The following is a 144179-nucleotide window of genomic DNA, read 5'->3' as shown; positions in this document are numbered from 1 at the left end:
GGTGTTTTGTTAGTGAGAATACAGTGGGGCAAAAAAGTATTTAGTCAGCCACCAATTGTGCAAGTTCTCCCACTTAAAAAGATTAGAGAGGCCTGTAAATTTTCATCATAGGTACACTTCAACTATGACAGACAAAATGAGACAAAAACATCCAGAAAATCACATTGTAGGATTTTTAATGAATTTATTAGCAAATTATCATACCCTGACTCCAACATAACCCAGACTCAGCCAGCTGTCAATCACTCTGCTGCCTTCCTCTTTCTCACTGCAGATGACTCCCACCAAGGGAACTACAGCTGTGTTTATGAGATTTATGTTTTTTCTCATAACTTCTCCTCCGAGAGTGATCTCCTCTCCCTCACTGTCACAGGTAACTGAACATGAACCATACTTGGAACTTTGACATTAACAGATTTTCCATGAATGAATCTGATGCTTGGCAATCCACTAATTAAATGTGTTTCTGCAGCCTAGGTGCCTAGCAGCCTAGGTGACAGACTAGGGTGAAGTTGACTGAAAAGTCTAAGTGTAGTCCATGGGTCATCCAACTCTGACCTCACCCCATTGAAGTTGAAATGTAAAATGTTTGAAATGCAGTTGAAGTCATTTCAAATGTATAAAGGTTAGGGTTAAGGTTAGGATAATGGTTAGGGTAGGGTTTAGGGTAGGGTAAGCGTCCCAAGATTCCCCGATAGCACGAACTAAAGTTGACCGTAGAGACGCTGAACTTAGGTCCGTTTTTTGTTTTCCAGATACCATGGGACTGGTGTAGACCTGATGGGATTTGAATCCAAACCCAATTAAATGAAATGAGTGTTAAGTTTCTATTGGTTGTGCTATGGCTGCACTTCATTGCTCTTTATTTTATTATTATCATCATGTTTTAACGGCATTATGTGATTCTTCTCATGTTATTTCATAAACAAATGCTCACTACAGTACTATTATTGTTTGCCTAGAGAGTGCTATTGGTGCAATGTAGAATAACACATTTCATAAATAAAGGTTTTGTGTCACTCCAACTGCATCGTTCTCATAATTGCTGCCAGAAGTACGAGTTGGCAAGAGCACAGTTAGCATTAGCCTAGCTTAGCTGAGCCATGTGATCATTATGTCAGTGTCGGGCTAGGTTGCCCCGAGGTGCTGCTCTTATATCGGCCACCAGCTGTCTCCACTGCTCCCCTCTAAGCCCCACTCGACTTGAGTGGTCGCTTGTGCTTAACCCTGGGTAGCCAACTGACCCGCTCAAGATACAATACCTAAATCCAAATCTTAGTCAGGTTACATCTGTGTTACTGTAGATATCCGTCTTAGTGTGCCTGTTTTGAATTCAACTCTTCAGATGAATAACAAACACACTTAATTGTATTCGTGTAAAGCATTTTGATTCCATTCATATATAGCCACTAATCAAAAAAACAGAAAAAGTCACCAACTAATTTGATAAGTGTTTATTTAAGTGTAAGACTTGATAATACATGTAACATGGAAGCTCATAGTTACGAACACAGCATTTATTACAGGACTTGTTTTGAATAACGGGCATTACTTTCCTGTGCTCACTCAAAACTTCCACTCCTTCAGCCTGGGTTAAACCTACATATCGCAGCTAATCTCTCTTCAGGAAATATTAGTGGCTTCATTGACACCAGCTCAGAGCAGTGAAGAGTGAAGAGAAAACCCTCACAAAACGAGTGGTAGAAACCCCATCAGAGGACACATTCTGTCCACAGAATCCAATCATGGCTTCAGAGAGCTCAATAACCATGGTGATAGTGACTTAACAACTGTGTGTGTGAGTGAGCGAGTAAGTGAGAGAGAGAGAGAGAGCATTGTGCCCCCGTGTTCCTGTGATTTTTTGCTATTACAAGCAAAATGTGGTCAATAAGCATCTGCATTCAGAAATTGTGTTATTTGTGTGGGTCAGTGCAAATAGTAAATGTGTGGGTGGGTTTGAATTTGTGTGTGTGTGTGTGTGTGTGTGTGTGTGTGTGTGTGTGTGTGTGTGTGTGTGTGTGTGTGTGTGTGTGTGTGTGTGTGTGTGTGTGTGTGTGTGTGTGTGTGTGTGTGTGTGTGTGTGTGTGTGTGTGTGTGTGTGTGTGTGTGTGTGTTTTGTAGTGTTTGCGCGTACATCTCTGTGTGTGTGCGCGGGGGGGTGTGTGAAAGCTCTGTGTTAAGGATTAGCCCCAGTGTGTGTCCACCCGTGATTAGCCTGGTCAGTGGGCCTGTTGTGCATTCACTCAGGCCATTAGCATATTAATGCTGCCTCCCTCTTGATCTCTCTCGTTCTCTGCCTCTCTCTTTCCCCCTCACTCTTTCTCTTTTCTTTCTATACATATTGCCCCGAGTCTCACTCGAACTTCCTCCCTGACCATTTTTCTCTCAACTTCATTATTTTGCACTCTCCCTCTCTCTATGCACTCTTAGAAAAAAAGGTGCTATCTAGAACCAAAAAGGATTCCTCGGTTGTCCCCATAGGAGAATCCTTTGAAGATCCCCTGTTGGTTTCAGGTAGAACCCTTTTTGGTTCCATGTACAACCCTTTCCACAGAGGGTTCAACATGGAACCCAAAAGAGTTCTACCTGGAACCAAAAATAGTTATTGTTTGGGGACAGCTGTAGACCCGTTTTGAACCCTATTTTCTAAGAGTGTGCACTGGGTTTGGGCCTGTCGCGACTTTATCATTTTTTTTCTCTTTCTCTAGTCTTTCCCTCCAAAAATGTAATCTTGCCCTCTATTCCTCCTTCTTCTTTCTCTTCCGAAATCTCTCCCTCCCTGATAATCCCCCTCTCTCGCCCCAAGCCCCCTCTCTCCCCACCTTCTCCAAATCCTTTACTTTCGCTCTCGTTTTCCCTATTCTTCCGTAGCCTGACCCCTGAACTTTGTCAAACACAGGCAAATGCAAACACACACACACACACACACACACACACACACACACACACACACACACACACACACACACACACACACACACACACACACACACACACACACACACACACACACACACACACACACACACACACACACACACAATTCATTCAATCAAATTTCCTCTCACTCTCTCCCCGTTCCTGCTAGAAGTGCGTATCTTTTTAGGACCTTGTCTAAATAGCTGTGAAAGAAAAAGCAACCTAGAAAACAAGGACCGAAGTGCAAACCGGACACATTCAACTGTACTTAACATGATAAGTTCTATTCATCTCTCCATCTCATGATTTCAGCCTCCAAGTAGACTCAACCTCTTGTTCTGGCTCTTAGCCGCCACCGTGAGCCACATTTAGAAGCTGGAGGATGGTAGAGGTGAAAATAAGTATGCAGAAAAAGCCCAGTGTGGTAATAAAATATATAAACACATTGGCCATTTACACCAAAATGTTTCCTTCTGTCCCTTCCATGTCTGCATTACCGGAGATTTCCGGAGGTCAGGGGCGTGATGTCCATCCACAACTCCTGGTTTCATGGAGGCAGACACAAGAATTGCGTTTGGACAATCAGCTCCGGACCCCCTGGGTCAGCACATAGCAGGGATGGATGGGCGGACGTTTAGATAGACAGAGGACACAGAGAAATGTGTAGGGAAATGAAGGCCTCTGAAACCCTAACTCATCCACCCTTTCCGTGTGTACGTGACATAATGATGAACGCAGGGCGGCATCCCAAGGCAGCAGTAACGTGACCAATACAAAAGCAGTCCCCATTGTCACACGGATCAAAGAGACAAAAGCTCCCTATGATAACTTAGTGCAGCCGAGTGTTAACACATGAGCAGCCAAGGTAAGAGCCGGAAACAAAAGTGAGAATTTGAAACAAAAGTAGCCCCCCAAACTGAATTACTCAATGCAACATTTGTCTCTCTATGTGAGCCGTCTCAAAACGAATAATATGGGAGGCTTTTGAAAGACCTCAGCCATTCATTGATGCTCCATGTGCTGCTCACAACTGAAGAGCAGCGCAGCATGCCCCACAAAGAGAATTAAAGTATTTAATATACTTAAACTTTACATTTATTTGTTTGACTAGATACTATTGAACTAAAAAGTAATCTTTAAAAGTCTTATAAAGACTTGTTTTTCTTTTGAATTGAGAAAAAGCCCTTTCATTTTGACATTTGATTCCGGAAAACGGTGGTTAGCCTCTTATCTTTAGACATATCAAAAAGGAAATCAGTACTTTTACAGTTACTTCGTCAACTTTTTTCCCCACAGAGGATGTTTAGAAGGTTCAATAAAGTTTGTTTCCTTTCCTGAACATCAGCCACTATTGGAAAATATAAGCTAGTCACCCATTTTCACCCATTCATCTTGAGAGGTCTCTTCAAAGTGGTAGTTAGCTGTTGAGTAGCAGGTAGGTTGTTCCACTGTCCCGGCAAGGAATCCAACGAGTCCAACTGCTGCATCTGGTCTATGAAGTGGCTCCATGCCACAGATACGACCTCTAGCCCTGAATTCAGCCTTAACTACTGCTCTTGTATCACAACAGGTCATAACAGGTCACTGTAGACCACCTCAAGCATGGTTGCGTTCACATTGGTACAACAATGAAAGTGTACCGATGTGTCCAAGCTATGTTGAGATACATGAATGTACCTTAAAGACAAAAAAAAGCAACAAGACCTAGTTGAGGCCTAAAAACCTTAAAGTTTTTTTTTAAACTAAAAAAACATTGAAATAAAACCCTGTTGCTCAAAGGCGTAGAAATTCGTCCTGAAATATTTTTTTCTCTTGTCTCCCTCAGATGTGTTCTTGCTTTAGCTGTGTTGCCTTTGACGTCTGGCACACTTGTCCTACTTTAGCATCTTAACTCTTGCCTTCTCTGCTCTTGCATCCTTCTCCCTCGCGTTCTCCAACCCTTTCTGCCGTTCCTCCTTCTGTCTGTCGATTTCCTTCACTCTCCCCCTCCTCCCTCTCTCTCTCCCTCCCCCCTCTCTTTCTCTCTGTTGCTCTCTCTCTCTCTGTCGCTCTCTCTCTCTCTCTCTCTCTCTCTCTCTCTCTCTCTCTCCTCATTTCATGCAGCACTGGGGTTACCTAAGAGACTGGGCCTCAATGAAGAAAATCTCTTTTGGTACAATGAACTGGGCGAGAGGCAGGGGGGGAGAAGGGGGCAGGGTGGAGGGAGGGGTGGAATGAGAGGGGAAGATAGTGATGCAGATGCGGGACAGAGGAATACAAAATCCAAAATGGAATAAGTGGCTGCGCTTGTGTGATTTCACCTCAATGGTCCATTTTTCGAGGGTCACCATTGGCGCCCCTTGGTCAGCCTGTTGGGCTGAGCTGTGCTGGAAACATCTCCCACTTTTGAATGTTTTGCTGTATATTTAACTAACCTCTTCCTATATCAAAGTGTTTGAAAAATAGATCTATATATAAAACGTATATAAATAATATAATAATATAAAACTGAGAGATAATTTTGTTTTTCATAGTGTTGTTTTCGTCTAGGTCTATATGGCGGCATTTATACAGGTGTCCCAATTCTGATCTTTTTTCATTAATTGGTCTTTTGACCAATCAGGTCAGCTCTGAAAAATATCTGACACACAAAGATCTGAGGTGATTGGTCAAAAGACCAATTAGTGGAAAGAATATCAGAATTGGGCTGCCTGTGTAGATGCAGCCTATGAGATTTACTTTCACAAACCTAATTGTACAGATTTGTGAAATATGATGGTTTTGGAGGGATTCGACAGTTTCAATAGGAGTCATTTTGTTTGTTTGTTTGTTTACTCTTGAGTGTGAGGTAAAACTGCACTGACGATCAGACAGCTTTATTCGTCAACATCAACATTGTCACAGGCCCATTCAACACAACTTAACACATTTGCCCTAGAATTAAGTGAATTTGTCCAGTACATTTAAAAAAAGAATTTGTGATGCTTAATTTTCTGCAAGCAACTTATTGGTGATGTTAATGATACTATTGTTCTTTCCATTTGTTTTGGACGAGCATACAAATCCCTATTGCTCCAGTCTGTCTATTTACAACTCTCCTTAAAGCCACCCTTTGCAGAATGCGAGAAAACAATATGGCTAATCAAAGTTGTTTAGCTAATAATTACAACGAACTGTTGAAGTTAGTTACCACTCCCACTCCCGACCATAAACAGCAGCACTGTGAAATAGGATGTTTGCGTATGTAGTTAGTCCCTATTGCGGCTTACTGCATTGACAACATGCTCTTCTTATTCCTATGTGTATTTTCTGTGCACATGCCAGGATAAATCGGAGATTGCCGCGGTAATGAATTTATCTGATCGCATGACCAGAAGCCCTGCATTGAAATAAATCGAAGGAGTTGCGGGGCGAGGAGTGCAGGGGTGGAGGGAGTGTGTGTGTGTGTGGATTTGGGGTGTGTGTGGGGGGGTACACAAGTCCGATTTTCAGCGGCTCAAATGAAGTTATTTCCAGAAGCCTGTCCATCTGTTACCGTAGCAGCAGTGACCACGGCGTTGCCATGGCGAGGTCCACACAAAAGGGTGTGGCGTGGGAACGGGTCCAAGGGTCAGGAGTGAGGGTCTCCGGGTCAGAGGTCACAGCCAGCTGGACAGCACACAAGAGGAGGCGAGGGTGAGAAAAGAGGGAAGGAACGGTTTTGCGCAGGAGCTGGCTGACTGGACACTGCTGGACATTAACATTGAACTGAGTGGTGAGACAAAAGGGGAGGGGACAAGGGAGGGGGCGAGGAGGGTGAGGGGTTCAGTGAGGGGGCCCACTGTCCAGGCTCTATAGGAGGCTCGGCGCATTAGGCCCAATATCCACTGATGCCTAATCGTGCATATCATTTGACAGGCAATTGACTCTGGCCAATGTCCACGCAAATGTGGCTATTGAGAGCCACAGAGGGCTGTGTGTGCCAGATCTGTGCCTAGATAAGTGATGCTCAGGGAAAACAATTGGGTATTTGCGACATTTCATTCAGGTCGCGTTTGAATCAAAAATCCTCACAGACAATAGAAAAGAATGAGAGGGCCAATTTATCACCATTTGCTTAACGTAGCAAAGAGTTCCAGGTGTTTCCAACCTGGAACACATGGACTGCATGGAACTGGTTTGAACACCAGACCACCACAGCAAAGCCCAAATCTCCATTCCCCCACAGGCCTTAAGATTCATTCATTTCGTATCAACTGCTTCTAAATCTGCAGTTACGTTATCAGGCCAAGCTAAACGTTCAAGTGTTCAAAATGGTACAGATCTCAAGTGCCAAATTTGAAATGTTAATTCAGTCTAAACTAACGTGGTGAGAAAAAGATAGAAAATGACCCACTGGCCCAAATAGCGAACCCATTCAGCACTATGATCCAAACGGTGGGTTATAACTGAATCAGAGGACAACACGTTATGACACAGGGATGGGGTGACTAGCTTACAATGCAGTTAAAGCTACACCAACACCCCAATAGTAAACAGCACAGCCCAAAGACCCTAATGAGGAGGGGATGAAAGGCCATGATCCATGCGTCATGGCCGACAGTAATTGGATTAAAGGCAGCCATGGGAGAACATGGCAGACCAAGTCCAATGCCCCCGTTTGACACCTTTTGTGAATCGCCAGAAACACTGTTCAGAGCAAGAAGATGAGGGACCAAAGTGTTTAACGTTGCGTTGTAGCTACAGATATGCCCAAAGAGAGAGCGGTGGCTAAGATACGCAACGGACACATTTTTATCAAGAGATTTGACAACTCAATCTTAGATTTCTGTTAGTGTTCGGCTATATCCCATCATTTACAGAATAAACAAGGAAATATGGGAAAGTGTGGATGCATCTTTAACGAAATGTCTTAGTGTAGTTTGATCATTCAATGAACTTGATTTGTTAGAGATAGATTGTGCCACAGATTTTTGTTTCATTACACCAGAATGTGCATCTCCATTCCAATGATTACCATTTGAACGAGTAAAATGTTCAAGTATACCTTTTCAAAATGCTAAAAAAGGTAGGTAATAAAACACACAGTACAACATTTTCGGTGTGAATAACATTAATAATAATAGGAGATCAAGTGAACATTTGACAAGAGTGGAAGTTGGGATTGCCCCTTTACTGACCGTTGTTCATGCTAGATGCAGCAATGCCATGACCACATAAATTGTGCCACTTCCACTTGCTCTTTTGAGTTTCCAGACGTAAAGAGAAGAGGGCTATGTCTCTAGGAAATGGTAAGTTCCCTGGGTTCAATCTCTTTAAATCTCTACCCATGTTGATGTGACCCGGAGAGCCATTCTGCCCCTCCGTCCTCTCCCCCAGTGCAGGCTGGGAGAAGGACCAAAAATGGTAATTTTACACCAATGTGATAGTCACTTCCTGACAAGATACATAGGGGCAGAGTTCAAAGTATTTGGTACACAAATATATTTTAGGCCTCCATTTTCAGAGCCCATTTAATGTCTCTGTAACCAGGAGGATCACTGAGCTGGAGTTGAGTCTCACCTATAGCTTCTAAACATGCTGGACTGATATGACACAGCATTCTAAGAAACTTGCTAGCTGGATGTAAATCGAAAAATTGTTTCCAAGGAGTTATAAAAATGTAACTCAAGTTCTGTCCTCCCTTTTGGTCTCATGGAATTCAAATTGAATCAAGCCAATTGTATTCCTCATTGTACAGTCGTGGCCAAAGGTTTTGAGAATTACACAAATATCAATTTTCACATAGTCTGCTGCCTCAGTTTGTGTGATGGCAATTTGCATATATTCCAGAATGTTATGAAGAGTGATCAGATGAATTTCAATTAATTGCAAAGTCCCCCTTTGCCATGCAAATAAACAGAATCCCCCCAAAAACATTTCCACTGCATTTCAGCCCTGCCATAAAAGGACCAGCTGACATCATGTCAGTGATTCTCTCGTTGTGAGTGTTGTGAGTGTTGACAAGGACAAGGCTGGAGATCACTCTGTCATGCTGATTGAGATTGAATAACAGACTGGAAGCTTCAAAAGGAGGGTGGTGCTTGGAATCATTGTTCTTCCTCTGTCAACCATGGTTACCTGCCTAGAAGGCCAGCATCCCAGAGTTGCCTCTTCACTGTTGACGTTGAGACTGTTGTTTTGCTTGTACTTTTAATGAAGCTGCCAGTTGTCCTCTTGCTCAGTTGTGCATCGGGGCCTCCCTCCTCTTTCTATTCTGGTTAGAGCCCGTTTGCACTGTTCTGTGAAGGAAGTAGTACACAGCATCGCTCCAGATACGCAACTAGTCTGTACGAGATCTTCAGTTTCTTGGCAATTTATCGCATGGAATAGCCTTCATTTCTCAGAACAAGAATAGACTGATGAGTTTCAGAACAAAATTATTTGTTTCTGGCCATTTCGAGCCTGTAATGGAACCCACAAATGCTGATGCTCCAGATACTCAACTAGTCTAAAGAAGGTAAGTTTTATTTCTTCTTTAATCAGGACAACAGTTTTCAGCTGTGCTAACATAATTGCAAAAGGGTTTTCTAGTGATTAATTAGCCTTTTAAAATGATAAACTTGGGTTAGCCAACACAACGTGCCATTGGAACACAGGAGTGATGGTTGCTGATAATGGGCCTCTGTACGCCTGTACTGTAGATATTACATAAAAATCTGCCATTTCCAGCTACAATAGTCATTTACAACAACATAAACAATGTCTACACTGTATTTCTGATCAATCTGATGTTATTTTAATGGACAGAAAATTTGTTTTTCTTTAAAAAACAAGGATACTTTTAAGTGACCCCAAACTTTTGAACGGTAGTGTACATACAAACTTTGGAACGGTAGTGTATGTGAAAACGGCGTTTCTATTATCTGTGATTGAAAAGACAAGGTCCTAAAAAATCATAGGGCAGGTTTCAATGTAAAAGAACATTTCAAAACGAGCTTCTAGCCAGAGGGCAGAGGTGGATGAGCTTGGATGAACTAGTACTACTCTCTGTAGTTACTCTCTGGGAGCTGTACTTGTACTCTAAAGCAAGTCATTTCTGAAAGAAGTCACTTACTTTTTACTCAGTTACATTTGACCAAATCACTTCAGTTACATAGATTTATATTGTTCAATTGTTGCTCTCAGAGGAAAACATTGTAACTCCAAATGTGGTGATTATATATATATTTTTACATGAATTGACACTATTGGTTCCACGACCCCTTGGCACCGAACGTTTCACGACCCCTTGGCTGATGAAGTGGATTCAAAATACACTATATATACAAAAGTATGAGGACATCCCATCATATTAGTGTCTGACAGGTGTATAACATCGAGCACACAGCCACACAATCACCATAAACAAACATTGGCAGTAGAATGGCCTTACTGAAGAGCTCCCTGACTTTCAACGTGGCACCGTCGGAGGATGCCACCTTTCCAACAAGTCAGTTTGTCAAATTTATGTCCTGCTAGAGCTGCCCGGTCAACTGTTAAGTGCTGTTATTGTGAAGTGGAAACATCTAGAAGCAACAACGGCTCAGCCACGAAGTGTTAGGCCACACAAGTTCATAGAACAGGACCAGTGAAAGCTGAAGCGCATAGTGCGTGAAAATTGTCTGTCCTTGGTTGCAACACTCACTACCAAGTCCAAACTGCCTCTGAAAGCAACATCAGCCGAATAACTTTTCTTTGGGAGCTTCATGAAATGGGGTTCCATTGTCTAGCAGCCACACACAAGCCGAAGTTCATCATATGCAATGCGTCGACTGGAGTAGTGGAAATGGGTTCTCTCTGGAGTGATGAATAACGCTTCACCATCTGGCAGTCCGATGAACAAATCTGTGTTTGGCAGATGCCAGGATAACGCTAACTGCCGCAATGCATAGTGCCAACTGTAAAGTTTGGTGGAGGAGGAATAATGGTCTTGGGCTGTTTTTCATGGTTCGGGCTTGGCCCCTTAGTTCCAGTGAAGGGAAATCTTAACGCTACAGCATATAATGACATTCTAGATGATTTTGTGCTTCCAATTTTGTGGCAACAGTTTGGAGAAGGCCATTTCCTGTTTAAGCATGACAATGCCCCCGTGCATAAAGAAATGTTTTGTTGAGATCAGTGTGGAAGAACTTGACTGGCCTGCACAGAGCCCTGACCTCAGCCCCATCGAACACCTTTGGGATGAATTGGAACGCCGACTGCGAGCCAGGCCTTTGCCCAATATCAATGCCCGGCCTCACTAATGCTCTTGTGGCTGAATGGAAGCAAGTCCCCGCGGCAATGTTCCAACATCTAGTGAAAAGCCTTCCCAGAAGAGTGGAGGCTGTTATAGCAGCAAATGTGGGACGAACTCCATATTAATGCCCATGATTTTGGAATGAGATGTTCAACAAGCAGGTTTCCACATACTTTTTGTCATATAGTGTATCTGCATTCCCAGTCATGTGAAATCCATAGATTAGGGCCTAATGAATTTATTTCAGTTGACTGATTTCCTTATATGAATTGTAACTAAGTAAAATCTTTGAAATTGTTGCATTTTGCGTTTATATTTTAGTTAAGTCTATGTTCAATGTTGTTGATCCATCCTCAGTTTACTTCTATCATAGCCATTAAACTCTGTAACTGGCTTCCTGGTGAAATCGCTGAGTAGTTTCCTTTCCTCTCCAGCAACTGAGTTCGGAAGGACGCCTGTATCTTTGTAGTGACTGGGTGTATTAATACACCATCCAAAGCGTAATTAATAACTTCAACATGCTCAAAGGGACATTCAATGTCTGATTTTTTTTTACCCATCTGACAACAGAAGCACTTCTTTGCGAGGCATTGGAAAATCTCCAAGGTCTTTGAGGCTGAATTTGTGTTTGAAATTCACTTCTCGACTGAGGAACCTTACTGATCATTTTATGTGTGGGGTACAGAGATCAGGTAGTCATTCAAAAATCATGTTAAACACTATTATTGCACACAGAGTGAGTCTATGCAACTTATTATGTGACTTGTTAAGCACATTTCTACTCCTGAACTTATGTAGGCTTTCCGTAACAAAGGGGTTGAACACTTATTGACTCAAGACATTTTCATTCAATTAATTATTTTTTTAAAATCTAAAAACATAATTCCACTTTGACATTATGGGGTGTTGTGTGTAGGCCAGTGTAGGCCAATGACAAAACATATCAATTTAATAAGGGGTGTGAATAGTTTCTAAAGGCATTGCATTTGAGTAAAAAGTATCTTTGGGAATGTAGTAAAAGTAAAAGTAGTCAAAAATGTGTAATAGTAAAGTCAAGTACAGATACCCTCAAAAATACTTAAGTAGTACTTCAAAGTATTTTACTTTGTTACATTACACCCCTGCATCCATGAAGTTATACAAAATATTTATTCAAGAGGGAGACTCTCACAGAGACTCTCCTAAACTTGCTTGGAACGCACACTATTATTTTAAGATTTCTTCTTCATCCCAGCCTACTAATACAAAAACGAGGTACTTACATAAGCTGGATAACTCTTCTGGAGAAAAAATAAAATAATTTGTGGATTTTTAATGCGTTTGAGCCAATCATTTGTGTTGTGGCAAGGTAGGGGTGGTATACAGAAGATATCCCTATTTGGTAAAAGACAAAGTCCATATTATGGCAACAACATCTCAAATAAGCAAAGACAAACGACAGACCATCATTACTTTAAGACATGAAGGTCAGTCAATCCGGAAAATGTCAAGAACTTTTCAAGTTTCTTCAAATGCAGTCGCAAGAACCATCAAGTGCTATGATGAAACTGGCTCTCGTGAGGATCGCCACAGGAAAGGAAGACCCAGAGTTACCTCTGCTGCAGAGGATAAATTCATTAGAGTTAACAGCCCAAATAAATGCTTCACAGAGTTCAAATAACAGACACATCTCAACATCAACTGTTCAGAGGAGACTGTGTGAATCAAGCCTTCATGTTTGAATCTCTGCAAAGAAACCACTACTAAAGGACACCAATAAGAAGAAGAAACACAGGCAATGGAGATTAGACCGGTGGAAATCTGTCCAAATTTGCGATTTTTGTTTCCAACCGCCGTGTCTTTGTGAGATGCCTAGTAGGTGAATGGAAGATCTCCGCATGTGTGGTGCTCACTGTGAAGCATGGAGGAGGAGGTGTGGGGGTGTGGGGGTGCTTTGCTGGTGACAGTGTCAGTGATTTATTTAGAATTCAAGGCACACTTAAAACCAGCATGGCTACCACAGCATTATGCAGCAAATGAGCCATCACATATGGTTTGCACTTAGTGGGACTGTCATTTGTTTTTCAACAGGACAATGACCCAAAACGCACCTCCAGGCTGTGTAAGGGCTATTTGACAAAGGAGAGTGATGGAGTGCTGCATCAGATGACCTGGCCTCCACAATCTCCTGATCTCAACCCAATTGACATGGTTTGGGATGAGTTGGACTGCAGAGTGAAGGAAAAGCAGCCAACAAGTGCTCAGCATATGTGGGAACTCCTTCAAGAGTGTTGGAAAATGCATTCCTCATGAAGCTGGTTGAGAGAACTCCAAGAGTGTGCAAAGCTGTCATCAAGGCAAAGGCTGGCGTTTTTGAAGAATCTAAAATCTACAATATATTTAGATTTGTTTAACACTTGTTTGGTTACTGCAGGATTCCATATCTATTATTTCATCGTTTTGATGTCGTCACTATTATTCTACAATGTAGAAAATAGTAAAAATAAAGAAAAAACCTTGAATGACTAGGTGTGTCCAAACTTTTGACTTGTACTGTATATATATATATATTAAAAATCCCACCACTTGAATATTGATTCCCCTATTAACAGCTATTAAAACTGAAGAGATTACCATACAAATCATAGTATATTAGACTAGTGTTTGTGAGTAATTGCGTTGACCTTTAAGATGTGAAGGTAGAATTTTAGGTGCATGATGCTGTCAAGTTTTGAAAACGAGTTACAAAAAAAAGAACTAACGCCAGCTAGTTTTTCCTGCTTTGTTAAAATAAATTACCATTGCTACCTACAGGTTATTCATAAGAAATAGAAAAGCTATGTGATCTGCTGTCACTAGCACAAACCATGTATCATTTGTGTAATGTCTTAAAATGTATAAAGGTTTTACATACTGCATGAATATGTTTTTAGGGTTGTTTTTACCACTTATGCTGTGTGTTGCATGTTGCTTTAAACGTTTGACACACTTTTGTATCATTCCCACCATTGAAAAGCAATCTGTGGGGTCCAAATTAGAAAAGGAAAACGTTTCAGTGAAATGACTGAAAAGCTTCATTTTCAAGACAGTCAAATCTAGTCCAATGGGTGACAACTGTGAGAAAGTGAAAAGAGCGGTGCATATGATTATGGGCAAGGGCAGGACTGGGCAGGCTGCAGACGGACAGAGAAAATAACATTTACCTTGAACTCCGGCTGCTCTGTCTCTAGGGCGGGGTCAACAATTGTGCAAGGGTCTGACAGGGTCAGGGGGAGGGAGGAACCAGGGACCGAGGCTGCCCTGGGGTCGTGGGGGCTACCCGGGGGGTGTGGGTGGAGGGAGGGGGGGATATTGGCAGATTTAGGAGGCAGATGCTCAATATGCAGATGTCTAATCGAATTGTGGGATGTTAAATTGGTACCACTGATTTGCATCAATACAATAGGCCTCCCATCCCGCCTTGGGTTTAGGGGTCAACCGAGTTCCCTTGCATGGAATAAGCAGCATCTGAAAAGGTGTGAACTTCATAAAGCAAGCAGACTGCTGCTTGGTGGGAAGACACAGAATTAAATATATATGGGATATACTTCCTATAAATGCAATATCTGTCGCTCTTATTTTAAATGTATCTCTATTCCTATAAACTTGTATTATATCAGATTAAGGGATATTGTATTCAGTGGTTAAAGGCCCAGAGCAGTCAAAAACTAGATTTGTCCATGTTTTATATATATATTTCCACACTATGAGGTTGGAATAATACTGTGTAATTGTGAAAATTATGATAATGGCCTTTTAGTGTCAGTGCTGTTTGAAAAGACCACCTGAAATGTCAACCTGCTTTGGCGAGATAGAGTTTTGGCCTGTCTCGTGACATCACCAGGCAGTAAATTAGTAAATTAGACCAATAAGAAAAAGAGTTCCAAACCTCTCTGTCAATAATTGTACGTTTTCTCCACCCCACTCAGACCACTCCCAGACAGTCCTATCTAAATTCTTTCTTGAGAAATTGCTCTTTTGCTAAGAAGCTATTTTTGTTTCTTTTTGGCCATTTTAATTGAAAACAATCACAGTAAGGTACTCAGAAATAATTTGATATTGAGATTTTTTCAAATCTGTCTGCAATTTGACTTTTAAATTGAACTGTGGCTGGGCCATTCCACCAATTCGATGCCTTTTGAGAAGTGTAACTTCATGAAAAAAACACTGGATTTCACACATTTTTGTAATTCTGTCATAAAGAGCACGTGTTCAACTGATAAAAAAAGATGTTTTCCCATTTAAAAAAAAATGCTATAGTAAGTGCCTATTAAGTGCCAAATATAGTAACAGGTTGACTGTAACATGGTTGACGATTTCATCTTAAATCAGCTACAAATCCCCCTTTGATTGGGGGAATGGAAGCTTGTTGTGTGCAACAGGAAGTAGCAATTGAACGCAAGCTTCACATTTTATTTTATTTTTTATTGTTAGAATATTTCTCGTCTGTCTATCTATGGGTAACAGGGTTGACATGTCATGCTCAGCCAGCTCAGTTTTCCACCACAAAACAGCAAACACAGTAGAACCAGCTCACCTGCTTATACACTATGATTTGACTATTAGATGTTCAATGTTTCTTTTGAAAAATATTTTAAAAGGAACAGTTTCACCTAAAAAGAGAGTTCAGTTCACTTAATAACAGGATTGACCTTAAAATGAGGGACAGATGTAAATGAATCACTAATTACACTAAATGACTTTGTCAAAGCAACAAAATAACTAGAGCTTTTCAATTAGGGTGAAAACTTGGACAACTGTGTGGTTTAAGTGACAGAGGGTGCACGGAGGGACGTATCAAAATGCTGGATTTTGGCACTTTAGTGTGTCTTTATTCATATAGAAAATAAATGTGATTTATTTAATTCCCCATGTGGTCTATATTAAACGGCACTTAATTTAACATAACAGGCTTTTAAAATGCAATATTGGGGCACAATTTCTACTTGAAATATCAAAGGGATGCAAAAGGCACTATTGTCAATGGGAGAGCCAGGCAGAGCTGAGCTCTCGAAACTTGGAAAAGTAGGATAAAAGTATGACAAACTTAGATTAGGGTTAGGGTTGAACATAAGGCTGGGCTAAGGTTATGGTTATTGCTAGGGTTCGGGTTGAGCCAGGGTGTGGACCACAGGAGGTTGGTGGCAGCTTAATTGGAGAGAACGGGCTCGTGGTAATGGCTGGAGTGGCATTAGGGGAATGGTATCAAATACATCCAACACATGGTTTCCATCCCATATGCGCCGTTCTGTTATTATGAGCTGTTCTCCCCTCATCAGCCACCTGTGGTGTGAACATGAAGCCATGGTTAGGGTTATGGCTGGGGTCAGGGTTGAGCCAAGGTATGGACATGGGACAAGAGGAAAGTATGCAGAGACATGGCAGATGAATATGTAAACATGGCTCAACTGTAATCCTAATCCTTTTTTTCTCAGTCCCTGAATAGAATGATACAGTATTTCCATTCCATCTCAATACAAGTTTTGTTAATTGGAATTCCATTGCTTTTCATAGGGAAACTTCAACATCAAATGCGGTATTCCTGTCCTGATATTGTGAAATATTCCCATTTCTAATAGTACAAGTGTAGAAGGGTAGCCTAGGATGCTTCATTTAATTAGGCCTACATTTTTTCCAGTCTTCATGTGGAATCTCAGAGAGCAATACATGTAAACTGTAATACAACACACTCTCAGTTGAAAGTAAACCTCCCCTAAATAAGATCATTCCATTATTGGTCGTTGTCTTTTCCAAAGTTAACTTTGCAATAATTTCCCTGAAAATAGTAGTCAGAGAGATACAGAAGAGGTTCATACACAGTCAATCAACTAAGCAAAACAGAACCGACTGCTTAATGCACCGGTGCCTATGGGAGAGCAACTCCCTTAAGCAGACCAGTACTGTGACAAAAAAAATCACTGGTAAACGGTTTGAGTGGGACGCCTTCATTCATCCACCATATTTGAGTCCGCATCCTGCTTCTATGCAGGATGAGATTACAAAAATATAAGTCTCGCGATATTATGACACGTACTCTTTAGTTACACCAGCGAATGAAATCACGCGAGGTTTCTAATCATTTGACTAAATGCCACGTCTGAGAACGAATAGACACTTTTGAGATCTTCTGTTGGGAATAATTTATCTGATAAACCGTTATCACTGACCCGCAACATTGCAGACTGCCTATCCGTGCATAATTACAGTAGACAGGTGAGTTTAGGGCAATTCATTTATACTGCAACATTGTCATTACCGCTAACAACTCCAATTACATAAGTTATGTAGGTAACGTTTACCCATTGTTTGCTATTGTACAATGCTAGTTAAGTATCCCGCCAACTGATTTTGCATGCAAATCTGAACTGCGACATCTGCATTCGGTTAATCGCATTCATAGGCAGCTATTGTTGATGTGGCTAACTTAGCTGTTAGCCAAACAGTTAGTGGCTAACTTGCTAGGCGTTAGGTACAACAGCAATTAACATACAGTATGTTTCAAGCCATCACTTTAATAACACGGCCTAGCTAAGTTAGTTACTCAGCTAGGCTACTAACCCCATTTGGGACCCTGGCCCTCTTCCTTAGTGTTTGACTCCTCATACGCCCCTTGTACGCCTATTGCCTTAGCAGAGGGCCATTATGCTGTTAGGTATAGCAGATGGGATGTTGATAATGTTAATTGTTGTCTAACTAGCTAGTTAGCCTAATATTTGTTCCATAACTAGCTAGCTAAAGCCATCCACAATCTAAAAACAATAAGATGTTGCTGTATGAAGCTAGTATTGCTGTACTATAGCAGCCTGTTGTAACCATAGATCTTCCCTTTGGGTGTCTGTCCCAGGTGAGATGATGGCCCATGGACGTCTGCTAGCACTGTTCACAGGAGCGGTGCTGTTGCTAGCTGCCCAGCTAACTGTTGCTCACAGTCACTCTCATGACCATGGGCATGCACATTCGCATGGGGGTGGCGGTTGCCATGGTCATTCCCATGGTGGTCAGAAGCTGCACCAGGGGGCGAGCAAGTGGAGTGCTGAGGCCAACCTGCCCCCAGCAGAGGAGTCGCACCACGGTCACGCACATGACCACGGACATGGTCACGCACATGACCACGCCCATGACCATGGTCATGCTCACGGACATGACCACGCCCATGACCATGGTCATGCTCATGAGCACAAGGAGGAGAGTGGACACGGGCACACCCAAGGAGGGGAGAGGGTGAAGAGGCAGGTGGAGGGAGAGAAGAGGGACATAGTGGAGCTCTGGATGCAGGTATTGTCAGTGGAGACCTTGGAGCCATACATGAATGGACATGGAATGTGTTGTTCTGGATATTTGATACATTATTATTGTCCAGAACCTGTGCTACATTTAGATGTCTGTTAGTGGTCATAGCCTACCTACCTTCAATCAAGTCATATGCAAAATGTCATATCTTTGTCTGTCGGTATCCCTCCTGACTTTCCCTGTGCAAACATAGGCTACCTATCTCTCCAGATTCAACGGATCACTGCTGTAGGTACAAAAGCAAACAAAGTTACTGCTTTCACTTTTCAACAGACATTTCCCTTTTGCCAGTGAGTCTGTTGCTAAGTTTGATGTCGAGTTCTATTGATTAGTTTGGCTTTGACAACTGGACTAGACAACCTCAGCAGTGTACTGCCATTAACTTTCTGTTGGTTTTGACTGCAGAGCGAGATGTCTCTGTTATGAAGTTTACATTTTTATTTGCAACAGGATTAGGTTTCTTAGACACCGTTTTACCATTATTTAAATGTGCTGGTCAGCACAACTCAGGTGGTCAACTATTTAGGTACTGTCAATTGAATTGGACTGAAACTGGAATGTATATATTCGGCATTCAATTATTGAAAGGCTTGGAATACAAGCACTTTTGTAGACAGGAAATAGCTTTTCCTTATTTGATGAAGTTCATTAGATTGGTTTGAGACCCTTGGAAGCTCAGCACAGCCATCCTTATCAAGTGTGAGATTATTTCACCACACACAAGCACCCTGTTAAAGTGGTCCCTTATGACCTGCTGTCTATGTTTCTCTCTTATTGTTAGGCCATCGGTGCCACTCTGCTGATCAGTGCTGCTCCCTTCCTCATCCTTTTCCTGATCCCGGTCCAGTCCAATACAGACCAGCACCAGAACCTCTTGAAGGTGCTGCTGAGCTTCGCCTCTGGTGGCCTGCTGGGAGACGCCTTTCTGCACCTCATCCCTCACGCCCTGGGTTAGTGAACCTATCGCAAGTATCGCCACGGTACATTTCTTAAGTGAAAATAATTGATTGCTTATCTATTCTATTGAATATGTTTAAGTATGATTCTGGGATTTCATCTTTATGTAATAATCAGTGAAGCAAATTTAAGCTCTAAGATGAGCAACATTTTTTTGATTTATTGGTTTGTAGTTAAAAGGAAGTAGTCATGCCAGTCTGTTTCTTTGTCTGTTTTTTTCTTTCTCTCATTTTCATTCTCTCTCTTGCTTGTTTTCACAGAGCCTCACTCTAACCATGGAGACGAGGGACAAGGCCACTCTGACAGTGAAGAATCACAGTATCATGGCCACTCACATGGTATAGCTCCTATATATAGTGTTCTATATAGTGTTCTCTACATTTACCATCACCATACTATCCAGCATATCCATTACATACCAGTATTTAGCATGCTTCAGAATGACACTGACTCACTCACTTCTACTCTTTATTATTTATTTATTTTATTGAGTCTGGACCCATTTTGGCAAACAGCATGTCCCTGACGGTGTTCCTTATCACACCTGTAGGTGCTGCCCATGGTCACATGATGTCAGTAGGGCTGTGGGTTCTCGGTGGAATCGTGGCCTTCCTGGTGGTGGAGAAATTTGTTCGCCTCCTGAAGGGTGGACACGGACACTCCCACTCTCAGGGTAGGTAATACATTTTGATTTGAGTTTGTAGCACGGGCAAAAACAGAACAACAGTTTGAAATGATGCATGTGCCCCTGCTATTTCAAGGCTACATCCATTCAATAAGAGCTTTCTTTACCATAACTCACATGCCTTGAAATGATCCCTCTGTTATGCAATGCATTTTTTTGCCTATTGCCCACTTCTGCCCTTGTCTATATATATCTATGTAATGCATGCCAATTGTTATGGAATATTTACATTTGCGTCATTTAGCAGATGCTCTTATCCAGAGTGACTTACAGGAGCAATAATGGTTAAGTGCCTCAAGGGCACATTTACAGATTTTTCACCTCGTCGGCTCGGGGATTTGAACCAGCGATCTTTTTACTGGATACTGGTCCAACGCTCTTAACCAATGCTCCTAGATTAGGTTTTAGGAGCATAATTACACTACACTACCACACTCCACCCCCGGGGGGCAGCAGCTGGTTGGTTAACCTCTCTAGGGTATGTGGGATGCTAGCGTCCCACCTGGCCAACATTCAGTGAGATTGCAGAGTGCCAAATACAGAAATACTCGATTATAAAAAATTCTGAAAAGATACAACTGTTTTACATTGGTTTAAAGATTAACTTCTTGTGAATCCAACCACTGTATTAGATTTCAAAAATGCTTTACGGCGAAAGCATACCTTACGATTATTTGAGAACATAGCCCAGCAGACAAATCATCACAAACAGTAACCAGCCAAGTAGAAGAGTAACACAAGTCAGAAATAGAGATAAAATTAATCCCTTACCTTCGATGACCTTCATATGGTGGCACTCAGAAGACATTTATTTAATAAATTAATGTTCCTTTTCGATAAAGTCTCTCTCTATCTGAAAACCTCAGTTTTCTTCGCATTTTCTTCAGTAATCCATAGACTCAAACGCAGTCACAACAGGCAGACAAAAAAATCAAAATTGTATCCGTAAAGTTCATAGAAACATGTCAAACGATGTTTATATTCAATCCTCAGGTTGTTTTTAGCCTAAATAATCTATAATATTTCAACCGGACAATAACGTTGTCAATATAAAAGGTAAGCAAGAAAGGCACTCTCTGGTCGCGAATGAAACACAGCAGGGTCCACTCATTCCGACTGCTCTTACTCCCTCGTTTTTCAGAATACAAGCCTGAAACCATTTCTAAAGACTGTTGACATCTAGTGGAAGGCATAGGAACTGCAATTTGAGTCCTAAATCAATGGATACTGTCATGGCATTGAATAGAAAACTACAACAAACTAAAAAAACCTACTTCCTGAATGGATTTTTCTCAGGTTTTCATCTGCCAAATCAGTTCTGTTATTCTCAGACATTATTTTAACAGTTTTGGAAACTTTTGTGTTTTCTATCCAAATCTACTAATCATGCATATCCTATCTTCTGGGCCTGAGTAGAAAGCTGTTTAATTTGGGCATGCTTGTCATCCAAAATTCCAAATGCTGCCCCCTACCATAGAGGTTAACTGCCAAGAAAATAAGTCTTGTGAAGCCTTGATAAGAAGGATCTGCAATCAGTGATTTTTTTTGTTGTTGTTGTTATCCTTAGTTTTGGTTCAGGTTTTTTTATATATTTATTTTATCACCATGAACAAATGATAATCCACTTAGGCTGACCGACTCAGGTGTCAGGTCGGAGCTGGCCCTGAAAACAGGTAAAGTGTCTGTCTCCTGGGCACATGCATATAACATGGTCCTCTCACATAAATGTGCACATTAAATCAGGTTGCAGACCATTTAGCTAGGCCTAGGACCCCTAGACCTAGTGAATGCAGCCAAATAATTAGGCTAGCGAGTTGGTTTCGTAACTCGACCTCTGGGTCCATTTTGAAATCTGCCCATTGATGAGATTTTCCTCTAGCTGAGAGCTGCTGTATGGTTGGGTGATTTGATGCTACTCTTCTACTTTTGGAATAAGGCAGGGTCAGTAAATCAAAGAGTTATGCGCAACATTTTTTATTTTCTTTCCTATTTTCTCGTCTCCTATTTTCAGCTGCTCCTAAGGCAAAGGAGAGTGACGGGGAGAAAAAGAAGAAGAATGAGGGTGAGAAAGATTTAAAAGAAAACAAAGATGAGAAGACTCAAAAAGAAGTGGAGGAGAGAACTACAGGTAAGATAGTTGAATAATTGTCACTTAAGTTGTTAGTGGGCAGTTTGCCTTCACTGAAATGGTTCTTTTAAAATCTCAAAACCACTTTTGCTCCATGAGAATATTTACTTTATGACAACAGTTCAGTTACCAGTTCAGTCCCATCAAGCCAGTTTCTCTGTTGTATGTAACTATTGCAATGTTGTGATCATTGTCCACTCTCCCTTCTCAATATTAAGCAGGGCAAACTCTTTTTGGTGATTTCTGGTACATCAAATTAAATCGATCACAGCATGTTTTTGGACTCATTCAGAAGTTTTTAACCTCATTTAAGTGCAATACCTTTGCAAATGTATGTAGAAAGGTCCATTTATATTCCCAAAACTTCAATTTAAAATGATGCTGTCGTGGCTTCCTGTTGACAAGACATTTTGATAAATATCCCAATGTCAAAACGGTTCATGTGTCCAAATCAATAAGTAATGATTCAACAGTTCCTGATATATTGAAAACATAAACAGTTTAAATAAAACATACTAAAAAAGAACATGTGCAAGAATGGTAATCAGATTACTTGTATTTTTTTTAAACGAGCACCTTATAAACTGCACACATCTGAGAATTTTTACATCACTGGTTAGAAGAGAATTTGTTGCGTCATCTAAATTCTAGAATGCCGGCTCGAAATTCTGGGAGTCTGCTGGAACGGGGCAGAAACAAATAATTTGCTTTAACTTCAACGAATCACGACCTTGCATAGGATATCAATAGTGCTGAGCAATTAACCGAAATGGCAATTATTTTGTTTCATTTTATTTTTTACTCCCTTTTTCTCCACAATTTTCAATCTTGTCTCATTGCTGCAACTCCCCAACGGCCCGCCAAACCGAGCTTCTTAACACCTGCCGGCTTAACCCAGAAGCCAGCCACACCAATGAGTCGGAGGAAACACTGGCGACCAGGTTCAGCCTTGCAGGCACCCGGCCCATCAAAAGGAGACGCTAGAGCGCGATGACCCTCATTCTTCTTTCTTTTTTTTTTTGGCCCCACTGGCCAAACTCTCCTCTAACCCGGACGACGCTGGGCCAATTGTGCGCTGGCTAAGGGACTCCCGGCCACGGCTGGTTGTGGCACAGCCCGGGAATTAACCCGGATCTGTAGTGTTCTTTATAATTATCATGTTTTCCGAGCTAAACTAACTACAATGACCACAATCCACTGCACGGCTAAATTAGTCTGGTCTGTGTCTCTTTTACATAGAGAGCAGTTTCTTTGCGAGGTATCTCTACCTGAAAATACATAATCTAAGTGATTGATAGTTGTCATTCAGCAGTCAAAAGTATGCCTTATTTACTTTGAAAAACTACAAAATAGTGTTTTGTCAGACAGCACAGGCGGCAGCAGCTCTATAGAGGTGAGATGATGACTTGGAATAAAATAGTGATCAAATAAAACAAGTAATATAAGTAACTGAAATATTTGATTTGAAGTAATGTGAATAAATGCGGGTTAATAAGTGATAAGCAGTCATGGGCAGTCACTACCATCATGGGACTTGTATTGTTTTCTGTGTTACAGCATGCAATGCATAGTGCATTTCATGTTTTGTTTTTTAAATAATCGAAACCGTAAATCGTGATATTTATTTTTTAATCGAACAGACCTCCTAAAAGCAGTAATAGCTCTAGATATCAACACGGACAATTGGGTTAAGGCCATCAACTTTTTATTTTTTCCCCCCACTCCCTTTTCCCCCACCCAATTTCGTGGTATCCAATTGGTAGTAGTTAGTCTTGTCTCATTGCTGCAACCCCCGTACGGACTCAGGAGAGGCGAAGGTCGAGAGCCATGCGTCCTCCGAAACACAACCCAACCAAGCCGCATTTGCTCCTTGACACAATGCCCATCCAACCCGGAAGCCAGCCGCACCAATGTGTCAGAGGAAACGCTGTACACCTGACGACCGTGTCAGTGTGCACTGCGCCTGGCCCGCCACAGGAGTCGCTAGTGCGCAATGAGACAAGGATAACCCGGACGACGCTGGGCCAATTATGCGCCACCCCATGGGCCCTCCTGGTCGCGGCCGGCTGCGACAGAGCCTGGACTCAACTCAGAATCTCTAGTGGCACAGCTAGCACTGCGATGCAGTGCCTTAGAACACTGCGCCACTCGGGAGGCCCTGCCATCAACTTTTATACAGAGAGCGCCCCAAATTGTCTGCCATTTGAGCTTAAAAATCCTGCGATGGACAGGCACGTGTAACAAAATCAACGGTACCAAACTAAATATATGAAACTTTTTTTAAAGCAATCGATTTAATGCATTTGTGATGACTAAACTTTTATACAATAGTAAATGTAGCACACTCAGACATTTTTACAAAAATTACATGTATTTATTTGTACTTCAACCATGGAGAGAGTTAACAAATGCTCCTTAGCACAATTTAACCAGGTGCTCTAGACTAGAGTCCATAGGGTCTGTGCAGCAGGATGAGTGTTTGACGTCCCTATCAATATAGACATCAAGGTGTCGGGCTACCTGAACCTGGCTGCTGACTTCACACACAATTTCACTGACGGGCTGGCCATCGGGGCATCGTTCCTGGTGGGCCCAGCAGTAGGCACAGTCACCACTCTCACCATCCTGCTGCACGAGGTGCCCCACGAGATTGGCGACTTTGCCATCCTGGTCCAGTCTGGCTGCACCAAGAAGAAGGTAATGCACAAGCTTCAGCTTTTCACAATGATTGATGTTACACATACTGATGTCGGACAGGAAACGGAAATGTTCTTGACTATGTACTGAAACATGCTCGGTACAACATCTGTCATGACGACGACACAAAGCCTATTGACACATGGTGGCAGCAGTAGGATTCGTGTCTTTTCTGTTCCAACAGCCTGTATGAGAAAGTCTCTGTAGGTAGAAATGTCCATTGACAACTTCCTCTTTCCCATCAGGCTATGTGTCTACAGCTGCTGACAGCCTTGGGGGCTCTTGCCGGCACAGCCTGCTCCCTATTGGCTGAGGGGGTGGGTGCGGCTGCCACAGCCTGGATCCTACCATTCACTGCGGGTGGCTTTGTGTACATTGCCACGGTGACGGTTCTGCCTGAGCTGCTGGTTGGCCGCTCCAGTCTGGGCCAATCGGTGATGGAGATCCTAGCGATGCTGGTTGGAATTTACATGATGGTGCTCATCGCAGAGTATGAGTGAGACAGCGAGTCATCAAAAAGTAAGGGCGGTAGAGGGAGGGAGGGATTTAGAGGAGGAGCAGAAACCGAATGTGAGAGATGGATTTATACGATTGGAGGGAAAGATCCTGATGGGGTTTAAAGGAGAGGGTGAGAAGATAAGTGACAGACATGGCATTCACAGGACTGGACTAGGTTCCAAAGGGGACTTGAATGGGGAGTAGCATTTCAACACAAACCATCTGCAGGATGATGAGCAATAAGATATGTACTGTACAAAGTTCTCATCAGCATGTCTAAGTCAGATAGGTCATCAAACCGAGACTTAGGCAAGCTACGCAGATGACTTGGGAGTTGTAGTTCATCGTCCATTTATAATTGCAGAGTTTATTCCCTTTTGATCATAAAAAGGCTAACCAAAAAAGTGTCCGTTTAAGTTGCCGTGAACTATAGTTAAAATTAAAATCAAGAATTGCAATCATACCAATATGTTTAATGCTTACTTTTGCCTTTAATTGTACTTGCAGAGATCACAGATTGAACACAATAGAACTAGACAGAAAAGTGGTTAGGGCATTTTCCTGGGTTTAAATTCAGGGTTTATTTGGATCAGAGTATGTTAGTCTACAACTGGAACATTCCAATGAAATGAAAAGGGCATAATATTATAACGTATAGTCCATAAACTAGGTCCTCAAACAGCAGCCATCTTAGATACTTGACATATATGAGGCCAAGAGGCTCCTGAAATGTCATCAGCGTCCGGAATGTGACTTATTGGGAAACATGAATAAGCTGCTTTAGATATCTACAGCACACGGCAGTTACTGACCAAGCCACTTGTTTGTAACTGTTTTCATAACTGTTGGATGCTTTCGAGTTGCATGAAAATCATGAGTTGTACCAGTATGTGACAATATCTATTAATTTAATTATTACTCAACGGGTAAGTGATGTAAGCTGTGCTTAGAGGACCATTGGAGTATGATTAGCTTTATAGTGAATAAATTGCTTTAAATGTGCCGTCACATGAATTACCTTCATAATGTGGAAATACAGTAAATTTGTGTATTTAGGGTGGACGAGCCATTTGGAAACTGAACTGATTATCCAGTGACAGGAATTGGGGAAATAGATACAGTCCATCAAAACAAAATTTCTTCCACCCCAATTCATCTTAATGTGTCTGGAAGGAATGTTTGACCTACCTTTGAACAACTGAATGATGAATCCTATTCTACTTTTGTTTAGTGTTAATAAGCCGCGGTAGCAGGTTTTGTTGAATTGTAACATTTATTCATTTTTATTCACGTGTACTATTCTTTTTTTTTTCTTTAATGGGTGTCTGCTTTCCCTCCACTCTTGAATAATACAGTAGGCCTTATGTGTCATAAAGACAATCAATGCTGTAGCTGTAATGTGGTTAGAAAGAGCTCCTTCACCCTAAACCATTCTGTATGTACACGACTGCATCTCTGGGCTGATTCCAAACCAACCCCACGCTGCTATCCCCATTTACCTTGTTGACTTTTTTGTTATGCATCTGAGATGGTTTGTATTGTCAATATTGTATAGTAAGCTGCTTTACCTAGGCATTTGTAATAAGTAGGTTGTTTCCATCCACAATGTATTCCTTTACATTGCCAGTCTTATCAGATGCCTTAAATTGTCAACATTGGCTTAGTTGGGTGCAATGGCTTGATTTGGAATCAGAGCTTTTAATCAGAGGGACCAAGTAAAAAGGATTAATGTTAGTGATGGGTGGGAGATTTAGTAAGAGAGTATGGTGGAATTTGTGTTACTTTGTTTTCTTGACTTTTCATTAAACAATTAAGATTCCCTTAGTGTAAACATTGTATTTTACTGGGTCTGTGTTTCTCATTAGATAATGCAAGAGAACATGAAAAATACAAGCAATTCAATACTTGATTAGTTTATAATCCAACCTAGGCTAGATATGGGGGGGATTAACAACCGATCACAAACACAAGATGCAGGCTAAGTGTGACCGTATTCTTATATATATATATATATAATATACATACGCTAAGTGTACGAAACAGTAGGACCACATTCCTAATATTGAGTTGCACACCCGTTTGCACTCAAACCACCTCAATTCTACAAGGTGTCGGAAGCAGGGATCTACAGGGATCCTGGCCCATGTTGACTCCAATGATTCCCACATTCGTGTCAAGTTGGCTGGATGTCCTTTGGGTGGTGGAAAATTCTTGATACACATGTGAAAATCTCATCAGCGGTGCAGTTCTTGACAGACTTAAACCGGTGCACATGGCATCTAATACTATATATACCCCATTCAAAGGCACTTGACTTTTGTCTTGCCAATTCACCCTCTGAATGGCACACATACACAATCCATGTTTCATGGCTTAAAAAGCCTTCTTTAACCTGTTTTCTCCCCTTCATCTACACCGATTGAAGTGGATTTAGCAAATTACATCAATAAGGGAGCACCGCTTTCACCTGGATTCACCTGTCAGTCTATGTCATGGAAAGAGCAGGTGTTCCTAATGTTTTGTGCACTGTGTATGTAACTGCTCTGCTTGAAATATCATAGTTAAACTTTAACGTTTACCATAAAAATAATGTTAAAGAATTAAAGCAAGCCCGCGTCTTTACTTGTAAAGTCATCGTCGAGCCTGATCTTGTTCTTGATACCATGTATTATTTTGAGGTGCTTTCACTGTCACGCCTATGCTAATATTGTTCAAATTCGCTAGCTCGCTATCCAACAACTGTAACGATGTGTTTGAGACAAGTGCTCATTGTGCAAATGTATGTTTTCAATAAACATTGTAGACGAAATATAGTTACATGTCAACAATCTAAACCAACCCCGTCTGTTTTGTTGCTAAACAGCCAACCTGTCTATTGGAGAAGCAGTTTGTGCCCAGAGCCATATACACTGAACAGAAATATAAACGCAAAATGTAAAGTGTTGGTCCCATATTTCACGAGCTGAAATAAAAGATCCCAGAAATGTTACAAACTCACAAAAATATTATTTCTCTAAAATGTTGTGCATAAAAGTGTTTACATCCCTGTTAGTGACCATTTCCCTTTTGCCAAGATAATCCATCCACATGACAGGTGTAGCATATCAAGACGCTGTTTAAACAGCATGATCATTACACAGGTGCACATTGTGCCACTCTAAAATGTGCAGTTTTGTCACACAACACAATGTCTCAAGTTTTGAGGGAGTGTGCAATTTGCATACCGACTGCAGGAATGTCTACCAGAGCTGTTGCCAGAGAATTTAATGTTAATTTCTCTGCCATAAGCCGTTCCAACGTCTTTTTAGAGAATTTGGCAGTAAGTCCAACCGCAGACCACGTGTAACCACACCAGCCCAGGACCTCCAGATCCGCCGTCTTCACCTGTGGGATCGTCTGAGACTAGCCACCCGGACAGCTGATGAGACTGTGGGTTTGCACAACCAAAGAATTTCTGTACAAACTCAGAAACCGTCTCGGGAAAGTTCATCTGCATGCTCATCTTCCTCACAAGAGTCTTGACCTGACTTCAGATCGACGACGTAACTGACTTCAGTGGGCAAATGCTCACCTTCAATTGCCATTGGCACGCTTGAGAAGTGCTCTTCACAGATGAATCCCGGTTTCAAAGGTGTATGTTGTCTTGTGGGCGAGCGGTTTGCTGAACATGGTGGCGGTGGGGTGAGCACACGGTGGGGTTATGGTATAGCCAGGCATAAGCTACGGACAATGAACACAATTGCATTTTATCAATGGCAATTTGAACGCACAGAGATATCATGACGAGACCCTGAGGCCCATTGTCATGCCATTCATCTGCCGCCATCACCTCATGTTTCAGCATTATAATGCACGGCCCTATTTTTGTTGCAAGGATCTGTACACAATTCCTGGAAGCTGAAAATGTCCCAGTTCTTCCATGGCCTGCATACTCACCAGTCATGTCACCCATTGAGCATGTTTGGGATGCTCTGGATCAACGTTTATGACAGCATGATCCAGTTCCTGCAACTTCGCACAGCCATTGAAGAGGAGTGGGACAACATTCCACAGGCCACAATCAAAAGCATGATCAACTCTATGGGAAGTAGATGTGTTACACTGCATGAGGCAAATGGTGGTCACACCAGATACTGACTGGTATACTGATCCACGCCCCTCCTTTTTAAGGCATTTTGTGACTAACAGATGCATATCTGTATTCCCAGTCGTGAAATCCATAGATTAGGGACTAATTAATTTATTTCAAATGACTGCTTTCCTTATATGAACTTTAACATCTTGAAAATTGTTGCATGTTGTGTTTATATTTGGGTTCTGTGTATTTAAAGTTGGGCCAACTTTTAGAATTTGGGATATTGTTCTAATTCAAGACAATCAGTGACACAACATTGTTTAAATATTCCCCATGTAATGTTAATGGGGAACATGGCTGCATGTGGTAGTGTCATGTAAATGCATCATACTGCTCATTACAGACATTCAGTTTTATAGTATTTATTTTATTTTATATTCCCCATGTAATGTTAATCAGGAGCTAACATGGCTGCCATAGAATGTTGAAGTGGCATGTAAATGCATCGTAATGCAGAAACCTCTTCAAACGGTACTGTTTTTGGTACGGTAGCTACTCCGTCAGCCACAGGCAGAAGGGCTGTACAGGGAAAGGGAGGGCTGACGGCGAGGCAAAGTGGGGCGAGAGGAGAGGAAGAACTTGGGGCCTGACCACCACATCTTTTCATGCGAACTCGGGGCCTGACCACCACATCTTTTCATGCGAAGAAACTGCACTGTCAAAAACGTTAGTAATTAGGTTTCATTATTGTTGATGCATAGTTTGTTTTAGCGTTAACGTTATATCTTACTGTTAGGGTAATGTATAGCTAGAATGTTGAATTGTTTACAAACCAACTAACTTATCACTTGCGAGTTTTCTCTGGTCGGTTGTTGCACTACGATAGATAGCTAGGTTGCTAACTGCACAACTGATACAAATCGTCCTTCTACTTCCTGTGGCTGCACTGTCTATAGGCCACAATTTGGTTGACTCCGCGTTTGTCACGATCTAGGTAGCTAGTCATTTTAGATATATAACGTCAGCTAGCTAGGTAGTTTACGACATGCTTCTTCTTGGCCAAAATGCACACACATAAAAAAAACATGAGAATGGATGCTTATGCCTCTATGAAAACCGTGCCTGATGCCAAATGTTGACGTTTGCGTCTGTTATTTAAGGAATTTCTCCCCCCATTTTTTTCAGTCCTGTTTTTGGTCATCCGAAAACGACTCTGGCCCGGGCCCCAGTCCGCGGTCTTGAGTTGGATAGCGGAGTGTTATTGAAGCACGTCTATCGGTGTCCCAGCACGTCTTTTCCACCAAGGAGGTAATAATGGGTGACAGCAGAGGTAAGAGAATGCCACTGGTGTTTTCGAATGAATTTAGCTAGCTATCAAGCCACTTCAGCATTTTGTTTTTTATGTTCCAGCTACAGTGGTCAACTATAGTTGGTGCATTAGAGATGCTTGTTGACAATATTTGCAATGCCTGAAGGCATAACACGTTACTAAGCTACCAAACTGAATAGCCTAGTTGGCTATAGCTACAAGGATCCACTCACAAATTACACCAAAAAACCATATCACCCCAGTTTTTAGTCTGATTACTACACACTTATTAGTATATACAGCTTGAAATGAATTGTGTAAATGTTCTTTACAAGCCAGAATGTTTAATACAATTATTTGAAGTTACTCTACCAGTTAGTTTTCTGTGGTGTTGGACTTTCAGGTTGAAATTTGACACAAAATATCCACAGAAAGTATTGTTTACTCAACTGTTTAGAGCGGCAGTACTGAAGTTGACATTTCTATCACCTGGCACATGCTCAAAACCTTGTCAACACCTGCTGACACCAGTACATCACTGGGACCTATCCAGGACATCTACTCAAAATGGTGCCTGAGGAAGGCCTGCAGCGGTCATCACACCCCAAACACGGCCTGTTCCCTCCCCTACCGCCGGGCAGATGGTATCGGAGCATGAGGTCTGATATCAAAAGGCTCAGACAGTTTCTATCCACATCCATCATCAGACTACTGAACACTTGAACTGGACTGACCACATGCACTGACTCTGCACCGTGGCACACATACATACACACACATCCACACACATCCCAACTGCTGCTACCCAACTCTTATTATGATTGCTAAATACTGTATTATAATTATGCTAAAATGTTTATTCTACTCTACTGAGCCATTTACTTTTTTCATATTGTTATATTTTATTATTTCTTATTGTTATATTGTTAAGAAGTAAGCATTTAGTTGGACGTGTATACCATGTGTATCCCATACATACGACTAATAAAACTTGACTTCAGTTAGTTTGCCTGCGTTGCGTGCATGTACTTCCGTCTTGTGCACGTGCCTTTCGGTCATGAGCAAACACGCGATGCATGCATACTGAAGTCAGCAGGTATTTACATGGTTCTGTGCATGTGCGATGATAGAAACTTCAGTACAGGCGCTCTAAAAAGTCAGCTAAACAATACTTTGCTGTGGATAATTTGTATCAAATTTTGACCAACATGGTGTTGGGCAACCGGTAAGTAAGTAGCCTTGGCTTGTGTGATCCAGAATAGCTCATTAGGGTAGGAACCTATCTCTTGTTTCTGTAGCGCAAGGCAGCTTGATGTACAAGTACACGCCCTGGACAAGACGTTAGTCTATCGCAGGGCCTTACACGGAACCCAAACCGGCGGCGCCATTGTGCATCAATTTATTTTGTCCCTCCACACCAAACACGATCACGACACTCAGGTTAAAATATCAAAACAAACTCTGAACCAATTACATTAATTTGGAGACAGGTCGAAAAGCATTAAACATGTATGGCAATTTAGCTAGCTAGCTTGCACATGCTAGCTAATTTGGCCTATTTAGCTAGCTTGCTGTTGCTAGCTAATTTGTCCTGGGATATAAACATTGAGTTGTTATTTTACCTGAAATGCACAAGGTCCTCTACTCCAACAATTAATCCACACTTAAAACGGTCAACCGAATCGTTTCTAGTCATCTCTCCTCCTTCCAGGCCTTTTCATCTTTGAACTTTTATGGTGATTGGCATCTAAACTTTCATAGTATTACCACGACGACCAATGAGGAGATGGGAGAGGCAGGACTTGCAGCGCGATCTGCGTCAGAAATAGGAATGACTTCTATTTTAGCACTTAGCAATGCAGATGCGAGCGGTGTGGTCAGCCTGTTACTCCAAATCTGTCCCCTTAATGCTGAGTGCCAAGTGGAGACGCATCAGATCCCATTTTTACAGTCTTTGGTATTACTTGGCCAGAGATTGAACTCACAACCTTCCAATCTCAGTGCGGACACTTTAACCACAAGGCCAATGAGTTGGTTATGGACAACGGGTAGAGTAAAATCAAATGTAATTTTATTAAACTTTCTGGCTTGTAAGGAACATTTAAATTATTTTGCAGTCATTAGTTTCAGGCTGTATATCCTAAAGGTCGACCGATTAATCAGATTGGCCGATTAATTAGGGCAGAGTTCAAGTTTTTATAACAATCGGTAATCTGTATTTTTGGACACCGATCATGGCCGATTGCACTCCACGAGGAGACTGCGTGGCAGGCTGACAACCTGTTATGCGAGTGCAGCAAGGAGCCAAGGTAAGGTGCTAGCTAGCATTAAACGTATCTTATAAAAAACAATCAATCTTAACATAATCACTAGTTAACTTCACATGGTTGCTGATATTACTAGTTTATCTAGCTTGTCCTGCGTTGCATGTAATCGATGCGGTGCCTGTTAATTTATCATTGAATCATAGCCTACTTTGCCAAACGGGTGATTTAACAAGCGCATTCGCGAAAAAAGCACTGTCGTTGCCCCAATGTGTACCTAACCATAAACATCAATGCCTTTCTTAAAATCAATACACAAGTATATATTTTTAAACCTGCATATTTAGTTAACATTGCCTGCTAACATTAATTTCTTTTAACTAGGAAAATTGTGTCACTTCTCTTGCATTCTGTGCAACAGAGTCAGGGTATATGCAGCAGTTTGGGCCGCCTGGCTCTTTGCGAATTGTGTGAAGACCATTTCTTACTGACAAAGACTGCCAACTTCTCCAAACGGGATGATTTAACAAAAGCGCATTTGCAACAAAAAAAACACGTTCATTGCACGCAGAGTCGGGGTATATGCAACAGTTTAGGCCCCCTGGCTCGTTGCGAACTAATTTGCCAGAATTTTACGTAATTATGACGAATCAAATTTTATTTGTCACATACACATGGTTAGCAGATGCGAGTGTAGCGAAATGCTTGTGCTTCTAATTCCGACAATGCAGTAATATCCAACAAGTAATCTAACCTAACAATTTCACAACTACCTTATACACACAAGTGTAAAGGAATGAATATGTACATATATATGAATGAGTGATGGTATAGAACAGCATAGGCAAGATGCAGTGGATGGTATAGAGTTAGTACAGTATATACATATGAGATGAGTAATGTAGGGTATGTAAACATTATATGAAGTGGCATTGTTTAAAGTGGCTAGTGATACATTTATTACATCAATATTTCCATTATTAAAGTGGCTGGAGTTGAGTCAGTATGTTGGCAGCAGCCACTCAATGTTAGTGATGGCTGTTTAACAGTCTGATGGCCTTGAGATAGAAGCTGTTTTTCAGTCTCTCTGTCCCTGCTTTGATGCAGCACCTGTACTGACCTCGCCTTCTGGATGATAGCGGGGTGAACAGGCAGTGGCTCGGGTGGTTGTTGTCCTTTGATCTTTATGGCCTTCCTGTGGCATCGGGTGGTGTAGGTGTCCTGGAGGGCAGGTAGTTTGCCCCCGGTGATGCGTAGCATTGAAGGTTGTGCAATGTAACAGGAATATTTAGACTTCTGGATGCCACCCGTTAGATAAAATACAGAACGGTTCCGTATTTCACTGAAAGAATAAACGTTTTGTTTTCGAAATGATAGTTTCCAGATTTGACCATATTAATGACTTACGGCTCGTATTTCTGTGTGTTATTGTTATTTGAGGCTAAATTGATTTTATTGATGTATTATAGTAACTTAAAATAAGTGTTCATTCAGTATTGTTGTAATTGTCATTATTTCAAATAAATAAATAGATAAAATAGCAGATTTGAATCTGTATCATCTTTTTTTGGTTCTCCAATAATCGATATCGCCGTTGAAAAATCATAATCGGTCGACCTCTAGTATATTCCAATTAATTGCTTATTACAGCCTGATTAATCAGACTACCCTACTTCATTCAACCCCCATCAAATGTAAAATTCTTGCTGCTCACCTTTAAGGCCCTTAAGGATGATTCACCTAAGTTACAAACCTGGGCAGCATGGGTGACCTACACATGTCAAGGAGACAGCTTGAATTTCCTTGTTTAAAACATAACTAAAGACCTACCCTTTCAAGCTAGCTTTTAATGTTTGATCGCCTAGTCTGCTTAACGTCTATGTTTTGTATTAGTATGTAATGGTTTGATGTATGGTGATTTGATTTGACGTTTTCTTTCCTCTACTTTTTGATGTATTGTGACTGTTTTCTCTTCTGCCTGGCATTGCCTTCAGAAAGTGTCCCCCCTTGACTTTTTCCACATTTTGCGTTACAGCCTGAATTTTAAAAATGGATTTAAATTTTGATTTTGTGTCACTGATCTACACACAATAACCAATAATGTCAGTGGAATTTTGTATTTAGAAATGTTTACAAGTTAATACAAAATGAAAATCTGAAATGTCTTTGAGTCAAGTATTCAACCCTTTTGTTATGGCAAGCCTAAATAAGAGCAAAAATGTGCTTAACAAGTCAAATAAGTTGCATGGACTCACTCTGTGTGAAATAATAGTGTTTAAGATGATTTTTAAATGACTACCCCATTTCTGTACCCCACAAATACAATTATCTGTTAGGTCCCTCAGTCGAGTAGTGAATTTCAAGCACAGATTCAACCACAAAGACCAGGGAGGTTTTTCAATGCCTCACAAAGAAGGGCTCCTATTGGTAGATGGGGTATATAAAAATAAAAAAACAGACATTGAAGGGCTCTTTTGATCCTGGTGCTGTTATTAATTTCACTTTGGATGGTGTATCATTACACCCAGCCACTAGGTCTATACAGGCTCCCTTCCTAACTCAGTTGCCAGAGAGGATTTACAACCGCTCAGGGATTTCACCATGAGGCCAACAATGATTTTTAAATCCGTTACAAAGTTGAATGGCTATGATAGGAGAAAGGAGGTTTGATCAACAACATTGTAGTTACGCCACAATACTAACAAATGACAGTGAAAAAAGGGTAGGCTTTACAGAATAAAAATGGTCCAAAACATGCATCCTGTTTGCAACAAGGAACTAAAGTAATACTGAAAAAAAACAAAAAAAACATTGTGTACAACTCTACATATTTTCAAGCGTGGTGGTGGCTGCAGCATGGGGCGGCAGGTGGCCTAGTGGTTAGAGCGTTGGATACTTATCTAATCAAGATGTAATGTTTTATTTATTTATATTAATACATTTTTCTAAATGTTTCTTATACTTTGACATTAGAGTATTTTGTGTAGATCGTTTACAAAAAATGACAATTATAGATTTCAATCCCACTTTGTAACAACAAAATGTGGAAAAAGTCAACGAATGTGAATGCTTTCTGAAGGTGTGCATTGAACTTTTGGAAATATACTTTACAAATGAATTATTATTGCTTATACATAATTATTCCAAGTGCTATATAAGGGGTCATTTACTGCATTTCTACATAGTTTAAAAACTCTAAATGCAATTTTAAACAACAAAAACAACCAAAATTGTCTCCAGCCATTATCACCTTGGCTGCTGTAACTTCATTCACCTTAGTAGATAGGGGACATTCTACAAACACTTGTCTTACAACAATTAGCAGCTACACACTAGCTCACACTAGCTCAACCAGGTTAAAAAAAACTCCAGTTTCATCTTATGTCAAACAGCTGTTTTGAGAAAAAACTTGCTCTGTTCACTGCGGAGCTGCATTGATGCGCTGTCCCAAAGCCAGCCAGCCAGCCGCGAAAAGCATCCTTAGGGGCAACCCCCGGTTCTGAGCCGTCTGCATGATCCTAAAGCCAGCTCTCTGATACCGCTACACTGTATTTGCCTTTTAATCGGGATTAGAATGATTTTAGTGGCCTATTTTTAAATTGGTGTTGATCTAGGGTTGCAACTGCCATACCCAATTGACACCCCTGGGCATGACCCTTGTAATAGGTAAGCACACACAAAACTAACTTCATTGTAGCTAGGGGAAATATCACTCATTTTTTTCTTAAACTTGAGTTGTTTGTACGGTGTCATCACTTTCTGGTATATAATCCCTGTTGTTTCTCACCAGATTCCCGCAGCCCAGACAGCTCCTCTGTGTCCTCCCCTCCCTCGGGCCAGCGCTCGCCACCCCTGACCCCCACAGCTGCTGCCATGACTTCTCTGCCGCCCGTCACTTCGGCCGTCAACAGCCCCATCAGCAGCATGGGCTCGCCCTTCTCTGTCATCAGCTCCTCCCTGGGGTCACCCTGCCTGCCCGGGACACCCTCGGTGGGCTACGGCCCCATCAGCAGCCCCCAGGTGAGACCCGAGTTCCAGACAGGTAGCTAACACTGTTCTGTTCTACCACTCTTCTCCTGCCTCATCTTTCACCTTTCAGGGCCATTCAGAGATGAGAAGTTGGCGCCATGGTCAATAAATTCTGCTTTACAGTAGTGGCCAGTGTGAACCAAGAGTGACTTCATAGGCTGCAGTCAACATGCGTGTATCTGCCAGTATCATCAGACTCTGGTGATTGGTTGAGAAGAGTATCACTTGTTGAGCTCACTTTTATTGTAAATAAACAATTGGCTGCTATTTTACGACCCCTAAAATGTGCAATATACTGTGATGTAGGTTATTGTTAAATAGTGATAGGTGAAAAATGAATAGTTAAATATAGGGATATAATTGTTGACGGTTAACATCGTTTGGGCAAATAGCGCAATATTATTTTTGAGCTAGCCGTACCTGCATCAAAACTCTAGTATTTTTCCTTCAAAGCTTGTTTTCCATATACTTTTTTAAATAGGGAGCCATGGTGAGCAATATGTTTGGAACATCAAATTGCAATAAAATCGTAGTATCGAATCACAATACATATAGAATCGCAATACGTATCGTATTAGCACCTAAGCCTCGTGATAATATCGTATTGTGAGGTCTGGCAATTCCCAGCCTTATAGGTCAAGTGAAGTTGTGGATAACTAACAAAGGCAAACGTGATACCATACATATCTAAATATTGTAAATCATTGTCATAAAAGTAGCACATTTTTTATCTGTGAAATCAACCACGAAACAGCATTATTTGGGTACTTTTTTAAACATGTTGCCCTTTTTCTTTGAATGCGTTCTGACTTTAAAAACCTCACAAAATATTAAATTAATTGAGTAATGATTAAATTATGACATTTTAGATCAAGGATGCCAGTGGATGAATCATTGGTTACCCTCAAAACGACACATCAAAAGATCCAACTCCCCCTGTCCCATTCCTGCGTATGACTAGAAAATAGGGAACACATTCTGCAATATTTCCATGAAAGATATACAGTACCAGTCAAGGTTGGACACAACTACTCATTCAAAGGTTTTTCTTTACTGTAGATTGTAGAATAATAGTGAAAATATCAAAACTACGAAATAACACCTCATGTGGTATCTGAAAATCATGTAGTAACCAAAAAAGTGTTAAACAAATCAACATGTGTTTTATATTCTTCAAATAGCCACACTTTGCCTTGATGACAGCTTTGCACACTCTTGGCATTCTCTCAACCAGCTTCATGAGGTAGTCACCTGGAATGCATTTCAATTAACAGGTGTGTCTTGTTAATTTGTGAAATGTATTTCCTTCTTAATGTGTTTGAGCCAATCAGTTATGTTGTGACAAACTAGGGTTGGTATACAGAAGACAGCCTTAGTTTTGATGTCTTCGCTATTATTTTAAAATAGTAAAACAAAAGAAAAACCCTGGAATGAGTAGGTGTGTCCAAACTTTTGACTAGTACTAGTACTGTACATAAAATCCATAAATTCACATGCACAAAGTACAGTTTTTAAATCTCCATTTAATTGATCTGCTTTTGCGAACATTTTATGGAGATTTTTCTTCTTCATCCAGGCATAAAATGATTGGTCCAAGGGGCTCGTAGTAGCAGCATAGTAGTGAATATCCAAACAAATACCCGTACTGTCCGTCCCTGAGTGTGCCCACCCATCCCTCTTTCTTTCCTCCCCTGCCCTCTACTTCAGCCCTTTTTACTTCACAGATCAATATGTATACCAGGAGTGCAGAGGTAAGAACCCCCCCTATTACCACCTCTACCTTTCTCCATATTGGTTGTTTCATTTCCTCTATCTCCTCTCACACCAGATGGTCCTTTTCAGTGTTATTTCTCCTCCCCCCCTTGCTTTTTCTCTTTCTCCTCCCTCCATTTCACTTTTTGCATCTGATTCCCCTCAAACGTCCCCACGAATTAATCCGGCTATGAGGATGCCTTGAGACTTAACCTGCTTGAACTGGTGAGGGCGAGAAGTGCTCTGTAACCTCTATTGCTTTGAGGGCGAGGGAGGCTCTTTTCTCCGACCAAGGATGCCTGGGCGTGCGAACGGGTAACTGAATGTGACTTTAATACTGATCAACCAGCCCACTCAAAAAGATAGCTGGCTATATGTATGTGATTGTTGGATGCATGAAAGTACTGATGTTTTTTTTGTAATGTTTCTTGAAATATGACAGCTCTGCAACTATGACTCTAAATAATCAAACTAAGGAGTGATGCGCTGTCAGTTCATGACACATCCTCCCCTCTCACTCCTGCCCATATCCCCTTCCCGCCTTTCTCTCTGCCTCCAGATCAACTCCACAGTGTCCATGTCGGGGCTGCACGCGGTCAGCAGCTCGGATGACGTGAAGCCTCCGTTCGGACTGGGAGGCCACAGCCCAGGGGGCCCCATGCTCTCCCAAAAGCGCCTGTGTGCCATCTGTGGTGACCGCTCCTCCGGTAAGTCTAGGCCCAATCCCAAACTGGCCCCTAGACCCTATGCTCTTGTGAAGATCAGAGATTCATTGAATTGCGTATGCAATATGGCCAAAACCCCACCCCGTCTGTAAGAAGGCAAGTTTAACTATATACTCTTCCATCTATAGGACAGACTGGGGGTTGATTTAGGGTCTGTGTCGGGGGGCTGAGAGGGAAGCAGTAGTGCAATATGCTTTGTTTATTAAAGAATAGTTCTGTCCAAAATTCTACAGGCGTTGAATGAAATTTAGTTAGGTGGTGTGGATGTTTCTCATGGATTTGGGATTGACACCCATAGATTTCCGCTGTGCATAGTGGGATCTACACAACATGGCATTGGCTACACGAACCTATAGCCTTTATGGTATGGAAACGTCATATAACCCTAGATTTGGGGATACCTTTCCGTAGTGTAGAAAATTGTTTTAAAGAAAGCTGCATAAAATGTTTAAAACACAGTAAGGAATTGTTTTTCATCTCTCCCTTGTCTGTACCAGTTCAGTTTCTCCTAAAAGGGCCCGAAACACTTCCATGTATTTTCATTACCATCGCACCAGAAGAACTATGCGCTCTAGGCTTAGTGCCTGAAGGATTGAAAGGGGTTCGTTACTGATGTAACCTTCCCTCCTTTTCCTATCCCCCTATTCCCTCTCTATTGTTGTCAATTTGCATTCCTCTTTCTTGTCATTCTCTCTCTCTGTAGGTAAGCACTACGGAGTGCACAGCTGCGAGGGCTGCAAGGGTTTCTTCAAGCGCACGGTGCGCAAGGACCTGAGCTACACCTGCCGGGACAACAAGGACTGCCTGGTGGACAAGCGCCAGCGCAACCGCTGCCAGTACTGCCGCTACCAGAAGTGCCTGGCCTGTGGCATGAAGAGGGAAGGTAAGGGGGAGCCTAGAAGTCTGCTGTCCTCAACTAGCATTCAATATGGCTCTTTAAAAGGGCAATGCTATCACCAGGTAAGGCTTGAAATGGAGGGAGAGGCCGAGAGGGATGCAATTGGAGATATGAGGAGCGAGACCGCGACAAGACAGAAAGAGTGAGGGAGAGCTAGGATCCTTATTGAAATGTGGTCTGACTTTTGCTACAGTAAGAATGTAGAAGTAAGAGGGATGGGGCCCCTTGTGTCCCCTAACCCAAAGACCCCCACTCACCAACCGTCCTGTTGCCCTGCTGAAATAACACTGTTTGACATGGTTGCCGAAAAGATTGTATAGCCTACTTGCTATAAAACTATTTCCAATTGCTGTTTTTAAATCCACTGAAATAATCTATGTATAATAAAGATGTCTAAGAGCATTTAAGATTTTTTTGAATATTGTAATATGAATTTCTAAGGGGAGAGTATTGATTGTACTCAAAGGGGATGGAAAGAACGAGAAAGAGGTAGAGAGAGGGGGATGGAGAGCCTTGTAAACACTAACCCCTGCCCCCCTCTCTCTCCCCTCTTGTTTCCTCTCGTTTTCTCTCTCCCATCTTCTGTAGTGGTCCAAGATGAACGACAGAGATGTAAGGAGAATGGCATTTAATTAGTTGGTGGGGAATAGTGCAGAGTACTTGTTATCTGGTTTTATGTAAATGCTCAGAAATGGACCATCATACCACACGGAAGACAGCCTCTCTTGCCTACAACACTTTGAAACAATCATCCTTTTTCTAATGTTTGTGCATTTTTTAAATGTTTTATTTGGTCAAGAGGTAAAACAACAATATTTTGTTGTTTTGTTGTGATGGTCCATTTTGGGCTGAGGTATGTTGCAGAATATATTGGTATGAAACTCTAATTACCAGGCGCAATGTAAGTCTTAAGGCCCTGATATACAATAGCCATCGGGCGTACGGCATTGCCATCAGCCGTTGAGGAAATGCTTCCTTTGAAATCAATGAAAGCTGCTCGCGACCCTTGTTGCGCTCGCGTTGCGTCAAGTCCAATAGCAGCACCCAAGCTCAAGAATCGCAGAGGTTCAATTCTTGACGCCGCGTTCATTCCGTCTTGTACATTGGAATAATGAGAACAAAAGTTGATTTTGGTTGCATATAGCCTCCGCTATACACCACTGGTTATTTTACTTAGATTTCTGAAGTCAAGAAGCTACTACTTCTAGCTAGCTAGCTACGTTGACTAGCTAGGTTCACAATGTAAACAAAAACAACTTGTGTAATTAGAGGATCATTTAGTACAACCACTACCAACAATTTAATGAGTACTTTAATGAAAACTGGACCAAAGCTATTGTACTTACGCATAATTGATGAATATGGTAAGGTACAGTAGGAGAAACTCGAGGAAAGATGTTCTTCCCCTCTGTTCCTCTCCGCTCTCAAAACAACATGCTCTGTGTAGCAGGTAGAACATCACATTGACACAACGCGAATAGCAATGTAACGCTTATCGTGGAGTTAGTGTTGCTGTTCTCAGTATCGCTGACATTGTGTAAACTCGTATTACTGTGGTGTCAGGGGCTGATTCCAGATATTTCCCTGAATTTGCTGATTGTAGTGCACAGATGATTGGTATTGTGCCCTTTTATGTGGTTTGGAGTGAACCTTATTGCCATAGGAATAAACCTTATTGTGGGGTGATTCTAATAGGACAATTCTCTTGATGGCTGATGGGAATCAGATATCAGCCCCTAGGCCTTGAGTTTGAGACCCCTGGTGTGAAAGGTAAAAACATCTTTGTTGTTTGAACTAACCGGGAAATGTACATATCTGTGTATCTCCTTTTCCTCTACCTGTGTCATTCTTTACTTTCCTCATTTCACACTCCTCTTTTTCTCAACTTTCTTTTTTCTCTTTTCTTTTTTTATTTCCTCTCCTTTCTCTCTCACCTTTCTCTTTTTTTCTTCACTTTTGCTTCCCATTTGCTCTCTCTCCATCTCACTTCCCTGTCCTGCTCTTTCTTTATCTTTTCCCCCCTCCATCCTTCTCCCTCTGCTGCTCCCTACTTTCCCCTCTCCTCCTCCCCTCCTGTGCCTCTTTCCTTCTCGCTCCCCGACTCTCTCGTCCCCTCCTTCCCTCTCTCCTTCCCTCTGCCCTTCCTGTGCCCCTGCAGCCGTGCAGGAAGAGCGCCAGAGGAACAAGGAGCGGGAGAGCGAGGTGGAGTCGACCAGTGCCATCAACGAGGAGATGCCTGTGGAAAAGATCCTAGAGGCCGAGATGGCCGTGGAACAGAAGACCGAGCTGCATGCCGATGGGAGCTCCGGGGACAGCTCGGTAAATGTGTGTGTGTGTGACCCACCGTCTGTCCCCTCGACGCACACATACCAACTTCTCTTACTCCACTGTCTGTTATTATTTCTAGAGATTTGATTGTGCGACTGAGCCAACAATTTATTGTGATACAATATATTCTGAGATAACAGACCCGCTTAGTTTAAATGTGATCCTAAGATCTCCAGTCTCTATTTTGTGCCCTATGTTGAAGCGGGTCTCTCTCCCTCTGTTTCTCTCTCCAGCCCAACGACCCGGTCACCAACATCTGCCAGGCTGCAGACAAGCAGCTGTTTACCCTGGTGGAGTGGGCCAAGAGGGTCCCCCACTTCTCTGAGCTGGCCCTGGACGACCAGGTCATCCTGCTACGTGCCGGTACGCTCAAAAAGCCTTCGACTTTTTATGTTCATCGGCACCAAATGGAAGAAAGCTAACTGAAATAGGGAGGGACTACCTGGACATGTCCAATAAAACATTTTTTTTTTTTAGTTGGAAAAAGTTTTTTTGTCTTACACCCTAATGAACACAACCCTGCTCAGCTTTGACCTCATTAAATCCAAGCCTTTCACAGCCCAAATGGATAGGCTGATGACCCTGTCTCTCTCCAGGTTGGAACGAGCTGCTGATCGCTTCCTTCTCTCACCGCTCCATCAGTGTGAAGGACGGCATCCTATTGGCCACCGGCCTACACGTGCACAGGAACAGTGCCCACAGTGCCGGCGTGGGAGCCATCTTCGACAGGTAACACCCGCATGTGCGATGGACCTCGGTGAAGCACATAGAAGCAACTTTTTACATGTTAATTTTCATCGAAAAGCTTATAAACTGCAGGGAGAAAGATTGAAAAAAAGGTGCCCCTGAATGATTTAAGCATTCTGCATTGTTTTTTCCATAAACAGTCAACACTTAATGTCTAGTGTTTTTGTAATGGCAGTTTATTTAATTTAACCATACACGCCGTCATATAAACACTTTACCATACATGTGTTTGTAGAACATAATTTTCAGTCATGGTCATGCCTGTTACAGTTATTATTCATTAAATGGCCATTTCTCTTTGGAGTCCAGATGAGTTTTTTGAAATGAGCTGAATAATTTTCCCGACTAAAGGGAGAATGGAGCATATATTATGATTACATTTTGTGACGTTTTTGTTCATTTTGGACGACGGTGAGGATTTTTGTTTTGGGCTGTTCGAGCACCCAGCATTTTTTCTGGAGGCAAGCTGAAGTTCGGAGACAAAGTCTACGCCCTTTCATTGGTAATTGGTCAACAGTAGGGATTCTTCAGTAAAGTCTTTGTTGTCATTCAACAAGAGACGACTTGTTTTCATGTAAATTTTTCCATTGAAAATGCACCAAACATCTTAGTTAGATGTAAAATTGCGCAACTAACATCTATTCGGGCAAAAACGTCTAAATTAATGACAGATTTCTTGAGTTATCTTAGATTAATTTGGACTATTTTGAGGAAGTATACTGGCTACAGCGTCTCAAAATGGACAAACAGTACTATTGCACGCTTTTTCCTCGTTTTTCAAGCAAATGTATGCGAGCACACTCGTTCGGTTCGGCTAGCTGAGTATAATGCAGCATGCCAGAACGCTGGGGGCTAATGCTTAATGTACTGTAGACGTCACTGTTGACTTCACTAGGACTACCCCCCCAACACAGCCACACACACACGGGGCACATTCATCTATTACATTTTACATTGGCAGATGTCAGTATTTTATTCAGTAGTGTAAAATAGCCTTTAATCAAGCGGCATGGCACCTGTCTCAAGTAAAATCCTGCGCTCATCGCAGCTCTCAAGGAACAAGCGTGCCCACCCCAACTCAATAGGGTCGCCACATCACATGGTGTGAATTCATTGTTTATTACACAGTAATTACATTGTTATTAATAGTTTATAAACTGCAAGACTCCCAATTCCCACAGGAACTGAAGCATCTCTTGGATTAACTGGTTGCAGGCTTTTGTTTCAGATGCATCATAATCTAGACATCCTTGCATAAATGTGGTCCGCTGAATGTTTTTTTTTGTGTGTGTGAAATCTCTCAATTCTCATTTTGTATCCTCACGTTTTTTTTTTTTTCCTTAATTTTTTTTTTTTTCTTTCATTCATTTATGATTTATGCCAAATCGATTTGATTAAGATGATTAAATCATATTACTGCATTGTTCCTTTGACTATTTATTACGCTCCTCTATTGGCTTATGCTTATCTGCTCTACTGTCATTGGCCCGTGCCAATACCCATAACCCTTTTGTGCTGATTTGGTTAAACCATTTACATGAAGGATTTTTAAAAAATGATCCGTGCTTACCCAGGAAGTTTTATATGCTAATTATCGAGAGTACGATGAAGTATGCCTAAAACGCTACGGTAGTGAAGATAAGCAGAGGTCTTGTGTAATACTGTATAGAACTAGTTAAATAAAGGTTCATAATTTTAAAAAACAACATTAAATTAAATAAAAAAAGAACTATTTGCCCTATTTTAATCAGACCCAATATGAACGTTTTCTCCTCTAAATCTTGTCTGTGCTCAAACGTCTCGGATATATTTATTGCTGTGTTACATTGGCATATTTTTGTCATTCCTCAAGCTTTATTTCCCGTAGTTTTAATGCTATCTAAAACATTTTCATCAGGCCAAGTCTCCATCAACAAGAGCCTGTAGCTTGTTACTCCCAGAAGTGGGCACCAAAATGCAATGTAGAGTCTAACCTACCTGTTCCTCTGGGCCCAAACCAACGCAGGGGGGGACAATGTAATAACAATGTAACTGTGTAATAACATTGTAATAACACATTGTAATTGAATACACAGGGAGAGTGCGCACAATGCAGAGGTTGGAGCCATATTTGACAGGTAATGACATCACTACACGCCTACCTTCCCCTATCAACAACGAACACAAAACAAAACAAACAACGCCACAAAATAAACGCTTTTCTTGGCCCAGTTGTTGAGTGAGAGAATCTGGCAAAGAAAGTGCTGTAATTAGACCAGGTAAAAGAGCGGGTCGTGTGTATCTCGTCCGCTCGTGTTTCAGTGAGTGTTGTGTTCTGTTTCTCCTCTTTTCTGTCGTAGCGCAGGCTCAACTGGTCGCTGGCGCAGCGTCGACAAAACACCAGCTGCTAATTTCCTTCCCTTCATCTTCTTTCTGTCCTTATTGAATTATTGCATAACCCAACATTTTGTGCGATGTGCAGTAGTTTGTAAATAAGAAAAGTGTGGTTTGGGCTTGGATGGAATTTATCAATTGTGTGGTTGTAGTGTAACGTTTAAATGCATAGTGTAAAGAGGATGTAGAACTTGTATCCCAGCCCCCCCTGCCCTTCTGTTAATTTCTTTATTTAACTGCTGCATCGTTGAGTGGAACTGTGGTGAACCCTAAAGAAGATGATAACTCCTCTCCTCCCGCTCTCTCGTCCCTCTGTCACACCTCCCCTTCCTCGACCCTGGTTGTAGAGTTCTCACGGAGCTGGTCAGTAAGATGAGAGACATGCAGATGGACAAGACGGAGCTCGGCTGCCTTCGAGCCATCATCCTCTTCAACCCAGGTAAATGATTTCCGCTCAAATAACGAAATGAGACAAGATAACGATTTTAAGCCGTTTCAGACCAGATATAGCATGATGTCAGGAAGAATCACATGTTAATTATTGTCATGTGCTATAGTGCCTGTGTTTGTTCCTGCATTCAGATGCCAAGGGCCTATCCAGCCCCAGTGAAGTGGAATTGCTGAGGGAGAAGGTGTACGCATCGCTAGAGTCCTATTGTAAACAGAGATACCCCGACCAGCAGGGCAGGTACAAGAGAAACACAGACATACAATAGCACCTATCCGCACAATACTCCCACGTCACCACCATGATTGACCTCACTCGTTCTCCCCATCGCCCCAGGTTCGCTAAGCTCCTCCTCCGGCTGCCAGCGCTGCGCTCCATCGGCCTGAAGTGCCTAGAGCACCTGTTTTTCTTCAAGCTGATTGGCGACACCCCTATCGACACGTTCCTCATGGAGATGCTAGAGGCGCCCCACCAGCTGACCTAAGAACCAGGTTCTGCCCTGGTCCATTTTGCACCAGGGGTTCTAGTTCTGGCACCCTGGTTCTAGGGCTTCACCATGTCTGCTGGCTTTTATGTCCCGCTCACACCAACCCCGCCCCACCAGCTGACCGAAGACCCAGGTTCTGCCCTGGTCCATTTTGCACCAGGGGTTCTAGTTCTGGCACCCTGGTTCTAGGGCTTCACCATGTCTGCTGGCTTTTATGTCCCGCTCACACCAACCCCACCCATAACCCCCCGTATGCTGTCACACACACACATAATCAAATACTTTTTCACAGTAGGGGTTAAGACGCATTGAAATATATCCTTTTTAACTGCATATACAAGTTTTATCATGAGTTAGCCTTCAGCTTTGAGTGTCAACGCTTCTGCGAATCAAGGTAGACCTCTCAGCTTCTTGTGGGGTTCGTAGGTTATTCAGATACATTGCTGCGCGCATAGATATGACGAGTGGCTTACTCTGTCTTAGGCTTTACTCTTGGGTTTAACCCAAACACGTCATGATCAGGTGCGTAATATTTCAATCAACTGTCACCCAACTTCTATTGATCGGGACACAGCCAATAGAGGCAGACACGCCCCTCTGTGTTCACCAATCCGAATGGGATTTGAATACTATGCTTTATTCATGCTTAAATGCTCTGAATTCATTCTGAAGTACTGTACTCTTAAAATGAGACCTTTTTAAGGCATTGAAATCCAAGGAGGGGGCACTTTGTTTGGCCCTTAAAGTTCACACCAGGCTTTCAAAGAGAGAAACTGACTTGTAAGATGTGTTCTTTATTGCATTTTGCTGTTTGTTCTCTTTAAGTCCAAACAAGGGCCATTGGGCACAGGAAGTGCAACCTTGTTCAAGAGCACTGCGTTCATTGGTGCTGTTGTAGATGTTTCTTTTGTTTGACACCCTCTACTTTGCTAATGGTCATTTTTGCACTCTGTGAAACATTACTGTGTAAGTAAACATTTGCTGCAGAAACCTATCTTGCCCGTCTTTAAGAAACTGGGGCAACCACAAAGAATGTCTCCAGCTCTCATCATGTCTTCTGAAGAGCCACGGTGTTAATGGCCGTGCTTCGTTCTGTGAAATGGCCATCCGGTCTAAGAAAGCCTTGATATTATTCGATATCTTGTTCCAGTGGTCTACTGTACCCCTACAATTCCCCTTCTGAATCCTCCGTTTGTGTCATTCAAGTGCTTGCAGCCTCTTTCCGTTAACTTTTTAACAATATGTAAATACGATGACACATCTACTCCTTCACTAGAGCACGACTGGGCAATCCCAACATGTGCATACAGTAGGGAAAACACAGGGGTTAGCAAGCATGTTAGCACACAACAAAAAGTATTCCCCGATAGCAATATGAACAGATATTGTACACTTCCAATATGTACTGTAAAAAAAAAATTATATATATATATATAATCGTAAAGGGTTTTAACCATAGACTGGATCTTAAGCTTGAAAAACCCACCTCGTTGTGACTGACTATTAAGTCTAGTTGTTGTGCTAGTAGTTTCGTCACTCTTGACACAAATTGTATTCTAAAGGGCTGCTGTGTCACGGGCAGGGTGATAGAACCCACGCCCTTAGCCTGCCCAGCCTGTGACAATACTTTGTGTTTTATTGTGGAGCTGATTGGTTGGCTTCAGCCGATGACCCTGACCCATCTACCGCGATTCTATTGTGTGGTCTGCTTACACAAACCTACACAATAGGGGCCGATTCAGCTCCCTCATAACAGAACTAGCTGTCAACACATTACAAACTTTGAACTGAAATATTAAAAGAGCATCATTACACACAATGTGAGCAATATTGGCAGATGCATAACGATTGAGACCATATTGTGTGCATAGAAGGATTTAGATGTGTGGGTCGTTTTATGAAGTATTTGGAGATTAGTATTATTTACCATTCAGAACAGAAATTAGGATGTAGAATAGAGAATGCTGTATCGCTTACTGGACAGAAGTTCAACTGTCCTAAAGTTGGGTGCTACACGACTCATGTGGTCTTACAATTATAGATGTGCTTGTTTACACCAGTGGAGGCTGGTGGTAGGTGCTATAGGAGGATAGGCTCATTGTAATGGCTGGAATATAATTTATATTTGAGTCATTTTAGAAGATGCACTTAAACAGGTCGACTTAGAGGAGCAATTAGGGTTAAGTGCCTTGCTCAAGGGCACATCGATAGATTATTTTCACCTAGTCGGCTCAGGGATTAGAACCAGCGACCTTTCGGTTACTGTCTTAACCGCTAAGCTACCTGCCGCCCGTTCAATAGAATGCTGTCAAACGCGTTGTTTCCATGTGTTTGGTACCATTCCATTCCCTCCATTACAATGAGCCCGTCCTCCTATAGCTCCTCCCACCAATGCAAACACAGTACACAAACAAAACGCCAAGAGTGTGCAAGTACACACCCTCCACCTTTTTCCCCCTCTTGAAACCGAGGTCTACTTTACTTGTGTAACTCTGTGTTGTCTGTTCACACTGCTATGCTTTATCTTGGCCAGGTCGCAGTTGCAAATGAGAACTTGTTCTCAACTAGCCTACCTGGTTAAATAAAGGTGAAATAAAAAATAAAAAAATAAAAATACTTATAATAGGATTCCCACTCGGCCGTACTCTTTTCAGCCGATCTCCTACATTGACTTGCAGTCAGGCCTTTTTGGCGGGAGAGGAACACCTCCCCCATGTAATGTGGATATGGAGGATGATACCTGTCTAACAGGGTGTCCTACTCCAAGCCTGCGAACAGGCCGTGGGGGCACTGTAGACCATTTACATGCCCGTCGGGTTTATGTACGTCTATACATGTGAACATGAATCAGTCGTTGCAGAATAAAAATGAACGAGTAGAACTCGAGATCAGTCTTAAGGGATTTAGTCCCACAGGGTAGAGTATCTTATCTGTGTATCCCCAGTGTGAACCACAATCTTGTCACGATGTTGGCAACAACCCCTTGTGTAATTCGCTCGTTTTCTTTTGTTGGAGCATTTCAATCTCCCATTTCTTAACAGTAGAAAAGCCTGACCTTGAGGGACCCCACTTCAAGCCAAAATGAGTTTTTGACTCCAACATTCTAACAGTCTAATAAATTAATTTCATATATGATATTGGAAAAATAATATTTTGCTTGTGTTTTTGAAGGTCTTAGATAACAGAATGCCAAAAAAAGTATTGTTTCAAAGAACAAAATAGCATTTTCATTAGTTTGTTACTGTAGGCTATTTTGTTTTCTCATGCTCAAGTGTAGAGCTTGTGGAACAAAGGTAATTATTGGAAAAGTGATATTTAGAAATCAGTCTTACCTGCATGTGACTCTGTAGGAGGATTTGAAAAAGTCACTTGTTCGCTCTGCAAAAAAATATATCCTCTTTTAAAACTGCTTATAACACAAAATGCTAACATGCGTGTGTTAAATAGACGTATTTAGGAAAAGTCAGACTGAGGGAGGCATGACTTTAAAAATGGCAGAGATATTTCAATTTCATATTTAGTCAAAATGACTCACTTGCCTCTTCTAGTGCTGTAACAGTGCATTTTAAAGCGAATCCCTTGTTATATTGTGTCTTGTCCTATAAATTCAGTTTAGCTGTGAGCAGAGATACTGTATAGTATAAAAGCCCTATAAGAATTCTACAGGTTCTATAAGCTAAGCATTTTCAGGTTGTTCAGGCAGACAGTTTATCAGATTTTTTTTTTTTTTTTAACTGCCTGTACACTATGTTTATGTGCCTGTGTTGATTATGTCACTATGTCCACTGTGTACAATGAGGTCTTGGTCTGGTTATACCAGCAAGCTCGGGTGTGCTGCAGCATGGAGAGAGGTTTACAACAACACAGAAAGATGCACAGAAGAGCAGGGCGCACATTTGCATACACGTTGCCCGGGCCCTTCTCTTCCCTTGCCAATCGAGTGCAGTGTCCCTTTGGTATTACTTGATGGCAGTGCTGCGGCGGTCTTCGCCCTTGGAGACAGACCGCCGGCGTGCAGCCCAAAGATGCGTGTCCCTCGTGACCGCGTGCACTCAAGGCAGACGCCTGGACCTTTTGATTACGTTCATTTATATTCAACTTACTTTTGAAAACAGTCACTTAAAAAAAAACCACAAACGCTTAAATGTTTGCATCCTGTGAAGCTGTCATGTGTTTGTATCTAGCGGGATGCAATACTTATTTAATAGACACCCTGGTGCAAAGGTCAACTCTATGATGATCAAAACACCCCATGCGGTTGGTTGGCGCCACCCCTGTGATGTTGTAACACTGCCGAACAGGTGTGAAGGCCAGCGTTGATGCTGTGCCACGCTGAGGTCCCGTGGATGACTGTTGAGTGGTCAGAGTGTTGTCCTTTGTCACTAAAGAACTCCCCTTTATAAGAAAGGTGCCACAGCAAGGGGAGGGCACTAGTCGGGGTGGTCCCTATGGTGATTTATACTGTGCATTGGTGCTTTTTTTTGTGGCCAAGAGGGCAGAGTTACAAGCTAGGAACGTGCACTGATAATTTGACTATTTGGATCACGGTTTTGTCTTCCGTGTCCAGCGCAAACAGGAGTGTGTTTACGTAGAAAAATATGCATTGGACACTGTCAGCAAAACTTGGCTTAAGCTGAGAAAAGAATTGGAGCCAATGCATAGATCCCAAAGGTGCGCGCTGAAGTCACGCCTCTGGATAGTGTCCCATTACGCGGATGAACTTGAGGGGAGGGCCAGCTCAACATGCTCAGAGGAGGAGAATGCGTTCACAGTGGGATAAGTGCTTAGGGTGATAGACTCACTTGATCAGATGATGTTTTGTTGATCAAGAAAAGCTGTTTTCGTTAGATCTGGAGATTTCCTGTCGTTGATTCCCGCCCAAATACACTGCTTCCCTGTTGTGCTTGACTCTTTCCTTTGACCGCGCGATTCATCTGTATTCAGGACTATTAAACACACGCAGGAACTGTTATATCACATGGGATTTTCAATTTCCTTTTTCTCATGTCTAGTTTTTTTGTCATTATTTTATCTCTGACTCCAACATACATGTGGAAATGATTGACTGTTTTGGGGAAGGAAATGCTTTTTTTTTTTTTTTAATTTGGAATCTGTTTCTGTTGTATCATGTCTGAGTAAAGGTTTTAATACTGTACCATTTTTGTCTTTGGTGGATTTTGTCTGTCCATGCTTCTCAGTGTGCGTTTCAAAATAAGCATTCAAAGAACAATGTGGAACATTTGACTTGTTGGAAGCTTGACAACCATGGGCTATTGGATTCAACATTTTGATTTACAGTTGAAGTCGGAAGTTTACATACACTTAGGTTGGAGTCATTAAAACTTGTTTTTCAACCACTCCACACATTTCTTGTTAACAAACTATAGCTTTGGCAAGTCGGTAAGGACATCTACTTTGTGCATGACACAAGTAATTTTTCCAACAATTGTTTACAGACATAGTGAATTCTAAGTGAAATAATCTATCACAATTCCAGTGGGTCAGAAGTTTACATACCTAAGTTGACTGTGCCTTTAAACAGCTTGGAAAATTATGTAATGGCTTTAGAAGCTTCTGATAGGCTAATTGACATCATTTGAGTCAATTGGAGGTGTACCTATGGATGTACAGTGGGGCAAAAAAATATTGAGTCAGCCACCAATTGTGCAAGTTCTCCCACTTAAAAAGATGAGAGAGGCCTGTCATTTTCATCATAGGTACACTTCAACTATGACAGACAAAATGAGAAAAGAAAATCACATTGTAGGATTTTTTATGAATTTATTTGCAAATTATATAATTATATTATATCACCCAACCGTGAAGCACGGGGGTTGGCAGCATCATGTTGTGGAGGTGATTTGCTGCAGGAGGGACTGGTGCACTTCACAAAATCGATGGCATCATGAGGTAGGAAAATGATGTGGATATATTGAAGCAACAAATGAAGACATCAGTCAGGAAGTTAAAGCTTGGTCACAAATGGGTCTTCCAAATGGACAATCACCCCAAACATACTTCCAAAGTTGTGGCAAAATGGCTTAAGGACAACAAAGTCAAGGTGTTGGATTGGCCATCACAAAGCCCTGACCTCAATCCTATTGAAATTTTGTGGCCGGAACAAGCGTGTGTGAGAAAGGAGGCCGTACAAACCTGACTCAGTTACACCAGCTCTGTCAGGAGGAATGGGCCAAAATTCAACCAACTTATTGTGGGAAGCTTGTGGAAGGCTACCTGAAACGTTTGACACAAGTTAAACAATTTAAAGGCAATGCTACCAAATACTAATTGAGTGTATGTAAACTTCTGACCCACTGGGAATGTGATGAAAGAATTAAAAACTGAAAGAAATAATTCTCTACAATTATTCTGTTTCACATTCTTTAAAAAAAAAGTGGTGATCCTAACTGACCTGAAACAGGGACTTTTTACTCCGATTAAATGTCAGGAATTGTGAAAAAATAAGTTTAAATGTATTTGGCTAAGGTGTATGTAAACTTTTGACTTCAACTGTAGATCAATTATACATTCTGATGTTCTGATTTGATATGAATCAGTTTAAGCCTTTTCAACAGGCTTCTTAGAGAAAGTAACTGGTTGTCTAATAAATGGAAATCTCTTGATTGGCCTCCCCCGTGTCAAGAAATGGGATGGTATGGTCCTCAGTCCAGCAGGACCCCCGGGCCTCGAGTGCCCAGTGGCGCTGTAGTTTAGCGATGAATCCACCAGAGGGAGCGCCGACCTGTGTCCTTTCTACCCCGGCCTGCTGTAACAAACTGCCCAGCCGCGGAAAGTGTGTCCGTCCTTCTCTCATCGCTGTTTGGTAATGACCGTTTCTCTGTACAAGTTTTATTGTCTGTTCTCTCCCCACGCCCCTGGCTCCTCCCTCAATTTGAACTCATTGGTTTGATTTTCTTCTCGGTCAACATTGTGTCTTTCCCTCAATTACAAAAGCCTTCTAGAGGATTTGCACAATAACCCGGGGATTTGGGCCCACAGACATAACTTTTTAGAATCGGTAAAATGCCGAACTTAAATCACAGACCACGTCAATAGCCTAAATAGCAGACTTAAACTAGTCCTCGGCCTATACAGCCTGCCAACTTTCTACAACTCATATTCAGTAATCGTCCCCAGTTATTGAGGCTCCAGCCTCTCTTCAGATGTATCTACCGTATTATAATTGAATTCCCCATTTAAAAAAATCAATTATAGTTTCAAACATGTCTTGTTCAAAGTCATGTTTTGCAGGCTTGGTCAGTGTAACAACCAGTAGCCCGATGAAAAATTGCGGTAGGTTAGTTTTAACGTCTTAGGCAATGGAGTCAAGTCTAGTGTGGACACCAGGAATAGTAGCTTCGGCATTCGCAACAGCTAATGGGGATCCCAATGAAATACCCCCCGAAAGTACTTTGTCATACAGCAGCTATGACTGAAATGGTAAAAATTCCTTCTGCTCAGTACTTACGTAATTTTCACGTTATTTCTGCACACTAACCGAGTCAAACTTTACGTTACACAAGCAATACAGATTTACAGCTTTATTGTGAGTCATTGGATTTCGATTGAAGTGGAACCTGTCCTCAGTCAGTAGTACTCAGTACCGACAACAAAGATGCACAGTAACGCCGAGGATGTTGCGTCTGTTGTTCCAATTGTGTCCAGCAGAGGGAGCACGTACCTTGACAGAGACATGATAAGCTTGATGTCAAGCAGTGGTTCAAATGTATTGTAGGCCTATGTGTGAACCTCCATATATCTTTGACTCATGTTTAGTCACATTTGACATGCATTGGCTGAAATGATTGCCTATGGGACTCCTAATCCTTGATTAGGAGTCCCATAGGGTCGGCGCACAATTGGCCCAGCGTCGTCCGGGTTTGGCCGGTGTAGGCTGTCATTGTAAATAAGAATTTGTTCTTAACTGACTCGCCTAGTTAAATAAAGGTTCAATTTAAAATATATACAAATAAAAAATAAATAAATCGGCTTCTCCCTCTACTTTACATCTACCTTACTCTCAGCTGCACACTGTGGGGGCCTCTTTTGCAACGCCTTCTTCACCTCTCTCAGGGTCTTTTTAAAACTTTTCCTTTCCAACTCCCAGTCCCTCCCCAATCCTGTTCCTCTCCTCCCACCCATCTCCCTCGTCTCCTCCTTGTCCAATTCCCCTATGTGTTAGGGGTGGCATAATGGGGCCTTTATGCTGGGACAAAATTCCACGTCCTTTTTAAACTCTCATGCCTCAAATGTTTGATTTCTCTAAATGAATATTATTGCTGAGTATTAAATCAAATGTTTTTGTTTGGTGGGCAATGTGTGGTTAAAGAACTCCCCCACCTTGCTGCTTGCAGACATAATTTGATTGAACTTGTGAACTGATCACTTCGACTCAGCAAATATTCACATATGGAAAGGCTTCCGATTTCTGTACTGTTTGATTGCTTTAATCACGGTGCAATGAAGAAGCACTATACTCACATTTAAGATATGAAATATTTGTTATACACGCGATCACTGAAGAACTTGGTTTGAAGGTCATGCTCTAATCTATTTTAATCCGCGTGTCTGTGTCTTTTAAAATCTTTTTTTTTGTCTGTTTACCCCTCATGTTCCTTTCCATCTCGTCGAAATAATCCGATTTTAAGACATTGGGTCCGTTCCTCTCCTGTCAGTATTAACCCCTCCTTCATTCTATCCAGTTATCGGTCACATTTTCTACATGTTTTTATCCTTCTTTCGGTCCCATCCTGTTTCTTTCTAAGGTCAAAAGTGAAAGATGCAGGTAGACCTGGAGAAGGTACAGTGCCTTCAGAAAGTATTCATACCCCTTGACTTATTCCACACTTTGTTGTGTTACAGCCTGAATTCAGAATGGATTCAAAAAATATGTTTTTCCTCACACACCTACAGACTTGTTTTTAGAAATGTTTGCAAATGTTTTGAAAATGAAATACAGAAATATCTAATTTGCATAAGTATTCACACACCTGAGTCAATACATGATACAGTGGGGCAAAAAAGTATTTAGTCAGCCACCAATTGTGCAAGTTCTCCTGCTTAAAAAGATGAGAGAGGCATGTCATTTTCATCATAGGTCCACAACTATCACAGACAAAATGAGGGGAAAAAATCCAGAAAATCACATTGTAGGATTTTTAATGAATTTATTTGCAAATTGTGGTGGAAAATAAGTATTTGGTCACCTACAAACAAGCAAGATTTCTGGCTCTCACAGACCTGTAACTTCTTCTTTAAGAGGCTCCTCTGTCCTCCCCTCGTTACCTGTATTAATGGCACCTGTTTGAACTTGTTATCAGTATAAAAGACACCTGTCCACAACCTCAAACAGTCACACTCCAAACTCCACTATGGCCAAGACCAAAGAGCTGTCAAAGGACACCAGAAACAAAATTGTAGACCTGCACCAGGCTGGGAAGACTGAATCTGCAATAGGTAAGCAGCTTGGTTTGAAGAAATCAACTGTGGGAGCAATTATTAGGAAATGGAAGACATACAAGACCACTGATAATCTCCCTCGATCTGGGGCTCCACGCAACATCTCACCCTGTGGGGTCAAAATGATCACAAGAACGGTGAGCAAAAATCCCAGAACCACACGGGGTGGACCTAGTGAATGACCTGCAGAGAGCTGGGACCAAAGTAACAAAGCCTACCATCAGCAAGGGCATTGAAGATGAAACGTGGCTGGGTCTTTCAGCATGACAATGATCCCAAACACACCGCCCGGCAACGAAGGAGTAGCTTCGTAAGAAGCATTTCAAGGTCCTGGAGAGGCCTAGCCAGTCTCCAGATCTCAACCCCATAGAAAATCTTTGGAGGGAGTTGAAAGTCCGTGTTGCCCAGCAACAGCCTCAAAACATCACTGCTCTAGAGGAGATCTGCATGGAGGAATGGGCCAAAATACCAGCAACAGTGTGTGAAAACCTTGTGAAGACTTACAGAAAACGTTTGACCTCTGTCATTGCCAACAAAGGGTATATAACAAAGTATTGAGAAACTTTTGTTATTGACCAAATACTTATTTTCCACCATAATTTGCAAATAAATTCATAAAAAATCCTACAATGTGATTTACTGGATGTTTTTCTCTCATTTTGTCTGTCATAGTTGAAGTGTACCTATGATGAAAATTACAGGCCTCTCTCATCTTTTTAAGTGGGAGAACTTGCACAATTGGTGACTGACTAAATACTTTTTTGCCCCACTGTATAATCACTTTCGGCAATGATTACAGCTGTGAGTCGTTCTTGGTAAGTCTCTTAAGTGCTTTGCACACCTGGATTGTGTGGAGAAAGTCGAGGGGTGTGAATACTTTCTGAAGGTACTGTATGCGTTATGCTTTATAAGGTGATGATGAGGCCAAGTATGGATAGTGTTTCAGGGTGTTTGATGGCATGTCTCTGTTACTCTGTCACAGTTCACAGAGTTGGTAGGTCAGTCTGTTACAGAACACCCTGTCACTTCTCCATGTTTGTGAAATTTGTGCAATTACACATATTTACGTTATCCCTAAATCCCAAAACAAAATGAGCTTCAAATCAAATTTAGTAAAGGGAAATTGTTTGCTAATTTCAAAGCAAGCTCTGTGATCTGAAATCATAGTCCTTTAAAATATATATATATATTTTGTCACAAGTTATGACTTTATTATGGAGTATTTTATTGTTAATACTCCATTATTGCTGTGGAGTATGACCACAGTAGGCATTTGTTATAACAGTTGCACAGAAAGTCATGCAATCTTTATTGAAAGAAATACACATGTAAAGGTTGTAGTTGTTTTGATGTTGTTTGATCACTTAGTTTGATGCAGAAGTTAAATGTAAATGCACAATTGAAGCAGTAAAGTAGGTTTTATAGTAGCTTTTGGCTTCATGTAAGGAGTATCCTTTAGTGACTTGGATTTATACTGAACAAAAAATATAAACACAACATGTAAAGTGTTGGTCCCATGTTTCATGAGCTGAAAAAAAAAATACTCCATGTTCTATAGGCACAAAAAGTGTATTTCTCTCAAATGCTGTGCTCAAATTTGATTACATCCCTGTTAGTGAGCGTTTCTCCTTTGCCAAGATAATCCATCCACCTGACAGGTGTGGCATTTCAAGAAGCTGATTAAACAGCATGATCATTACACAGTTGCACCTTGTGCTGGGGACAATAAATGGACACTTTTAAAATGTTACATTTCATCACACAACAGAAATTCCACAGATGTCTCAAATTTAGAGGGAGCGTGCAGTTGGCATGCTGACTGCAGGAATGTCCACCAGAGCTGTTGCCAGAGAATTAAATGTTAATTTCTCTATCATAAGCTGCCTCCAACGTTGTTTTAGAGAGTTTGGCAGTACGTCCAACCGGCCTCACAACCACAGACCACATCAGAGTCATCATCTGGGGGGGGGGGGGGCTGAACCCCTGACCAGTCATGTAACGTCCATAGATTAGGGCCTAATTAATTTATTTAAATGTCCTTATATGAACTGTAACTCTGTAAGATATTTTGAAATTGTTGCATGTTGCGTTTGTTTTTGTTCAGTATACTTGGAAAGAGTAGGAACACTTTCCACACAGTGATAGGGACTGGCCAATGTTTCCCTTGCCCCTTACCATTTAATTAATGATATGCCAAAGCATGGGGAACGGCAGGTAGCCAACGCCTGAAAGGTCACTGGTTTGAATCCCTTAACCCACTAGGTGAAACATCTGTTGATGTGCCCTTGAGCAAGGCACTTAACCCTAATTGCTCCTGTATAATTCTAGATCTGAGAGAATACTGTTCTGCTCCAAAAATAAAAGTACACACATCACAAAGCCAGCCGTAGTTAGAGGCTATACCATACAATGTGATGGTTGTTGCCGAAATGAGCCCATGGAGTGCTGATATATATTTTTAAAGTAATACCAGAAAACGTCATAGAGACCGACATTGATTTTATCTTGATGAACATTCAATTATGCAAAATAACAATGAGATTCTGGTGTAGACTCAAATCTACACTGAACATAAATATAAACACAACATGTGAACTGTTGGTCCCATGTTTCTTCAGCTCAAATAAAAGATCCCAGAACTGTTCCATGAGCACAAAATGTTTATTTCTCTTAAATGTTGTACACAGATGTGTTTACATCCCTGTTAGTGAGGATTTCTCCTTTGCTAAGATAATCCATACATCTGACAGGTGTGGCATATCAAGAAGCTGATTAAACAGCATGATCATTTCACAGGTGCACCTTGTGCTGGGGGACAATAAAAGGCCACTCTAAAACGTGCAATTTCATCACACAACACAATGCCCCAGAGGTCTCAAGTTTTGAGGGAGCGTGCAATTGGCATGCTGACTGCAGGAATGTCCACTAGAGCTGTTGGCAGGGAATGAAATGTTAATTTGGCCTATAAAATATGATTTTCTCATATGAACTGTAAGTCAGTAAAATCAATGAAATTGTTGCACGTTGCGTTTATATATTTCTTCAGTATAGATAGAATTTTTTTTTGTTGGCATGTAGGCCTATCATGTATTGCACTGTAACCGCAAAGAACACTAGGGTATCAGTACATCGATCCTTGCCAGGAGTGAATGTGAGAGGGGTGAAATGTGTCACAGAGGGGAAATGGGGAAAGGAAGGGAAGAGTACAAACAGGAAGGAAGGAAGAAAGGGGGGAGGGAGTATTCTTCTGTATCATCATAGTTATGTATTCTTCTAACTGGCTCTCTGTGTGTTAGCCTAGGCCGGATGTGACCAAACAAAAATCAAACAGAGACCAAGCAAGGAACTGCTTTGATGGCTTTCCAAAGGCAAACATAAGGAGGAATTGCTGACCTCAAATGTTCCTTTAATTTTGGGATTGTTTTTATTGGGCTCTTTCCCTGACCTGATTAACCATACCCAATCTCTATTTCTTGCTACTGTGGGTTTCACCACTTCGGATCACTGAGGAGATATTTTGTAGGCCAATCATTTGCCTGCTGTTTGGTAACTTTAATGAGAAAGCACTCATAAGATAGGTATAGTTTACATTCTATTAGTGAATGAGTGATGATTATGAATGTCTTATTAATTAAAGTGGCTTCATTGTGTTACCCATTTATTTCAGTACACTTCATTTCATTTTTTTTTATTTAAACAAGCTGGAACCGGGAGGCAGGACTTGTCAGGACCAGACTGGCAGCAGCTGGATTAGCTCCAAAGGTAAAATGGGTTTTGTTAGTGGTCCAGTCAGAAGGAGTACTGTTTGTGTCAGGATTGGTCAAATTCAATTGATTTTGTAGTGAAAGAATGTGCATGACATCAAGTCAATGATATCCCCTGAAATGTAGTTGTCCAAGATCAATCTCAGGTTCTTTGCATTGGAGAGTTATTTGAATGGATAGGCCTTTGTGGTATGAAACGCTCAGTTGAGGCTATGAAGGTATGTGTAGCGGCTGTAGTATTGCTAGGAGTTTAGCTGAGCACCAGAGCGAGCATTGAGCGGGGACATCACCCTGTCTGAGACTTGAAGTAGTGTCGCTCTTGCTCAACCAAAACCATGGCTTTGGTAGAATGATTGGTTAGGCCGCTGCTTCGTGAGTGTGAAATATTGTTGTGCAGAAGGTCCCTAGTTCGTGCCCAGGTGGGGCCAGGGATGGGACATAATCTGTTACTGTGGTGCCGTGACTAGTATCACACAGTCAGACTCTGCCTGGTTGCTGATTGGTTATTATTTTGTAAGAAACATTGATAACGTGACCATAGGAATGTGAACAGAGAACAACAAGGAACCAAGCACTGAGCCCTGAGGGACTCCAATCGTCAAAATGCATTGATTTTAAGGAAACATTCCTGTCCTTGGCCACCTATTAATAAGAGCTAGATAAGTCCCAGTCCAAAAACAACCCATAGCCTCCAGGGACTTCATGTAGGTCAGTGTTTCTCAAACTTGGTGCACATTTCGTTTTTTTGCCCTAGCACTACACAGCTGATTCAAATAATCAACTAATCATCCAACTTTAATTATTTTAATCAGCTGTGTATTACTAGGGCAAAGAATTAAATGTGCACGCCTTTGGGTCCTGAGGACCGAGTTTGGGAAACACTTATGTACATAGAAAGAAATGTATAGGTCATTTATAAGAAATATGGTAGTTTCTCCATCTTGCCCTAATATTGCTTACACCTAACCAATCCTAACCAAGGACTGGGGGTTCTAGAGCATGATCACTGGGCCCGTCTCTGCGGCTTCCTGTTATAATGAATAAAATAATGATATCTGATGGTTTCATTTGTCTAATGCTACCAACAGGCCTTGCAGGATCAAAACTGAATGGGGAGGTGGAATCTCATTTAGATTTGAATGAGTGTTGAAACCAATGAACTTTGGCTGCTTGTGGTACATTTGCTTTTCTTCTGTGGGAATTGCACCGGTCTCCTCATATTTGATCGTGTTTTTATATACTATTTCATCCGTTGTTCACAGTTGCTTTGTTGTCCCTGTTTTGCCAATATTTTTTCGAATTCTTGTTTGACTGTATAGCCTCAAATCATGTGTGAAGGGGGGAATTGAAGACAATTTAACATTTGTCCCCCCCTCACTCCCGCACTTTGGGAAACACTGTTAAGTTATTAATAAGTTGTAGACTGTGTGTGGAATGACCCTTAAAGTTCATTTATCAGGCTGTTTAATATGTGGCATATTGTTCACCTGAATAATCATTAACACGTCCAGTGTACAGCTGGTCTTGGGTAAGGCTGTATGGGATGAAGACTCCACAGTTCTCGCCACTCTCCTCCTCTACACCCCCCTTCCTCCAAGGTTCTACTGTACCACTGGGCCCGTCTCTGCTGCGTCCTGTCTCCTTCTGTTTTCCCTGCCTTTCCCCTGCCACCCGACCCCCCCTCCACAACACCCCAGTGGTACATTCCCTCTCCTCCCCTATCGCATGCCATATTGACCAGTCCTGTTGGGAAGTACCTCATTCACCTCAGTGAGAACAGAACCACAGAGGTCCACTCTTGAGTATGGTGGACCTTTAGAGTGTCTCAGGTAGACTTAACACAGGCCCAGTATCTGTTCCTGTAAACTCTGGCCCTCAGTTGTTTCCTTTATTATTGTCCCAACATACACAAATAAAATGTTTTTTTTTGGCACGTGCTTCGTAAACAACAGGTATAGACTAACAGTGAAATGCTTACTTACAGGTCCTTCCCAACAATGTAGAGAGAAACAAAAAGTAGAGAAATAATAGGAAAGTAATAACACGTAATACAATTAATAATAAATACACAATAAGTACGATAACGTGACTAGATACGCGGGGTACCATGTGCCGAGTCGATGTGCAGGGGCATAAGGTAATTGAGGTACAAATGTACACATACAGTGCCTTCAGATGGTATTCATACCCCTTGAATTATTCCACATTTTGTTATTACATCCTGAATTCAAAATGAATTAAATACATTTTTATCTCTCACCCATTCACACACAGTATACATTTTCGCAAATGTATTGAAAATAAAATACAGAAATATCTCAGTTACATAAGTATTCGCACCCCTGAGTCAATACCTTTTATTACAGTTGTGAGTCATCTTGGGTATGTCTGTATCAGCTATGCACATCTTGATTTGGGCATTTTCTCCCATTCTTCCTTCCATCACTCAAGCTCTGTTAAATTAGATGGGGAGCGAAGGTGAACAGTAATCTTCAAGTCTTTCCACAGATTTTCTATGGGATTTAACTCTGGGCTTTGGCTGACCCGCTCAAGGAATTTCACATTCTTGTTCTGAAGCCATTCCAGCATTTATTTGGCTGTATGATTGGGGTCATTGTCCTGCAGGAACTAAATCTTCGCCCCAGTCTAAGGTTGTTTGCACTCTCTTAGCAGGTTCTCATCAAGGATTTTCCTGTATTTTGCTCCCTTCATTGTTCCCTCTATCCTTACCAGTCTTCCAGTCTCTGCCGCTGAAAAGTGTCCCCGTAGCATGATGCTGCCACCACCATGCTTCCCAGTAGGGATGATGCTGCCACCACCATGCTTCCCAGTAGGGATGATGCTGCCACCACCATGCTTCCCAGTAGGGATGATGCTGCCACCACCATGCTTCCCAGTAGGGATGATGCTGCCACCACCATGCTTCCCAATAGGGATGATGCTGCCACCACCATGCTTCCCAGTAGGGATGATGCTGGACTGGTGTTTCATCAGACCACAGAGTCCTTTACCTTTTACCTAATGCTCTCAGTCTTTCATGTGTCTTTTTTTGCAAACTCCAGAACGTGCTGTCATGTGCCCTTTTCTCAGAAATGGCTTCCATCTGGCCACTCTCCCATAAAGCACAGATTAGTGAAGTGCTGTAGAGACTGCTGTCCATCTGGCAGGTTCTCCCATCACAGCCAAGAAACTGTAGTTTGGTCAGAGTGGTCATTGTTTTTTTGGTAACCTCCTTGATCAAGGTCCTTCTTGGCCCGGTTGCTCAGTTTAGCCGGGTGGCCAGCTCTAGGAAGAGTCTTGGTGGTTCCAAACTTCTTCAATTTAAGAATGATAGAGGTCATTGTGTTCTTGGGGATCTTCAATGCTGCAGAAATCTTTTGGTACCCATCCCCAGATTTGTGCCTCCACAAAATTTTGTCTCAGAGTTCATCAGATAATTCCTTAGAACTCATGGCTTGTTTTTTTTTCTCAATGATGGAGACCATTGTGCTTTTGAGAAACTTTCAACACTCTAGAAATGTTTTTTATACCCTTTTCCAGATATATGCCTCCTCATAAATCTTGGAGATCTACAGACAGTTCCTTGAACTTCATGGTGTAGTTTCTGCTCTGACATGCGCCCACAACTGTGGGACCTTATAAAGACAGGTGTGTTTCTTTTTAAATCATGTCCAAACAATTGAATGAGACACAGGTGCACTCGTCAAGTTGTAATGACATCTCAAGGAAATGGGATGCACCTGAGCTCAATTTGGAGTGGCATAGCAAAGGGGTGTGAATACTTATGTAAATTAGATATGTCTGTGTTTCATTTTAAAACATTTCTTAAAACATGTTTTCACTTTGTCATTATGGGGTATTTTGTGTAGATGGGCGAGGAAAATAATTAATTTAATCCGTTTTGAATTCAGCCTTTAACACAACAAAATATGGAATAAGTCAAGGGGTATGAATACTTGATGAATGCACTCTAACTAGGAATAGAGTGACTACGCAACATGATAGGTAGTGATCAGTAGCAGCAGCATATGTGATTAGTCAACAACTGTTGTGCAGAAAGGGTCAATGCTGATATTCCAGGTAGCTATTTGGTGACTGGGGATAGGGCCCAATTCTGAGTCATTTATGTTAATGCCTGGGTGTGGCGTTTGATAGCTATGTTGTTACTTTGCTTTTGTAATTTGTGTCGTTTGTGTTGTCATTGGTGTAGACTTACATTTTGTAACACGGGGGACCCTTTCATGTTCCCAACATGAATGTAGCATTTTAGAATGAAATGACGCTGTACTGAAAAACAATCCTGTTCTAGGGGTTTCGATTGTGAAGGATGAAAGATGAGAGGCAGCAAGTATGTGAACTATTCCATTTGTGTAATAGGTCTGGGTGTAGCTGGTGCAGAGGAGTCAGGCGCAGGACAACAGAGATGAGTAATACACGTACATTTACTCAAGACTTTCAAATACAAGTCGATAATACTGAGCCCACAATACAACAAACACGCACAAAAACTATGGGGAAAACGGAGGGTTAAATAATGAACATGTAATTGGGGAATTGAAACCAGGTGTGTAAAACAAAGATAAAACAAATGGAAAATGAAAAGTGGTTGGGCGATGGCTAGAAGGCCGGTGACGTCGACCGGCCGAGCACGCCCAAACAAGGAGAGGGACCGACTTCGGCGGAAGTCGTGACAATTTGTTGCTGGTGGTGAGAGTACTTAACAGCAGCCGGGCCGGAACTTCAGCGGTCAGCTGGCTTCTGTGGATAGAGGGATGGTTAGGTGGGTCATGTTGACGTTAGCATGACGCTGTGCGTTGCCTGCTCCTGCTGACCGTGCGAATAGACTCTGTAGAGCAGGGGTCACCAAACTGAGTTCCTTAAGACACAAGTAAATGAATACATGTCTGAATCATTGTGTGTACAAGAGAAATCTGGTCAGATGTATAATATAGTCATCACAGATTTATAATAAATAAACAAATAGATCTTAGTGGTTGTCATGTGTGATCTTTGTTACATACACAAAGGCATAAAGATATACTCAGGCGAAACCCATTTCATGAAGCTCCCGACGAACAGTTCTTGTGTTGACGTTGCTTCGAGAGGCAGTTCTGAACTCGGTAGTGAATATTGCAACCGAGGACAGACGATTTTTACGGTGGTCCCGTTCTGTGAGCTTGTGTGGCCTACCACTTTGCAGCTGAGCCATTGTTGCTCCTAGACATTTACACTTCATAATAACAACACTTACAGTTGACCGGGGAAGCTCTAGCAGGGCAGACATTTGACTTGTTGGAAAGGTGACATCCTATGACAGTGCCAGTGCTTCTACTGCCAATGTTTGTCTATGGAGATTGCATGGCGGTGTGTTTAATTTTATTCACCTGTCAGCAACGGCTGTGGCTGAAATAGCCGAATCCACTAAATTGAAGGCGTGTCCACATACTCTTTGAATATATAGTGTATATTTTCAAGGTAAGCTGCAAGATGCACCAATCACCTTAAAGCCACAATGGAGAAGGATGCTACCTCATTTTATGAGGGTGTGGTTTTTGGCATATTTCATCTGGAATCTTCTCCTGCTTGTGTTTCGGTCTGGACATAGAATAAGATACAACTTTCAAAAGGTGAACTGTCCCTTTTGACAGTGAGGTGATTGAAGGAATGGGCTGTTTAAATGATTCTAACATGAAACCCTTGTAGGTTTACCGATTCCCGAAATACACAGTTTAGTCATGTTGTAGGACAGTAGGTCAGCTGAAGTGAACCCCCTGGTCGACTGCCCCTCCCCTCCCCACCTCCATTTTTTTTCTAGAATCTCCCTGTGTAAATACTGTTTGATCCCGCTCTCTCTCTCTCTCTCTCTCTCTCTTCATCAATGGCCCTCATTCATTCCCCCTCTACCTCTGCTTGCCACTGTACCCCCTTCCCTCCTTCACTATTCATTCCTATGATTTTTCCTGCCTGTACCTTTCCATGGCTTGAAGTATTCCAACGCACACGTATTAACCCATTGTAAAAACATGCCTATAGAGGCAATCACACTCAGTAAAAAAAATAACATGTCCAATTGTCACATACACCAGACAGGTGCAGTCAAATGTGTTGTTTTTACAGGGTCAGCCATAGTAGTGCGGCGCCCCTGGAACAAATTAAGGTTAAGTGCCTTGCTCAAGGGCACATCGGGCGATTTTTCACCTTGTCGGCTTGGATATTCAAACCAGCGACCTTTCAGTTACTGGTCCAACACTCTAACCGCCAGACTACCTGATGCCCAGTATTGGCCTACTAAAATGCAACGCTGAGCAGCCTCCATTGATATCGACAGATCCACCTCACCACTCACCATGCACACACAGCCATCATACACTGCTATCAACACACAGCCATCAACACACAGCCATCAACACACAGCCATCAACACACAGCCATCAACACACAGCCATCAACACACAGCCATCATACACTGCTATCAACACACAGCCATCAACACACAGCCATCATACACAGCCATCAACACACAGCCATCAACACACAGCAATCAACACACAGCCATCAACACACAGCCATCAACACACAGCCATCATACACAGGGTGGCATACCAACTCCAGACCCCACAGACATCCGCCCCACACATAGATAAATACACCCACCTATGCATTCTCTCTCTCTCTCTCAACTCTCTCTCTCTCTCTCTCAACACTCTCTCAACTCTCTCTCAACTCTCTCTCTCTCTCTCTCTCTCTCTCTCTCTCTCTCTCTCTCTCTCTCTCTCTCTCTCTCTCTCTCTCTCTCTCTCTCTCAGCCTCAACTCTCTCTCTCTCTCTCTCTCTCTCTCTCTCTCTCTCTCTCTCTCTCTCTCTCTCTCTCTCTCTCTCTCTCTCTATGTCTATTTCGAGCGAATGTGGTTAGTTGGGTGTGTTCACGGTCGTCAGTGACCCATTCTCTCGTTCAATTCCTTCTTCTCGTCCTGCATCACCTCTATCAGTGTGCCCAGGGCCATGCATGTGTCAAACACACACACACACACACACACACATTCACTCTGTGCTAAAATCCTACATTAATACCCCAACCCCTCCCTCGCCCCATTTCCTCCCACCCCCTCTCTGATCTATTTTTGTGTTATGTGGCGAGTAGGGTGTGTGTGCTCGGTTTGCAGCCCTGCCCAGTAAAATACAGACTTTTCAAGGAAGTCAACAGTATAATATGGTCGCTTTATTGTAATTACAAGGTTCCAGTTTTGGAAATAGCCAGGCTACCCACAAGCACTTGCTGTGTCTGTCTCTACGGCACTCGTTGCTATTCTTTTGCACCCCCCTCAACTCCCCCGGCCAGCTCTCGTTTGGTTTATTATTATTTGGCACAGCAACGCAGAAGCCCGTCAGTAAATCAAGTGACATCATCATAGCCAATGAAATGTAATTGGTTCTCGCTAGCTGAGTGTTGAAAATCCGGCACGTGGGAGGCCAACCCTGATCACGATGAACCACGGAGCCTTGCGGTCTTTGTCTTAACCCTAAAATTACTGCCGGCAAATGACTAGGCTTTATTAATTTAAAGAGGCTGGCATTCAAGGTAAACTCCGTAATTGGTAGTTCAGACTTAACCCTAAAACCTGCTGCCCAGATTTAGTAAGAGCATCTGCTTGTTTTATCAGCAGATTGTACACTGTAATAATGTTTTTACAGTCAATTCTCATGGTAAAATTTCTCCTTCACATTGTGCCAAAAATGTACTCAGGGTGAGTGAAGTCAGTCATTTTGCCCATTTTGGTACGTTCATAAGCTGTGGTACATTCCCAGAGTGATAGATATTCACCTGGTTGTGCTTATGACTACCGTTGCTATGAGTGCGTGAATGCCCCGTGTATTCTCTTCAATGTTAGGAAACTTATTTTTGCTGTTCATAATCAAAGATGTTCAAAGATATTCTTGCTTGGCCTATGACGGCACAACACATCATTTCCCCTTCCCTCTTTCATCCAATCATCATTCTTATCTGTCCTTTTCTGACCACCCCTCTCCTTTCCCTGCCACTGTTTATCTGGGAACCACAGGTTCAACAAAAGCTGTGATTATATTCATTTTAAAGGACCAATGCAGCCATTTTTATATCAATATCAAATATCAAAAATTCTCATTCTGAAATATTTTCAATTGCGTTTACCCCATTGTGTTCGCTCAGTTGGCCAACAACAGAGATTCTAGAGTTTGTCTTTCAATCGACATACACTATATTTACAAAAGTATGTGGACACCCCTTCAAATGTTTGGATTTGGCTATTTCAGCCACACCCTTTGCTGACAAGTGTATAAAATCGAGCACACAGCCATGCAATCTCCGTAGATTAACATTGGTATTAGAATGGCCTTTCTGAAGAGCTCAGTGACTGTCATAAGATGCCACCTTTCCAACAAGTCAGTTTGTCAAATTTCTGCCCTGCTAGAGCTGCCCCAGTCAACTATAAGTGCTGTTATTGTGAAGTGGAAACATCTAGGAGCAACAACAGCTCAGCCGCGAAGTGATAGGCAACACAAGCTCACAGAACGGGACCGCCGAGTGCTGAATCGTGTACCGTATAAAAATCATCTGTCCTCGATTGCAACACTTACTACCGAGTTCCAAACTGCCTCTGGAAGCAACATCATCACAAGAACTGTTCGTCGGGAGCTTCATGAAGTTGGTTTCCATGGTCGAGCAGCCACACACAAGCCTAAGATCACCATGCTCAATGCCAAGCGTCGGCTGGAGTGATGTAAAGCTCGCCGCCATTGGACTCCGGAGCAGTGGCAACGCGTTCTCTGGAGTGATGAATCACGCTTCACCATCTGGCAGTCCGACAGACGATATTGGGGTTTGGTGGATCCCGGGAGAACGCTACCTGTCCCAATGCATAGTGCCAACTGTGACGTTTGGTGGAGGAGGGATATTGATCTGGGGCTGTTTTTCATGGTTCAGGCTAGACCCCTTAGTTCCAGTGAAGGGAAATCTTAACGCTACAGCATACAATGACATTCTAGACCATTCTGTGCTTCCAACTTTGTGCCAACAGTTTGGCCAAGGCCCTTTCCTGTTTCAGCATGACAATTCCCCCATTCACAAAGCAAGTTCCATTACGACAGAAATGGTTTGGCGGGATCGGTGTGGAAGAACTTGACTGGTCTGCACAGAGCCCTGACCTCAACTGCATCAAACACCTTTGGGATGAATTGGAACGCCGACAGCGAGCCAGGCCTAATCGGCCAACATCAGTGCTCGACCTTACTAATGCTCTTGTGGAAAGCCTTCCCAGAAGAGTGGAGGCTGTTATAGCGGCAAAGGGGGGACCACCCCTTACCCATGATTTTGGAATGAGATGTTCGACGAACAGGTGTCCACATACTTTTGGTCATGTAGTGTATAAGTTCTGGTTGACTCTTTTGGTTTTCCAATAGTAGTCTTGCTGGTAGCTATAAATATTGCCTGAGCGCTGTTGCCATATAATCCCTGATTCATAATTGGTGGATGCAATAGTTGATGGTAGTGTATTACAATTGCTGGTTAATTATTCCTTTCATTATATTTTTGTATACTTATCCCTGTAGTTTCTTATGAAAGGAAGCATGATTTTCCTAAGTGGCCTTTCATGCAAAAGCCTGGACAGTGCCAAGGTGCGGGACCCTAAAAAAAGGACCTTAGTTCTTTCTACTTCGAAATGATCCCTTACTTAGTCCTCTGAACTGCAGACGAGCATCACCAAAGCGATTGAGACTGAGGGGAGGGATGGTCAAAATACCACAAAATACAAACTTTTTTTGCTTTCAGAGAATCCCAGTAAAAAATAAAGGGAGAAATGAGAGGGAATGAGAAAGAGCAAGAGGCAAAGAAAGAACATTAAAAGATGATTATACTGAATGATGGCCTTCTGGCTCTTCAGTCTGCTTTTGAAAAAAAAAGGGACTAAAATACTGGTTGTTTCGCTGTACAGCAAGTCACAAAGCAAAGAGCCACACAGGTACAGCTATTCTTATGATACCTTTGAAATAGAGGATATAATGGATATGAGTTTGAATACTTTAATAATTCCCATCCATGACTTGCACAAAACACTTCCCATTGGAGCTGTCAATTCATCTGACGATCAACTCCTGAAAGCGAGTATGGATATTGAAAATGTTGTTGTTGGCAGCCCTATTTTCTGATTCGGGTTTTCACCACCCTGCCTAAGAAAAAATATGGGAACACTCACATCAGAGGCAATCAGAAAAGGACTTTAAAAGATACATTGCCTTCGGAAAGTGTTCAGACACTTTGATTGCTCATTTATCAAAAATAATAATAAACTGAAATATCACTTTTACATAAGTATTCAGACCCTTTACTCAGTACTTTGTTGAAACACCTTTGGCAACGATTACAGCCTCGAGTCTTCTTGGGTATGATGCTACAAGCTTGGCACACCTGTATTTGGGGAATTTATCACATTCTTCTCAGCAGATCCTCACAAACTTTGTCAGGTTGGATGGGGAGCGTTGCTGCACAGCTATTTTCACGTCTCTCCAGAGACTTTCGATTGGGTTCAAGTCCGGGCTCTGGCTGGGCCACTCAAGGACATTCAGAGACTTATCCCGAAGCCACTTCTATATTGTCTTGGCTGTGTTGTTGTCCTGTTGGAAGGTGAACCTTCTTCCCAGTCTGAGGTCCTGAGAGCTATGGAGCAGGTTTTCATTAAGGATCTCTGTACTTTGCTCCGTTCATCTTTGCCTCGATCATGACTAGTCTCCTGAAAAACATCCCGACAGCATGGTGCTGCCACCGCCATGCTTCACCGTAGGGATGGTGCCAGGTTTACTCCAGACGTGATGCTTGGCATTCAGGCCAAAGAGTTCAAGCTTGGTTTCATCAGACCAGATAATCTTGTTTCTCAAGGTCTGAGAGTCTTTAGGTTCCTTTTGGCAAACTCCAAGCGGACTGTCCTGTGCCTTTTACTGAGGAATGGCTTCCATCTAGTCACCACAAAGGCCTGATTGGTGGAGTGCTGCAGAGATGGTTGTCCTTCTGGAAGGTTCTCCCATCTCCACAGAGGAACTCTAGAGCTCTGTCAGAGTGACCATTCGGTTCTTGGTCACCTCCCTGACCAAGGCCCTTCTCCCCCGATTGCTCAGTTTAGCCGGGTGGCGAGCTCTAGGAAGAGTCTTGGTGGTTCCAAACTTCTTCCATTTACAAGTGATAGAGGTCATTGTGTTCTTGGGGATCTTCAATGCTGCAGAAATGTTTTGGTACCCTTCCCCAGATCTGTGCGTCGACACAATCCTGTCTCAGAGCTCTACGGACAATTCCTTAGACCTCATGGCTTGGTTTTTGCTCTGACATGCACTGTCAACTCTGGGACCTTATATAGACAGGTGTTTTCCTTTCCAAATCATGTCTAATCAATTGATTTTACCACAGGTGGACTCCAATAAAGTTGCATAAACATCTCAAGGATGATCAATAGAAACAGGATGCACCTGAGTTCAATTTCGAGTCTCATAGCAAAGGGTCTGAATACTTATGTAAATAAGGTATTTCTGTTTTTTATTTTTTATTTGCAAAATGTCTAAAAACCTGTTTTCGCTTCGCCTTCATGGGGTATTGTGTGTAGATTGCTGAGTTTTTAAAATGTATTATCTGTTTTAGAATAAGGCTGTAACGTTACAAAATGTGGAAAAAGTCAAGGAGTTTGAATACTTTCTGAAGGCACCGTATATAATGATATTCTGTAAAACTTTACTTAAATCATCCAGACAGATTCATAACTTCTTATAGTCATGTATGAGCCTTTATAATGTCTTCTAACAAGACTTGTAATATGTTATGTATTTTTATGCATACCCTTTTCAATGTCTCAAACTTTTGTTATTTAGTCCTGCTCATTATGCGATTGTTATAAGACGTTGTAAAGGGGTCATACATGCATCATAACTAGGACATTACACCTACCTGTTGGCTTCAAGTGGTCAATTCAGCGGATCGATTGCTATTCAATTCATGTTTTTAATAAAAAGGAACTGACCCCAACTCTGAACCCTAACCCTGTCATATCTAGACCCCTCATGTAACCCCCCCGTGTCATAAAACAGCTATGGGAATGAAAATTGATATATTCAAGTTATGATCATGAGAAATGTGCCTGCTCTAAAATAAACGTCCTCACTGTCGCACCTGGGTAACTTCTGACGCCACGTGGGACTGACCAATCAGACCTTAAAGGAGCACGGGAACGCTCGAGGGCATTTTAATATGGGCGTGGATTACTTTCGTTTGCGAGTTCAGACGGCGAACTGATTGGCTGCGGCAACTCCTACACAGATTTACACTGCCCAGCTCTTTTATTGGGATATACCGGGACAGAAAAAAATCAGTTTGACAGACAGACAGACACTAATATTTTAAAAAGCGAGCATATGCCTGGAAAGAGCGCAACACAGTGCCACGGATACTAAGACAAGGATGGAAATTAGGAAATAGAGTGAAGGTGCCCATAATAAGAAGACAGTGACAGGTTTACATTCAGGATTATGCATGGTTCCCTTAGGCAATAATATTACCCCGCATGCAATAGAAACATAGCCTAGTAAGGGGTGAATATTTATTATAAACGTTCCATTTATTGCATGCTCTCTTCCTCTCGCAACTCTACATTTTTTCTCACACGTCTGCCGCGCGCGTAATTGCTCACAATCTCTCCCTCCCTCCTTCCCTTGTGCCACTCAGTCATTCACTCTCTCTCTCTCTCACTTTTCGTGGGAGAAAGTAGGAAAGGGGAGAGAGAACGAGAGAGAAAGGAGAGGGAGTGAATTCAGGTCTCTCTCTGCTCTCTCCGCTGTGGGCACTCATATCCACTCCGCTGACTCAATGGGGCTTTAGCACTTGGAATATAAAATCAAATATTTATTGATCGTACCCCTTTTACTATTTAAATGTTGTACATAGCATAGGTAGATATAGGTAACTTATTAAATAAGCGTTAAGAAGAGTTCAAATACGTTGTTTTTTGCCTCACAGAAGGTCCAGTCGAAATTCTCTTCCACTGACTTTCTGTGAGAGAGGATATCTAATTTGAACATATCCGATCATATAGTCCAGCGTCAAACAGCTACAAAACAATGGATATTCGAGATTGCCCTTTTCGGAAGAAGCGGAGACCATGGAGCGTGGACCTTTCCTCTTTTGCCTTGGTAACTCTGGTGCTCGCGCTGTGCCAACTACCCGTGGCTCGAGCAGGTAAGATGCCTTTTCTTTTGAAGAATTACGCTGAGCGTTCCAGTGAGACTTAGCAGCTAAATATTTGTCTGAAATGCTATGTAAAATTCTACCAAATCTCATAATTGTCAAGCACTGACTGACTGCCCGCACCGTGCGTATTTGCTTTCGAAAAGTAATGTTGCTTGGCAGTATTTCCAATGATTGTAGCATCGGTTTATAGGTGACCCGTGGTGCTTTACTGCTAGCCTACATTACTCCAAAACAGTACAGGGAACAGGGTTTCTAATTCTTTTAATGTTCTACTGAAATAATATTTTGACGTTTTCATGGGTTTGTATCTCTCCTTCTTCAAGAGGCCGTGGTGAAAGGCGCTGCCCTGACAGGTGTCAAGTCAGTTCGCCCAACGGCTCAACCATTCCAGATATTTAGACGAGTTTTGTGGTTGTTGTGAATGTAATATTTTCTCCTACATTTGATAATAGTTGTAAAAGAAACGAGCTTTGTTAGATGAATTAAGGGACGTTTTGGAGCTCGTGCGCCATTACGCATGGACGCGCTTTCATTCCAGACGGGACCATAGGATAGGACGGTGCGTTAAGCAGCCAACGTTATAGTGAGATACTTTACGGAGAGAGTTCACGTCTGATTTATCGTTCTCTTCACCTGTATATTTCCTGCTACTGGATGTAGGCCTGTGCGTACGTGGATATACCGTGGCAAAGTCAGAGTAATGACTGTGGACATTTTATGGGGACTTGATTAGATGTTTACCAGTTCACCCCGTGCACCCGCCCCTGCCCATCACCGTCACCTCTCATCACCCTCTTGTTTTGCGAGGAGGGTTTTGCACTAGGAATGGATGTTAGTACTGTGACAATAGAGACCGTTCTTTTGTGTTCCGTCCTGTCTTTAGGCCTACTTGTGAAAGCCTTTAACTGACATTGTTTAACATTGGTCGCCTCTATTGTTTTTTTTGCCGTTTCAAAAAATAGTTATCATTGTTTTTATGAAGTTATTGTATCATGATTGAATCATATTATTGATTTATATGATGATTTTTTTTAAACAAGAAACAGTTTAAAGTGAACAGAAGTTTATGCTTAATAATAGCCTAATTGACAATAGCCAATCAATCATTTGAATTAGACAATTAACAATTACGCTTTTATAATCAATTGTCATTATGATTATAATAATGTTTATTTATATATGGGTAACGTTTTATTTTAACCGTCAACAGCGTCAATGCATAATTGTTTTTCGAAGAATTTGGTGTCAAAGAATGTCTTCAAGGCAGGATGGTAATTCCGTGACTGACCACTAGATTATAACGTGCGCATTTGGATCTTTCACGTTATTTTTAACACAGTGGTACCATTCATTCCATCAACTCGACAAGCTATGCTCTTAGTTAAAAATGACTTCTATAGGATTAAACTTGTCTTAATTATTTATTTATTCAGTTGAACATTGGTAACTATAATGACACACTTGGCCAATTTAAATAGGCCTACAATTGAACCATTAAAGGTGGCACATTATTATACTAATACTATAGCCACTCACATAATTATATTATAACATAACAATAATATCCTACCGTTTTATATAGCAATTGCATATTGAGCTTTATCCCAAAATGGTCCACGTAAAAAGAGCACTGCTTGTAGTGTCTGCATGGGAAACATTTTGCAAGATATTGGCAATGTAATATAATAATATAGGCTATACTTCCAAAATACTTTGTTGTTCTCTTCGGGATGGGACTTTATTCTGCGGTTTTGGTTAATTATGCTTTAATGCCCTATGCGCTTTAGGTGGGAATAGATGCTAGTGTGTACGTGTGGTGGTTTCTAAAACATTTCGAAAGCTCTTCTGTGTTCTTTGGCTCGAGTTCCTATTTCAGATTGCAGAGCAGATTGCATTTTCCCGTCGTCTGACTCCTGTGTGTGTTTTGGAGGAGGAAGTATGAACATTTGAGCTTTTTATGAATAGGTTATTATACGGGAGTGTGCGCTTCTGCGAGAGCGAGTCGAAGAGAGAGAGAGAGGGGAATGGAGAGTAAACGTATAAGTGTCTCCGAGAGTATGTTCGCTTTAACAGTTTTGTTTGTGTATATGGGGCTGTGAAACCTATGGATTGTTCCATTTCAGGTGTGGAAGTGCCCCTTTAAAATGAATGTGCGCCTCTGTGTCTGACACCTTGGACTGTTTTTCTGACGTTATGCACGTCATGGAGTGCGCTTTCAAAAATGCATCAGATCATTTTAAAGTTCAGAAGTGATTTCTCTTTTATTATAGTTCATACTTAACGAGAGGTATATGAATCCATAGAATAATAGCTTATTTCCGTAGTTGGGCGCCCTGTGTGCGCACTCGTGAGTTAATGCGCGGGTGTTAACTTACGCACATCATCAGTACGACAAGACAGTATCTAAACGTTCCTTCAAACCCCTGTTACTGCCCATGCTACAGCGTGATAGCTCCTTGGTTTATGACGCTCACAGATGGCATGTGGATATGGGCTACACACTAAAGACTTAACAGGTCCCCACCCAGGCAATGAAAGCCCGAATTAGAGACGGGCTGTGCTGTGGCTCCCTCAGAAAGTCTGCCCCTACGGTTTGTTCTCATCCCGCTGGGAAAAAGAGAGTGTGCATATTATAGCATGACACACACAGAGGGTCAAAGGAATGAAAGCAGGGTTTTGTAAATGAACAAAATAGGTCGGCAATATTTGCTTAACATGGATATTCCTTAACCTCATTTCAAAGAACAGTCTCACTTGTTCTAACCAAAACACCCTCCCTCACTTACACCCTCTTTCCCCTGCGCTCTCTCACTCGTTCTCCCCCTAGCAGTCACAGAGGTAGTGAATAGAGTCACTGTGTGGCCGAGCAGTATGGTCCTGGCTACTTGTCCTTAGCCTATGCCACAGGCATGCTTTTGGCTGTATGTAAGTGTGAGCATGTATCTATGTGAACTGGATGCCTGAACTGATGTCCTCGTGATTTTCCCTTGTCTTGTCTTTTTTCACATGTTAGCAACAGTGATGGAGAGCTCATCAGACCAGCACACTAGATACCAGATACTGTTCAGTCACAAGGGCCTAGTGTTAGTGTACCATGAGAGGTGTCCCTCTCCTCCATTCACTTATCATGAGAGGTGTCCGTCTCCTCCATTCACTTATCATGAGAGGTGTCCGTCTCCTCCATTCACTTATCATGAGAGGTGTCCATCTCCTCCATTCACTTATCATGAGAGGTGTCCGTCTCCTCCATTCACTTATCATGAGAGGTGTCCGTCTCCTCCATTCACTTATCATGAGAGGTGTCCGTCTCCTCCATTCACTTATCATGAGAGGTGTCCCTCTCCTCCATTCACTTATCATGAGAGGTGTCCCTCTCCTCCATTCACTTATCATGAGAGGTGTCCGTCTCCTCCATTCACTTATCATGAGAGGTGTCCGTCTCCTCCATTCACTTATCATGAGAGGTGTCCGTCTCCTCCATTCACTTATCATGAGAGGTGTCCGTCTCCTCCATTCACTTATCATGAGAGGTGTCCGTCTCCTCCATTCACTTATCATGAGAGGTGTCCGTCTCCTCCATTCACTTATCATGAGAGTTGAGGAGTGACAAAGACAAAGGCAAACCAAAGGGGCATCCACGATGGGTCATGAACCGACACCCCCGGTTGCCCACATCCCACTCTGCACACCCAGAGATAGACTTAGGGCTTGGCCCAGACTGCGGTCGCCCTGTAGATGTGAAACATGCACAGCCGAAGGCCCGAACTGCGTATCAATCGTGTACAGCTGTAGATGTTAAATCTTGCCGTGTTAAAAAGGGCCGAACCAGTTCATGGTCGCTGCCAACCGTAAATGTCATGGTCACGTTTCAGACGAACCGCAGTTGCCCATCAGACTAGAGGCTCTTTCAGCGCTCTGCTTTTGAGGGAGGTGATTTGGGTTTTGCGAGGGAGATAGTTAGACATCTTCAAGCTGTTTTCTGAGAATTGACATGCCAAAGCATAATCATACACTGTCAGTCTAGGTCTCCTGTTCCTGGTGAACCAGTCACTGTCATTTCCCTGGTTGCAGGAAGTGTGTGCAGGCGTGTCCGGAAACCTAGACGGATACTTTTGCATGTCGATTTGTATCAATTATTTCAGACAGGCAATATTTTATACATTTGAAGGCATCAGCTGTCCATGAGTGGACATACATGAGATGTTATACTATAAATAGCATATAAATAGCATTCTGTTATTGCAGTATTACTCAGGAACTGAACTGAAGTTATAATTCATGGTCCTAGTCATTTAGAATTCTCTTCGTTTTATGAGCACGGTAAGTGTTTTAGAGACCAATGATTTCCACATCGTATGGTTGCAGAGACCCCGGCGCAAGAGAATCACACGGCTTTGCTGTTGGGGACAATTCACTGGAAGTTGCTGTGTTGCAACGGCTGCTTGTATGGTCTATGCAACCCCTAACCCCCTTCATATAACATAGTGGGCCATTTAGAGATTACAAATTGTCGCCTGCCATCATCTCCCCACCTCAAATGCTGTTCTAACTCAAGGTAGTGCTCACCTATAAAGATTTCAGAACGACAGGTGATTTTCTGAAGGGTATTTCCAGACTTGGATGGACCGTTGCCAAGTGCCTCCACAAACAAGGACGGTGATACCTTATCGTTCTGTCACCTGCCTCGTTCCGCAGCACTATTTAACGAGCCTGACTTAGTCACCGTTCCTCGGCTCAGTGGTGAATCGGCCGGAAGCTCTTCGGTAATACTTTGCTTAGGCCTCAGTCTGGTTTGATTTCACTGTTTTCCAGTCGGACTCCTTCCTGGTTGTGCAGAGTGCTGTAGAGCTGCATGGCAGCTATGGCTGCATTAAAAAGTACCAACACTGTATGTTGTATGTCTATATAAGGCATTGAATTTAGACTTTTAGGCCTACATGTAAAACAGAGTTGTGGAGCACCTGGTTACGATGTGGGGTCAATTTAAGCCATGTGTTTAACACGGAAAGGCACTAAGTTGTTGCTCCCCGAGTTGGATTCTTGCTTGTGCTTCTGTTGGATACTAGGCCGAACTGCCAAGAAGACGTGTGCAGTATCTTTTAGCCTTCCAGCTATGCCTCAGTTAACATTCTCTGCCGCTGGCTGTTTGGGCTGCACGTTTTAGTAGGGCACCAAGGCCTCTCACATTATGGCCTAGTGGTCCTACCTTGTGGTTCACGTATCCTCCCTTAAGGCTAAGTCCTGTCCACGGCCCAACTGAGTCACTGACTGAACTGAACCACATGCCTCACGGTCCACGTTGGCACTCTGCAGTAGAACTGCCAATCAGGGATAGGCCTAGTTTTGTAGCATAGGGCAATGGTTAGGTTTAAATCTTCCTAGCCTGGTTAAACCAGACTAAACACTACACTCTAAGTAAAACATTAGTGAACGTAGCACTCAGTCTGTTTTAACCAGGCTGTAGCTAACCCACCTCCTCATTGACTTTATAATGTAAAGAATGAACTGTGATTCACCACTGTCCCCCATACTATCCTGCTTGTCTTGTCCTACCATTCACTTATCATTGCTTGAGGGTACGATCCCTTGCTTTGGAGAATGAGTGCTTTCCTGTGGGTTTTCTACAGCATTGACCTGTACACATTTCACTATTGTGATCTTCTACACTGCCTGATGTTTTTGAGGCTGCAGGTCTCGGACAACAACAACAACAACAATGCAACCATTAAGAGGTTAGGCCTGAGCTGTAGTCAGGGGCTACGATAGATTGTGTGATCATGTGACCTGGTGTCTTGTGACGTCTCTGTCAATCAAAACACGTCCGGAGATATTCATAACCATATTAGGACTAGACACTGAGGTGTGCGTGCGGTAGCTAGGCTTTCTGAAAAAGTTGTTTTTCCTGAGCCCTGTATGTACATGTATGTACATACCTCACTTTGAAGTTGTGCATTCTTTCATATTAAGTCCTAATTGTATCTAAATATATGTATCATATGCCTCAACAACTTCTTTTTATAGTGTGGGTGGTTATAATGGATTTTCTGTCTGTGTACATGGAGGATTATAAATACATTATAACTACAGAGAATGATGATTGTAAATTACAGGCCTCCAGTCTGAGCTGAACACATGCCTTTCTATTGCAGAGAACGAAAGAGAGGAAAACTGAGGACAAACTTGGTTTTGGTCTGGATTCATGCCTTTAAAAAAAAAAGCGTTGTGTGTTCTCCAATCATCTCCCATATGTTTTAGCCCTTTTCACTTCCTGTTTTAGTCTCCTCATTCCATCCTGTCTGCAACACTTTCCTGTTGTCCCTCTCTCTGTTTTTCTCTCTGTCTCTCTCTAACAATGTCAGCTTTGTGTGACAGTGAAGGTGAGGGGGGTCAAGGTGTCAGGTGGTGTGTCTGTCGGGTATTTGCCGCCGCTGTACAAGGATGCCCCTGAAAGGTGCGAGGGTGGAGGAGAGAAACGTGAGGTTACCCACGGGGTGAAGTGAAGAACACTCCTCAGCACTGATTCTCGTTCTCCTTGTTGAACGTTGGACAGTGTTACAAAAGCTCTGCAGTTGTAATGGGCACCAGTGCACCCGTCTATAGGGTCATCTGGAGCGTGGGTGTATGGACTCAGTGTTTAAACTGTGATCCGTTATGGATGGCATCGATTGGTTTTATTGGTGTTTGTGTGTGTGTATGTGTGGTGTATGTACAGTATGCACTCTGTCATAAATGTAATGAAACAGTAGGCTTTACCCATCAGTTTTATGCCATCCTATCAAAGCATAGATTGATTTTCGGCCCCAATATATCGTTTGTATATTAATGTTAATTATGCCTTTGGAAAGAATTGTGGGTGAAATGAACCATTGGAAGTGCAGATAGAAATGTAATGAATAGAGCTAACAGGAGACCTTATTCTACCTTGACAGACAATCACATCTGCTCTACTCAGTACTTTTCTATCTGAGCGCTCTGTAACGTTTCACCCTCCTGAACAGGCCCCTGTTCTGACAGCCGTCAGGAGAGTTCTGTGTCTGACCTGGCTCCATCTAGTGGTCAATGAAGTTAATTACATTAAAACAGCTGTGCCACTCCTATTTGTTTACATTACATTACACGACATGTTCCAATGGTCTTACATTTAGGATTGTTTTGATTGGTTGATATGTGAAAACGTTTTGTTGATGATAATAAGGCCTACATAGAAAAGGCTCCAAGAACAATGTCTAACATCCTGGTGGATAATGGATACTACTTATTGTATGTAGGCTATTTGCATGAAATACATAGATAGCCGAGTTCAATTTCAATTTCAATGTGATTTTGTCATTACTGTAGCTCACTGCTGGGCTGCTGTGAATAAAGCAACGTGAGGGATAATAGAATGATTATCATTTACAGTACAGGGCGTTTACTCCTTTCACACACCCGGTCCTCCCCTTTAAAGACACTGTGTACAGGGTGATCTTTACTCTGTGACCAAAATGTGTGACTTAAAGGAGAGGGAGAGAGGAGAATGAAAGCGGGCAAAGAGAGAGAGGTGGCTTGTCTACCCCCGGATGGCTCCATATTTGTCCCGCGTGTATGTTTTTTTTATGGGTGTGTGTTTGTCGTTTTATTTGTTCGTCCTCCTCTCCCAAGACCTCCTGGCAGGAAGGGCTCAATGAGCAGGGCAGCTGTGAGTGGGCCGAAACAGAGGTGCTCATTGTGTGTGTGATCCTGCGGTGGAATCTGATACAGTATCCAGCATCACAGGGCTGTGCTGTCTGCAGTTTCTCTCCTTCTCCCTTGTCCCTCTCTGTGTCTCTCTCTCTCTCTCTCTCTCTCTCCCTGTTTCTACCCCCTTCTCTCCCTCCCTCTCCCTCTCTCCCCCCTGTCTCGTTCTCCCAGTTACTGTTTTGGAGAGTTAATGGGGCATTACAATATCGCTCTTTCTCTCTCTCTCTCTCTCTCTCTCTCTCTCTCTCTGTGTTTATAAAGAGTTCCCTCTCTCATAGACCCTTGACCCGTCCTCTTCCCTCTCTCTGTCTCTCAGAGTTTAGTGTGCTGGTAATAGACTGTGGTCGCGATTCTCCGAGTCAATATTAACGCACCATTTGAGAGTTCCCCATAAATATCATCACCTGAGGCCTTCAAACTGGTTGTTAACTCTGGGTGTCACCTAAACACAATGAGCCTGGATTGGATCATTGTGCTAAAAATGATGTCATACCGTATGTTCTAATTCAGTGGTGTTTACACTATAATACAGAGTACAGACTTTCCTATGGGAATAATTGTATCATATCGTTACGTATGACTGTGATTTTTCAGATAATTAAAATATTCCTATGATTGCTTTCCTCTTTCATGTCAAAAGTGCTGTTTATTCAAGTGGCTGGGAATAACTCTAGTAAATGTGGCTCACTGTTTTCCATTGTAATGGCGACATTAAAGATGTCATTTGAATGCATATTGAAGGTCTGCGGTTATCCAGGTCATTCCCACAATTCCTGCCTTAGGATATTAGGACTAGTGTCACTGCAGGGTGCACCATAAATTCATCTTTGCCACCCCACTAACAGCGTAGAAAACTCCACCTAGCATCTCGAACACAGACAGGGCAGCCAAGACCAACAAAAATAATGCAACTTTGAAAAAAGTCCCTCCACCGAAACATAGTAAAGAACGATGGAAGTACCTGGCTTCCTTGGGCTGCACACGGCTCTCTTGTTGGAGTGTCCAGGTACTTTGCCACATTCCTGAACCAACCAAGGGCCCCGTTCCGGCTAAATTGGTAACTGGGTGGAGTCAAAATGATTCCTCCTGCTCGGTAATAGAGCATATTTGAAGTAATACTTGCTTTGTTGAGTACATGAATTCAAGCATGCCGTCTTGCATCGCAAGAAAGCTATAGCATTCCGCATCTTATCCAACCCAAGTCTTACTTGGGCAGAACAGACCAGTTTCCTGGACCCAGATCTTAGCCAAAATTCACGCTCAATTGAGAATCCCCATTTGAAAGTTTTTGTTGTTGTTGCCCAGAAGTAGGTTTAATGTGGGCCTGGAAAACCTGCCCTGAGGAGTCAGCCGATTGGTTCAGCTAAGCAAAGTGTGAGGGATAGTCATTACAGCCTTGCCTGTCGAACCGTTGGCTATTCAATTATTGCATCTGGAGCTCCTAGAGTGTGCGGCTCTGCCTTTCATTTTCACGTGTTCTACTCCGCTAGCCAGCACCTCGCCTCAACAGGTGTGCGTTTCTTTCGTCGTCCGATTGACAGACAGTCATACCTGGTCTGGAGGCAGGATGTGAGATTGGCGGCGATGTCAGCGGCCGGTCTATTCTGTTTACACAGGCTTCCATGACTCAGCACTATCACATATATGGCGCTTGTTATATTTGCTTGACAGACACTGGTCGAATAGAGGAGGCTGTTCCTGGGGTTAGCGGGAGTGTAGAAGATGGTGGACTTGGCATGGGGACTTTTTATTACCGTAAAAGTTTATAGCCATGATTATGTGGAGGATACTTAGAGCGTAACTTTAAGATACAGGCCTAATATTGAATCTACAAATCTAACTGGAATGGTTATTGCCCATGGTGGTGGGTCTCAGACCAAGGTCAATACAGAAACTATTGTGATCTGTAAGATGGTTCTTATCAATTGGTTTCAATGTCAAAACTACTCTATATCATGACGGAGTCCATCCGCGAAGATGTAACCAAGGCCCACGACCATAACTCCATGCGTTTTTTCAATTTATTAACCCTCTCCCGCTCGCCGTCTCTCCTCAGATCCAGTGGATGTGTTGCGGATGCTGCAGCTGCCCTCTCTCCCCGAGGGGGTGCGTAAGGTTCCAGGCTTCTGCACCTCCCGGCGCGCCGGTACCGCTGACCACGCCTACCGCATCTCCAAGAAGGCCCAGATCTCTGCCCCTACCAATCAGCTCTTCTCAGGTACCTCTATTTCCATGTCTAACTGGGTCGTGTTCATTAGGCACCAAACGGATGAAAACAGACTGAAACAGGGATGGACTGCCTGTACTTTCCCAATAGGAAATGTTCATTTTCGTTTTTTGTTGCAAAACATTTCAGACGTCTTCCGATGCGTGCGCTAATGAACACGACCCAGGCCTCAAATGAACTAAAGCTACAACATACCTCATCCCTCAGGTTGACTTGGGAAAGATGTGGTCGACATAACCTGTAAATAGGATTGCTGAAACAATGGAAACAAACTGGGGCGCACAATTCATGCCTCGTGCATTCTGTGAATTAATTTTTTGTAATGTGTCATGATTGCTATTTGTGTCCCTTTTTTGTGTGCGTTTCTTATCATTGTTGTTCGGTTTTAGGGTTTATTTTCATCTTACAATTACCTTAAGGAGGTTAGTTGGACCATAACTTTGCAGCTTTAGTGCTAGATTGCTTTTGTGTTAGGCATATGATCATTTCGTGCAAGAGCATGTGAAATGTAAATGCCTTTGGAGGAGACGAAGACGAAACACATTAAGAGCCAACTAACTACCGTCTGAGACCCTGAAGCGCGTTAGGATTGTAGCACTTCAGTGGTTGAAAGATATTCTGAAAAGTCAAAACGCTCATTTAAGCTCATTTTTTGTTTGTTTGGGTTCTCGATTTCTCTACACCCACCTGTCTGTTCACACTTTAGTCCTTCAAACCCTCGCTTTTAAATTCCAATAAAACACGCAACTGCTAGTCAGTCCTAACTCTAATTTTCATGAATTAATCTCATTAATCATCTGCCCATCCACTGTATCTAATATCCTTCTTCCCCCAATGCCTCCTGTTCTCCCCTTTCTGCTTTACTCCTCCTCTTTTCTTCTCTTCATGCCTCCTCCTCCCCCCGTCTCCCCCAGGTCGTTTCCCGGAGAACTTCTCCATCATGGCTCTGGTCAAGGCCCATGCGGGCCTCCAGGCCTTCCTGCTGTCCATCTACAGTGAGCAGGGTGTCCAGCAGCTGGGGGTGGAGCTGGGACGCTCCCCTGTCTTCCTGTACGAGGACCAGACCGGCAAGCCCGCACCCGAGGACTACCCCCTCTTCAGTGGCGTCAACCTGGCCGACGGCAAGTCAGTAACAACACGTCCCGCGGCTCTGTGTTTGTGTGTGTGGGGTGTGTGTGTGTGTGTGTGTGTCAGTGTTTCCATGCATGGTTGTTTTTGTTTCATACACACTACATCATCTGAGTATCTTCTTCATTAGTCAGATTTTGTAGGGTTGTTCTGAGATTTGACTCATTTAGCCTCAGAATGGTGGTTTTCAAACCTCTCCTCAAGGACTCCCAGACATTTTGCAATTTTGTTGTAGCCCTGAGCTCAGTCACTGATTCAACTGATCAATGGCTTGATAATTAGTGGACAAGTTGAACTTTGGTATGTTAGCTCTGGTATAGTTTAAATGTGTGGATCGGCCAGGGGTCCCAGAGGAGAGGTTTGAAAACCCCTGTCCCAGAACAGTCTGGCGTGAAGTCACACACACCGACACACACACGTGTAACTTAAACGGTGTATATTGGGGTTTCCTTTAAGCAACCCACACCAACACATTACACAGTTGTGCTTTACCTCCTCCCTGCCTGTAGGTGGCATCGCATCGCTATCTCCGTGTCGAAGAAGAACGTCACTCTGCTCCTGGACTGTAAGAAGCGCATGACCAGGGCCTTGCCCCGCAGCAAAAGCCCCGTGGTGGACACAAAGGGCATCACCGTGTTCGGAGCACGCCTGCTGGATGAGGAGGTCTTCCAGGTCAGAGGTCACACAGTCAGGCACTAGTCACCAGTACCATAGAGCTAAACACTGAGTGTACAAAACATTAGGAACAATCTTCCTAATTTTGAGTTGCACCCCCTTGAGTTGCCTTCAGAACAGCCTCAATTCGTCGGGTCATGGAGTCTACAAGGTGTCGAAAATGTTCCACAAGGATGCTGGCCCATGTTGACTCCAATGCTTCCCACACTTGTGTCAAGTTGGCTGGGTATCGTTTGGGTGGTGGACCATTCTTGATACACACGGGAAACTGTTGAGCATGAAAAACCCAGCAGCGTTGCAGTTCTTGACACAAAACGGTGCGCCTGGCACCTATACCCCGTATAAAGGCACTTAAATATTTTGTCTTGCCCGTTCACCCTCTGAATGGCACACATACACAATCCATGTCTCAATTGTCACACGCATTTTAAAAATCCTTCTTTAACCCATCTCCTCCCCTTCAACTACACTGATTGAAGTGGTTTTAACAAGTGACATCAATAAGGGATCATAGCTTTCACCTGGATTCAGTCTGTCATGGAGAGAGCACGTGTTCCTAATGTTTTGTACACTCAGTGTACATGACACTAATGCCATTGAGATATACATGTCCCAATGTTATTAGATTGCTTCCTTTTCTCGTCTCCTTCCTGAGAACTGACAGGGAGAAAAACGGAAGGTGGGTCTTACTTCCTACTTTGACCTATCGAGTTGTTACAGGTGTGTGGTCTTGAAGGAAAGGGGGCTGGGGAGTGTGAAGGCTACTGGGTCAACGTTAACGGCTGTTGTGGCGGTACCATTTTTATTGAGGTGTTCAATCTGCTTCACTAAATAGCATACCGTGTTATGTCATTACCAAGCTGAGCCACTCACATTGACAGGATAACCAATATTCTTCCTTCGTCTTTATCTTCTTGTTTGTCCAACAAACACCTGATAAACCCCGGATGTCTTCAAAAGCCGCGGATATGCTTTCAGCTCAGGAACGGATTCCAATTCAATTACTTTTTCGTTTCAACGAGGTTTTCCGTTTGTTTTCCCCACTCCCACACAGGGTGATATCCAACAGCTGCTGATCGCATCCAACCCTCAAGCTGCTTATGACTTCTGTGAACACTACAGCCCCGACTGTGACTCCCCTCTACCCAAAACCCAGTCCCAGGACCCCAACACATACGTGAGTAGCACGGCAAAACGCCGCATACACTGAACCTGTAACCTTGAAGTGAATTAGGATTCGCCATTACCCTGCTAAAGTCACAGCGGCTCTAAATTGCTCCACTGACTATCAATGCAGCTCACCACAGTCCATCCATGCAGCTCACCACAGTCCATCCATGCAGCTCACCACAGTCCATCCATGCAGCTCACCACAGTCCATCCATGCAGCTCACCACAGTCCATCCATGCAGCTCACCACAGTCCATCCATGCAGCTCACCACAGTCCATCCATGCAGCTCACCACAGTCCATCCATGCAGCTCACCACAGTCCATCCATGCAGTCCAGCTACTTCAAGCATCACAACCACAGCATAAAACAACATCGACCCACACAAGCTAATGCAGCAGAACACATTATAGCACGCTACCGCCACCCTAAACCCAATAATCGCTGATATGGTGGCATGTCCACGCAAACTCCTCTGCTCACTAAAGGCGGTGAGGCCTCGTCATCCCCAGACATCGACCGCTCCAGGAAGTCATCAAAGTGCTGCTCTGTCCTCTCGCTTTGTGAATTTGTATCTATCCACTTTCCACCTCACCTACGTGTGTTCTGAGGGAATCCAATGAAAAGAGAGCCCACTACAAAACCACACACAATAAAAACAATGCTGTTGCACTTCAGTAATACAGGCAAACTGATGAGACACTGAGCAAAAGTCAAGTCAGGTCAAATGGAGTTTTTCATTTGTTTGGGTTTGTTGAAATCCTGATGCAAGACGTATTGCAATAAAGACACACAAGCGTTGCATCACAGTTGATTTGAACTCAACTTGAATACAATGTTGTTGTTTTTTAACAAAATGGAAGACAGAGGGGTTGGGGAAAGAGGATGATACAACCAGACAGCTTCTCTACTCTTCGTCATTTCATTTCATGACTATGGAGAAGTTTCATGACTATCACAGACGTTTTAGAAATGCTGCTGAAATGAGTGCTGTGTGGTTTTCTCATTCATCTAGACCCTCCATGTGTCTCCATTACCAGCGCTCCGGACATTAATCGACACACGGAGGCCTAATGAATCGAAAAACATTGCTTTTATTTACTTTTCCAATCAATGCACTCATCCCCACCATACCCCCCCCCACTCTCTCCTTTCATGCATTCCTCTCCACCTCTCTCCCTTTCAAACTCACTCTTCGCCCCTCCTGTCCTCCATTCCTCTGCCTGTGTGACCCTCTTGCCCACACCCCCATCTCTCTCAGTACTTTGATGAGGAGCAAGATGACCATGAGTAACTCTATTATTATGGGGGAACAACAGACCCCCTCCCCTCTCTGTCCACCTCCACCTCCCCCCAACCAGGTGGTAAAGAGGGAGGAAGAGAATCAAAATAGAGGGAAAGGAGGGAGAGATAGAGGTACAGAGAAAGAGGTATGAAGGCAAAGACAGGTTTCAGGCTCAGTACATGAAAATAGAATGACATCATTTTTGTACATCATTTTGTACATGTTTTGCAATGAGAGGGATTTCCGACTGTAAGAAATCCCTTATAGTATTGTGAAAGTTTAGGCCGCCATGCCTCTCTCCCTGTCACTCTATTTCTCCTCTAATGCTGCCCTTCTCATGATGTCCTTCACACGACCACTCATCCTCTTACATCACCTCGTTTCACCTCACCTATCACATTGAATTAACATTGTGTTATTAATGTTGCAGGAATGTCATTTACATGTTGTCTTTGTGGTATATATGAGGATGTGTAGGTATGTTTACAATGTTGGGGCACTGGGGGTTCAGGTACAGCACACACACTGCCCCTCTCTCCCTTATTCTCTGACCACACTGCCCCTCTCTCCCTTATTCTCTGGGCACACTGCCCCTCTCTCCCTTATTCTCTGACACACTGCCCCTCTCTCCCTTATTCTCTGACCACACTGCCCCTCTCTCCCTTATTCTCTGGCCACACTGCCCCTCTCTCCCTTATTCTCTGGCCACACTGCCCCTCTCTCCCTTATTCTCTGGCCACACTGCCCCTCTCTCCCTTATTCTCTGACCACACTGCCCCTCTCTCCCTTATTCTCTGGCCACACTGCCCCTCTCTCCCTTATTCTCTGGCCACTGCCCCTCTCTCCCTTATTCTCTGACCACACTGCCCCTCTCTCCCTTATTCTCTGGCCACACTGCCCCTCTCTCCCTTATTCTCTGGCCACACTGCCCCTCTCTCCCTTATTCTCTGGCCACACTGCCCCTCTCTCCCTTATTCTCTGGGCACACTGCCCCTCTCTCCCTTATTCTCTGGCCACACTGGGCCGGACCAACTGTCAAGAGAAGGAAGGAACATGAATGAATACAAAACAATGGGCAATATATTTTGATAGCATTTTTTTGCCATTGCTCATATGATTATTACCCTCAATTTGGAAATAACAACTTAATGCAGTACATGTTTTGTGCCAAAATAAGTATTAAAGGTAGACTCAGTGTCATATCCCGGAGTCTGAGTCTCAGTATAAGCAAATTCTTATGACAAAACAACAGAGCATTTGTATAAAATGACTAGTTGAGGATGGAGAGGGATTATTCAACTCAGGCAGCAGTGGGTGAGAAAGGGATGCTGTGCATCAGGTGTGTCTGTATTAACGTGTCATTGGCATGTCTGTTTCATTATGGGATTAACAACTGCATTTCTGCTTGTATGTATAAAGGTCACCGCATGCGTCCACATATTTGACTGTTATCGGTCTACCTGTCGTTTGGTCAATTTAAGGTCTCAATGAGTCTGTCTACGAGTCTAAATATGCCCGTCTGCCCATTTGTCTGTGAATCTCTCTGTGTCTCGGTTTCACTGCCTGTCTAAATACTTGTGTTTGTTAATGTCCTTTTTTATGCTATATTATCCCTTTGTTGTCAATATCTCATTATGTGTAATATACATGTTTCCCATAGCATGTCCAATGAGCTATTCTCTACATATATGCATACAAACTGTACATATTTTTGTATTTGCCTTTCATTTGAATATATCTGTTCCCATCTGTGTATTTTCTTCATCTAGTCACGATATCAGATCACGCTCCAGTCAAACTAACTTTTGCGCAGTGCTGCTGCTTCTCTGTGGCTAATGAGCTCACAGCTCTCTTGCAGTTGGACGGCTCAGTGCATCAGAGGCTTCTCAGTGTGTCCTTGGCTACAGCTTTACCTGACCGTTATATCCCCAGTGCCTCCGCCAGCCACAGGTTCCAGTTTTCATTAGCACAGAGATGCTGCTTTTTTAAATCTGGAGAATGGCATTACTGGAGAGATCAGCATCCATCAGCACTGTGCGTGCTGAGTATTAGGCTACACGCTGTATTAAATTGACTGCCAAAAGATCCTTCTACACGGACCCCTGTTGTAATTTGAACGTTGCCGTTGGCAAATAACTACATTCCTACCCTGTTCCGATTAGTCAAGGTTTCAATTGGCTATAAAATGCTTATTTCCCATCTTTCCTGTGCTACATTGACGCAAAGTATTTTTTATAGGTGCCCACTTTCTGCTGTATCCAGTAATGCCAGAACATTCTCAGTTAATCACCCAAGCCTAAGCCATCTTTAAATCATTGTTTCAAAACATCCACCCTTGTCTTTCTCTCTCCATCTATCCATCCCTTGTCCCTTCATCCCCTCCCACCCCCAATGTATCTCTCTACCTCTCCTCTCTCAACACCCACCCACCCTCACAAACTACAACACAACACAACCAATGTGCATAAACGACAGAAGGATGCCAATGGCAATGCTGACAAACGCAAACCTGTAGTAGTTAAGGCTGTAAAACCTGTAGTAGTTAAGGCTGTAAAACCTGTAGTAGTTAAGGCTGCAAAACCTGTAGTAGTTAAGGCTGCAAAACCTGTAGTAGTTAAGGCGGCAAAACCCGTAGTAGTTAAGGCTGTAAAACCTGTAGTAAAGGCTGCAAAACCTGTAGTAAAGGCGGCCAAACCTGTAGAAGTTAAGGCGACAAAACCTGTAGTAGTTAAGGCTGCAAAACCTGTAGTAGTTAAGGCTGCAAAACCTGTAGTAGTTAAGGCTGCAAAACCTGTAGTAGTTAAGGCTGCAAAACCTGTAGTAGATAAGGCGGCAAAACCTGCCCCATCCAAACCTGCGAAAGCAGAGATTGCCAAGCTTGAGGCCAAAGCTGCCGCACCTGCCACAGCCAAACTAGCTAAAACCGAACCTGCTGCCACCAAGCCCACCAAAGCCAAGCCTTCCCCGGCCAAACAAGCCAAAGCCAAACCAACTGCAATTGAAGTCCTCCTGGCCAAGATCAAACCCACTGCAGTCACACCAGTGGTCAAGCCCACACCTGCCACAAAAAATGGCGGTGGAAAAAAAGTCAATGGCAAGCCTGTAGTAGAGAAGAAACTAAATGGTAATTCCAAGGTCAATGGCTATGCCCAACCTGTAGTTGAGAAGAAAGTAAAAGGTGAGGCCAAAGTTAATGGCAACGGTAAAACTGCTGAGGATAAGAAAGTTAATGGTGATGGGAAAAGCGGCAGTTACAGAAAAGCTAATGTCAACGGTGTAGGAGCAGCCAAACCTGGAACCACTAAAGCCCCGACAGAAAGAAAAGTCACCAAAGTTCAAATAGACAAAACTGTGGTCAGCAAAGTGAAACCAGCAAAACCAGAAACCGAAGTCAAAGTTAAAGTAGTAAAAACCGAAATCACTAAAGCCAAACCAACAGAGTCGGTCGTCATCAAAGTTCCTCCCTTCCCCAAACCTGCACCAAAGAAAGAGCTGCCAGAGAAAACCAAGGTGGCGCTTGATGTAAATAACATCAAATCGATGACCCAAAAAATGCCTCCCTTTGGCAAGACTGCACTCAGTGGCACCGTCGTCCCTGTGCCGGAAAAACCAAAGAAGAAACCGGGCAACGGTTATCAACAGGTACAAACAAAGAGCCCGTGGTGGCAGTCCAGAGCTGTATCTTCCACCTCTCCCTTCTGGGAACCAGGTCGTTCTCCATCCAGATTTTACTGCAAATGTCCGTTCAACAAGCAGACTTGAAGTGTCTGCTTAAAACGGATAATAGTTTTAGTGCCAAGTTTTAGGTCTAATACTTTTTTTTCCCAGACACATTTGGTGCGCAGAGAATATTTTTTTTCACACAACGATTACATACCTTCACCATGGGTATATTACTTACATAGATTACAGTAATACTACAAAGCTGTGACTTATTTGTTTCATAGTCATATCTATAGAATAACTACCTGATTTATACTTGTCTAAATTATACATATCATCATTTACAAATCTTGGATTTACAAATCTATAAAGCTAAAAGATGCAGAGTTTGACGGTTTTGTAGCTGAAACCCCCCGAACCACTATAGAATTTAGTGTAAAACCTAGGTGGTGGACAACCTGGACCTCAGAAAGGAAGTTGGCCCATATCAACCTGGACCCTCTCTTCCGTTTATATATCTATATGATGGTGAGAACCTATATGATATAGCGGTGTAACAGACTGTCATATTGACGCATGGCTACCTGTACAGTCTCCTCTCCGTTTCCTTACAAACTCTCCTTCAAAGCTCCTGAAACTCCGAATCTGTTCTCAACGTTCACACAAGGCCTGTTGTCTTCTTTTTTTGTGTTTTTTTTTTTAAATCATGAAATAATAACGAGTGGTGCGCTAATCAAGTGAATGAGCTGTGTGCATGTCTTTCTTACACGGAAAATTGAAGACAGGGAAACGTACGTACCCACACAATCTGCAGACCGCACAACAACATGTTTCCCATTTCTCTCTGTCTTTTCTTCTCTTCACAACGTGTGTTCACTCAAAGACTGGGGTCCTTGTCCTGATCATATTTGAGTTAAATATGATTGAAGCAGTCTCACAGAAATGAAGCACGCTAAACATGCTTAGGTATCAGTTCAACTTCATTCCGTGTACACCGTAGACCTCTGGCTCGATTACCATTCACATGGGTGAGTATGTTAATGTAATGAAGCGCTAAGATGGTTTCTCAAAAAAAAAAGGTGAAATGTCGAAACCATATGTATTCCAATTCTCAGATAAGTGTTGAAAACGAGTAAGTATTTAGTTATTGCGAATACCTCTGGAACTAGTTGAATTTGTTCTGTGAGGCTGCTTTTTGTGGTACAAACTTTTCCCCGTGTCTCTGGTCTGTCCCACTTCACGGAGGAGACCGAACAAAATATGCATCCACTATTAATAACAGTGATCTTCGATTCTCACCAGGATTTGTCAAGTTTGAGGCCTTCTCTAACCTTCTGACATCGGCAGAAGAGCAGACTTGGCCTCATGAACCTGTCATGGCATTGTGGCTTTCTTTTTACAGTCGAATTTGTTCGGGGAATTCAAGAAAGACATTTCAGCATGGACAGTTGATCTCGATGATTTCCTAAATCTTGCGGATGGCAACATTTAGAGTCGTCAAGATTTTTTGAACTGCTAAAATGTCTTTCTTACTCAAAGTGTATTTTCTACGCTTTGAAAACATGTTTTGCCAGAGAACTCATTGGCAAAACTCATTGTTTACCTGACAAACATACCCTGTAATGTGTCTCGTCCCTTCTTTAAACACATCCGTCATGATCCTGACCATCTTTAAGCTAACCACCCTTTCTCCTTCAAACCTGCCTACCTCCAACTTGGTCCCCCCCCCCACCTCTTCTTGAACTGACCAATCAGGATGTAGAAACGGCAAATTCTGAGGCTGGCCACACCCCTACAGAGTCGGATTATTATTATGAGGAGGCGGTCCTACAGCCAGAGAGTGAGGTGATTGGACAAGAAGCGACCACTGGCCAGGTAAACCGCACATAGCGAAACAGTGGGAGAAGGCCATCACACTAGTTCAAAAGACTCCCCAGCTAAAGTTAATGCACATATTCGTTACTATTATATACTTCCTATTAATTTCTATGTGGAGGTGAGCCCAGCCATCCAGTAGTTTAACAAAGTAGTGTACCAAGTTGTCGCGTACTATAACAATCCTAACCAAAAATTGCCACCATTGCTATGAGACATGCCACACTTTTTCAAAGAGGAATGCACCACGTTCATTTTGGCCTATCAAACATTTTCATGTGGCTCTCATTTCCCCTAAACCCAAGATCATTTTTAGTTCTCATATCAAGATTCTATTTGATAACACACTTCGTCTTGAAATGAGAACAAAAACCTTGAGAAAATGGGAGTCGCATAAGAATATTTGATATACACAACAAAGGAATGGATATCGTGCATTCTCGTTTGACAGCATATCTAACTGCATTTTGAGAGGGAATTATAGTGGCTATCCTCAGCCCTATCAGCCTGAATGTGTGACTCTTTCCTCACAGTTCTGTTTTATGTCCTCTTTATTTTAAAGGAATATATTCTTTCATTATCATCTTCAAAGAAATGGTAAAACATTGGAAACATTTTCATTTGAATTTGATTTTTGTTTTCTTCTTTTTCAAAATAAATAGGTTACTTTATTTCAATAGCCAGCATTCTATTCAGTCATTTTTTATCTATATAACCAATGTCGGATCTTTTACAAAATGTTTCACATAACCAGCAGTGGTAAGTTGAATAGATAAAATAACGTATTAATAGCTTTGCAAAATAGCAGCAGCTTTTGTTTTCACAAAGTGGGGTGCTTCACCTCATTGTGTGTTTGTGTCAGTGAGTCTTAAAAACGAAACTATTATACTGTATGACCTATTATTATTGCTAGCCCACAATTGATTCTACTTTCTTTTCTATAACTCAATCATTAGACACAAACACACAAGCTGGTGTAAAACCATAAAAGCTTTGGTGGAAACATGCCATTATTGTAAGCCTACGTGTGTAAGAGATGATGGCCTCAGAAAGACCAGGAGGCCCTTAAATGAATTCATGAAGCCTTAAGCTTTCCATGCTTTGGTGAGGAAATTACTTGAAGAACTGGCTGTTCTTTTGATGTCCACCAGGTGTCACTGTGCTCTATGTCCCTTTGTCAGTGTATGTGTTACGCAAAAGGTAAGACTTACCACGCTCTCTGCCGTCTCCTTTTCTCCCGGTATCTCTCTGCTTCTTCATCTGTCATTCACTGTCATCCTTTTCCCTCTATTGACATTACTGTCACTTTACTTTTCATCAATATCTTGGATTTCTTTTCGATCATCCTCTTCGTCCTCCTCTCTTTCTCTTCCTATCCCTTCTCTCTTTCTCCATCTCTCCTATTTTTTCTCTTCTTTGGCACCTCCATTCCGTCATCGCTCTGCCCCAGGTGGAGGGAACGTTGGTGGCAGAGGAGGTAGAGTTGGCCAAGGCAGGGGGTGAGGTCGAGGCCTTTACTGAGGAGGAGTATGTGACCGGAGACCTGGGCATGAAGGAATACGATTATTCCTACAAGGACTACAACGAGCCCCTGCCCGAGGGAGAGACCGGGGGCAACATGGGCCCCGCCCTGTCCGCTGTGACAGACGAGGGAGGCGTAAGTCACTCCGCTTCCACTAAGTCTTGATTTCAATCCTAACAGGATGTGAAATATGATTTGTGTATACTCGGCGTATACTCTACTTAGTATGCATACACAAAGAGGTACTAAAGGCGCAGCAAATGATCTGGCTCGGATCTCATTTGTTTTTAATGCCTCTCTGTGTGTATGGCTTGATTTGGACTTGCTATTAAGCTTGAGGTTATAGGTCGACCCTGAGGGAAGGATGCCCTGAAGACTTTTTTTGTGAGAAAAGTTGGCGCCCAACGAGGGGCTGGACTTACTTACATGATTTGTTTCTACACTTGTAGACACTGTGGTCTCTTTAGACTACTCTTACGATTAGAATACTTCAGACATAAAAACAGGTGAACTTTATTGCTTCTACAACCTTGTAAAAAGCAATATTTTTCAGGCAATCATTTTATGATTCAAACCCACTCTGTTCGTTTTGCCTTTAGTAGTAAAGACCCCCGGTATATATTCTGTCTGCACTGAATGTATCTCTCATTAACACTATGTTGGTATTATCAACCCAGCACACATCATTTGCAGGTATGTCTCCTGTAACTTGATTACGATCCATTCATTTATTCAGTTTGATAAGGAGCTACAAAATGTCCTATGTAACGATGCCATTGAGAAATGGTTAACCGTTGAAATAGTCCCCTTGCTTTTACAAACAAACGCTACAACAGCTCATTTCGACAAGGGTCGTGCCATAGAACCATTTTGAGCTACCTTTGGGTCACGTGTGAACCAACTGTCCACATGTCGTTGCTCTTATGACTATTTCCCACCTCTATGATTATTTCTACCTCACTCTGTTGGCTGCACGTCACGCCGACAGGTTTGACCAAAGCTCTTGGTGGAGTGTGTGTCGGGTCTGTAGGCATATGCATTGACTGTGCTGTATTGTGGGTTACATGTGTGTTTTCCTCAGGCCTCAGTGAGCGCCGTAAAAGGCGAGAAGGGAGAGCCTGCTGTCCTTGAGCCTGTGAGTTGCCATTAATGTTATTGTTGAGTTATTCTAGCTACTCCCGTGCACTGTGACCTCCCCATCTACAGGGGGCACCACCATAAGCTTCACAAGAAGCAGTTTAGCGTTCCATTTGGGATTTCTATGGGAAGAATTAGCCATGTCTAACATTTTAAATGCTACCCCCTCTCTCACACTCTCCGTGTTTTTGCGTTCTTCACAGGGTATGTTGATTGAGGGACCTCCGGGACCAGAGGGACAGGCAGTAAGTGCACTTCGTCTGCCTCTTTCTCTCTCTCTCTACTGAATTGTGTCTGGTAGAATAGAACACCTTTACTTACCGTACTCGCCCCACCATCCTCTCCTTCTCTCTTAGGGTCTCCCCGGACCTAATGGCCCATCTGGCCCTCCTGGCTCTGTCGGTGATCCTGGCGAGAGGGTGAGTCTTAATCTTTATATTTATGTCTGTGGTTCTGATAAAGTTCTATTTTCTATTCGGGTTTGTCGATGGTTGAGATGTAGTTGTCTTGTTGTGGAGGCTGAGGCTGACTGGGCTGTGCTGGTTTCTCCTCCTGTAGGGCCTCCCTGGAAAGGCTGGTATCGCTGGTGCCGATGGGGTGCCAGGCCCTCCTGGAACGTCCGTCATGCTGCCCGTGAGTGCCCTCCTGTCAATCGTCTTCAAGATCCACCCTTACATCACCTCCTGACCTCTGTTTCTGTCCCTCTCCTTCTCTCACTCTCTGTTTTCTCTCATCGACCCTTCGATCCTCCCTCCCATCCTCCCTCGATCCTCCCTCGATCCTCCCTCCCATCCTCCCTCCCATCCTCCCTCCCTCGATCCTCCCTCCCATCCTCCCTCCCCCGATCCTCCCTCCCATCCTCCCTCCCATCCTCCCTCCCATCCTCCCTCGATCCTCCCTCCCATCCTCCCTCGATCCTCCCTCCCATCCTCCCTCGATCCTCCCTCCCATCCTCCCTCCCATCCTCCCTCGATCCTCCCTCCCATCCTCCCTCGCTCCTCCCTCCCATCCTCCCTCGATCCCCCCCCCCCTCCTCCCTCCCATCATCCCTCCCTCGATCCTCCCTCCCTCCCTCCCATCCTCCCTCCCATCCTCCCTCGATCCTCCCTCCCATCCTCCCTCCGATCCTCCCTCCCATCCTCCCTCCGATCCTCCCTCCCATCCCCCCTCCCATCCTCCCTCGATCCTCCCTCCCATCCTCCCTCCCATCCTCCCTCGATCCTCCCTCCCATCCTCCCTCCCATCCTCCCTTCGATCCTCCCTCGATCCTCCCTCCCATCCTCCCTCCCATCCTCCCTCCCATCCTCCCTCCCATCCTCCCTCCCATCCTCCCTCCCATCCTCCCTCGATCCTCCCTCCCATCCTCCCTCCCATCCTCCCTCCGATCCTCCCTCCCATCCTCCCTCCCATCCTCCCTCGATCCTCCCTCCCATCCTCCCTCGATCCTCCCTCCCATCCTCCCTCCCTCCACCTCAGTATTATTTACTCCTCCTATTAGGACAATGGGTTGAAGATGCTGCATTTGGTGACCATTTTTTCCCCTCTCTGTAGTTCCGTTTCGGAAGCAGTGGAGGTGACAAGGGTCCCATGGTGTCAGCGCAGGAAGCCCAGGCTCAGGCCATTCTGTCTCAGGCCAGGGTGAGTGATGAGAGGTTAACACTGTCCGTCCCACTGGTTTATCACACAGCTTTAGCGCGCTCGACAAAACACCCCAAAATGATTTAACAAACACAACATCAGGACAACATGCAGGTTGAACGCAACCTTCTTTAAGAGGTTCTCATGTTGTTCTTCAGCGTGTGTTCAAGAATGGTCTGAGTAATGGGTAAGTACTGACACCTTGTTTGTTTCTCCTTTCTCCTAGCTGGCTCTGAAGGGACCACCCGGACCAATGGGCTACACTGGACGCACAGGACCCCTGGTGTGTACCGTCACCCTTCCTCCATCGCATTTCCTTCATTCACAATCGAACAATGTGCCAGAATATTGACCATATACTGACGGTCCCCCAGATCGTCAAGGAGATGAAGGAAACAGAGTGGCTGGGCTATTCGATGGACGTCTGTGTGTTCCTCCGCAGTAATGATGGTTTCTGTTCTATCTCAGGGTACCCCTGGAAGTGCTGGGCTGAAGGGTGAAGGTGGGGATCCTGGACCTCAGGTAAAGAGATATCCCAGAACCACGTCCGTGGACCTCTTTCCCCTTGTCTGGCTCTGACCCCAGACGGGCTTTATGTAGGTTCCTGTACACCACTGTAGTGCTGGTCAGTTCCAAAGAGACGGTTGTTTTTCCTCAACTGTAAAGTGGAGGTAGAGACTGTTTCTCTGTATGTGTTTATTATTGATCCTCAATTCAGACAGGCATTCATCACAGACATCTATTTTGTTCTTCAGGGCCCCAGAGGACCACAGGGTTTGAGCGGACCTCCCGGCAAATCAGGAAGAAGGGTAAGTGAGCGCCGTCTGATCCCCGTGACCGTCTTTTCGGATGCGGCCGAAACGGCAGCCTATTCCGTATGCGCCCTGGTCAAAAGTAGTGCACTACGTAGGGAATAAGGTGCCCTTTCGGATGCACTCTATGACGACGTTCCAATGTTGATACGTGCATACTGCTTGTATGCGTGCCAGTACATTACTTCCCGCTAAGTGGTGGGCTGTGTCTACAGCCATGCAGATTAGATTCTGTGACAGAAGATGTGAACGCTGTGGTTCCCTCTCTCCTCAGGGTCGTGCTGGAGCTGATGGAGCCAGGGGCATGCCAGGAGAGGGTGGGCCTAAGGCAAGCTCTCAGCTGCTAGTTTTGTTGTAAACATCATTTGTGTCTTTTCTTCCCAATTCTGTTTCTTATGATCACGCATTTCTCCATAACTGTCTGTGTGGTCAGCACTTTGCATGTGTGCTGCTTTTTAAACATGGTTCAGGTCACATTTGATATTTTTCCGTTCTCAGTGTGGATTGTATGTGACTCAGACTTCCAACTGTGTCTCGAACACGCCACGGTATTTATTGTGTTGTTGCTACTGTGTTCTAATTCGTTTTCTCCGCCACCTTACACGACGTGTCTGTCTCTGACAGGGTGACCGCGGTTTCGATGGCCTGCCTGGATTGCCTGGGGACAAAGGACACAGGGTGAGTTCAAGGTCAACACATCACACCATCGTAGAAATATAGTAGAGGACTCATCAAAGAGAGGTTTATTATCAAATGAATGGAAATCATCAAGGGATTGGGAAAACCAACCAACTCGGTCTGGATCTATTGTGACTCAAGATTATGAACCAGGAAGGAGGATCCTGTCCAATCAAATCAAAGAAAACAGAGTGAAATAGAAGTGTGGTTCAGCATGCTGTTGTTTAATTTGTTTTCCCTCCCTCTCTGTTCCACCATTCTAGGGTGATACCGGAGGATTGGGACCCCAAGGAGGTCCTGGAGAGGACGGAGAGAGGGTAAGTAGTTTGGCGTAACATCAGACATTGACCTATCAGTCCCGTGTCTCCATAGAGATCCGTACAACTCCGAGTCTATCAGCCAGAACTACAGTGGCCACTTAACCTATAACTTCACAGACTGAGTTTACCTTCATTTTTAACGTGATCCCGTTTATCTGTCAAAACTCCTTCCTCCTTCCTCACATTCTGTCTCTGTCATTCACCTTTGTCTGCCTGTGTCTGTTGTTCCCAGGGAGACGACGGAGACATCGGACCCAGAGGACTTCCAGGTGAACCAGTGAGTGTGTTTCTGACGCTACCGTTGACATTGGCTCCTTCCTCACTACCGTCACCATTCCATGTTTTTGGGTGTATTATGTTCGTTTATAGCGACTAGCTGTTTTAGCTTGCTTGTTATTGACCAGTTCCAGGCTCCTTCTCTCTGCGTTAAGTCAACGTGTTGATTTGCTCTTGTCTTTAGGGACCTCGTGGTTTGCTCGGTCCTAAAGGTCCGAACGGAATCTCCGGACCTCCTGTACGTACACACATTGGTGCACCACACTGGAATGTCAGGTTCACTCATAAAACCACTTGGCTGTGAAGCTACACTGCAGAAAGTCACATCTAAGCAAGCCTAAATATCTTATATTGAGTGATAATTAACTTAACATTTGTGTTATTTTCTTATTTTTTTGTAACAAACTCAATTATCTAACATCATTGGTCGATCATTTTGCTTATTTTAACCTACAAAAGGCTTAATACAAGTAATGTGTCTTATTTCAAGATAAAACCAAATATATTTTATATTAATTGTAGTATTAAGTTAAATATCTTGAAATAAGATCAATTACTAGTATTAAGCCTTTTTTTTAGGTTAAAATAAGCAAAAAAGTATGCAAAATTATGCTAATGACAGTGCCCCTTAAAACATTACCATGACCAAGCAAACCCTGCACTGGGATAGTTTCACTATCTCCCAGAATGACTCCTTTACCCTCATACTACCCCTGGAAGTACTAAACACCCCTAAAGTAGGCAACTATATGACCTGGAACCACAGTGGAACAGTGCCAGTAGACCACATCACCCTCATGCCAGTCCCTAAAACGGCCCTACAGTATAGGGTCGTGTTCATCTCACTTGTACACATCTAGACAGTCATTTTGTAGCAGGCTATTTAAGGTCATGTGTGTTGTTTACCCTGAATTGATAACTAGCAATCTTTTCTATTTATTCAATGTGTTATTTTCTTTTTCCTCTCTCAGGGTGTGCGTGGAAACGACGGGCCCCACGGTCCTAAAGGAAACCTGGTCAGTGACAGTGAATGTTTTTTCCGTCCTTTTGTCCTCGGTGGACATATTGGTGTATTCCCATTGAGAGCAAACGATTCTTAAAGTCTCAAACCATCTATTGTCTCTTCCTCCTCGCTCCCCTTTTCTCTCTCAGGGTCCCCAAGGAGAGCCAGGCCCCCCAGGGCAGCAGGGTACCTCAGGAACACAGGTGAGAGACGCCGCAGAGCAGGGGCCACGTCATTGGGGACAGATTTTAGCCAATTGAAACACTTGAAAAGAACTCGTTATACTATTCTCATTTTCTTCTCCTTACAATGATGTAGGGTTACAACTATAATCTGTGGTATTGCCCCAATCTGATCTCTGACCAGATCTGACCGTATGACATGTGATTGTTTCAGGGAATGCCAGGACCACAGGGAGCCCATGGGCCCCCAGGAGAAAAGGTAAGAGAACAGAGTGATCCATGACTGTGGTGTGTGTAATTACTACGTTACGAACCTCCATAAAGATATTCGGTGTCCGACCGGCTTGACTTTTGTCTCCATAACTGACACCACCAGTGCAACGCCATGGCGCATCCTATTCAGAATAGGAATTTAGCCAGGAACGATTAAGGAGACAGAATATCTCATTTTGAAGGTGTATCGTTTACTTTGTTTCTTAGTTGATGACAATGTTGTTGTCAGTATTGTCGTCAGTAAGCCGGTCAGCTCACGCCTTTCCTCTCGTCTCCTCTCCCAGGGCCCCACAGGGAAACCCGGTCTGCCAGGCATGTCCGGAGCCGACGGCCCCCCTGTAAGTCCCAATCTCACTGGTTTATATTGGACTCATCAGTACCGTATGTTATAATGGAACAATGAAAACGTTACTGGTGATCTGGGGTCGTTTTAACTTGAGATGAAAGCACTTTATTGCATTTTCATGGAACACAGTGGTAAGAATAAGTGATCAGCACATGTTGAATTGAAGTTGCCCTCGTGCCTCTCTTGACCTCTGCTACTCTCTTCCCCTCACAGGGTCACCCAGGAAAGGAGGGACCTGTTGGCACCAAAGGAAACCAGGTGAGTTCCTCTAGTCATCTTTCTCCTGCAAAGTATTCATAGAATGTAGTCTACTTCCCCACCAAAATACCCCACCGCGTCATATGCAAGATGACCGCCTAATTGTTGTGTCTTACACGGTTGTGTCTTGTGTGAGTTAGTGCACCATTAACCCTCTCTTCTATCTTTATACAGGGCCCCAACGGTCCTCAGGGAACATTAGGCTATCCTGGCCCTCGTGGCATTAAGGTGAGATTAGTGCTGTGGCTAAAAATCGTCATTCAGTGTTATTCATTTGTGACGATAATGCCTGATTAATGACTGACCTCCTAATCGTGTTGTAATTGCAGGGAACTCAAGGTATCCGTGGACTGAAGGGTCACAAAGGAGAGAAGGTAGGTGACCTCATCCAGTGTATCACTGATTGACAAATAGTATATGTGACAATAAAACATCCTATTTTATTTTGGTGGTTTTGATTAGGATCCCCGTTAGCTGTTTGCGAAAGCAGCAGCTACTCTTCCTGGGGTCCAACGCACAACATGTAATACAGAACATGAATAGACAACAACCGCTCAAGGACAGGACTACATCGATTAAGAGTCAAAGAAGTAGCCTTACTTTGAGAACTGATGCCGGGGTGTTAAAAGTGGTGTACCGTGTTGGTCTTGTGTCGAGATGACAGCAATGCCGTGGGTTAACACCTCTTAAACATTTATGGTAGAATTTGGGTTGGACTGATGGACATACCTTTAGAAATGTTGTAAAGTTATGTCTCTCAGCCCACAAACGTTTATTTTGTGAACAACAAAGTCATTGTCGTTTTAGATGTCAGCCCCAGTACTTTTAGTTTCGGGCCACTAGGGGGCGTACTGGGAAAGACTTTCAGACAGCAAAGCCACACAGGTGTCAAGTTATTTGTCTCTCTCGCCGACCTTAACATGAGAAGACATTGATACTGCTTTTAGTACTTTTCATATGATTCCACAAACATTTCCATCATTCTTTATGTTGTAAGAGTTCACAGAAAGACTTTATTTGAATTTGTGTATTTTAGTCGCCACCTGAAACACTTGATTGACCATAAATATAAAGCCTTTTAGTTTAACCACAGTTGTCTTTTTTTAGGGAGAAGATGGCTTCCCTGGAATCAAAGGAGACTTTGGTGTCAAGGGGGAAAGAGTAAGATTCATTTAGTTTATTAAATGATTCCTCTGAATAATTGTATTCAAGTATTATGTCTTGTTTTACAAGGTCATGTTAAATGTTGCACAGTTATTTGGCATGTTTTTTTTAATCTTGTGGTTATTTTTATACAATTGAATTACAATTTTAGGTTCATGGATTGATTTGCCCTTAATTGATGTGCATGCGTTTTCTATACCAGTGTTGATTGTTTCCATGTGTGTTCCTGCTGACAGGGAGAGGGTGGAGTGCCCGGTCCCAGGGGAGAGGACGGCCCTGAGGGGCCAAAGGGCCGCGTTGGCCCCCCTGGCGAGCTTGGACCCATCGGCCTGGTCGGAGAGAAGGTGAGAGGAGGGTTCATATTCCCTAGAACAGACTTTGGTTTATCTCATAACACATCTACCTGGTTGGCTAGTTTTTGTCATTTTGATTGGTTAGTCATAGGGTCATTGATGACTGTATCTGATTGCAGGGTAAACTCGGTGTCCCTGGACTTCCTGGCTATCCTGGAAGACTTGGACCTAAGGTAACGTCAACCCTGGTTTCCTTCTAACAATTACACGTTAGCTTATTAAAGGGACTGACAATATGGAAGCTGGGTTAACCAATGCTTCATGTGTTTTCAGGGCTCCCTCGGTTTCCCAGGATTCCCTGGGACCAACGGCGAGAAAGGAACACGGGTAAGGTTGCTAACGACGGGAATTAAAACTCTGTTCCGCTGTCAAGTCAAATTGTCCCCGCTATGTACTGCGCGTGACGTAATCCGTGTATAAAGCCAACTGCGCCGGAGATGACGCTGATGTTGCCTGTGTGTCTGTCTCACGGAGTCTGTGTTTCTTCAGGGTCTGATTGGAAAGCTGGGACCCAGAGGACAAAGAGGACCAACGGTACAGTTCTACTCTACTCCACTCAATTCCACTTATCTATAACACTGTTGATTATCAAAGTCTCTCTTTATAGCTCATCCACCACTGATTTCACCAGGGCTCGTGTTGGACAACAACCGTTTGGTTAGTTTACGGAGATGAACCAACTAGAAGTGGATCAGAACCACTCAACCAAATGCCCATATCATTCCTAATTGATTCTCCAACTCTCTCCAATAGGGCCCCAGAGGTCAGAGAGGACCGAGAGGATCTACTGGCAAACCAGGAGCCAAAGTAAGACAATATCTTTAATACAATATCGATAGTACAATATCTATAATACAAAATCAACAATACATCCATCACAGACAATTGTGACAAAGGAGATTTATGGAGGTTAATGCTCAACAGCACTGTCAGTTCACCTACAGGCCACCATGTCATAATAAGACTGTAATATTGGTTAGCTGCATCGATGGTAATAATTCTGAGCTTCTATCGCTTTCTTTTTACTAGGGTACATCAGGAAGTGACGGCCCATCTGGTCCACCAGGAGAGAGGGTAGGTTGTCTGAGCTATCATTTATTTGTTTACTGGTAGACACTTTGTCGTGCCACTATAGCATACCTGTTGTTGTGACACTTATACCTGTCCTCCTCCCATTGTATCTTTCAGGGATTGCCCGGACCTCAAGGAGCAAACGGTTTCCCGGGGCCAAAGGGACCTCCCGTAAGGCTATTATATCCACTCTGTATAGCTAGATTCATTTCAGATGTATTTTTATTAGTAGAGTTTGAAACTGTAAGTACCTTCTTTCCCTTAACCCTTTTCTATTTCCTACCCAGGGACCACCAGGGAAGGATGGACTGCCCGGACACCCTGGACAGAGAGGAGAAGTTGTAAGTCTGTTTCCTTGTCTGGAACATGCGGCCATGTGGGGTACAAGCTATCAGGAATATATGGATCTCATAAACAGTGCCATGTCTTTTGCTACGTTGTGTTCTTTTAAATAAAAAAGTTGATCTACCGTTACTTCCTCACACGATAAACACGTTTACCGACGCTGATTGCATTAGGGGTTACGCAAGGCTCTATTCAAGGCCCAATTCATTTTGTTTTCTCTTCCACAGGGATTCCAAGGAAAGACTGGGCCACCCGGACCTCCAGGTGTTGTTGGACCTCAAGTAAGATTAATGCAACATTTCTTTATTAACATTGTCCAGTGTCCAATGTATGGATTTGATCCAATGTATGGATTCACCTACACCATTCACTTTCCATCTTCATTACTCCTCTTCCTCCTCTTCATTGTCCCAGGGTCCCTCAGGAGAGACTGGCCCCCTGGGCGAGCGCGGTCACCCCGGGCCTCCAGGACCACCAGGCGAGCAAGGACTCTCCGGACCCTCTGGCAAGGAGGGAACTAAGGGAGACCCTGGTCCCCAAGGCGGCCCCGGCAAAGATGGACCCCCAGGACTGAGAGGCTTCCCCGGAGAGAGAGGAATGCCTGGCACCCCGGTTAGCAGTCTGACCAATACACTTTCTGTGTCTGATAGCCTATTCTCTATGTCCCAGGGTGAGATGTCATATTGTATATAGATTGCACATTTAGTGTTTTAACATGTTCCTGTCTGCTTTTAGGGAGGCGGCGGACTGAAAGGAAGCGAAGGCCCAGCAGGACCTCCCGGAACAGCTGTACGTCTGACAATAATTACATCTGAAATGACTCATTGTGAAATAATTTCATGTACAGTCCTTTTCGACGTCCACATCACCTTGGCTTTAATCACGTCTGTAATCATACCTGTGCAGGGATCCCCAGGCGAGAGAGGGCAGGGAGGCAGTGGAGGCCCCATCGGACCCCCAGGAAGACCTGGCCCCCAGGGGCCTCCAGGACCATCAGGAGAGAAGGGCGTGCCCGTGAGTACTTTTACAAAACATATCCAATGTACAGAGCTGTGATGTCAGACCGGGTCATTGTTCTTCTCTATTCTCTATGTCTTATATGTTCTCTCCCCCACCACCTTCCCTCTCAGGGGGAGAAAGGTCCAATCGGCCCGGCTGGTCGTGACGGTGTCCAGGGCCCAGTGGGTCTGCCAGGTGCTGCCGGATCCATTGGAGTTCCAGGAGAGGACGGAGACAAGGCCAGTAACCACCATGATATCTCCATCACATATTCTAATTACTGGGTTTACCACGTGAGACGATATCACAATGCTCATTTCAAACCTCTCGTAACAAAAGCTTTTGTGGTGGATTTTTTGGGATTACAGGGTGAGGTTGGAGAGCACGGCCAGAAGGGAGCGAAGGGCGGCAAAGGAGAGCATGTGAGAGACATTACCGCCATTCTTTTACTGTCTGTTCCTTATCTCTATTGTGTCTGAACAAGATACTGTACGTATGATTGTCTCTGCTAAAGTACAGTGACACCATTTGCTCACAATGAGACATTGTGTGTCAACAGGGTCCTCCCGGTCCACCAGGGCCAATGGGTCCACTCGGTCAGCCCGGCACTGCTGTAAGTAGAAACTCCATCAACAGACAGTGTGTTATCAATATTGCATCGGACACATAGGAATTCATAGCATGGTGCCCCTCGGAGGTGTTGCCTTCAATATTCCCCTCTCTCTGTCTCCATTGTTCAGGGAGCTGATGGAGAACTAGGAGCCAGAGGTCAGCAGGGGCCATTTGGGGCCAAGGGAGATGAAGGATCAAGAGGATTCCCAGGGGCCCCAGGTCCCATTGGACTGCAGGTATGATGACGGATTTCTGTTGTGACAACCTGATTTGAACCACATTACGATAGTCTTGTGATTGTGACTCAATAGGTCAATGGCATCTCTAACCGTGAATGTATCTTGTAGGGATTGCCAGGCCCATCAGGAGAGAAGGGAGAGACGGGAGATGTCGGACCAATGGTGAGTGTCGACGACAAATTGGAGCAACCCAACAGATGATTGGATCTCATCATTATTAAGCCAATCGTAATAGTTCAGGAAGAGGTATTGCTAGCATGAATCACACTAGGATATTGCTCATCTCATCCTATTTGTCTCTTTAGGGTCCACCTGGCCCCCCAGGACCCCGTGGCCCTGCTGGTTCAAGCGGCGCTGACGTGAGTACCTATCTTCTCTCAAAACCTTCCAGAAGTTTCTCCTCGGCGTAGAATAATCATATTGAATGATTTCATTGTAATGGAGTTTTTATGCTACTGGAAATATTATGAAGTCATCCCACATGAAGACCTAGTCTCCCTGTTGATTTGAAGTCATATATGGTACTATGGGTATGACTCTTGTTGTTTTGACATTATTGATGCAATTATGTTTATTTTTTAATTCAGGGTCCTCAAGGTCCTCCTGGTGGTGTGGGTAACCCTGGAAACCTGGGAGATAAGGTAAACGTAAATTCACATGAACTTGATTGAAATGCTCCGTTGTAATCGTCAGAGTATGCGTGTACACGTTCTGAGAACTGAAAACGTTGTGTTGACAGGGAGAGCCTGGCGAAGCCGGACCACCTGGAATCGGAGGAGAGCCAGGAAAGAAGGTGAGACATAGATCTTTTGGTTCAACTGTATTGTCCCGTACGCACGTATTTTGTTTCTATACATGGATGCATTGCACTGTGAGTGACAGTGTTGTTGTCCAATGGCAGGGCCCACGTGGAGAACACGGAGACAAGGGAGAGGCGGGACAACCTGGTACTTCTGGCCCTGCTGGTGGAAGAGGAGGCCCTGGAGACGACGGACCCAAGGGAAACCCTGTACGTCAAATATACTCAACAGATAAATCTAGTAATACAACTTGTACTGACCACACTAGATGTTTCGGTGTCTGACGTTATGCCATTGTGTCTCTCTCCTAGGGCCCTGTTGGTTTCCCAGGCGACCCCGGGCCCCCTGGTGAACTCGGCCCCAGAGTGAGTATCTAAAAACGCTCGTCACGCACGTTTCATTTGATCTGTTTTGTTGTGGTGAGACAGATATTCCAATTAGTGTGTTCGTAGCGTTTCATACCACTGGTGTATCTATGAATGAGTGTTTTGTTCTATCAACAAACCCCAGGAAGTATCTACTTTTAACGCCGTCGTAGCAATGGCCACATCTCTGATAACTCTGTCTTCTTTAGGGTCAGGACGGAGCAAAGGGAGAGAGAGGAGAGGACGGTGAACAAGGACAAGCTGTAGGTGGCCTCGTACTCCAGCGTCTATTTCATTTCCTTCCTTCGCTGTTGCTATAGTTACGACATGGGCTCTTCTCCAGGACTCTCCTTCACCAAGTGCTTTGATGAATTTGATGTTACTGGGTCATACATTGTCTGTTCAACGATCGCTCCTGTGCGAAATGGCTCCCTGCAGCAATTCAAGAGTAGTGCTTGTAATGTCGAGCACATCCTCAGAGTTTAGGGGACATTGTGGCCATAAGCATGCAAATCCACAAATCTAAACCACCTCAGTTCAAGCCAGAGATAAGTGCATTTTCCATCTTGAAGCACCTGTTGAAGCATAAGATGGGACTGCGAGGTTAAAGTTCATGTCCTCCCTGGCAGATCGCCCTTAAGGCCCGTCGAGAATGTAGATTATTATGCAACTTCAAAAAAACAGCTACCCGTGTGTATATTTAGGTTCAGTTCTTTATAGTTAATATTGACCCCTTGCAGGTCACTGAAGTGTTCTAATCATGCTCTCTGCTGCAGGGATCTCCTGGACCCACTGGTGAGAACGGGCCTCCTGGAGGACCAGGAAAGAGGGTAAGGTCGTTCACCCGCACCAGGCCACACCGCAACTATCATCCACAGTCATATCTGTTGGTTTTCAATGTATTATGTTTGATAGATGCTACAGGTGGCCTATAACCAATCATAGAAACGTCATGACGTTGATAATATTACACATCGCTTCTTTCCCAGGGTCTTGCTGGAACGAGAGGACCAGAGGGACGACAGGGAGAGAAGGGAACTAAGGTAAGAGTTCAAAGGTCATCGTTCAGTGTGTTGGCACTGGCAGTTAACCCTGTGGATCGTTATCTATCCTAGTGATAGTGAGTCACAGGCCATGCCAGACAGACCTGAAACCAAATGTACATAGCTCTCTCTGCTGTCAATCATTTTCCAAATATATTAATTTGCTCCGCTCACAACCCACATTGGGGATTTGGAATATTGGAGTTTATTAATGTCTGATGGGTTTTTTCTCTCTCTTTTTTTTCCAGGGAGATCCAGGTGCCAACGGACCTCCAGGAAAGACAGGCCCCGTCGGACCTCAGGGTCAACCAGGAAAACCAGGAACTGAGGGTCTGAGAGGACTCCCTGGATCAGTGGTGAGGGAGATGAGCTCACTCTTCCATGGACAGACTGGGCTATTCAGTCTGTGGTTCAGTCTACTGCTCTAGAGTCTGTCTGTCTGTCTGTCTCTCTGTGTTTGTCTGTCTGCCAGTCTGTCTACCAGTCTGTCTACCAGTCTGTCTACCAGTCTGTCTACCAGTCTGTCTACCAGTCTGTCTACCAGTCTGTCTGCCAGTCTGTCTGCCAGTCTGTCTGCCAGTCTGTCTGCCAGTCTGTCTGCCAGACTGCTCTATAGGGCCTAATTTAGGCTCCTCGCTACTACCATGAGCTTAACCCCAGTGTAACGGAGCTGTTTGATGTGTTTGCCACTAACTTGCTTCTGATGATCTCTTCAAGGGCGAGCAGGGTTCTCCGGGCCTTTCCGGCCAGAAGGGACCTCCCGGCCCGCTGGTGAGATAAGACACTGATATGTACATTAATATATCTATAATAGATTGTATCATCCACACTGTGTTGATCTATTGGCATACAGGGCTATATTGATGCTTCAAGTGAATATACTCACATCCTTACTCTTTAAAGCTGCAGTACCATCTCACTCTCTCTCTCTCTCTCTTCAAGGGACCGCCAGGTTTGCCAGGACTGCGTGGCGAGGGCGGTGACAAGGGAGAGAAGGGACACTCGGGTCTGATTGGTCTGATTGGGCCCACCGGAGAGCAGGGAGAGAAGGGAGACAGGGGACTGCCAGGGCCACAGGGGACACACGGATCCAAGGGAGAGACTGTGAGTGACACCTGTCTCTCCTTAGCTGACATTATAGAGCTTTGAAAGAAAGGTTGCTGGTTCGAATCCCGAGCCGACTCGGTCCAAAATCTGTCGATGTGGCCTTGAGCAAGGCACTTAACCCTAATTGCTCCTCTATGTCACTCTAAGAGCATCTGCTAAATGACTCAAATGTAAAGATGCCGTATATTTTCTCTAAGGATATACACACACACACACACACACACACACACACACACACACACACACACACACACACACACACACACTGGAAATAATGTTATTCTGTCAGTATGTCACATCCATATTGAACATGTCTGATCACGCCTTCCATAGCCGACGTGAGCAAGACCTTTAAACAGATGAACATTCACAAGGCCGCGGGGCCATACGGATTACCAGGGCTTGTACTCAGATGCACGGACCAACTGTCAAGTCGATTCACTGACATTTTCACCCTCTCCCTGACCGAGACTGTAATACCCACGTTTCAAGCAGACCAACATAGTCCCTGCGCCCAAGAATGCGAAGGTAACCTGCCTAAATGACTACCGCCCCGTAGCATTCACGACGGTAGCCATGAAGTGCTTTGAAAGGCTGGTTATGGCTCACGTCAACACCATCATCCCGGAAACCCTAGACCCACTCCAATTCGCATTCCGCCTCAACAGATCCACAGATGATGCAATCTCAATCGCACTCCACACTTCCCTTTCCCACCTGGATAAAAGGAACACCTATGTGAGAATGCTGCTCATTGACTACAGCTCAACGTTCAACACCATAGTGCCCACAAAGCTCATCACTAAGGTAAGGATCCTGGGACTAAACACCTCCCTGTGTAACTGGATCCTGGACTTCCTGACGGGCCACCCACAAGTGTTGCGGCACACAATTGGGCCAGCGTCGTCCGGATTAGAGTTTGGCCGGGGTAGGCTGTCATTGTAAATAAGAATTTGTTCTTAACTGACTTGCCTAGTTAAATAACGGTTAAGTAAAATAAATAAATAAAAATGTGGTAAGGGTAGGCAACAACACATCTGCCATGCTGATTCTCAACACGGGGGCCCCTCAGGAGTGTATGCTCAGTCCCCTCCTGTACTCCCTGTTCACCCACGACTGCGTGGCCAGGCAAGACTCCACCGCCATTAAGTTTGCTGATGATACAACAGTGGTAGGCCTGATCATCGACAATGATGAGACAGCCTATAGGGAGGAGGTCAGAGACTGCCAGGACAACAACCTCTCCCTCAATGTGAGCAAGACAAAGGAGATGATCTGGGACTACAGGAAAAGGAGGGCCGAACAGGACCCCATTAACATTGACAGGGCTGTAGTGGAGTGGGTCAAATGTTTAAAGTTCCTTGGTGTCCACATCATCAACAAACTATCATGGTCCAAACACACCAAGACAGTCGTGAAGAGGGCACTACAAAGCCTATTTCCCCTCAGGAGACTGAAAATATTTGACATGGGTCCCCAGATCCTCAAAAAGTTCTACAGCTGCACCATCGAGAGCAACCTGACCGGTTGCATCACCGCCTGGTGTGGCAACTGCTCGGCATCCGACTGTAATGCGCTACAGGACCTATATTCCAGGCGGTGTCAGAGAAAGGATAAAAAAATATCAGACTCCAGTCACCCTAGTCATGGACTGTTCTCTCTGCTCCCGCATGGCAAGCGGTACCAGAGCGCCAAGTCTAGGTCCAAAATGCTCCTTAACAGCTTCTACCCCCAAGCCATAATACTTCTGAACAATGAATCAAACGGCCTATTTACATTGACCCCCCGCTGCTACTCGCTGTTATTATCTATACATAGTCAGTTTACCCCTACCTACATGTACAAATTACCTCGACTAACCAGTACCGCCACACATTTACTCGGTACCGGTACCCCCTGCATATAGCCTCCTTATTGTTACGTAATTATATTATGTTACTTGTTTTATTTTACTTTTAGTTTATTTAGTCAATATTTTCTTAACTATATTTCTTGATCTGCATTGTTGTAAGTAAGCATTTCACAGTAAATTTCGGCTCAATTGACAAACAAAATTGGATTTGATTTGTATTCTATGTCACCCTTCAACAACAGTTCAATGCTGATGAATTTGTTGTGTGCTGACTGTGTTTTTAGGGTGTTTCTGGAGGCACTGGGCCCATCGGTCCTGGTGGCCCTGCTGGTATGCCCGTGAGTACAGGTTCTACATCCTGGTTCTTTCATCAGTATATCATGTAACATCCTCTATCAACACTGTGGTATTTTCAAAACAGAACCTGTAACATAGAAAGATGTCAGCATTTATGTATCCATGCCTTTTATACTTTACATAACTCTGTTATGTCACTAGTAGTTACATTCTCCTTTTTTCAATGGTTTTATAACAATGGTAATACTGATCTTCTATTGAATGATAATCATTCCTTTCCTGTTCCTCTTCCACAGGGTCCTGAAGGTGTGAAGGGAGCTAAGGGTGCTACAGTGAGTAGAACCCCTTCCTCAAACACTCTTTGTAGTGTACTATCTGCTTCAATATTATAATGCTTATTGAGTCCCGTGTGCAGTGTATTGAGTCCCGTGTGCAGTGTATTGAGTCCCGTGTGCAGTGTATTGAGTCCCGTGTGCAGTGTATTGAGTCCCGTGTGCAGTGTATTGAGTCCAGTGTGCAGTGTATTGAGTCCCGTGTGCAGTGTATTGAGTCCCGTGTGCAGTGTATTGAGTCCCTGTGTGCAGTGTATTGAGTCCCGTGTGCAGTGTATTGAGTCCCGTGTGCAGTGTATTGAGTCCCGTGTGCAGTGTATTGAGTCCCGTGTGCCGTGTATTGAGTCCCGTGTGCCGTGTATTGAGTCCCGTGTGCAGTGTATTGAGTCCCGTGTGCAGTGTATTGAGTCCCGTGTGCCGTGTATTGAGTCCCGTGTGCCGTGTATTGAGTCCCCGTGTGCCGTGTATTGAGTCCCCGTGTGCCGTGTATTGAGTCCCGTGTGCAGTGTATTGAGTCCCGTGTGCCGTGTATTGAGTCCCGTGTGCAGTGTGTATTGAGTCCCATGTGCCGTGTATTGAGTCCCGTGTGCCGTGTATTGAGTCCCGTGTGCCGTGTATTGAGTCCCCGTGTGCCGTGTATTGAGTCCCTGTGTGCCGTGTATTGAGTCCCGTGTGCAGTGTATTGAGTCCCGTGTGCAGTGTATTGAGTCCCGTGTGCAGTGTATTGAGTCCCGTGTGCCGTGTATTGAGTCCCGTGTGCCGTGTATTGAGTCCCGTGTGCAGTGTATTGAGTCCCGTGTGCAGTGTATTGAGTCCCGTGTGCCGTGTATTGAGTCCCGTGTGCCGTGTATTGAGTCCCCGTGTGCAGTGTATTGAGTCCCGTGTGCAGTGTATTGAGTCCCGTGTGCAGTGTATTGAGTCCCGTGTGCAGTGTATTGAGTCCCGTGTGCCGTGTATTGAGTCCCGTGTGCAGTGTATTGAGTCCCGTGTGCAGTGTATTGAGTCCCGTGTGCAGTGTATTGAGTCCCGTGTGCAGTGTATTGAGTCCCGTGTGCAGTGTATTGAGTCCCCGTGTGCCGTGTATTGAGTCCCCGTGTGCCGTGTATTGAGTCCCCGTGTGCCGTGTATTGAGTCCCCGTGTGCCGTGTATTGAGTCCCCGTGTGCCGTGTATTGAGTCCCGTGTGGAGTGTATTGAGTCCCGTGTGGAGTGTATTGAGTCCCGTGTGGAGTGTATTGAGTCCCTGTGTGCCGTGTATTGAGTCCCTGTGTGCCGTGTATTGAGTCCCGTGTGCAGTGTATTGAGTCCCTGTGTGCAGTGTATTGAGTCCCGTGTGCAGTGTATTGAGTCCCGTGTGCCGTGTATTGAGTCCCGTGTGCCGTGTATTGAGTCCCGTGTGCCGTGTATTGAGTCCCGTGTGCCGTGTATTGAGTCCCGTGTGCAGTGTATTGAGTCCCTGTGTGCCGTGTATTGAGTCCCGTGTGCAATGTATTGAGTCCCGTGTGCCGTGTATTGAGTCCCGTGTGCCGTGTATTGAGTCCCGTGTGCAATGTATTGAGTCCCGTGTGCCGTGTATTGAGTCCCGTGTGCCGTGTATTGAGTCCCGTGTGCAGTATATTGAGTCCCGTGTGCAATGTATTGAGTCCCGTGTGCCGTGTATTGAGTCCCGTGTGCAATGTATTGAGTCCCGTGTGCCGTGTATTGAGTCCCGTGTGCAATGTATTGAGTCCCGTGTGCAATGTATTGAGTCCGTGTGCCGTGTATTGAGTCCCGTGTGCCGTGTATTGAGTCCCGTGTGCAGTGTATTGAGTCCCGTGTGCCGTGTATTGAGTCCCGTGTGCAGTGTATTGAGTCCCGTGTGCAGTGTATTGAGTCCCGTGTGCAGTGTATTGAGTCCCGTGTGCCGTGTATTGAGTCCCGTGTGCAGTGTATTGAGTCCCGTGTGCCGTGTATTGAGTCCCGTGTGCAGTGTATTGAGTCCCGTGTGCAGTGTATTGAGTCCCGTGTGCAGTGTATTGAGTCCCGTGTGCCGTGTATTGAGTCCCGTGTGCAGTGTATTGAGTCCCGTGTGCAGTGTATTGAGTCCCGTGTGCAGTGTATTGAGTCCCGTGTGCAGTGTATTGAGTCCCTGTGTGCCGTGTATTGAGTCCCTGTGTGCAGTGTATTGTTTAATCTCTAATGCCTCCTGTCTCTGTGTTCCAGGGAGGAGCTGGTCCCAAGGGAGAGAAGGGTGTCTCAGGACCCCCCGGGCCTCCAGTGAGTACCCATCCTTTGCGTAATCGGTTTATTCCATGAAACCAATTAAATACTTGGATTTTACACCCATTTTTCAGTTTTGTCCAGTCTAGATCTATGTGCAGTTGCTTACATCATTTTAGAGCATAACATCTATCTGCATTCGGAAAGTATTCAGACCTCTTGACTTTTTCCACATTTTGTTATGTTACAGCCTTCTTCTAAAATGTATTCAATTGTTTTTTTCCCCTCATCAATTTACACACAATACACCATCATGACAAAATAAAATAAAATATATCACATTTACATAATTATTCAGACCCTTTACTCAGTATTTTGTTGAAGTACCTTTGGCAGCGATTACAGCCTCAAGTCTTCTTGGGTATGATGCTACAAGCTTGGCACACCTGTATTTGGGGAGTTTCACCCATTCTTCTCCGTAGATCCTCTCAAGCTCTGTTAGGTTGGATTGGGAGTGTTGCTGCACAGCTGTTTTCAGGTCTCTCCAGAGATCTTTGATCGGGTTCTGGCTCTGGCTGGGCCACTCAAGGATATTCAGAGACTTGTCCCCAAGTCAGTCCTGCGTTGTCTTGGCTGTGTGTTTAGGGTTGTTGTCCTGTTGGAAGGTGAACCTTCGCCCCAGTCTGAGGCCCTGAGCGCTCTGGAGCAGGTTTTTATCAAGGATCTCTCTGTACTTTGCTCCATTCATCTTTCCCTCAATCCGGACTGGTCTTCCAGTCCCTACTGCTGAAAAACATCCCCACAGTATGATGCTGCCACCACCGTACTTCACCGTAGGGATGGTGCCAGGTTTCCTCCAGACATGACGCTTGGCATTCAGGCCAAAGAGTTCAATCTTGGTTTCATCCGACCAGAGAATCTTGTTTCTCATGGTCTGAGAGTCCTTTAAGTGCCTTTTGGCAAACTTAAAACAGGTTGTTGTGTGCCTTTTACTGAGGAGTGACTTCAGTCTGGCCATTCTACCATAAAGGCCTGATTGGTGGAGTGCTGCAGAGATGGTTGTCCTTCTGGAAGGTTCTCCCATATCTACAGAGGAACTCTGGAGCTCTGTCAGATTGACCATCGGGTTCTTGGTCACCTCCCTGACGAAGGCCCTTCTCCCCCGATTGCTCAGTTTGGCTGGGCTGCCAGTTCTGGGAAGAGTCTTGGTGGTTCAAAACCTCTTCCAATTAAGAATGATGGAGGCCACTGTGTTCTTGGGGAGCTTCAATGCTGCAGAAATGTTTTGGTACCCTTCCCCAGATCTGTGCCTCAACACAATCCTGTCTCGGAGCTCGACGGACAATTCTTTCGACCTCATGGCTTGGTATATGCTCTGACATGTACCTGAGCTCAATGTTGAGTCTCATAGCAAAGGGCCTGAATACTTATGCAAATAAGGTATTTCTGTTTTTTTATATTTTTTTATACATTTACAAACATTTCTACAAACCTGTTTCTGCTTTGTCAATGTGGTTTATTGTGTGTAGATTGATGGGGGGGGATGATTTAAGCCATTTTAGAATAAGGCTGTAACGCAACAAAATGTGTAAAAAGTCAAGGGATCTGAATACTTTCTGAATGCACTGTACGTGTATTCAACGTTTTCAGTTCAAACATAAATAAGTTAATTGTTTCATAAACCTATAAATCTCATTAATCATTATCAACCAATAATAATCTTTCTCTGTGATCCTCCTCCAATCAGGGTCCTCCAGGCGAAGTCATCCAGCCGATGCCCATCCAAATCTCCAAGAAGTCCAAGCGCTCCATCGACGCCAGCCGGATGCAGTCTGAGACAGACGCAGAGTCGGCTGTAGCCGACGCCACCGGCACAGAGTTCCTGACAGGCAGTGAGGGCATGGAGGAGATCTTCGGCTCACTGAACTCGCTGCGACAGGAGATTGAGACCATGCGCTTCCCTCTGGGCACCAAGGACAGCCCCGCACGCACCTGCCAGGACCTCAAACTCAGCCAGCCAGAGCTCAAGGACGGTACGACGCTTTTAGGCGTAAAACTATTCACAAAAGAAATGTGTCAATTCTGACTTTACACAGGGATTTTTTTTTAGAGACAGAGGAACTCTTACAAAGACATTTATGAGGTTCACTTTTAACTAAAGCCCGGGCTGGGTTTCTACTAAGCTAATATACACAATTGTTTTAAAAATCTATCTGCAGTATTAAAGCTCATCACCCCCTAAAAAAAAAAAAGCATTTGAATCTCTTGGTGTTTAAATCGTGCCTTATATCTCTGCTCCCCCCTTGTAGGAGAGTACTGGATCGACCCCAACCAGGGTTGCTCTCGCGACTCTCTCAAGGTGTTCTGTAACTTCACCGCTGGTGGGGAGACGTGTCTGTACCCCAGCAAGAGCGTGGACACGGTGAGAAGAGAGACTGAGCTCATCAGTCAATAATGTACACACTAACTCTACCCTGAAGGAGCTGTGTTTAAACATCTACACATCTCATTGTCTCTATTTCTCTCCTAGGTAAAGCTCAACTCTTGGACCACGGAGAAACCGGGCTCCTGGTACAGTGAGTTTGCAACTGGCAGCAAGGTTAGTATGGGTTCATCACACCACTGTACAGAATCCCAGGGGGACATTCATTATGGTCCATATGTGTGCAATGTTCGACCTGGTTATCAACAAATGCGTGAAGATAATTGTCAATCAGAAAAATGATCAATGCATTATCATAACGCTCCGTCGATAAGGAAAGTGTTTATTATAATGTCAGGTGGACATATCCAACTCTCTGCTTATAATAGAGTTCACTTCTACCAGCTTCGTCAGAGTTTATATCTCATGGGATATCTTCTTTCACCCCCCCAGCTTTCGTACGTGGACTCGAATGGCGAGCCGATCGGCGTGGTTCAGTTGGGCTTCCTGCGGTTGCTGAGTGTCCAGGCCCGCCAGAATTTCACCTATCACTGCCACCGCTCCGTGGCCTGGGCCGACCGCACTGCCAATAACGGCCACAAGAGGGCGTTGCACTTCCAGGGCGCCAACGATGAGGACCTCAGCTACGAGACCAGCCCATACATCAAGGCCCTGGTCGACGGCTGCTCTGTGAGTCTTGTTGAATTGGTTTATTTAAACAGCGTGGTCCACTCAGTAACAATTGGCAGTGTTTTTCAGGGAGTCATGGGAACCAAAAGTAATCTCTCTAGCTTTACTCACCTCTCTGTGCACGGACATTCAAGTTATGGATGTGTACCTCGAGTATCTAAAAAAAAACTAAAGAAACCTGAGATTTTATAGGGTGTCTGGGGGTATACCCCCCCTTATTTAATTTTTTTAAAGGAACATTTGTCACAATTCTCTAAATGTTGCTCTATTTTCAATCTGATGTAGGCTAATTTAATATTTTTAATCTCAGCAGTCAATAAGAACAAATGCCAATACAAAAAGTATTACAATGGAACTCTATGTTTTCCATTACACACAATAAAAGTGAAGTATCAAATCCTAGGCAGATACCCTTTCCTCAGATGTAGTGATCTCACCCTTCTCTCTGTTTCTGTCTGTCGGCAGTATCGTAAGGGCTTCGACAGGACAGTGGTGGAGGTGAACACGCCCCAGGTGGAGCAGCTTCCTCTGCGGGACCTCAAGATCACAGACTTTGGGGAGAGCAACCAGAAATTTGGCTTTGAAGTTGGACCTGTCTGTTTCCTGGGCTAACACACCGTACAGAGAAATGAGAAACACATATAGAATATACACTTACTATGATGCACACACACTCTGTCACACACACACTCATGCACTTAACACAAACATTGACACATTTGCATAGACATGGCAATATACAGGACATGCCCAGTAATTTGTACATTTATTTCAGGATATCAAACACACACACACACACACACACACACACACACACACACACACACACACACACACACACACACACACACACACACACTGTTGTGAAACGGACATGCACTCACTCAAGTGTATGCCCAGGGGAAAACATCTCCCAAATAGAAATGGACGACAAGAGAAAAGTAGAACGCAAACATTCTCGCGAAGAGGAGACCAAAGATCGATTGCAAGAATGAGAGATGGCGTTCAGACCGTCAACAGAATAAAACAGTGTTCTTTTCCAACGAACAGCTGGGTCAAAGACCCGTCTCCTCCTTCCGTACACGCCAGAGCCCCTGTCGCGGACCCCCTCTCACTCCTCTCTCCTTCCCGCTGTCTCTCTACCGAGTTGTCTCAGCCACTCTACCTCTCTGCTTCGCCCTCACCACACACTTTACCTCTCATGCATCCAAGCCCCACCCCATCCTACGTCTCATTTTCCGCCTCGCCACATTAAGGGGAAACCAACGAAGGAACGGGAGATCCACGAAGGCCTGACGGTTCAGAGACTACCAGGAAAGTCTACTGTACGTCCATGTTGTCTAGCTAAGTGAATTTTCTCCATCATCTCCACCAGTGAAATTCTATACCAAACAAACCAACTATACCAGCCTAACATCAGTTACACCAAAGCAGGTCAAATATAATGCAGGCGGATGAGTCTAAACTTTACGGTGCTTTGTGGAGATGGAGTGGAAGCAGATCTGTGACATCTCTAGCTTTAACGCGGCTCTAACCTTAAAGTGTGACTATGAACAGCCTTTTACTCAATACTGTAGTAATATAGTCCTAACAGCAACGTACTGTCTCTGAGCTGCATGGCTGTTTATTTTTGGGCCAATAATGTTGCATGCAATGGGACCGAAGGGTGTCTATGCCTTCTCTAAGGACCAATGAATCAAAAGCCATGAACCTTGTAAATTCTACTGAACGTGATGTGTGGAACATTTATTTGTAATCAATGTTACAACTGTCACAGACAGTCCAGAACTGTAGTTCCTAGACAAGCGTATGGGCCAGAATGCCATCAAACCAGTCTAGTACTTACAGGTCTGGAATTTCATTGCTGTTTCATGTAGAACACAGGTTACATTACAGGATTTGTGACATTCCGTCTCTTTTCAAGCAGGGAAGGTATCAGGGTTAAATATGTATATGAGCTGAATAGATGACGACCCAACGTTCTCTCTTACAGCGGTGAATAAAATGCTTTCTTTCAAAAAACTGTGGCACGGTGCTAATTATACCAAAGCGTTAATATATTCAGCGTGAATAATTCAAGTTTGACTCCATCACAGCCGCACGATGTCGTCACCAGTTCTCCTACTGGAAATGTGCAATCGAATCCATTTGTACAGACTGTGATATTCTATTGTATTTATTGAAAACAAAACAGGGTGCTTCAAACAACGACAAAAACCAAATATGACACTCGAATGTGGTATTTCATTTTGTATTTATTTCCTGTAGTTCTCACTTGGCGGTCTTAAAACAATTAAATACATATTAAACTAACACTAAACCGAGTTATCTGTACACACCCCCCTTTGGTCTATGAATGTCAACAGTTCTGGTGGTGGTGGGGGGCACGTGGCCATATCTCATTGTAACCATTTAGCATTCATCGACTGTACTGTGCTGTTATGATTGCTTCTACTGTAATGATTAAATGGTGACTGACTCTCCATTGCGGTTTGCCACTGCTTGGCTGAGCTGTGCTGCAGGAGTATGGCGAGGGCGACAGACACCAGGATTCTACGGTTGTGAGAATACAGCGGGCAGGGGACAGCTAGCGGGAGGGATGGAAGATTCTAGCAACCACGTGGGCAAATATTACAAAGATTTTGTTTCTAAGTGATGTACTGTGGCTATGGGGTTGTATATCATTATGGGTATTTTGGTTTGTGTGTTTTGGGTTCGTTTTTCTTTTGACATTGCAGAGAAGGGGGGGATTGACAAACTAAAACCTGAGGTGATTCGCGAGAGAATGACATTTATTGTTTTTTGTTGTTGTTAAAGACAAACAAATATTTCGACAAAATATGGTGCTGAAAAGACAAAAAGTATTATTTTATAATGTAAGTAATTTTAAATGTTGTTTCTGTAATATATCATCTTTTTAAAAATAGCTTCTTGACTCCCTTGTGTTTTTTTCCTCGTCCCTCCGTTTCATCCTCTCTCAACTGGCTGGTGTTACATGTTACCCAGAGCTACACAATAACTAGTCATTATTTTATTTCTCTTCATTCAGTCAGCTGAATATAACCACATCATTCACAATCTCCAGTGAACTGACCACCAGAATCAGTCAGATCCCAACCGTATTTCCACTATATCACCTCATCAGCCCCCCTCTTTTCCCCTCTACTGTCCAGTGCTCAGTGTTGTTTTCCTTCTCTGTTTACTGTTAGTTTTTGTTTTGCTTTAGTTTCACTGTTTCATTGTTCTTGGCTTGTTGTTTTCTGTTCAACGTCTCCAATTAAACCACATGCCAACGCATTTTCTCTGTGTTCACACTGTATTCGTGTGTCTTTGTACGTGTGGCGTCGGTCTTTCCTGTTTTCAAACATCTAAATCCAACCGTGTTAGTAATGACTGGTATAAGTTTCACTCGCAAAATTATAGTAACCGCACATAAATGTAGAGGGTTAAGAGACGGAACTCGGTTAAATTGGGAGAGCACTCAACTCTCGCCACAACAGGTTTCAATTTATTGCACATTTACACTAAGATATTGACTAGATTTACAAAACAAGATTGATCCCCAATCGGTTGTATTATCACACGCGAAGGCACAGTGTGAACGTTGAAGACATATACAATTACTGGACCCTAGATGGGATCTTCATGAGGATGATGGAATGTTGTCTCAGCCAATGAAAAGGCCTCTGAAGATGAGAAGAAGAAGAAGAAGGGAAAAGAATGTGTTAACAGGACAGCAGCGGGTAACTTAAAAGGCATTTCCTGTTAAACATGAACCATTATAATGTATTGCAGGTGGGTCCATTACCTGCTACTTCAACACTGGTTCCAGTGATGTAGCCAGAGTCCTCTACTGGGAATGTGTTAGGATCCATCAGCTTCCTCTCTACACAGAGAGGGAGAAGGGTTAGGTCTTACAGACTTACCCACAATGCTGCCCACAGCAATGATGGAGCGTTTCGGAGCTCCACTGGCAACCAGAGCCTTTCCAACAGCCTTAGTCAGGTGAAATGTAGCCTGGGAGATGGGGGGAAATATTTGTAGAATACGAGGGTAAGAAAAACTATTTTAACTCTCCGATTTCAGGTGTATCAACATAAGTGTCACTGAACCTAAAGAGAGTATTTCTGTCTAGAATAAATACCATTTGTGAGGAAAAACTCATTCTGATTGGCTGGGCCTGGGTCCCCAGTGGGTGTGCCTATGCCCTCCCAGGCCCATCCATGGCCGCACCCCTGCCCAGTCAATCATGTGAAATCCATAGATTAGGGCCTAATGAATTTATTTCAATCGACTGATTTCCTTCTATGAAATGGAACTCTTTGAAATGATTGCATGTTGTGTTTATATTTGTGTTCGGTATCAATAGATTCAGGACAATAAGAACAAAGGGTCATACCTTTAGATGACTTGGGTAACCTTGTCAAAGTCCTCGTCCTCCATTTTCAGGGAGAAATCATCCTGAGTGACACCTGCAGCGTTCACACATACTGAGGGAGGCTGAAAGTACCGACACTGCATTCAGATTCCTTATGGCATTCAGTGACTCACTCACACAAAATGCCTCTTCCGATTCAGGCAATTTCTAACTTCTCGATCGTGTTGCTAAAGAACTGAGTGAAGTGCTTCAGGTCAAGTATCCAAAAACGTTACATGACTGACTCATTGTCCCAGTAGGAGACGCCAGCATAGGCTTTAGGATAAGGACTCTAAATTACACTAGTACACCCACTGAATTAGTCTGTGTGTCTGCACATATGTTAATCACATGTATTCTTGTGAGTAGCTTCTCTACACTCTCCCTTGATTGAAACATCCACAGCAGCAGCGATGTGGTCCTGCCCTTTGTGGCCATGGTCCAGGATGCCCAGGGCTGATTGGCTGACTCCTCTCTGATATCTGCGACCACCACTGTGGCACCCTCAGAGGTAAATTGCTGGCATATGGTTTAGCCAATCCCACTGCCCCCTCCTGGAGACAATGAGTAGTGCAAAAATGTAGGAGGCAATCTGCTGTAGCTCACTGCAGGCAAAGAGGGCTCTATGCAACTAACTTGGAAAATATGTAAATTAGGTCTATAACAACGGGGCTGATGCATTCTTTCTAGCTTGCTTCATGTCACCTGAGTGAAGGTTCTTGTAGGGTAAAATTGTTGTCTTCACCTTTGACCCAATGAGAGGGACACATCTGTCTCATCTGGTAAAGGTGAAGACAACTGCATTTCTTGTCCAATGAAAATTGGCTACTATAAAGAGTGTGTATGTTAAAGTTAACTTAAACGGGATATTGTCATTAAGGTTTCATTAGCCGTCTAAATCAGTTTGCTATGTGGCTCTTGAATTACCACAGGACAGAAAAAAAAAACATTTTCAAAGCAAACATGTTCACAAATGTCTGCAAGACGATAAACTGTAACAGTGATGTCGCATAGTTGAAACAATGTTATAATGTTGCAATGTTACAAAGAACGTTCGCTACATTCTTGCACTGCAGCGAAATAAAACGATTGATGCCCAACAACTAACGTTAGCCCAAGGTTTAGCTAGAACAACCACAAGATAGTGCGCCTAGATAAGCACATCTACCCTCAGAGAACTGCAGTTATAATTTACCTACTTTACATATGTATTAAGTTGCATATAAAGGCCGACGAGGCGTGAAAGACGACACTAACCCGTGATAACTGTCAACCTTGATGAGCCGTGTTGTGGCCGGCATGAAGATTGAGTCGTTCTCGCTTGATCCAGGAGAGGGAGCCACAGGACAGGTTTTGTTCGCGATCATTTCTGTGACTCCTTTTCTTCTTCTGTTGGTTTTATGGCGAACTACAACCGAAAAAGGTCTATTTTTTCCACCACTAACTGGATGGGTTGAAAAACAAGGTAAAAAGAAAACCATTAATCCACCCAAATAAAAATAGTACACTGACAAATCCAAACCAAATCTCCATATCTCCCTTCTCAAGCTCTCGGGCCTCAGAGGGTGGTACTGCTTGTGACAATACTCCATGCAACTCCTCCACCGAGAAATCTTTCAGTGCCAGGAACCGCTCTGCCACATCCACAATGATACATACATTTTCCTGGACATCCTATCGACCTTGGCAGTTTCAATAATCACCTTCTTAACCTTTTAAATACCTTGGTCCTGCTGGTGAAAGGAAACCCCTGCAGCCTGCAGTGAAGGCCTATCCACAACCATATTACTCTTCAAGTGCACCATTCAAACCCTCAACCCTTTTAACAGCTGCTTCATATGAAATGCTCTGGACAGCCCTGACTTTGGCCACCTCATTCTCTTTCACCACCTCATTCTCTTTCACCACCTCATTCTCTTTTACCCTTGTTGGGCATTCTAAAGACGTGGCTTCATGGTTCCCACCACAATTGCAACATGTCACATTTTCATCCCATGATCTTTTCCACAACTTGGACATCTTGTCTTCTCCATTCTGCAAACACTTGAAACATGTCCAAAAGATGTTCACAGTGGTCACACTGCATCGGTCTTGGGATAAATGCTCTGACTCTGTAGTTTAAATATCCTAACTGTACTTGAGTGTCAAAAAACACAAGAACAGATACTCTTCACTTTTTAATCCTTCACCACACGATTCATCCGACGTGCATATATACCTCCTGGAATTCCTTTCAACACCGACTTCCCATGAGCCGCCAGATATTACCCCACTGAGGGGTGCCCTGTACCGAAGAGGCACACACGAAACGTCAAACTTCTCAAATCGGGTGAGATGCAACACACGTTCCTTCGGATGTACAACAATTAGAAACAATCCCGCTCCTCTCGTGATCCTGACAACCTCGTGATCCTGACAACCTCGTGATCCTGACAACCTTCACTTCACCCAGCAATCCCTCCACCAGTTTGGATATCTCAAATGGATCCCTTATGAAAAGAGATTGCAGTCAGAGTGCAGTATAACTGAAGTACAATGCAGTATAACCAGTATGCAGCAAATCCTGCATCCAATATAACACCGTTTTTTTAGGTCAGAAATGTTGCCGTGTAAATGCAGTTATTCTGCAATTACTGAATCCAAAACACCACAGGTGACTGCAGTTACTGCACTTTTACTGCAGTTTCAAAACTGCCATCTTATTTTGTAAGGGATTCTTCAAGATTGGTAATCCGATCCTACAAGACACGTTGGGACATTCTCAGCACTGTACACTACTTTGCTCCGTTTTCCATATATATATTTTTTACAATATTCCAATTCTCTTTGATTCTACCGCCATTAGATTCACAATCCACATCAGCTTCCGCCATCTTTCCTCTCATCTCTGTGACTCGTCAGCTTGTAGTATGAGTCCTCATATTGTAGTGCTAAACAAGGGAAATTAGTTTCCTCTGATTCGTTCAGCCATTCTTATCGGGAAATGAATGGGGAAAGAATGGGTTTAGGAGAACAAAGGCTTAGGAGTTTTTATACATATAAGTTCTATGAGATAATATCGGTCACTGTTAACGTTACCTTTCATGTGCTTTATGTGCTTGTTTTGATGACGTTAGCTGATGAAGATGATCTCATTGAATAAAACATATGAGGTCTTCTAAGCCTGTCTTTACCACAGGCCTTATTTATCGGGAGTTTACCATTATTCCAAAACCCCCATTCATATCCCCTTAGACTTTGGCCAACCAGCCATGGCGGAGTTAGAGCCTACAAAAATACACCATTACTATTGCTCTTTATACTTTAATTGCGGTTCGCAGGGATAATGCAGATGGTCCGCAAATATTTTCCGATTTTTAATGCGAATATGTGAACAACTATTGTTATTGTCTGAATTGTTCTTCATTTTTTTTCTTGACATGTTCAAATAACTCAAGCGTAGATTGGTAACTTTTTTTTTCTAATTTAGTACACAGAAACAAGAGGCCATGAGTAACTTGGTAAAAAAAAATGGCACCAAATGGCCTATAGGGGTTTCTGTTAAGTGGTCTCACTTAAACCCTCATATCCGTTGCCCCATTTGACATAGAGACTTGACACTTTGTATGTAGGTGTCTTTTTTTAATGCTAAACACATTTGACCTGAGGACCCACCCATAAGGTCCATCAGGATAGATTGTCCTCCATCTTGGACATTTTGGAAAACCAAATAACACCATATATTTACGGTAATATGCTCAAATAATATGCGAAAATGTCTCTTAACCAATATCCTCTAACTCCTGTACCCCTTTAAAAGACAGAGTAAGCTACACCTCAACCTCAGCACAATGCTCTGTCATGACCACCTACACGCTCTAATATCCTAAGTAGACTGGGCATGACATTTGAGCAACCTGCTGAGGTCACAGTGTTGCTTTCTGCCTTTCAGACAGGTACATAGTGGTACAGGAGTTGGAGGATTGTGAATACATTGAAGACCTCTCTGTCTGATCTGTTCAACCTGGGCAAATTTGTGGGGAAATATGGGATATAACATGCAGAGTGGTTCAATGAAATAACATGTTTATTTACCATTCACTTGTCACTCATAGAAGTGGACTAGGTGAGTGCTGGAGTTGTCAGACGATTCTGTGTGTGTTCCAAGTACATTGGAAATCAAACAAATTAGGGAAAAAAGGGTTTATTTGAAAGTCCTCTAATGAACACCGTTTTCTCCACAGTTCTACACTTCCCTTTCCTCCCTACGTTCCAGAGGCTTCTCAGATCTCACGTCAGACCTGGCCGGCTGGCAAATCCTACCTTGTGCTGCTTTATGAAAGTTACTGCCCACATTTACTATCGTCCATTTACTCAAAACAGAGTCTCCAACATTATTGAAATTGCCAGAATACACAAAATTATCAAAAGTATGTGGACACGTGTGTCCTCGTCAAACATATTCCAAAATCATGGGCAGCCTCCACTCTTCTGGGAAGGCTTTCCACTAGAAGCTGGAACATTGCTGCAGGGACTTGCTTCTGTTCAGCCACAAGAGCATTAGTGAGGTTGGGCACTAATATTGGGCGATTAGGCCTGGCTCGCAGTCGACGTTCCAATTCATCCCAAAAATGTGGGTTGAGGTGGGGTTGAGGTCATTGCTCTGTGCAGGCCAGTCAAGTTCTTCCACACCGATCTTGAAACCATTTCTGTATGGACCTCTTTTGGTGCACGGGGCATTGTCATGCTGAAACAGGTCAGGGCCTTCCTCAAACTGTTGCCACAAAGTTGGGAGTATAGAATCGTCTAATGTCATTGTATGCTGTAGGGTTAAGATTTCCCTTCGCTGGAACTAAGGGGCCTAGCACCGAACCATGAAAACAGCCCCAGACCATTATTCCTCCTCCACAAAACTTTACAGTTGGTACTATGCATTGGGGCAGGTAGAGTTCTCCTGGCATCCACCAAACCCAGATTTGTCTGTCAGACTGCCAGATGGTGAAGCGTGATTCATCACTCCAGAGAACGTTTCCACTGCTCCAGAGTCCAATGGCAGAGAGCTTTACACCACTCGAGCCGATGCTTGGCATTGCATATGGTGATCTTAGGCTTGTGTGCGGCTGCACGACCATGGAAACCCATTTCATGAAGATCCCGACAAACAGTTAGGAACTCAGTAGTGAGTGTCGCAATCAAGAACAGACGATTTTTACACGCTAAGTGCTTCAGGAGTCGGTGGTCCCGTTCTGGGAACTTGTGTGGCCTACCACTTCGCGGCTAAGCAGTTGTTGCTCCTAGACGTTCCCACTATACAATAACAGTCGACCAGGACTGCTCTAGCAGGGCATACATTTTACAAACCGGTATGTTGGAAAGGATGGCATCCTATGATGGTGCCACGTTGAAAGTCACGTAGCTCTTCAGTACAGGCCATTTCTACTGTCAATGTTTGTCTATGGAGAATGCATGGTTTTAGACACCTGTCAGCAACAGGTGTGGCTGAAGTAGCTGAATCCACTCATTTGGCCATGTAATGTACCTTCACTTGTGTCTTCTGCTCTCAGACATGAGAATAGGCCAGAACACATTGGTTTTTGCAATGACTGCTGCCACCTAGTGATCAATGTCGTCATGACAAGAACTTCATTGTTGAAAATAATTCTAATTATAGAGTGACAGCCTATCATCCTCCTTTTGAATCATCACACGGGTCCACTGTAATTGCTCAAAACAGACACAGAGTGAGTGTTAAAGACCTCTCTCTCTCTATTTGTAGTCGGACAGTTCAAAGTTCTTTTCTTCCAAAATAAACAGAGCGAGAAACAACCACCTCACAATTGTAGGGGGGTGAAAGAACATGATTAAGAACAAAAGCAAAACAAGAAACCCCAGTGGTAGAAACATGCTCCAAAGTTTTGTGACTGTAAACTATGAACTGTTTTCAACCGTGCCTTTTCTCCTTACAGCTGTACACATTCTTGTTGGAGTAGTTTGTCATTATTACCAATATCCAACTTTTCTCAAGTGACTTCAAGTAAATGCAACAACGATTTGGTCTGAGTGCCCACTCAAATAAATAACTGATCACACGTACAAATTCTAAATTCTCAACAACAAAAAGCTTGATTTCTTAACTAAATCACAAAATCAGTTTAGGACCTCAGAATATCTTGAAGTACGTATACCACCTCTGCTAAACGCACTATGAGCAAGGAAATGGTCACTACAATCGTCTTCCCAAATCAGATTCAGCTAAATTGAAGACAAAAAAAACAACATTCAGCTGCCAAAATGTTAAAAGGCCAAGTTGTTAAAATAAAGTATGGTTTTGTGCCATAAAGCATTGGTAGTGCAACGCTATGGGAATCAGACACGGGAGACACAAGGACAGCATTTAACCACCCCACTGAACCCTACGAAGATACCATCTAGAAAAATATTTTTTTTCCACAGATAAAATGAAGTCTCAAAATATAGTCATTGTTGTGCATTACTCATGCAAGTTATAATGTCTTGCAAGAGAGATGTGACCCCTTCAGGAGTCTGTAGACTTGACACATCCTGGACATATCCAATTGACAGAGAACAAAACAAGGGAAGAATCTGTTTGCGTGTGGGCAATGCTGAGATGTCCTCACAATTTATTTGCAGATTGGTCACAAGATAGAAACAGGTCATTTACAGAGTGAAACGCAGGAAAAAGTTAGCTCACTTAAACCATTTGTGTACCATGGACACCCCTCTCAGGCTGTAGAAGTACATGCGTATGTTGCAGTCTTGATGCTCTTCGGTTTCTTCATGTATACTGAACCAAGGTGCTTTACAACGCAGAATTACTTCAAACGCCTGCATCAACAAGATGAGAAACTAAGCAGGGCTGCGTTTACTGTGCGAGGCCGTGCCCCTCTCTCACACACACACACACACGCTTTACCTTCTAACTCCTTGTCATAAAACAACTAAATGAAAAACAGCCTGTCCACACCTTTACATTCTCCCCACATTTGGGGATTCCTTAAAATTCTTCTTTACAAAAGAAAAATAGATATTTATATATTCGTACATAGTATATACACAAAGCGTGGAGAGAAAGACATAGTACGAGATGATCCCATAGTTCTGGACTATCTATCCTCCTCGCTTGTAGAGATCCTGCCATCTTGAGGTCCTTCCATCTTTCAAGAGCCAGTAGAGATCCTGCCATCTTTCTAGAGTCAGTAGGGATCCTGCCATCTTGAGATCCTGCCATCTTTCAAGAGCCAGTAGAGATCCTTCCATCTTTCTAGAGCCAGTAGAGATCCTTCCATCTTTCTAGAGCCAGTAGAGATCCTTCCATCTTTCTAGAGCCAGTAGAGATCCTTCCATCTTTCTAGAGCCAGTAAAGATCCTGCCATCTTGAGATCCTGCCATCTTTCTAGAGCCAGTAGTGATCCTGCCATCTTTCTAGAGCCAGTAGGGATCCTGCCATCTTTCTAGAGCCAGTAGGGATCCTGCCATCGGCTCTTTAACCTATGAGACAACGCATCATCTATGTCAACCCTCTAGGTTTCTAGAGCAATGAAAAACCCAGTCTCTCTCCATCCACTCTTTCTGTTGGGACTGGATTCTCTCAACACATCCCCATCTTTTTTAATTCCGGGTCAGTTCTGACTATAGTTTGACCCGCCTGCAGCTCTGTTGGCAGTCCTGCTCTGTCCTGTCTGGGGTTCGTGGGCTCAATGCCCATCCCTCTGGAGCTTTCAGTCCGAGTCACTGGTGTCAGAGGAGGACGAGGAAGAAGATGAGGAAGAGTCTGAGCTGGAGCTGCTGGCGCTGAGGCGAGACGCTACGGCGTGGGGCTCCACTGCACTGGGCTTCTCTGCTGAGAGAGAGAAACCGATAGACACAAGGTCAAATACTTGGAATATAATGTTGAGAAGACAACCCACACATTTTGCAAAGACCTGAGCTGATCTCTTTCATGAAGTACTATGAAGGTGGATAGGGCCATACATTAGAGAAAATATATTTTAAATACATTTTGGCTTGTAGTTCCACATCTCTGTGAATGCTCAGAAAGTATACTGAACAAAAATATGAAATGCAACAATTTCAAAGATTTTAGAGATAAAGTTCACATAAGGAAGTCGGGCAATTTAAATGAATTCATTAGGCCCTAATCTATGGATTTCATGACTTATTTACAGATAGATATGCATCTGTTTGTCAGATACCTTCAAAACCAAATCTGAAAACGGGACAATATCTGGTGTGACCACCATTTGCCTCATGCAGTGAGACATCTCCTTCACATAGTTGATCAGGCTGTTGCTTGTGGCCTGTTGTCACACTTCTCTTCAATTACTATGTGTTGTTGCTGGCTATTGGTGGGAAATGGATCATGCTGTCATACACGTTGATCCAGAGCATCCCAAACATGTCTGGTGACTATGCAGGCCATGGAACAACTAGGACATGTTCAGCTTCCAGGAATTGTGTACAGATCCTTACAACAAGGAGCCGTGCATTATCATGCTGAAACATGGGGTGATGAATGGCATGACAATGACCTCGTCGCGGTATCTCTGCGCATTCAAATTCCCTCCGATAAAATGCAATTGTGTTCGTTGTCAGCTTATGCCTGTCCATACCAATTTAAACTTGAGACATCTGTGGCATTGTGTTGTGTGACAAACTGCACATTTTAGAGTGGCATTTTATTGTCCCCAGCACAAGGTGCACCTGTGTAATGATCATGCTGTTAAAACAGCTTCTTGATAATCCATCCACCTGACAGGTGTGGCGTATCTTGGCAAAGGAGAAATCCTCACTAACAGGAATGTAAACAAATTTGTGCACAAAATTTGAGATAAATAAGCTTTTTGTGCTCATGGAACAGTTCTGGGATCTTTTATTCCAGCTCATCAAACATGGGACGTACACTTCACATGATTGTGTTTATATTTTGTTCAGGGTAGTTGTCATGTCTGATGTGTCTATTCTTTGGGCACTGATGCAGATTTATTCCGACTCACCTTTGGTTTCTGAGGCTTCTTGCCAGAGTTAAGCTGCCCGCTGACATCCAGCAACCTCTGCTCCAGTTCCAACTGCTTCTCCAGAGCCAACTCCTCCCGGGACTTCCCTGCTCCACCTTTCTTCCCTACAAACAGAGAGGAGACCAGGGGTTAGATGATGCAATGTCTGCATCCACCAACCGATCCAAATAAACAGAGACTAAGTCACTATGATGCTACCCAGTGAAACCCTTGAAATTTGTATGACATTTGAGTGAAATTGTGACAGAAAGGCCCATCAGGGACACTTAACAGGGACCAGAGAACATTGGAGGAGGGGGGGGCTACACACGAAAGCTCCCTCACCATAGGGCTTGCGAGGCTTCTTGCGGAGGCAGGTCATGACGTAACGTTCCAGCTCGCGCAGCGTGGACGGCTTGAGCGTCTCAAAGTCGATCTCGATCTCCTCTGGGTTGGTGTCGCGCAGCGAAGGCTCGCGTGCCTGGATGATGTGAACCACGCGGCCCAGCTTCTCCCCGGGCAGCTTGTTGATGTCCAGGCTGAGCTGGCGCTTCTCGTCGTAGCTCATGGGCGACACCTCGTCCTCCTCCTCGGAGTCGTAGTGGGGGAGCATGGCGGCAGCGCTCATCTGGTGCATGCTGAGCGTCACTGCCTGAGACTTCTTGGAGGACCTGAGCGTGAGAGTGTGATTTAATGATTCAATCCTGAAGGTGAACATTTTGCTTTTGTCAGGAATAGATTTTGGGAATGGTTATAGTACGGAGTAAATAAATCATATCAGGACAGAGATGTTAAAATCGATAGACACCGCTTGCAAGTAGAGGGAACTCACTTGCTCTTGTTGCTCTTCTTGCCAGTGCTCCTCTTGCCCTGTGTGGAGCCCCCTTTGCTGCTCTTGGGTGTCTTCGACATCTTCGGCATCTTGGTGACCTTGGGCATTTTAGCCGGCCGGATGGGTGTATCCTCTTCGACTGGTACCCGGCTTCCCCGATGCTTCTCGGGCTTCTTCTTCTTCTTCTTGTCCTTCTTCTCTTTCTTCCTCTTAGGCTTGACGATGGGGCCCTGGGAGAGTGCTGCCAGTTGTTCATGAACTGCTTTCAGCTGATGGGACCATGGAGAGGACACGGTCAGTGACTGTTGTGGAAAACACTTCCAGCTCAGGTTTACATAAATACTTTTGTACTTAAAAAAAAAAGTAAATATATATATATTTTTATTTTTTATTACCTGCACCTTCTTGATTTTTCTGACAACTACATTATTGAAGAAAAATGTATTACTACAACAGATATGTGGTCGTCTCATCTAGCTGGTTTAAGATGACAGCACTAAGAGTAAGTCACTCTGGATAAGAGCGCCTGCTAAATGACTAAAATGTTGTGATGTAACGTAGTCTGTGTGTTGGTGTGTGTGTGTGTGGTGTTGCGGTGGGCGCAGGGCCGGGTCAGTCTACCTGTGTACACACCTGTTCCTGCAGCTCGGCCAGGCGGTGTGCTCGCTCCTCCTCGCTGTCCGAGCTGGGGCTGCTGTCACTCTCGCTCTCGCTGCTGGGGTCGCTCTCAGATGAGGACGAGGAGGAAGAGGAAGAAGATGAGGAGCGCCCACCCATGGAAGCAGGAGGGGCCGCAGGCTCGTCGGGCATCTTGGCAAAGCAGAACTCAAAGACGTCCTGGAGAGAACGAGAGGAAGGCATCAGATCAGTGCACTCAGATGTACCAGCCTACTGCTCAAAGGCTTAAAACAAAACTCAGCCAAGAAAGATACATCTCCGTGCTTAAAATGTGTTTTGACCCGTACCTGTAGTTTGCGTGCCATGGCTACCACGTCATGGTCTGGAGGGTTGTACTTGTAGCAGTTAGAGTACATTATCCTCACGTCGCCGGCAAACTGCTGGGCGTCCCGGTACTCTCGACTGTCCATTTTCCTCTGCAGAGGGAGATGGGAGGAGGTTAACGTCACAGAATGACTGACAGTCTACCTTCATGGTGCTTGATGCAGATGTGTGGAGGAGCACAGGGGCTGCTGGCTCATAGTCAGGGCCAGAACAGAGCAAATGGAACAGGAATCAAACACCTGGAAACCATGTTTGATGTAGTTGATAGCATTCCACTAATGCCACTCCAGACATTACCCCCAGCCCCGCCCTCCCCAATAAGGTGCCAGCGACCTCCTGTGGTGGTGAGGCATGTACCTTGATGGTGCTGAGGTCCATGGGCTGCTTGATGATGTGGTGGTAGTCGTGTAGGCCCAGCATGGAGGCGTCTACTGGTTTGTAGAAAGGCCAGGCGTACGCCGCGTGTTTCTTGGACAGCAGCTCTTTGAGAATCCCGTTGCAGTACCGGAGCTGCTGGCCCAGTTTGCCGCGCCGCACCGGCTGGAGCTGCACAGAATCTGGTAGGTCCTTTTTCGGCGGCTTGATAGGGCGCCCGCTGACTCCCCTCCTCCCTGCAGGTGCTTTGGCGCCTGCCGTGACTCTGCCGCGGCCCATACCAATACCCATCCCCATGCCGAGCCCCAGGCCATGGCCTACCCCCAGCGAGGTGAGTGTCAACGGGGAGTCGGGCCCGCCGGCCATGCCCATGCCAATCCCGCCAACGCCCACGGTGATGGGCATGGCCATGGTGGTGGGGGTGGTGGTGTCTGCTTTCCGCTTCACTCCCTTTTTCTGTTGGGAGACAGAGAGACAGGGGCTCTTTGTCATTGGCTGAAAGCTTACCATTTCGGATAACAGAACAAGAAAATAACAAAACAAAGAAACCACACACAAAAAGAAAAGACGATGTCAGGTGATGTCGCTAATTTCCGGCTAACATTGTTGCAGTAGGTACTCTAAAGTAGCACAAACGGTTGCATGGCCATCAGGTAAATTGTATAACAACTTTGTAGTTTAGGGGTAAGTGAACACCGCACCTTGGCTGTGGGCTGTGTGGGGGTAAGCTTAGCATAGCAGGAGTACTGTGGAGGGTGAGAGGTAGGCTCTTGGCCAGGAGCGTCTGTGGGGGGTGGAGAGCAGCGACTCTGGGGTGTCCGGCGTGGGGGAGAGTACGCGGACTGGGACACTGCCGGGACCTGGTGAGCAGTCGTCACTCCTCCTGGTACTGAGGCAAATGAAGAGGGAAAAAGTGGTTATGCGTGGGAGTTTACACATATTCATGTGGTCCTGTGTTGCCGAGTTGGTAAAACCTAGCGCTTGTAACATCAAGGATTGAGGGTTTGACTCCCGATGGAGCCGCCCATAAGAAAATGTATGCATCACTAGGTCGCGTCAGATTTTATTTTCAACATCTGCTAAATGACATATTATATGATATATATATTGATAGATATACATGTAGATATTATTCATATTCACATTATCTGACAGAAGGAGTCAATATCAAACACATTTCCCCAAAATAGCCACACACAAAAAGAAACACTCTCAAACACATTCATTAACCACACACAGTCACACCCCCTCCCCGGTGCTCACCTGTGGCCCTGCGTCCTCTGCCTGGCTTGCCCGGTTTTCCCGTGGTGGAGGAGGGGCAGTTCTATCTCCTCCTGGGGCATCTGGGCAACCTTCTGAAGGAAAGCTTTCTCCAGGGACTGGGCCATCAGAACAATATCATCTGTTGGCTGGGAGACAGTCACCATGGAAAAGTGTTACCCGGCTGAAGATTACATGTAGGGCACATCACTTCTCAAAATAGGATGTGAGATCAACATCATCTCTATCAGATAGGTGATATCTTTAGACAGTTTATAAGACGGGGTTTATTAGTGCCGTAGCTCTGACAGTTTCCAGAGACGTCAAATATAAATAGATAATACGATGTTGAGCTTTTTAAACTCAAATGGCCTTTTGACTCCCCCTAGTGTCCAGCCAGTAGCCGCTGGTCAATGGCTCATTTATGACAGTGAAAAGGTTAACTGTGGTTACAGCATTTGTCTCACACACACACACCTTATTGTAGATGTAGCAGTTGGTGAACATGGTGTTGAAGTCCTGCATGCACTCGCTGGCGCTGCGGTAGTAGTTGCTCTCCAGGCGCCGCTTGATGGTCCCCATGTCCATGGGCTGTTTGATGATCTTGTGATAGTCCTGAGGCAGAGAGGAGCACGTTTACTTCACGCTGCCGTGCTAATAATACATATACGGAGCCTATTCAGCGCTGTATTGTCTGGAAGCTTGGAAGAAAGGCTTTTAGAAAACTTTTGAAGAGCTCCCAACCTAACATAAGAATATTCTCAATACCTTAGTTCTATTTAGGTCTGAAAACTGAGACATCCTAATATGCAAATAGGACTAAATGATTTGAATATCTATCGAGAAATATCCGCTGTCCGTCTGAGTTTGGCTAAGGTACAATGTGACTGGGCTCCCTGGAACAGTGGCTTGCAGGGACACTCACAGGCAGGCTGAGCTTGGAGGCGTCCACAGGCTCCTGGAAGGGCCATGCGAAGTGGTGCCTCCACAGGTACTTCATCATGGCTCTCTGGAGGAACTGCAGCTGGTTGGTGGCGCGGCCCTGCCGGTTCGTGTCGTACACTAGGGGCCGTGGTGACCCAGAGGGGGGAGCTTGCCCGTGGGGGAGCAATGGCGGGCCCTCGAATCCCTCGAACAGCAGTGACGGTTTCCTGATGCGCTTTCCGGGGCCCGGCAGGCCCTGCTCCATCGCCATGATGGCATGCAGGCCTAGGTCGACCCCGCCCAGGGAGCTGTTGACGGAAAGGGAGGAGGGAATAAGCATAGAGCAACGGGGCAGGTGGAGAAAGGAAAAGGTATTGGATGACGCAGCAGCCCTCATTGAACAAGCCTTCTACTTAGGTAGCCCACTCAAAGTCTTAAATAACAGGTTAGCATAAAATAACCAGTCAATAGTGACTAATGCCCCCTCTCACCATGATTCAGTTTCAATTGAGCTTTGAGTCACAACTGCCTCATTGGCATTGACAGAAACTAGAGGATTAGCCAGACTACCAGTACTGTGACAGACTGTAGAAAATATTATATATATATGGGTGTGGTTTCAGGAGTTCTTGGACAGCTGGCCTCAGGCAGGCATTTGAGGTTCACCAAGTAGCCAAAAAGCTTACGCAATACACCATGACAAGGATGCACGGGTATATTTAGCTTTGAGCAGTTTGCATTGTTACACCACGAACCCTTTGACTGTTGAAACCTTTCTGTTGGCTTTGGTTTAATGCCCCTGGCTGATAATAGCTGTGGGTTGGATGTAGTCTCAATAGAAACAGTGTTCTGTTGAAACTGTGATAAGAGCCCGGCTGGACATACACAGCAACAGTTATACTCATACCAAACATAGTGACATAAAATGTTACATACAAACAGCCTGTTAAATGAAACAGTGGATTTAATGGTATGCAGTGACCATTATACTGGTGATATGATTCCATTGTCCTGCCATTAAACACCCAGAGGCTTAGAGGGGAGCAATGATATAGAAATGGGGGAAGACAACACCTCCATGCTTGTAACTGCCCATTTCTCATCTCCCTGGCAACAAAGATAACTCGATTCCATTGGCTGGAAGGTTATAAAACATTGTAACTAGAACCAACCCCCCCCAACAAAGTAGAAGTCCAAGTCCAGAGTCAATTGTGGTTCGTGCATCTAGCATTGTGATACAGATGCATGTGTTTTAACAGGAATCATAAAGAGTGCAGTGATCAAGTCACTCAGATCACAGGTGACCCTACCTAACCATGTTCAAATGCACCATTGACAATTGAGCTGATTTATTTACATACAACGTAACTGAATGAGTTTATATAGACTAGTAAAACCGTGCAAAAGCTTGTATTCATGTTCCATTCCTTGTGAACATTAGCCATGTGTATTGGAAAGGCTGTTAGTTGCCACTTATGGACAAATACTCTAGGTCTCTTCATAATTGCTACCAGGAATTAACTTTCTCTATAGGGACAATCTAAAATAATATGGAAAAGTTGCCAGTGATGCAACTGGGTGACATGTCTTGTGCTTGCATAAGATAGGACCAGGCCCTGGTCCCTCCGAAGACAGAAGAGTAGGGGTTAAATGTTTACGATCAATCCCCACTACTCAAATTCTCAAGATGAACTGACCAATTTTGAAAAAGTTAATATCAAAGAGGCCATTACCAACCATTCTTTACTGTAGGCTGTGTCTACATGTCCCCTACAATCAGACTAGATCAGTAGAGCTGCATCTTCCTCATAAGTGAACACCAGATGAGACTACTCGACCAGAATTGTATATTCACCTGTAACTTACCTTGACAAACAACTGATGCAAACCATGCCCATTACGTAACCTACATGGAAGCCACACTGTAGTGACTTGCTCCGTTACCAACTCTACAAAATGAAGACTGTTTTTCTTCAAGAAACTCTGAAACATGGGTTTTGTAGCCTATGCTGACCATGACAATCCAAGTCACAGATATTCCTTCTACTTGTAGCTTAATATCAGCTGGTATTCAAATGATACAAGTTGGAAAACACATTTGACACTTAGTGTACTTTATTATAAAAGTAAAAAACGTTAAAATACATAAAACACTTACATCACTGACACTTGTCAGCAACAAACATCAACACGAGCTACATTTCCTTTAAAAATAAATGTTTGGGAAAGGGAAGACCGTACTAACCACAGAACATTATCCAATTTACATTTTACCCTGGCTGTTACAAAAAAAGTAGATGTCTATTAATACTTTCCAGGTTTGGTGAGTAGAAAGGTAGTGAGTAGATTGTGAGGCCACTGCAAGGACCCGATGGGAAACTATTCCCATCCAACAGTTAGATACTTGACTTGCACATGCTGATCAAATAAACAAACATTGCAATGACCCCGCGTTACGCTGAAATTATATGACGGCTAAATGATCAGCACTATACATAACCGTAATTCAGCCGTGACATGTAACGTTTACCACCCTGTTTGCCAAATATATCCCTCCCAATCCAAATACAGGAGAACGAGACTCCCCAAATACTTCAACCCAGTAGTTAGCTACCAACCCAGTTTACCTCGTCTACCAAACCAGAATCACCGCTACGCTACGTTAGTTAATTATACTCAAATACATTGGTGATGCAGTAAGTAGATACATTAGCAAGTAACTACCAAAACAGCTCAGTTAACTTAGTTGGCTTTCACTCGAGACGAGCTTTCAATGGCCAACAATCATGGCTATACTATATACTTATTTATATCCATTAGTTTGCCAACTTCGAGTTAACGGAAATAGCTAAGTAACAAAGTAGACCTCCCGACGAGCATTGACAGTCTGCTAGTTAGAAGCCTAGCCTTAAGTTAGCTAACTAACTTAACTGACCCAGCAAACTTATCCCATGGTAGCCAGTTACCGAGCAATAATATACCCACCAAACAATCACAATGTGAAAGAACTTCGCTTAAACATTCACCCAGCCATTAACCACGAGGAAGAGAAAATAAAAAGCAAAAGACAGTTATGCTCGAGTAAATCCAGTTTAGCGAAATCACCAACTAACGTTAGTTCGCTTGTTATCATGCCAGATGGGCTAGGCAATCCTACTACCGCAAGGACTAGCTACCCGAGACGCTGGGAAGATGGCGTCGGTGCAGTACGATTTAAACGACAGGCGTCCCAAATAATTATTGTTCTATTTTGCAGATTGACGAGTGGTCACATCCTGACAATTGTCCAATATTGTTTTTTGTTGCAAAACTATACAAACGCTCTATACCGACTGAGAAGTCTTGGTTTTAACACGTTCGGTGAACATGTCGGTAATCAGAAAGCATCTGTTTATAAGTGAATACTATTCCTAATGCAACCATATGCTTTCTCATCGCAAACCTAAATTCAATTAGTCCGATCGGTACCTGTCATGGGGCGGGTTTATGGCCGTCTCCATCGCGATGGATCCGGATTCTGTTTAAATACCAATATTCAAGTTCCTGTTTTGCCCGTCCTTTCCTCCAAGCCCCACCGAATCCAACTGATCACTGCTTCAGCGAAATGGCATCTCGCGTCTATGCCCGACAATTTATAGACCACCCACGCATTCTATTGGATACGGAATGTAAGACTACGCCCTATGATTTTCTATTCGCAGTTGAACATGTCATCCAAAGTAACCACACCTCCAAACACCATTTGTTTTCCTATATGCTTCCCATCCAACCAATTCGCATATTGTTATTATCAATCAAACTACATTCGCAATATTACTGGCTAGACCTCCCAGCACTCAAAATGTGTACTTTGATTGGTTATTTTACGTAGTCTATTACGAAAATGCGACATCCAACAACCCGCCCTTTCGCTTATCAAATTACATTACGTCAGCGTGGGCAAAGCAACGATAATGATTGGTCGTTAACTCCAGCGCGAACTTCCAGAGTAAACAGATGGCAAGTCATTGGTTAGCGAGTTCACTGACACGTATCTATCAGATGCTAAACGTAGGCCGAGCGCTTAAAAACACATTTCTTTCCGAGTAGCCGCATTTGGGTTGTGTTGACGGAGCGCCATCTTGAAGTGCACACGAGCTTGACTGTGCATACATGAGATGGTGTCACAAAGTGTACAAGTAATACCACAGCCTGAGTTGGATCAAAAGGGCGATGATCATAACGCCTAGTTTCAAACCACGTGCTGTCTGACCTAACTACATATTTTACCAGGAATAATTATTTCTGACTACAAGAAAGGCTACCATTATCCGAGGCCTACTAATGTCAGAACTCAACCAAGGCCTGACATACTATTAATAGCACAACAGTTGGACACAATAGCTTAACTCACACTGAAGCCGAGGTGTTAAATGTCTTAGGGAGGATAAAGCAAACTAAGCTAAAGTGGTAAAGGAAATTACCCTCCATTGAATGACACAGCAATTCTCAACTCTTGCTGAAATAGTTATCAAATCAGATAAGAATTTCGGATACACACAACCACTTAAAAATTACTATAAGAGGACATTCTAGCAAAAGGTCGCATCTGTTAAGAATTTGAGAAAAGTTGCTCAACTTCAATAACACCCAAGTAGGCCGCATTCACGATTTGAACAGTTCAACTAAATCATCACTATAAACCTTACAACTCTTCGACATTAGTTGTCCAGAGAAAACCCTAACTAAACGTTAGTTATATCTACATTTAACAGACAACTAAATCCCAAAACATTTCCTATCATACCAAGATACTCATTCGACGAAGTCCACGTGCAACAAACTAGATTATACTGAATTATCAGCAAAATGCCAACCTTCGACAAAAAGAAACTCGTAAAGGTAGTTTTAAATCTCTACAAAATGGTTCCCAAACGATAATACCCATCCCCCACACCAAGGTTACACGTTCTCTTCAATGTCACTCCACTAAATCCTCGCGATTTTCAATATATACGGACAGAGTATACATTTCAAAGCTTCTAAATACAATGAAACTTGAAATAAAACATACATTAATGTGTCTTAATCTTGACTAAATACCTACAAAAAATAGTTTGCTAATTGACTCCCAGGGTTACATCAAATTAAACTATTAAAAATCTCAATTTGTAAATCCATTATGCAAAGTCAAAACTTTACTTCAAATTTCTCCTTGTCCTCCATCACGATACTTTTTTTTTTCAACACATTTCCCTCAAACATGTCCGACTTCTTCATCATTCTTTGGGTGGGGGAAGGGAAGTCATGTGATGAATAAGCTCATGGCAAAATGCTTGCCAAAAAGTTGTAGGCTACACACTCACTGCCACAGGGAGAAAAAAAATATTGATATATATCCAGAAATGGTCATCTTGCCGTTACAAATCATGTTCTTTGTCCACATGTTGCTGTATAAAAGTTAATTCGACCATATTGTTGATAACTTGGCGAAATCCTGAACAAAGGGCACGCTTTCGGGTATCAAAGCGTTGCTCCAATTGGACAAACCCAAACCACGTGGTGCGTATTGGATTGATTGATTTCCTTGACAAAACTGCAGCAATCCATGCAAGCGGACAATATAAAATCCCAGCATCGACACGACCCATATATTTGTTATACCTGCAGGTCTTCTCTTGACAACGTTTATATTTTGGTTGCCAGCATAGTGGATTCCACTGCGACAGCAAAAGCAAGCTGCTGCGCATGCGTAGAATATGGGCGAGCCAGTGGAAAGTGGGATATTGCCTCTCTAGTAGACACTGTTCTAGGGTCAGTTTTCCATTTTGGAGAAGGCAGAGAAGTTTCATTAGGACCTGGAGTTGGTATCTGATTCTAGATCTGTGGTCACTCATGCAACTTCTACCTTCAGCTCTTATGAAGATTATTATCAGAAGAATAGTATTTGTAATGTATTGAAAATGTAAAATAAAATGTTTGAAAGAAGGAAAAGTAGAATTAAAGTAACAGTAGGCTAAACATCAGGTAATTTGGGATCATATAGTATACTGGGAATGTATTTAATCTCCAAACTACAAAGAAATGTTCATTATCTTGCTGCAACCTCACTTCTATAGCATATCAGGTCAGTGGGCCTATGCACCACACACTGACATATTTGGGGGATATTATGGTCAACTTGAGGTGGCCATCGCTGTGTAGTTAATGATCTAATCAGGCTTCCAACAGAGAACAAGCTGTCCTTTGTGCTTTCTAAGGACCTGACAAATAGATAGGCCTTGCTGCTGAAGTTGTATGCTCACACCCCACCCTCAGTTCACAGCGCTCACTCAAGAGGAAGACGTCTCTGAGTCACCAAAGCATTTGGTGGATGAGCCCTGTTACATGATGATTTGGCCAGCAGGGGAAGTGGTTGCTAGGAAAGCTCTCTCCACCAAGACTGGAGAGCCATCCTTGGCAACATCCCCTTGACAACTGACAACGCAATCAGAGTGGTGTGGAAATACAAGGGAAGGTACAATATGGCTCACCAGTTCATGGCTATGGAAAATTATTTTCTAATTTGCATTTGTTGAGCGAGACATTCTATGTATACCATGAACAATTAGCATTATGGCATAAAATGTTATGACTTGATTGAATACCAAATAAAACTTGGGATAGGCCTTCTAACTCTATTTATTTGGTCCCTCAGCTCCCTTGCATTAACTGACTGTTTGTGGCTGTGTATAATAAAATAGCTGGAATGGAAATATTTGGCCTACTGTCATTGTACAGTGCCTTGCCAAAGTATTCGGCCCCCTTAAACTTTGCGACCTTTTGCCACATTTCAGGCTTCAAACATAAAGATATAAAACTGTATTTTTTGTGAAGAATCAACAACAAGTGGGACACAATCATGAAGTGGACCGACATTTATTGGATATTTCAAACTTTTTAACAAATCAAAAACTGAAAAATTGGGCGTGCAAAATTATTCAGCCCCCTTAAGTTAATACTTTGTGGCGCCACCTTTTGCTGCGATTACAGCTTTAAGTCGCTTGGGGTATGTCTCTATCAGTTTTGCACATCGAGAGACTGACATTTTTCCCATTCCTCCTTGCAAAACAGCTCGAGCTCAGTGAGGTTGGATGGAGAGCATTTGTGAACAGCAGTTTTCAGTTCTTTCCACAGATTCTCGATTGGATTTGGGTCTGGACTTTGACATTCTAACACCTGGATGTGTGTATTTTTGAACCATTCCATTGTCGATTTTGCTTTATGTTTTGGATCATTGTCTTGTTGGAAGACAAATCTCCGTCCCAGTCTCAGGTCTTTTGCAGACTCCATCAGGTTTTCTTCCAGAATGGTCCTGTATTTGGCTCCATCCATCTTTCCATCAATTTTAACCATCTTCCATGTCCTTGCTGAAGAAAAGCAGGCCCAAACCATGATGCTGCCACCACCATGTTTGACAGTGGGGTTAGGGTGTTGAGCTGTGTTGCTTTTACGCCAAACATAACGTTTTGCATTGTTGCCAAAAAGTTCAATTTTGGTTTCATCTGACCAGAGCACCTTCTTCCACATGTTTGGTGTGTCTCCCAGGTGGCTTGTGGCAAACTTTAAACAACACTTTTTATGGATATCTTAAGAAATGGGTTTCTTCTTGCCACTCTTCCATAAAGGCCAGATTTGTGCAATATACGACTGATTGTTGTCCTATGGACAGTGTCCCACCTCAGCTGTAGATCTCTGCAGTTCATCCAGAGTGATCATGGGCCTCTTGGCTGCATCTCTGATCAGTCTTCTCCTTGTATGAGCTGAAAGTTTAGAGGGACGGCCAGGTCTTGGTAGATTTGCAGTGGTCTGATACTCCTTCCATTTCAATATTATCGCTTGCACAGTGCTCCTTGGGATGTTTAAAGCTTGGGAAATCTTTTTGTATCCAAATCCGGCTTTAAACTTCTTCACAACAGTATCTCGGACCTGCCTGGTGTGTTCCTTGTTCTTCATGATGCTCTCTGCGCTTTTAACGGACCTCTGAGACTATCACAGTGCAGGTGCATTTATATGGAGACTTGATTACACACAGGTGGATTGTATTTATCATCATTAGTCATTTAGGTCAACATTGGATCATTCAGAGATCCTCACTGAACTTCTGGAGAGAGTTTGCTGCACTGAAAGTAAAGGGGCTGAATAATTTTGCACGCCCAATTTTTCAGTTTTTGATTTGTTAAAAAGTTTGAAATATCCAATAAATGTTGTTCCACTTCATGATTGTGTCCCACTTGTTGTTGATTCTTCACAAAAAAAATCAGTTTTATATCTTTATGTTTGAAGCCTGAAATGTGGCAAAAGGTCGCAAAGTTCAAGGGGGCCGAATACTTTCGCAAGGCACTGTACCAATGTTTTTCCTACTCCACACCGACTGTAATTTGTAGTGCTCTATGTTCATCAGGGAAGCTCATCAGGCAGAAGCGCAGACCCAGAGTGGCCAAGGGAGGTAATAGGTGGGAATAAGGAGGACCCATGATTGTACAAAAACAATGTCTTGCAGATGCAGGATTTCAGGAAACATGGCTTGTCTCGAAAACAGTTGCCCATAGAACCAACATTCAGGATGCGAAAACTCACAACAATTACGGATGAGGGTGAGTCTAAAGACCAGCCTCTCAATAGGGTCCCAACTGTAGCTAAGACTAGGCCTAAATGTTAAACAGCATAACCCATTTTGCAGCTCTAAACAGAGCCTAACTATCTCCTTACTGGGACTAAAGAGAGTATACCAGGACAGCTGATATCAACTGCCTGTACGTCAGAGGCCGGTGGGAGGAGCTATGGGAGGACAGGCTCATTGTAATGGCTGGATTGGAATTCATGGAGCGGAGTCAACTGTGTGGTTTCCATATGTTTTGTACCGTTCCATTAATTCCATTCCAGCCATTACAATTAGCCCATCCTCCTATAGCTCCTCCCACCAGCCTCATCTGCTGTACATACAGGATGCAAC

The 144179-nt window shown here is 43.5% G+C and overlaps 5 protein-coding genes, 1 long non-coding RNA gene and 1 pseudogene across 25 annotated transcripts in view; 5 read left to right on the top strand and 2 right to left on the bottom strand.

Moving 5' to 3' along the window:
* Window positions 1–1025, top strand: part of LOC118399317 (uncharacterized) — a 10819-nt gene extending 9794 nt beyond the window's left edge. Inside the window, exons 3-4 of one of the 2 annotated variants that reach the window (XR_008072592.1) lie at window positions 1–373; window positions 756–1025. The exon at window positions 1–373 is cut by the window's left edge and continues 2207 nt beyond it. The gene's annotated coding sequence lies outside the window, so the exon portion shown is untranslated. The other variant, XM_052472046.1, reaches the window with a different exon arrangement.
* Window positions 1026–17202: 16177 nt separating this feature from the next.
* On the top strand, window positions 17203–27226 carry slc39a7 (solute carrier family 39 member 7). The gene is made up of 8 exons (XM_035795310.2): window positions 17203–17365; window positions 17997–18427; window positions 19224–19392; window positions 19660–19737; window positions 19950–20072; window positions 22096–22212; window positions 24713–24909; window positions 25155–27226. The coding sequence occupies exons 2-8, from the start codon at window positions 18002–18004 to the stop codon at window positions 25407–25409; spliced, it is 1365 nt and encodes a 454-aa protein (XP_035651203.1). The 5' UTR covers window positions 17203–17365; window positions 17997–18001; the 3' UTR covers window positions 25410–27226.
* A 2611-nt stretch (window positions 27227–29837) lies between these two features.
* Window positions 29838–51997, top strand: LOC118399313 (retinoic acid receptor RXR-beta-A). 12 transcript variants are annotated; one of them, XM_035795307.2, is made up of 14 exons: window positions 29839–30208; window positions 30668–30812; window positions 31323–31450; window positions 36846–37075; window positions 39396–39543; window positions 40265–40444; window positions 41048–41071; window positions 42618–42784; window positions 43021–43150; window positions 43384–43516; window positions 45610–45651; window positions 46255–46346; window positions 46490–46595; window positions 46692–51997. In XM_035795307.2, exons 4-14 carry the CDS (start codon window positions 36929–36931, stop codon window positions 46837–46839), a joined length of 1317 nt encoding a protein of 438 aa, XP_035651200.2. In that variant the 5' UTR covers window positions 29839–30208; window positions 30668–30812; window positions 31323–31450; window positions 36846–36928; the 3' UTR covers window positions 46840–51997. The 12 variants fall into 12 exon arrangements, with proteins under 12 accessions (XP_035651197.2, XP_052328003.1, XP_035651200.2 ...); XM_035795306.2 differs by having other exon boundaries at window positions 31249–31450; XM_035795308.2 differs by lacking the exon at window positions 31323–31450 and having other exon boundaries at window positions 30668–30790.
* Window positions 51998–72459: 20462 nt separating this feature from the next.
* On the top strand, window positions 72460–118261 carry LOC118398949 (collagen alpha-2(XI) chain-like). 7 transcript variants are annotated; one of them, XM_052472034.1, is made up of 65 exons: window positions 72460–73314; window positions 83102–83263; window positions 84187–84397; window positions 84910–85072; window positions 86130–86252; window positions 90009–91172; window positions 92949–93068; window positions 94519–94725; window positions 95672–95725; window positions 95931–95972; window positions 96084–96146; window positions 96286–96360; window positions 97279–97365; window positions 97592–97648; window positions 97834–97887; window positions 98121–98174; window positions 98452–98505; window positions 98802–98855; window positions 99119–99172; window positions 99408–99452; window positions 99636–99689; window positions 100423–100467; window positions 100604–100657; window positions 100851–100895; window positions 101194–101247; window positions 101469–101513; window positions 101688–101741; window positions 101843–101887; window positions 102621–102674; window positions 102914–103021; window positions 103150–103203; window positions 103304–103357; window positions 103520–103564; window positions 103784–103837; window positions 104060–104104; window positions 104219–104272; window positions 104389–104442; window positions 104674–104727; window positions 104861–105058; window positions 105182–105235; window positions 105353–105460; window positions 105577–105684; window positions 105814–105867; window positions 106005–106058; window positions 106186–106293; window positions 106405–106458; window positions 106602–106655; window positions 106884–106937; window positions 107036–107089; window positions 107198–107305; window positions 107408–107461; window positions 107671–107724; window positions 108238–108291; window positions 108451–108504; window positions 108753–108860; window positions 109222–109275; window positions 109447–109608; window positions 111748–111801; window positions 112057–112092; window positions 114294–114347; window positions 116038–116323; window positions 116600–116712; window positions 116821–116889; window positions 117166–117402; window positions 117868–118261. In XM_052472034.1, the coding sequence occupies exons 1-65, from the start codon at window positions 73197–73199 to the stop codon at window positions 118012–118014; spliced, it is 6477 nt and encodes a 2158-aa protein (XP_052327994.1). In that variant the 5' UTR covers window positions 72460–73196; the 3' UTR covers window positions 118015–118261. The 7 variants fall into 7 exon arrangements, with proteins under 7 accessions (XP_052327994.1, XP_052327993.1, XP_052327997.1 ...); XM_052472033.1 differs by having other exon boundaries at window positions 90006–91172; XM_052472037.1 differs by lacking the exon at window positions 90009–91172.
* Window positions 109624–111741, top strand: LOC127909849 (uncharacterized). The gene has a single exon (XM_052472040.1). The coding sequence runs from the start codon at window positions 110654–110656 to the stop codon at window positions 111515–111517; it is 864 nt and encodes a 287-aa protein (XP_052328000.1). The 5' UTR covers window positions 109624–110653; the 3' UTR covers window positions 111518–111741.
* A 2600-nt stretch (window positions 118262–120861) lies between the features above and the next one.
* Window positions 120862–123181, bottom strand: LOC127909850 (uncharacterized). Of its 2 annotated transcripts, XR_008072590.1 has the most exons (4): window positions 123077–123181; window positions 121802–121902; window positions 121211–121419; window positions 120862–121088 (listed from the first exon to the last, which is right to left on the bottom strand). It is a non-coding gene; the product is annotated as an uncharacterized LOC127909850 (long non-coding RNA). The 2 variants fall into 2 exon arrangements; XR_008072589.1 differs by lacking the exons at window positions 121802–121902; window positions 123077–123181 and having other exon boundaries at window positions 121211–121626.
* A 5219-nt stretch (window positions 123182–128400) lies between these two features.
* Window positions 128401–140306, bottom strand: LOC127905970 (bromodomain-containing protein 2-like; annotated as a pseudogene).
* Between the last annotated feature and the right edge of the window lie 3873 nt (window positions 140307–144179).

The sequence above is a fragment of the Oncorhynchus keta genome, chromosome 20, assembly GCF_023373465.1.
Source record: "Oncorhynchus keta strain PuntledgeMale-10-30-2019 chromosome 20, Oket_V2, whole genome shotgun sequence".
NCBI lineage: Eukaryota > Metazoa > Chordata > Actinopteri > Salmoniformes > Salmonidae > Oncorhynchus > Oncorhynchus keta.
The sequence above is the reverse complement of the archived record's forward strand: the minus strand, read 5'-3'. Positions and strand labels throughout refer to the sequence as shown.

Bases quoted from the DNA above. Each gene is read 5' to 3' on its own strand.
- slc39a7 (XM_035795310.2), top strand. From the start codon at position 18,002: ATGATGGCCCATGGACGTCTGCTAGCACTGTTCACAGGAGCGGTGCTG. The intron at 18,428-19,223 runs GTATTGTCAGTG...TCTTATTGTTAG, and splicing joins TAGTGGAGCTCTGGATGCAG to GCCATCGGTGCCACTCTGCT. The intron at 19,738-19,949 runs GTATAGCTCCTA...TCACACCTGTAG, and splicing joins GTATCATGGCCACTCACATG to GTGCTGCCCATGGTCACATG.
- LOC118399313 (XM_035795302.2), top strand. The intron at 37,076-39,395 runs GTGAGACCCGAG...CTCTGCCTCCAG, and splicing joins GCCCCATCAGCAGCCCCCAG to ATCAACTCCACAGTGTCCAT. The intron at 40,445-41,047 runs GTAAGGGGGAGC...CATCTTCTGTAG, and splicing joins CTGTGGCATGAAGAGGGAAG to TGGTCCAAGATGAACGACAG.
- LOC118398949 (XM_052472033.1), top strand. From the start codon at position 73,197: ATGGATATTCGAGATTGCCCTTTTCGGAAGAAGCGGAGACCATGGAGC. The intron at 94,726-95,671 runs GTAAGTCACTCC...TGTTTTCCTCAG, and splicing joins CTGTGACAGACGAGGGAGGC to GCCTCAGTGAGCGCCGTAAA. The intron at 104,443-104,673 runs GTAAGTCTGTTT...TCTCTTCCACAG, and splicing joins CTGGACAGAGAGGAGAAGTT to GGATTCCAAGGAAAGACTGG.
- LOC127909849 (XM_052472040.1), top strand. From the start codon at position 110,654: ATGCTGATTCTCAACACGGGGGCCCCTCAGGAGTGTATGCTCAGTCCC.